Source organism: Umbelopsis ramanniana (assembly GCF_025399195.1).
Source record: "Umbelopsis ramanniana AG unplaced genomic scaffold K450scaffold_66, whole genome shotgun sequence".
Lineage (NCBI taxonomy): Eukaryota > Fungi > Mucoromycota > Umbelopsidomycetes > Umbelopsidales > Umbelopsidaceae > Umbelopsis > Umbelopsis ramanniana.
In genome coordinates, this window is record NW_026252152.1 from 1 (window position 1) to 122,741 (window position 122,741).

The 122,741-nt window shown below is 43.1% G+C and overlaps 53 protein-coding genes across 53 annotated transcripts; 30 read left to right on the plus strand and 23 right to left on the minus strand.

The window, feature by feature from the left end:
- On the plus strand, positions 1-1,141 carry K450DRAFT_302781 (uncharacterized protein; the record flags this gene model as incomplete). Its single annotated transcript, XM_051593780.1, has 1 exon — positions 1-1,141. Exon 1 carries the CDS (start codon positions 134-136, stop codon positions 1,139-1,141), a length of 1,008 nt encoding a protein of 335 aa, XP_051441326.1. The 5' UTR covers positions 1-133.
- Positions 1,142-1,704: 563 nt separating this feature from the next.
- On the plus strand, positions 1,705-2,916 carry K450DRAFT_202076 (uncharacterized protein; the record flags this gene model as incomplete). The annotated part of the gene is made up of 1 exon (XM_051584682.1): positions 1,705-2,916. The coding sequence occupies one exon, from the start codon at positions 1,705-1,707 to the stop codon at positions 2,914-2,916; it is 1,212 nt and encodes a 403-aa protein (XP_051441327.1).
- A 211-nt stretch (positions 2,917-3,127) lies between these two features.
- On the plus strand, positions 3,128-3,740 carry K450DRAFT_283523 (uncharacterized protein; the record flags this gene model as incomplete). Its single annotated transcript, XM_051593481.1, has 2 exons — positions 3,128-3,387; positions 3,588-3,740. The coding sequence occupies 2 exons, from the start codon at positions 3,128-3,130 to the stop codon at positions 3,637-3,639; spliced, it is 312 nt and encodes a 103-aa protein (XP_051441328.1). The 3' UTR covers positions 3,640-3,740.
- Positions 3,741-5,930: 2,190 nt separating this feature from the next.
- K450DRAFT_257222 (uncharacterized protein) lies at positions 5,931-7,692 on the minus strand. Its single transcript, XM_051591629.1, has 5 exons — positions 7,145-7,692; positions 6,812-7,083; positions 6,421-6,745; positions 6,311-6,358; positions 5,931-6,241 (listed from the first exon to the last, which is right to left on the minus strand). Exons 1-5 carry the CDS (start codon positions 7,368-7,370, stop codon positions 6,183-6,185), a joined length of 930 nt encoding a protein of 309 aa, XP_051441329.1. The 5' UTR covers positions 7,371-7,692; the 3' UTR covers positions 5,931-6,182.
- Positions 7,693-7,754: 62 nt separating this feature from the next.
- On the plus strand, positions 7,755-9,458 carry K450DRAFT_257230 (uncharacterized protein). Its single transcript, XM_051591630.1, has 7 exons — positions 7,755-7,840; positions 7,899-7,959; positions 8,016-8,077; positions 8,136-8,400; positions 8,469-8,709; positions 8,802-9,311; positions 9,385-9,458. The coding sequence occupies exons 1-6, from the start codon at positions 7,797-7,799 to the stop codon at positions 9,083-9,085; spliced, it is 957 nt and encodes a 318-aa protein (XP_051441330.1). The 5' UTR covers positions 7,755-7,796; the 3' UTR covers positions 9,086-9,311; positions 9,385-9,458.
- Positions 9,385-11,351, minus strand: K450DRAFT_257236 (uncharacterized protein). The gene is made up of 8 exons (XM_051591631.1): positions 11,326-11,351; positions 11,103-11,120; positions 10,936-11,037; positions 10,724-10,864; positions 10,360-10,659; positions 10,049-10,282; positions 9,871-9,978; positions 9,385-9,807 (listed from the first exon to the last, which is right to left on the minus strand). The coding sequence occupies exons 2-8, from the start codon at positions 11,118-11,120 to the stop codon at positions 9,700-9,702; spliced, it is 1,011 nt and encodes a 336-aa protein (XP_051441331.1). The 5' UTR covers positions 11,326-11,351; the 3' UTR covers positions 9,385-9,699.
- Positions 11,352-11,763: 412 nt separating this feature from the next.
- K450DRAFT_291619 (uncharacterized protein) lies at positions 11,764-13,308 on the minus strand (the record flags this gene model as incomplete). Its single annotated transcript, XM_051593581.1, has 1 exon — positions 11,764-13,308. The coding sequence occupies one exon, from the start codon at positions 13,306-13,308 to the stop codon at positions 11,764-11,766; it is 1,545 nt and encodes a 514-aa protein (XP_051441332.1).
- A 1,926-nt stretch (positions 13,309-15,234) lies between these two features.
- Positions 15,235-17,168, plus strand: K450DRAFT_257239 (uncharacterized protein). The gene is made up of 11 exons (XM_051591632.1): positions 15,235-15,263; positions 15,322-15,385; positions 15,450-15,581; positions 15,644-15,665; positions 15,815-15,874; positions 15,934-16,071; positions 16,136-16,355; positions 16,441-16,537; positions 16,598-16,649; positions 16,708-16,806; positions 16,875-17,168. Exons 1-11 carry the CDS (start codon positions 15,249-15,251, stop codon positions 17,080-17,082), a joined length of 1,107 nt encoding a protein of 368 aa, XP_051441333.1. The 5' UTR covers positions 15,235-15,248; the 3' UTR covers positions 17,083-17,168.
- On the minus strand, positions 17,169-18,558 carry K450DRAFT_257244 (uncharacterized protein). The gene is made up of 6 exons (XM_051591633.1): positions 18,342-18,558; positions 18,156-18,281; positions 17,866-18,083; positions 17,675-17,799; positions 17,515-17,615; positions 17,169-17,443 (listed from the first exon to the last, which is right to left on the minus strand). The coding sequence occupies exons 1-6, from the start codon at positions 18,531-18,533 to the stop codon at positions 17,255-17,257; spliced, it is 951 nt and encodes a 316-aa protein (XP_051441334.1). The 5' UTR covers positions 18,534-18,558; the 3' UTR covers positions 17,169-17,254.
- Positions 18,559-19,863: 1,305 nt separating this feature from the next.
- K450DRAFT_257249 (uncharacterized protein) lies at positions 19,864-21,372 on the plus strand. The gene is made up of 8 exons (XM_051591634.1): positions 19,864-20,017; positions 20,107-20,165; positions 20,227-20,313; positions 20,403-20,475; positions 20,554-20,665; positions 20,730-20,814; positions 20,881-20,959; positions 21,029-21,372. Exons 1-8 carry the CDS (start codon positions 19,945-19,947, stop codon positions 21,082-21,084), a joined length of 624 nt encoding a protein of 207 aa, XP_051441335.1. The 5' UTR covers positions 19,864-19,944; the 3' UTR covers positions 21,085-21,372.
- On the plus strand, positions 20,886-21,372 carry K450DRAFT_257254 (uncharacterized protein). Its single transcript, XM_051591635.1, has 2 exons — positions 20,886-20,959; positions 21,029-21,372. The coding sequence occupies exon 2, from the start codon at positions 21,104-21,106 to the stop codon at positions 21,284-21,286; it is 183 nt and encodes a 60-aa protein (XP_051441336.1). The 5' UTR covers positions 20,886-20,959; positions 21,029-21,103; the 3' UTR covers positions 21,287-21,372.
- A 1-nt stretch (position 21,373) lies between these two features.
- Positions 21,374-23,325, plus strand: K450DRAFT_257259 (uncharacterized protein). The gene is made up of 8 exons (XM_051591636.1): positions 21,374-21,542; positions 21,607-21,682; positions 21,749-21,884; positions 21,944-22,053; positions 22,119-22,157; positions 22,229-22,326; positions 22,404-22,736; positions 22,804-23,325. The coding sequence occupies exons 1-8, from the start codon at positions 21,506-21,508 to the stop codon at positions 22,887-22,889; spliced, it is 915 nt and encodes a 304-aa protein (XP_051441337.1). The 5' UTR covers positions 21,374-21,505; the 3' UTR covers positions 22,890-23,325.
- Positions 23,326-23,740: 415 nt separating this feature from the next.
- On the plus strand, positions 23,741-25,497 carry K450DRAFT_257263 (uncharacterized protein). Its single transcript, XM_051591637.1, has 3 exons — positions 23,741-23,915; positions 23,994-24,739; positions 24,810-25,497. The coding sequence occupies exons 2-3, from the start codon at positions 24,053-24,055 to the stop codon at positions 25,461-25,463; spliced, it is 1,341 nt and encodes a 446-aa protein (XP_051441338.1). The 5' UTR covers positions 23,741-23,915; positions 23,994-24,052; the 3' UTR covers positions 25,464-25,497.
- On the minus strand, positions 25,498-27,326 carry K450DRAFT_257265 (uncharacterized protein). Its single transcript, XM_051591638.1, has 6 exons — positions 27,103-27,326; positions 26,944-27,040; positions 26,532-26,881; positions 26,331-26,465; positions 25,946-26,257; positions 25,498-25,861 (listed from the first exon to the last, which is right to left on the minus strand). The coding sequence occupies exons 1-6, from the start codon at positions 27,301-27,303 to the stop codon at positions 25,532-25,534; spliced, it is 1,425 nt and encodes a 474-aa protein (XP_051441339.1). The 5' UTR covers positions 27,304-27,326; the 3' UTR covers positions 25,498-25,531.
- Positions 27,327-27,329: 3 nt separating this feature from the next.
- On the minus strand, positions 27,330-29,973 carry K450DRAFT_257268 (uncharacterized protein). The gene is made up of 9 exons (XM_051591639.1): positions 29,878-29,973; positions 29,779-29,806; positions 29,638-29,701; positions 29,281-29,478; positions 29,039-29,185; positions 28,589-28,953; positions 28,037-28,517; positions 27,786-27,962; positions 27,330-27,701 (listed from the first exon to the last, which is right to left on the minus strand). The coding sequence occupies exons 1-9, from the start codon at positions 29,946-29,948 to the stop codon at positions 27,415-27,417; spliced, it is 1,818 nt and encodes a 605-aa protein (XP_051441340.1). The 5' UTR covers positions 29,949-29,973; the 3' UTR covers positions 27,330-27,414.
- A 127-nt stretch (positions 29,974-30,100) lies between these two features.
- K450DRAFT_257277 (uncharacterized protein) lies at positions 30,101-31,682 on the plus strand. The gene is made up of 4 exons (XM_051591640.1): positions 30,101-30,855; positions 30,969-31,161; positions 31,253-31,349; positions 31,426-31,682. Exons 1-4 carry the CDS (start codon positions 30,302-30,304, stop codon positions 31,602-31,604), a joined length of 1,023 nt encoding a protein of 340 aa, XP_051441341.1. The 5' UTR covers positions 30,101-30,301; the 3' UTR covers positions 31,605-31,682.
- K450DRAFT_257280 (uncharacterized protein) lies at positions 31,679-32,584 on the plus strand. Its single transcript, XM_051591641.1, has one exon. It carries the CDS (start codon positions 31,737-31,739, stop codon positions 32,478-32,480), a length of 744 nt encoding a protein of 247 aa, XP_051441342.1. The 5' UTR covers positions 31,679-31,736; the 3' UTR covers positions 32,481-32,584.
- On the plus strand, positions 32,325-32,851 carry K450DRAFT_257281 (uncharacterized protein). The gene has a single exon (XM_051591642.1). It carries the CDS (start codon positions 32,492-32,494, stop codon positions 32,768-32,770), a length of 279 nt encoding a protein of 92 aa, XP_051441343.1. The 5' UTR covers positions 32,325-32,491; the 3' UTR covers positions 32,771-32,851.
- Positions 32,852-32,908: 57 nt separating this feature from the next.
- On the minus strand, positions 32,909-34,989 carry K450DRAFT_257283 (uncharacterized protein). The gene is made up of 8 exons (XM_051591643.1): positions 34,827-34,989; positions 34,461-34,536; positions 34,321-34,391; positions 34,192-34,259; positions 34,042-34,115; positions 33,882-33,961; positions 33,601-33,810; positions 32,909-33,524 (listed from the first exon to the last, which is right to left on the minus strand). The coding sequence occupies exons 1-8, from the start codon at positions 34,908-34,910 to the stop codon at positions 33,237-33,239; spliced, it is 951 nt and encodes a 316-aa protein (XP_051441344.1). The 5' UTR covers positions 34,911-34,989; the 3' UTR covers positions 32,909-33,236.
- Positions 34,990-35,589: 600 nt separating this feature from the next.
- On the minus strand, positions 35,590-38,333 carry K450DRAFT_214348 (uncharacterized protein; the record flags this gene model as incomplete). Its single annotated transcript, XM_051584825.1, has 7 exons — positions 35,590-36,044; positions 36,113-36,513; positions 36,573-36,633; positions 36,703-37,104; positions 37,216-37,897; positions 37,987-38,111; positions 38,189-38,333. Coding segments are annotated over 7 exons (2,092 nt in total), but the record flags the coding sequence as incomplete, so codon positions are not given.
- A 239-nt stretch (positions 38,334-38,572) lies between these two features.
- K450DRAFT_257288 (uncharacterized protein) lies at positions 38,573-40,214 on the minus strand. The gene is made up of 4 exons (XM_051591644.1): positions 39,910-40,214; positions 39,673-39,817; positions 39,470-39,603; positions 38,573-39,393 (listed from the first exon to the last, which is right to left on the minus strand). Exons 1-4 carry the CDS (start codon positions 40,165-40,167, stop codon positions 38,809-38,811), a joined length of 1,122 nt encoding a protein of 373 aa, XP_051441346.1. The 5' UTR covers positions 40,168-40,214; the 3' UTR covers positions 38,573-38,808.
- Positions 40,215-41,349: 1,135 nt separating this feature from the next.
- K450DRAFT_274802 (uncharacterized protein) lies at positions 41,350-44,958 on the plus strand (the record flags this gene model as incomplete). The annotated part of the gene is made up of 10 exons (XM_051593142.1): positions 41,350-41,462; positions 41,526-41,638; positions 41,714-41,767; positions 41,834-42,062; positions 42,139-42,403; positions 42,485-42,670; positions 42,736-44,216; positions 44,292-44,419; positions 44,484-44,641; positions 44,722-44,958. 10 exons carry the CDS (start codon positions 41,350-41,352, stop codon positions 44,956-44,958), a joined length of 2,964 nt encoding a protein of 987 aa, XP_051441347.1.
- A 95-nt stretch (positions 44,959-45,053) lies between these two features.
- Positions 45,054-48,257, plus strand: K450DRAFT_257307 (uncharacterized protein). Its single transcript, XM_051591645.1, has 10 exons — positions 45,054-45,322; positions 45,546-45,710; positions 45,789-45,872; positions 46,019-46,348; positions 46,436-46,519; positions 46,577-47,006; positions 47,075-47,138; positions 47,215-47,668; positions 47,743-48,003; positions 48,086-48,257. The coding sequence occupies exons 1-10, from the start codon at positions 45,203-45,205 to the stop codon at positions 48,149-48,151; spliced, it is 2,058 nt and encodes a 685-aa protein (XP_051441348.1). The 5' UTR covers positions 45,054-45,202; the 3' UTR covers positions 48,152-48,257.
- Positions 48,252-49,588, minus strand: K450DRAFT_257318 (uncharacterized protein). The gene is made up of 4 exons (XM_051591646.1): positions 49,447-49,588; positions 49,265-49,376; positions 48,671-49,179; positions 48,252-48,596 (listed from the first exon to the last, which is right to left on the minus strand). Exons 1-4 carry the CDS (start codon positions 49,555-49,557, stop codon positions 48,387-48,389), a joined length of 942 nt encoding a protein of 313 aa, XP_051441349.1. The 5' UTR covers positions 49,558-49,588; the 3' UTR covers positions 48,252-48,386.
- Positions 49,589-50,807: 1,219 nt separating this feature from the next.
- K450DRAFT_257326 (uncharacterized protein) lies at positions 50,808-54,111 on the plus strand. Its single transcript, XM_051591647.1, has 15 exons — positions 50,808-51,085; positions 51,161-51,279; positions 51,338-51,499; positions 51,578-51,641; positions 51,709-51,788; positions 51,848-51,917; positions 51,983-52,131; positions 52,192-52,332; positions 52,398-52,521; positions 52,587-52,763; positions 52,830-52,947; positions 53,005-53,058; positions 53,163-53,323; positions 53,631-53,654; positions 53,733-54,111. Exons 1-15 carry the CDS (start codon positions 50,872-50,874, stop codon positions 53,750-53,752), a joined length of 1,677 nt encoding a protein of 558 aa, XP_051441350.1. The 5' UTR covers positions 50,808-50,871; the 3' UTR covers positions 53,753-54,111.
- A 283-nt stretch (positions 54,112-54,394) lies between these two features.
- Positions 54,395-57,360, plus strand: K450DRAFT_257334 (uncharacterized protein). Its single transcript, XM_051591648.1, has 7 exons — positions 54,395-54,503; positions 54,575-54,724; positions 54,805-55,176; positions 55,238-55,609; positions 56,104-56,472; positions 56,537-56,920; positions 56,989-57,360. Exons 1-7 carry the CDS (start codon positions 54,401-54,403, stop codon positions 57,219-57,221), a joined length of 1,983 nt encoding a protein of 660 aa, XP_051441351.1. The 5' UTR covers positions 54,395-54,400; the 3' UTR covers positions 57,222-57,360.
- A 495-nt stretch (positions 57,361-57,855) lies between these two features.
- On the minus strand, positions 57,856-59,163 carry K450DRAFT_257339 (uncharacterized protein). Its single transcript, XM_051591649.1, has one exon. It carries the CDS (start codon positions 58,731-58,733, stop codon positions 57,888-57,890), a length of 846 nt encoding a protein of 281 aa, XP_051441352.1. The 5' UTR covers positions 58,734-59,163; the 3' UTR covers positions 57,856-57,887.
- Positions 59,164-59,631: 468 nt separating this feature from the next.
- Positions 59,632-62,020, plus strand: K450DRAFT_257341 (uncharacterized protein). Its single transcript, XM_051591650.1, has 2 exons — positions 59,632-61,885; positions 61,964-62,020. The coding sequence occupies exons 1-2, from the start codon at positions 59,824-59,826 to the stop codon at positions 61,966-61,968; spliced, it is 2,067 nt and encodes a 688-aa protein (XP_051441353.1). The 5' UTR covers positions 59,632-59,823; the 3' UTR covers positions 61,969-62,020.
- A 450-nt stretch (positions 62,021-62,470) lies between these two features.
- Positions 62,471-64,293, plus strand: K450DRAFT_295585 (uncharacterized protein; the record flags this gene model as incomplete). The annotated part of the gene is made up of 4 exons (XM_051593616.1): positions 62,471-62,495; positions 62,691-62,804; positions 62,851-64,047; positions 64,155-64,293. The coding sequence occupies 4 exons, from the start codon at positions 62,471-62,473 to the stop codon at positions 64,196-64,198; spliced, it is 1,380 nt and encodes a 459-aa protein (XP_051441354.1). The 3' UTR covers positions 64,199-64,293.
- A 460-nt stretch (positions 64,294-64,753) lies between these two features.
- K450DRAFT_302804 (uncharacterized protein) lies at positions 64,754-67,896 on the plus strand. Its single transcript, XM_051593781.1, has 2 exons — positions 64,754-64,992; positions 65,059-67,896. Exons 1-2 carry the CDS (start codon positions 64,764-64,766, stop codon positions 67,419-67,421), a joined length of 2,592 nt encoding a protein of 863 aa, XP_051441355.1. The 5' UTR covers positions 64,754-64,763; the 3' UTR covers positions 67,422-67,896.
- Positions 67,524-69,940, minus strand: K450DRAFT_257347 (uncharacterized protein). The gene is made up of 4 exons (XM_051591651.1): positions 69,711-69,940; positions 68,332-69,628; positions 68,143-68,261; positions 67,524-68,072 (listed from the first exon to the last, which is right to left on the minus strand). The coding sequence occupies exons 1-4, from the start codon at positions 69,922-69,924 to the stop codon at positions 67,627-67,629; spliced, it is 2,076 nt and encodes a 691-aa protein (XP_051441356.1). The 5' UTR covers positions 69,925-69,940; the 3' UTR covers positions 67,524-67,626.
- A 622-nt stretch (positions 69,941-70,562) lies between these two features.
- On the minus strand, positions 70,563-72,253 carry K450DRAFT_257360 (uncharacterized protein). The gene is made up of 7 exons (XM_051591652.1): positions 71,993-72,253; positions 71,742-71,892; positions 71,613-71,651; positions 71,274-71,492; positions 71,166-71,202; positions 70,963-71,087; positions 70,563-70,889 (listed from the first exon to the last, which is right to left on the minus strand). The coding sequence occupies exons 1-7, from the start codon at positions 72,094-72,096 to the stop codon at positions 70,638-70,640; spliced, it is 927 nt and encodes a 308-aa protein (XP_051441357.1). The 5' UTR covers positions 72,097-72,253; the 3' UTR covers positions 70,563-70,637.
- A 516-nt stretch (positions 72,254-72,769) lies between these two features.
- Positions 72,770-74,899, plus strand: K450DRAFT_257368 (uncharacterized protein). Its single transcript, XM_051591653.1, has 4 exons — positions 72,770-73,185; positions 73,251-73,347; positions 73,407-73,514; positions 73,576-74,899. The coding sequence occupies exons 1-4, from the start codon at positions 73,097-73,099 to the stop codon at positions 74,410-74,412; spliced, it is 1,131 nt and encodes a 376-aa protein (XP_051441358.1). The 5' UTR covers positions 72,770-73,096; the 3' UTR covers positions 74,413-74,899.
- A 2,060-nt stretch (positions 74,900-76,959) lies between these two features.
- K450DRAFT_257376 (uncharacterized protein) lies at positions 76,960-77,994 on the plus strand. The gene is made up of 5 exons (XM_051591654.1): positions 76,960-77,021; positions 77,203-77,246; positions 77,317-77,418; positions 77,485-77,777; positions 77,839-77,994. Exons 1-4 carry the CDS (start codon positions 76,986-76,988, stop codon positions 77,579-77,581), a joined length of 279 nt encoding a protein of 92 aa, XP_051441359.1. The 5' UTR covers positions 76,960-76,985; the 3' UTR covers positions 77,582-77,777; positions 77,839-77,994.
- An 88-nt stretch (positions 77,995-78,082) lies between these two features.
- Positions 78,083-80,885, minus strand: K450DRAFT_257383 (uncharacterized protein). The gene is made up of 11 exons (XM_051591655.1): positions 80,853-80,885; positions 80,643-80,799; positions 80,303-80,582; positions 80,149-80,235; positions 79,888-80,081; positions 79,730-79,818; positions 79,501-79,659; positions 79,170-79,427; positions 78,702-79,093; positions 78,502-78,625; positions 78,083-78,430 (listed from the first exon to the last, which is right to left on the minus strand). The coding sequence occupies exons 2-11, from the start codon at positions 80,707-80,709 to the stop codon at positions 78,263-78,265; spliced, it is 1,818 nt and encodes a 605-aa protein (XP_051441360.1). The 5' UTR covers positions 80,710-80,799; positions 80,853-80,885; the 3' UTR covers positions 78,083-78,262.
- On the plus strand, positions 80,872-84,649 carry K450DRAFT_257387 (uncharacterized protein). Its single transcript, XM_051591656.1, has 11 exons — positions 80,872-81,139; positions 81,237-81,537; positions 81,635-81,702; positions 81,879-82,306; positions 82,373-82,457; positions 82,526-82,714; positions 82,777-82,902; positions 82,972-83,679; positions 83,754-83,884; positions 83,967-84,376; positions 84,447-84,649. Exons 1-11 carry the CDS (start codon positions 80,894-80,896, stop codon positions 84,503-84,505), a joined length of 2,751 nt encoding a protein of 916 aa, XP_051441361.1. The 5' UTR covers positions 80,872-80,893; the 3' UTR covers positions 84,506-84,649.
- Positions 84,650-84,654: 5 nt separating this feature from the next.
- On the plus strand, positions 84,655-85,768 carry K450DRAFT_257396 (uncharacterized protein). Its single transcript, XM_051591657.1, has 5 exons — positions 84,655-84,822; positions 84,889-84,966; positions 85,025-85,328; positions 85,392-85,631; positions 85,748-85,768. Exons 1-4 carry the CDS (start codon positions 84,720-84,722, stop codon positions 85,603-85,605), a joined length of 699 nt encoding a protein of 232 aa, XP_051441362.1. The 5' UTR covers positions 84,655-84,719; the 3' UTR covers positions 85,606-85,631; positions 85,748-85,768.
- K450DRAFT_257403 (uncharacterized protein) lies at positions 85,758-87,785 on the minus strand (the record flags this gene model as incomplete). The annotated part of the gene is made up of 4 exons (XM_051591658.1): positions 85,758-85,917; positions 86,095-86,931; positions 87,002-87,589; positions 87,671-87,785. 4 exons carry the CDS (start codon positions 87,780-87,782, stop codon positions 85,907-85,909), a joined length of 1,548 nt encoding a protein of 515 aa, XP_051441363.1. The 3' UTR covers positions 85,758-85,906.
- Positions 87,786-88,137: 352 nt separating this feature from the next.
- Positions 88,138-88,883, plus strand: K450DRAFT_257405 (uncharacterized protein). Its single transcript, XM_051591659.1, has one exon. The coding sequence runs from the start codon at positions 88,568-88,570 to the stop codon at positions 88,760-88,762; it is 195 nt and encodes a 64-aa protein (XP_051441364.1). The 5' UTR covers positions 88,138-88,567; the 3' UTR covers positions 88,763-88,883.
- Positions 88,884-89,035: 152 nt separating this feature from the next.
- Positions 89,036-90,532, plus strand: K450DRAFT_257407 (uncharacterized protein). The gene is made up of 5 exons (XM_051591660.1): positions 89,036-89,377; positions 89,451-89,572; positions 89,639-89,936; positions 89,997-90,150; positions 90,216-90,532. Exons 1-5 carry the CDS (start codon positions 89,109-89,111, stop codon positions 90,390-90,392), a joined length of 1,020 nt encoding a protein of 339 aa, XP_051441365.1. The 5' UTR covers positions 89,036-89,108; the 3' UTR covers positions 90,393-90,532.
- A 30-nt stretch (positions 90,533-90,562) lies between these two features.
- Positions 90,563-91,564, minus strand: K450DRAFT_257411 (uncharacterized protein). The gene is made up of 3 exons (XM_051591661.1): positions 91,187-91,564; positions 90,902-91,114; positions 90,563-90,829 (listed from the first exon to the last, which is right to left on the minus strand). The coding sequence occupies exons 1-3, from the start codon at positions 91,544-91,546 to the stop codon at positions 90,734-90,736; spliced, it is 669 nt and encodes a 222-aa protein (XP_051441366.1). The 5' UTR covers positions 91,547-91,564; the 3' UTR covers positions 90,563-90,733.
- Positions 91,565-91,700: 136 nt separating this feature from the next.
- K450DRAFT_179391 (uncharacterized protein) lies at positions 91,701-92,114 on the plus strand (the record flags this gene model as incomplete). Its single annotated transcript, XM_051584312.1, has 1 exon — positions 91,701-92,114. The coding sequence occupies one exon, from the start codon at positions 91,701-91,703 to the stop codon at positions 92,112-92,114; it is 414 nt and encodes a 137-aa protein (XP_051441367.1).
- A 124-nt stretch (positions 92,115-92,238) lies between these two features.
- On the minus strand, positions 92,239-95,209 carry K450DRAFT_257414 (uncharacterized protein). The gene is made up of 9 exons (XM_051591662.1): positions 94,623-95,209; positions 94,550-94,559; positions 94,399-94,468; positions 93,975-94,317; positions 93,782-93,907; positions 93,627-93,718; positions 93,290-93,557; positions 92,640-93,192; positions 92,239-92,574 (listed from the first exon to the last, which is right to left on the minus strand). Exons 1-9 carry the CDS (start codon positions 95,043-95,045, stop codon positions 92,321-92,323), a joined length of 2,139 nt encoding a protein of 712 aa, XP_051441368.1. The 5' UTR covers positions 95,046-95,209; the 3' UTR covers positions 92,239-92,320.
- K450DRAFT_257418 (uncharacterized protein) lies at positions 95,199-96,579 on the minus strand. Its single transcript, XM_051591663.1, has 4 exons — positions 96,530-96,579; positions 96,350-96,460; positions 96,180-96,275; positions 95,199-96,106 (listed from the first exon to the last, which is right to left on the minus strand). Exons 1-4 carry the CDS (start codon positions 96,546-96,548, stop codon positions 95,358-95,360), a joined length of 975 nt encoding a protein of 324 aa, XP_051441369.1. The 5' UTR covers positions 96,549-96,579; the 3' UTR covers positions 95,199-95,357.
- Positions 96,580-96,715: 136 nt separating this feature from the next.
- Positions 96,716-98,646, minus strand: K450DRAFT_257422 (uncharacterized protein). Its single transcript, XM_051591664.1, has 9 exons — positions 98,547-98,646; positions 98,449-98,484; positions 98,306-98,371; positions 97,973-98,245; positions 97,795-97,913; positions 97,477-97,715; positions 97,215-97,410; positions 97,001-97,150; positions 96,716-96,924 (listed from the first exon to the last, which is right to left on the minus strand). Exons 3-9 carry the CDS (start codon positions 98,346-98,348, stop codon positions 96,730-96,732), a joined length of 1,215 nt encoding a protein of 404 aa, XP_051441370.1. The 5' UTR covers positions 98,349-98,371; positions 98,449-98,484; positions 98,547-98,646; the 3' UTR covers positions 96,716-96,729.
- Positions 98,647-99,628: 982 nt separating this feature from the next.
- K450DRAFT_257427 (uncharacterized protein) lies at positions 99,629-101,545 on the plus strand. Its single transcript, XM_051591665.1, has 3 exons — positions 99,629-100,248; positions 100,331-100,403; positions 100,479-101,545. Exons 1-3 carry the CDS (start codon positions 99,657-99,659, stop codon positions 101,431-101,433), a joined length of 1,620 nt encoding a protein of 539 aa, XP_051441371.1. The 5' UTR covers positions 99,629-99,656; the 3' UTR covers positions 101,434-101,545.
- On the minus strand, positions 101,546-102,529 carry K450DRAFT_257431 (uncharacterized protein). Its single transcript, XM_051591666.1, has 3 exons — positions 102,400-102,529; positions 102,243-102,331; positions 101,546-102,172 (listed from the first exon to the last, which is right to left on the minus strand). Exons 1-3 carry the CDS (start codon positions 102,465-102,467, stop codon positions 101,658-101,660), a joined length of 672 nt encoding a protein of 223 aa, XP_051441372.1. The 5' UTR covers positions 102,468-102,529; the 3' UTR covers positions 101,546-101,657.
- Positions 102,530-103,026: 497 nt separating this feature from the next.
- Positions 103,027-106,064, plus strand: K450DRAFT_257441 (uncharacterized protein). The gene is made up of 6 exons (XM_051591667.1): positions 103,027-103,116; positions 103,202-103,302; positions 103,374-103,602; positions 103,691-104,980; positions 105,063-105,155; positions 105,220-106,064. The coding sequence occupies exons 1-6, from the start codon at positions 103,080-103,082 to the stop codon at positions 105,705-105,707; spliced, it is 2,238 nt and encodes a 745-aa protein (XP_051441373.1). The 5' UTR covers positions 103,027-103,079; the 3' UTR covers positions 105,708-106,064.
- Positions 106,064-108,323, minus strand: K450DRAFT_257445 (uncharacterized protein). The gene is made up of 3 exons (XM_051591668.1): positions 108,024-108,323; positions 107,461-107,910; positions 106,064-107,391 (listed from the first exon to the last, which is right to left on the minus strand). The coding sequence occupies exons 1-3, from the start codon at positions 108,196-108,198 to the stop codon at positions 106,421-106,423; spliced, it is 1,596 nt and encodes a 531-aa protein (XP_051441374.1). The 5' UTR covers positions 108,199-108,323; the 3' UTR covers positions 106,064-106,420.
- A 4,028-nt stretch (positions 108,324-112,351) lies between these two features.
- On the plus strand, positions 112,352-115,334 carry K450DRAFT_192816 (uncharacterized protein; the record flags this gene model as incomplete). The annotated part of the gene is made up of 6 exons (XM_051584470.1): positions 112,352-112,799; positions 113,000-113,164; positions 113,279-113,577; positions 113,649-113,994; positions 114,057-114,830; positions 114,911-115,334. 6 exons carry the CDS (start codon positions 112,355-112,357, stop codon positions 115,039-115,041), a joined length of 2,160 nt encoding a protein of 719 aa, XP_051441375.1. The 3' UTR covers positions 115,042-115,334.
- Positions 115,335-115,490: 156 nt separating this feature from the next.
- On the minus strand, positions 115,491-117,781 carry K450DRAFT_257458 (uncharacterized protein). The gene is made up of 2 exons (XM_051591669.1): positions 117,225-117,781; positions 115,491-117,084 (listed from the first exon to the last, which is right to left on the minus strand). Exons 1-2 carry the CDS (start codon positions 117,411-117,413, stop codon positions 115,756-115,758), a joined length of 1,518 nt encoding a protein of 505 aa, XP_051441376.1. The 5' UTR covers positions 117,414-117,781; the 3' UTR covers positions 115,491-115,755.
- Positions 117,534-119,449, minus strand: K450DRAFT_257463 (uncharacterized protein). Its single transcript, XM_051591670.1, has 8 exons — positions 119,137-119,449; positions 118,934-119,053; positions 118,684-118,808; positions 118,548-118,594; positions 118,253-118,478; positions 117,998-118,178; positions 117,741-117,908; positions 117,534-117,646 (listed from the first exon to the last, which is right to left on the minus strand). Exons 1-7 carry the CDS (start codon positions 119,238-119,240, stop codon positions 117,749-117,751), a joined length of 963 nt encoding a protein of 320 aa, XP_051441377.1. The 5' UTR covers positions 119,241-119,449; the 3' UTR covers positions 117,534-117,646; positions 117,741-117,748.
- Positions 119,450-121,589: 2,140 nt separating this feature from the next.
- Positions 121,590-122,249, plus strand: K450DRAFT_274833 (uncharacterized protein; the record flags this gene model as incomplete). Its single annotated transcript, XM_051593143.1, has 1 exon — positions 121,590-122,249. One exon carries the CDS (start codon positions 121,590-121,592, stop codon positions 122,247-122,249), a length of 660 nt encoding a protein of 219 aa, XP_051441378.1.
- Positions 122,250-122,741: the final 492 nt, after the last annotated feature.

Below are 122,741 nucleotides of genomic sequence, written 5' to 3' on the forward strand. Positions count from 1 at the left end.
ATGGACATTTTGTCTAGTACCTTTTAATTAATGTTAACCCAAAACAAGTGTCACGAAATTGTTACAATAAAACCGCATACAAAAAAAAAAAAAAATCAACAACATCAACATCCGTGCAACCGAGGCCCAGAGCATGAAAACGAGACTGACATTTGTCAAACTCCGCAACATGCCTCTATACCCCAGCGAAGAAGCACTCGTCAGAGTGCTTAACCAAAGTATGGCTGCTTTTGGAAAGGTCAAGAACGTTTCCATCTACAAAAATGTGGTAGGCAATGGAAAATTCCAATGCTATGGTGGAGAAGGATTTATCCTTCTCGATACCACCAATGCCAACGAAACAACCTACCAAGAACTTAAGCCATTCATCTACATACCTGAATGGCAAACAACCATCCAAGCCAGGTGGGACAATGCCCCTCCGGCTTGTAACTACTGCAAACAAAGCGGTCACCTCATTAAGGACTGCAATGTGAAGCTTAACTCAGCAATGGGTTTGCGCACATGTTATCGCTGCAAACAAGCTGGCCACGATAGCAAAGATTGCGCTAATATAAACACACATTCAAACCAACCTTCATCCCAATCAATGACGACTCAAGAGACGGTGCCCACTCCGGAGTTTGAAAGCCAGCTCTTCAATACGGAATCGGAAACTCCATCCGATCTCCTCATCAGAGACGACGGGCCATTGCTGACACAAAGCCAGCCCACTGCCTCCGAAAAGAACGTCCCTAAAAAAAATCAAAAAAACAAATCTTACAACAAACCCAACGGAACGATCGCTGACTACGCTGAGGCAAAAACAGATGATGAAGACGGGGACTATGAGCCCACGGACGAGGACATGAATACCGATTCGGATGAGGCCTCCTCAGAAGTAGACAAAGCTGATAATCATATATCAGACTCCGAAGCGGATGACATCGAGTTGATTAAGATAATGAATTATCCCAAATCAACCTCATCACTCGACTCGATCCACGCTCAAGCGCAGAGATCGTTTAGATACCAAACAAGCTCGCGTAGTACAACATCTACACAAAGTACTAACCCATCCACAGAAACAACAATGTCAACTCAACATATGATACCCGAATCAGTCACAGACTCGGAGGACACAACCATGGATATTTTATGAAATCACTACTAAATATATCTACCCTCAATGTGAGAGGCTTACTAAACGCCAAAAAAAGATCAAACATATTCAGATATTTAAGAAACCACAAATCAGACATTTACTGTCTTCAAGAGACACACACAGAAACTAAACATCACGAAATCTTTCACCAACAAAGCCTATGTCAACAATCCTTCTGGACATCACATGTGGCAGTACTATCATTCTCAAACGAAATCACACTTTCTAATTTTCAACAAATCAATGACCGAAGTATCTCGATAGACATAACTCCTAATCAACAAGACTTATGGAATATCAGCAAAATTACATTAATAGCCATATATGCCCCTGCAGCAAGGCAGGAAAGACCACTCTTCTTCAACGCACTTGAGAATCACCTGTCAACCATAGAACCCCCCGAATCACTCATTATCACGGGAGACTTTAACTTTGATTTCAATAAGAAAGAAGGAAGATCTCATTATGCAAGACAACTGCTGACTTATGCTACCCCAATCCATAACAACACCCCCACCTTTCACAGAGGTGACCAACACACCAAAATAGATCACATCCTGATGGATCACGACTCTCATCACCTCCTCAACCATCTCAAAGTCACTCCTTCTCCGCCGTCACTAACTGACCACAGTATACTGACCATTTCTCTTGAAACAGGAGCACCAGACCATGGACCAGGATGGTGGAAATTAAATACGAATATTCTAGCAAGCCCAACATTTCAAAGGAACATTCGTGACTTCCTCGAATTCTGCTTCAACCCAGAAGGTCCATTCGGACACACCACCCCAAAACTCCTAGATCATGATGAGTACGACTCACTCAAATATATGCTTCGAAAACTATGCATGGATTACAGCGCGAAACAGCAGCGCAAGAAGAAAAAACACCTACTGTACATTAACTCCGAGATAAATCGTATCTCTGAAATTATCCCTACAGCGAGAACCTCGCCACAACAACAACTCTTGCAATCACTCCTGACCGAACTAGATAAAATAGAACTGGAAAGACTTGAAGGCCAAGCCATTCGAAGCCGTATCCTATGGAGGGAGCAAGGAGAGAAGTCGACGGCATACTTCTTTCGAACACTAAAAAGTAGGCAGGCTAAAGCCCAAATGACATCTATTGACCATCCACACACAGGTGTATCCTGCGACACTACGACAGAAATTTTGGAGGCTACCACAACATTCTACAAAGACCTCTTCACACCATCAGACATACCAATCACTGAAACACGCTCTTTTCTCCAACATACACCGGCCAATGTGTTCTCGGAAGAGGAAAAACAAGAATGCATACGACCTATCCTTCGCGACGAGATACTAGATGTCGTAAACAGCTCCCCGAATCAGAAAGCCCCGGGTAACGACGGAATCCCCTTCGAATTTTACAAAACCTTTCAAAACTCCATTCTTATAGATATCCTTACCAGCCAATGCAATCAAACATTGAAGAAAGCGCATATACCAGAAAGCTGGAACTCGACAAATACAGTTCTGATCCACAAAAAAAACTGTCGCAGGGACCTCCGCAACTGGCGCCCGATCGCGCTAGTTAACGCCGACAGCAAAATCTTCTCAAAAGTGCTTAGCAACCGAATACAACAAACGATATCACTGTGCATAGATCAATACCAAACAGGCTTCGTGAGAGGACGATATATTGCCGACAACGCCGCTGCTGCGCTGTTGCTCATGGAACATGCGGAAAGAACACAAAAAAAAAAAAAAAAACGAACTCCCACCCTGCATGCTTCTTCTTGATCAAGAAAAAGCCTATGACAGGGTACACCCTCTATATTTTAAAACCACAATGGAACACTTCGGATACCCCCAAAGTTTAATCCAGTGCATTTCAACCCTGTTCTTCCAAACTAAAACAAGAGTAGCAGTCAATGGCTATTTGACGAGACCAATCACACAAAGGAGAGGGCTGCGGCAAGGAGATAGTCTTTCACCTATAATTTACAACTTAATGCTGGAACCTTTGCTTCGCAGCTTCAAAGCCAAACTGCCAGGATATTGCATGAGCCAACACCTGTCTCTGAAATACCTAGCGTATGCTGATGACACCCTCATCTTTTTGAACACACCTGCAGACCTAGAGCAAAGCAAGGATCTGTACCACAGATACTCCATCGTCTCCAATGCCAAACTCAATGACCACAAGACGCAAGGTGTTATGCTGGCAGGCAAGTGTGACCCCTGGAAACTCAAATACCCAGAGTACCAATGGTATGACAGCTATAGCTCAGACTGTCCTATTTATCTTGGATACCCAATTTCACTCCAACAAAGCCACCACAAAATGCATTATGATCAGATTTTGCGACGCATACAAAAAAGTGTGGATTTTCTCAAACTACGCTCAATCTCACTGGCCGGGAAAGCCTTGATCATCAATTCAATTCTTACATCCAAATTATGGCACCTAGCCAGACTCTTCCCGCCCACCCATCACCTAAAACCACTAAACCAAATTCTTAGAAAATTCCTCTGGAACGAAAGACACCCAAGCATATCTTGGAAGATCCTTTGTGAGCCAAAACAAAGAGGAGGCCTCGGAATTATACCGATTGATTATCAAGCTCAAGCTCTTACCATGCGTCACATCGTGCCGCTGTTTGTTGTTTCCCATCCTTTCCGCTCCTTTTTTCATGATATACTAGAAGAAACCCTGCGCCAACTGGCTAATTCAGAAGACCACAGGCCTTTCTTCTTAGCGGCAACCAAATTTCCGCAACTCTTACAACATACCAAATTTCTCCAAAAAAGCATCATGCGACTGACGCCAAAAATTCACCTCACATATAACAATTATAATCTCCACTCATTCGACTTTTTGGCACTACCTCTTGCCACAGCCATTTGTCCCACCAAGGATCTCGATAGTTCATGCCTATTAACACCTCTGAATCATTTTATAAAAGGCTGGCCCCCATATCGACACAATATGATTCCAACAACCGACGATCATATCCCCCAACGAAAACGAAAAAAAACTATTCACTTCTCTCCGTCGACAAAAAACTAAGTGGGTAACAGACCTACCTTTCTCAGTCGATTGGTTATCGTCTGCGCTAGAGGAAATTCAGCCACCTACCACAAATAGTTCAAATATACAAAACCTAATGAACGAAGCTTCACTAGGAGATATGCCAGTATCATCTCTCACAACCAGCGTTGTAAGGACTAGGATACAAAATGACAAATATGACATAGCAACACGAATACATATTTCTTGTAAACAAGATTTTTATACTAATCTATGGAAACTGCAAATACCCCAAGCAGATAAGGTGATCTGGTGGAAGCTGTCCCTCAACAGATGGCCAAGCCGGTCACGCATGCATAAAATATATCCCAATAACTGTCTCTCACCCGCTTGCGAGGTTTGCTCAAACACAACCGAAGACATCGACCATATGCTTTTTGAATGCCCACCAAAACTTCGATTCTGGAAATACACCCTCACTCTCTTTAACATATGGCTTGTCAAAGATCTCCCAGTGCCAAGGAGATGTTTGACACCACAAAACATAGTAGAAGGCTTCCAATACCTTTGGAGCAAATTTAGCCTAAATCGCAACCCTTCCAGCATCATTATACTAAGCATGGCCATAGCGACCATCTGGCGCTGCCACTGGAAATTCGTCTTCCGCGATGAAGAACAAGACAGACTGACTTATGAACAATTGGTGGAGTCATTGTGGCACACCCTGTCGACAAGAATACAAGACGACGCAAAAAGAAAAAAAGAAAAAAAGAAAAAAACAATTGGTTGAGAAAAGGAGTGGTGGAGTGGTCCAATGGCTCTGTCCATATCATCCGCCCTCGCATTTTCATACCCCTATAAGCAGTACATTATATCTCACAATTTTGCGACTTCTATTTTGCATTGAAATAAACATTGACTCTTGTATAAAAAAAAAAAAAATATAAGTACATGAGCTTTTCTGAAGGCAATAAATGGAGCGGTCAGCAATTGCTGGTGAAAGCATCTACTATGGAGCTGAGGAAACATTGGTCTTCCATAGATAATTAAAGCCGTATTTGGCATGTCCACCACTGATCGGACTCGGACAGCATTTTGAGAAGTAGACAAACGACTGCGAGCGAGAAACGCATGGTGGCGTCTGTATAGCATCGGTATAGATAACAATCAGTATTCTAGTCAATAAAAACTAAGAAATAAAGCAATTCTCTGAATACACAAAAAAAAAAAGGCTCGCCGACAAAGCCTAGTCAACCACTGCTGTTGTCCGACTCTAAGAGCGTTGCACGGTCATACTGGTGGTAATATAGCAGTTCCACCCGAAATACTGCATAGAGTAGAGATATGTACCCCCGGTGTATGCCTTCGGGCCATACCGGCGCAACAGATAGTGCAGGTCCATGCTGCTACACACTGAAGCGGAGGCTAATGACAGCTCTGAATACCAAAAAAAAAGTAGTAACAGCTCAGCACCAAATTGTGACATAACCAACCATGGCAAGCAGCATCTACGGACGACAGCGTAAAAACTTGTTGAGATTCTGAGCAAGGTCTCCCGAGAATCCTAATAAACACTGAGATCTATACCAATACACACCAAAAAGAAAAACATCAACGCCTACTAGTTTCCAGCTTCGAGTAACAGCATACATCGTAGAGATGACATAGACGTCTTTGCGGGATATGACACAATCCTACTGATGCAATATATCTGAGCACCTGAATGCCTTTTTCCAGACAGGCTATAGTTTCTCTCTAAAAATCGACCTAAAGCCCTCCTTACCTTAATTTTTTGCTTTGCTTTTTTCTCACATTTGTACTCATTTACGAAAATACCAGTCACTGCTACGGAAGGTCTATTACAGTATGCTTCAACCAAAAACAGCTTGGAGTCGAGATAAACTATCATGGCGATCATTGGCATTTTATTCTATCTAGTTTAGATTTAGTTTAGCTTGATAAAGTCACCAGCAATACCAAAAGATCTAAAATGCGCACAATTGACAGTACGTAAATTCATAATACTCTTTCACTCTTAGTCATTTACGTTTAGGATCCATTCTGAAACCTTTTTGGCCATACTTTTAGCATGATCTTGTTCTAGAAATTTGTGTTAGAAAGTTCAGAGAAGATGGACAATACTTAAAAGATACTATATCATACCGAGAACGAACGCGTGTGGCAAGTTTTCTTCGCAAAGTGTGATGTTGGCTGCGAAATAATTATCAGTTATTAGGTATATTGCTCAATTCCAATTGCGATTTGTTAACTACCATTTGGAAATCTACTCTTCATATCGTCGTAATGGTCCTGAGGTGCCCAGCTATCTTTTGGTGAGAAATATATAATGAACTTTTTAACGTGAGCGTGGTAAAAGTCGTAATCAAGCTCCTTTATGGACGCCATTTCTTGTCCGGCCATAAACAACGCATTGTTCACGACATTTCTCTGTAATAGTTGATCCGAGGTCACAGAGAGTGAAGGATCGGGCTGTTTGGTAATGTACGATACAATAGTCTTACGAACTGTTGGGTGTATCCAGGACAACAAAGATGCTGACCATGATACTATTGTACGTGGAATTACTGGGAATATAGGCTATCCAGAAGGAATTCAGTTATGAAAGAGTTTGAGTAAGTCTTCGCTAAAGGTGATTTTGCTTACGGAGAGTGCCACACCATTTGGTGTCTTCGCGATATGTTGCAGAGTTGGAAATAGTGCGATAAGTCGTACTATATTATGGTTCGGTCGTGCTTTCAGGACTTCCGTGCAAATGAAGCTTCCCACAGAATGGCCGATCAAAACAATTTTTGTTTCTGGTCCATACTGTTTGCGTATTATATCAAAGCACTCTATTTTGTGCTGAATTTGTTCTTGAAGTGTGAAAAGTTGCTTGGTTGTATTAAGGGGTTTGCTAGAATGGCCAAGGTGGGACACTATTTCGGAGGGACAGAATGAACAATGCAATCAAGATAATGTTCAAAGAAAGTGGTTTACCTGCGATAATATCCAAAGATAAACTAGAGTGTGAGAGAGCATCGTGAATTTCCTCACAGAATGTAGTGTAGTAATCAACCAGTCCTGGATTCCCTGGAACCAATAAAACCACTACCTTCTTTCCATCATGAAAAGCCGGCCAGTAAGAGGTATCTGTAAGCTTTCCCGCAACATTCCATGTTGCTTTCAAAGGTGTTTGTAGCAATGGCAGTATCCGTGTAGCCATTGTAGAGGTGTTAAGTTCCTTTTTCGAGATTCTCTGTGTTGCTGCTGATATTTCCAAAGTCCGACTGAAAAGCAGCCCGGTACGCTTTTCAGTTGTCCAAGATCAAATAATGATTACAATTTGATAGTAAGGAATAAAGTCAAGTCATTCGTGTTATTCACTAATTGGTGATGCAAATTGGTTCTTTCATTGGATAATGTCGATTCGCAAAAGGATGCATACTCGTTCAGCTGTCAATGTTACAGCCATCAGGTTTCGTTACCTTCTGCTCCATGCTTGTACATTCAGAAGACAGTCGGGCTATACAGTTTTGATTGGACGAACTTTCATTGTCCGACAATAAATCTTGACGCTTACTTGGAGTGTCGCAACTGAGTTGTCAGAGCTGACTGCAAGAGTTGGATCTCGGATTGACGCTTGTTTAACATGCCCCAACTACGACGAAATAAGCAGGAGGAAAAGGACTATCAGTAAGTTTGTCAATAAATGAATTTTTTTTAAAGCGTTGCTGATTTATGCCTTGCGCAGGATCATACAAGCGTTGCTCAAAGAACCTGCGAACAAGAAGTGCTTCGATTGCCCCAACAAGGTTAATATTATTCGCTGTTTCTTTTCTTCCACTCATGAAGCTGACATAGTATTCAGATACCATCATACGTTAATTTAAGCATTCAAACGTTCATTTGTTCAAGATGCTCCGGTTTGATGTAAGTGGCTGTGCCAGGACCTCCATTCCAAACTCAATTTACTCACGCAGATCCATAGTCGAGAAGTTGGCCACCGCGTCAAATCTCTGACTGCAAGTAATTTCTCCGGGCCGGAAACTGTCGCCCTCCAGAATGGTGGCAATGCTGTGGCACAAAGAATTTGGCTAAGTCACTACAAAGGCACTGCACCGGAACCAGAAACCGATTCCGATGTTCGCTGGTTCATGCGACAAAAGTACTACGACTCCAAGTGGTGTAACCAGGAGCTATTGAAATCACACATGGAAAAGGTGCAGAGTGAGATAAAGGAGCTTTTCAATGCAGTAAGTCAAAAATGAACAACTTGTATCCCAAAGATCACCAGACGCAGCATACTAATTTGATTGTGCAGGATGGTCAACGTCGGCCTATAGCAAAGCTAGCAACACGGCGTCAGTCGGAAGCGATCGAGCCTCCTCCTCCTACACCTAAGAACAACATACCTAAACCGCACATAAATACGAACGTCGCGGACGAGAATATAAAGTCATGGATTGATGACAATATACCATTAGGTCTATCTCAGACAACACTGCGTCAGAGTAGCGTGAACTCGCCTATAGATTTAATTGAAACATCCGCTTCTACTCCGCGTAAGTCTCTTCATCTCTCTTCTCCGAATTGATGGTCTGTGCGCAAGCAGCTTATACAGCCTTAACCTTAGCCCACTCACCTATCGGTCCAGTTTACTCTCAAACATTTGCGTCAATGCCGTTGTCAGCAAGGGCCATACCAGTAGCTTCAGTACCACCATCTCCTTCAACGAAAAGCTCGGAAAGTAGCCTGTTTGATGATCTTGCATCGTTGCAAATTGGAACTCAACCCAAACTTCCAGCGTATGAAGGTGGTATGTTGAGCCCTAGGCAAATAGGACAAGCTACAACATCTCATCTCCCAAATGTTACATCAAAACTATCATCCAACACAGCATCATCGACATCAATAAGGTCAAGTAACGGTTGTAAGTAAATTTTATACGTCAACGCATGAAATATATCTAGCATTGATCAAAGCTTGCTTTCAGCATCAAGTACTATAAATGCAAGTTGGAATCATAGCGATCCATATGCAGAACTGCGTAACTTCTCTGAACTAGATCAAAGGCCCACCACAAATAGTGACGCTAACTCGCGGCCTTACATGAGTATATCGAACGCGGGAAAACAAACTTCAGCATCATTCATGATGCCAGCAGGTATGTTTAATGTCCAATATGCCATGATCTTATAATTTCATATGAATGACGTGGATATACTTTTTGTCGCTAGGACAATCCCGCACATCGAAACCACCAGCTGCTCGTGGAGATAATTTTTTTGACAGCCTAGATCCTTTCAATATGAAGATTTGAAAAAATGATAGTCTGCCGTCTCAAATCTTTCATGCTTAATGTAATTTATTTAGCCAAGCATACCTGCTCAATGTTTCTTATTTATTCAAATAATGTGGATTTCTTTCTTTCTTTGAAGGATTGCAATGATGTAGAGATATTGAATAGATCGAATTGAAGTGTATTATACAATTTTAGGGCTATGACAGGAAAGAAGCTAATATGCATGTAGTGCTAGTAGACATTTATGGAATCACCATTCAAAATCGCCATTTGCTCGATGAAATAAGTAGTCCCTGCCATTGACTAGCATTATTCCATCTTTAAGAACACACTTCCATTTGTTCTTGGTACGTGTGACCTAATCATATTGGTTAATCTTCGCCTTCGCTTTTTCAGCATGAGGTAGCAAAACAGCACAAACCTTGTCGTACAGACATAATATAATATGTTCCAAATCTTCCGCACCTTCAGCTTCATCATCATCCTCGTCGCTATCATCTAAGTCCGAGTTGATTTCGTCTTCGTCAGGCTGATACATGGGTTACATCAATATCAAGGCATATTTATGATTAGAGAGGTTATAAGTTTTAACGCTTTACCTCATCATCATCTCCATCCAATTGTGGAATCAGGTAAGATGGGTCCAATGCGCCAGCTGCAACAGCGCGCTTCTTTGCTTCGTATATTAATTGCTGATACTCCTCCGGCAGTGTGTCAACTGGAATTAATGTACCGCCTCGGTTGAAGGCTGTCACATCGATGGGTGAGGTAGAATTGTCAATCTCTTCTGCGTGCTTGTCTAGTATGGATTTTTCCAAACGAGCGTCAATTTCCTATATGTGATAGAGGAGCTGTTAGGAGATCCATGGCCGCAGATACGCAATCAATCATCATATGACATATGTGATACCTGAGTAAAAAGCTCATCATTTGCACCATCATGTTGAGGGATGTTGTTGGATCTGCCATTGTTATTTGTTAATTGCTGGTTTTGATTCACTGAATGTGGTGGCGTTGACATATTTATATTTGGAACTGCAAATTCTCCATTGGACATGTTGTGCGGATGCATAAGACCACCTAAAGGATTAGAGTTCACAAATCCTGAATTTCTGTTTTGCACATCATTGTCAATCATATCTCGTCTTGCGGTTGCACTGCCGGATGCCATTGTGGCGAGGCTCGCAGCAGCTGCGGAAGTAGAAAGTGACTTGCAGGTGTTAAGCGTTAGCATGGCAACGTAGTTTGAAAATAGAGAGCTATAAAACCCTTACTTCGTGTATAGTGACAGGAGGATATTGTAAACCAGTGTCTGAGATGAGTCCAGCATGCTGTGATGCCTCAGTGTCATAGTACCCTTCCTCACCAACAATAAAGTTTGCGACGCGTGAGCGCGCAACTTTTGTTTCCCATGACTGTGGTCAAGAATGATGCGTTTAATGTTTCTAATTTATATAGGATGAATAGATAATCAGTTAACACATACCCTTTGAAGGTCATTCAAAATGTTATCGTCAATGCCCATTTCATCAAAATCACCGCGCACTTGGTTTATAACGTCGTCGATGACTTGGCGATATACCGTTGACTATTATAAAGACATATTAGAGAGTGTCAAACAGGCAGATTCCACAAACAGAGACATCATCCTACCACAATGGTGTTCGACATCTGCAGCAAAATCACACAATACAATTAGAATATAGACACAGTAGTGAAGAAAGCATTAGTCATTGAACGAAATAATGAAAGTTTATTCCAGTTAGCTGCAGCAACGTTGTAAGCTTGAGATGTCATTTGCAGGAAACAACTCAACAACAATCGATCACGGCACTGGGAATGTTAATGAACAGAAATAACTAGGTAGGCAATTTACCTTTTCAAGTGATGGATAGCGGAAAGAAAGGCGACTTTTATACTTCGTCATGTAGACATTCGCTGTATTTATAAGCTTTCAAAATTGGCGTCATATGTTTCATAAAATTGAATTGAGTACAGTAATTTGCTCTCTGTAACCTCGGGTTATTCGTGCCCGAAAAAGAATTAAAATCAACACAATATAAATGTGTTGTATACGAGGTGTCATAAAAGAGCCCTTGTTTCGGTGTATTTTACGCAAAAATACAAAATGGCCGGTGCGATATGTCGATATCTGAAGGACCTCGCGAAATACAGTATTTGAGAGATAATTGAGAGGAGACAGAGAGAGAGAGAGGAAGAATATACATAAGTATGGATGCAACATTTGACGATCCACGAGCCGCATAGGCTACAACTTCTTCGTTGACTGCAAAAACGGCATGGGCGACCATATCTACTCCTTTATTGAGTGTTTCTTCCTCTTCCACTCGACTGTTCGACCCGACAGAAGATTTGATTCTTCATCAGGCATATAATCGGTAAACGAAGCGGAGCTAGCTTCTGGTGGGTATATTTTGCTCAGTAGCAAGCTATCTTCTGGTGGGCTTCCATAGATGATTTCAAATCTACCCTTGCGAACAACTATTGGCTTTTCCTTCTTAGTCTTGCTGATGGGTTCAATAGGTTTGCGCGATTTTTCATCTTTCATTCTCTCTGAAGCTGCTCGCTCGTCGATTGTCATCGATTTTTCATATATCGATGGAGTTGATGGCATGGGCGAACTATCTATTCGTCGATGATTGTTGCGTAGACCATGATGGTAAGGTTCCAACTGAGCTGATTTGGATTTAGGGAGCTGTAGCATACCGTTTTCAATCTGATAACCTTCTTGTTGTTGTAATGAACTGAAACATAATGGCATTGCTTGCAAATCTTCTGAATTTTTCCAAAATTCTTGCTCCCATATTTGCGGCTTTTTCAACGTGGATGAAGTCCTACTATGACCTCCAAATGAATTCGCAGTGATATGATTAGAATAAATGGTTGTATGAGGTGTCGAAAATAAACTACTTTGTGAGATAAGTTCTTCATCTGATTGGCATGTTTTTTGTGGGGTTGAAGCACGTTCAACTACCAATTCATCATCCAAATCTTCATCATCGCTGCAAATGCGTATGCCCGTCATATCTGCAAATTCTCGTGCCGTCAAATTCTCTGAATTTACGGTGAAGTTAGAGGTTGATATACAAGATGAATTACGCTGATGATCCATACAGGTGGTAGCAGAGCTTTGACATCGCCTTCTCTCTCGTTGTTCTACTTTTGCTGGGGTTGGTACTGCAAAGTGCTTCCGCTCCAAAGGTGATATTGGTGATTTGATTGACTGGCCGACTACTAATATTCCCGAACGATTGTTTCCAAAAGGTACCGTTACGTCGGCAATTGCGGCATGATTAATTATAGAAACCGGTGTGGTTGTTGGTACCGATTTGCTTTTTTTGTGCAGCTTCTCTCGTCGATGACTGTCACGTCTTCGAAGACTCAAGTATGACCTTATTCCAGAAATCCATTTTGTTTTTTCTCCGTATACACTACAAGCAAGTAAGGGCTCGTTGTTTTCGTCCGCATAGTCAGAATTTTCCGAATCCTTCCGCCGTTTGCTTCTAGCATCAGCCATCATGTTAGATGACTGTGTATGTTCACGGCGCCTATGGTACCTTAAAAATTCATGTCTGGTGTCAGATTCCATTATCTGCTCAGTTTGTGCCTTCAACTCGGTATTGTATCTTATTTCACCAAAGCTAGTGGCTGAAAAAGTTAACGATCCACACTGAGATTTTGATCGACGCAATGGACCAGACAAGCGAGCGATTAAGTTATGGCCATCCGATTTGAGTCTGGATAACGTTCGGGAGCGAGCACACGAGCTCTCAGATTTGGATGGTGATAACACGAGTGGATTGCGAAAGTTTAGCGATTTTGATGTTGGACGTTTCATGATGACTGTCAGTAACAGTATAGTAAATGTCCACTTGATTGAACGATGTGTAAATAACAAGGTAGACTCCTTTTACTTCATATACTTTAACAAAACTTCATTTAAAAAGGCATCCTCCGAATAAAGAAATTACGTTTGGAGTGAAGAAAGAGTGAAAGAAAAGACTATTGCGAAGAACACAAAAAAAAGCTCAAGGTCATCATTTTTAAATTTGACCAAGTTGCAAGAGTTTGAGACGGTTCTATGTCACATTACGTCCCTGTCCTTGAACCGAAGATGATGACTGTGCATCATAATGCATGTGTACCTTATGACACAGAAGGCAAAGTCAGCCGTTGTGGTCTGTGTTAAATTACATATAGGAGTGATGTTTATAGTTAGTGGATTAGAGAAATCTGCTAAATTACAGCATAATCCATGAAATCTAACGGAGTCACCTAAGGCTGCACAATCCTGAATTTCTAATAGTGGCGACAAAAATATTTTATTTTAGCAAAAGCAAAGCCGTTTCTTTGAGAAAGTAATGGCACAGTCGCCGCACAATGTAATAATAAATATCTTGAAACTGCCCCGCAATTGGTGTAATCAGGACAAACAATTCATCATTTGATAGTGTCGTCGACTGCGGTAAGTGAGAGTAGGGTTATCGACATTGATAACCCGCTCGGATGGCCTCAATCTCATTAGTGGAGTGGGATTTTTATGATTGAGTACACCAGCATGGTGTATGCGTAAAGAGGAAAAAAGGAAATGTAACATCTTAGCAGAAAGCAATGTTAGTAAATACACATAAGCGTAACTTCCACGTCCGTTCCTTATCGAAATAGATCTTTCTCTGCAGCTTTTGGAAATAATTTAGAAGGTTCGTCAACATCCAAGCAGTGCTTCGGCGAGCGTAATTAGACGTATATTTCTGTTACCGGATTGGACCGCTCACAAAGTGGAAGGCTTCAAATCAGTTGGCGGCGATCACATTTGTTGAAATGTAAACTGCACTGCCGAAATTATTATTTTCCCTTGTGTTTTGAGTTTAAGCTCATTTATCTCAAAGTCTTGGAATTGATAATTGTTCTCAATGAATACGTTTGTCGATAGATTCACGGATCGCTCGCTTAGCCGTCCAAAATTGTAGTATGCTGTTGGAAAGATGAACCAAATAAAGCAGTAGGCGTATTGTACCATGCAGCAGTACTAATACACCACGATAATACAGCTACTACGAGCAGCAGCTTCATCACGGTATTTTTTTGTCCCTCAGTTAGCTATGCCTATTATGAAATGCTGTTAAGATTCAATGTAGCTGAACTGCTAGAACTAACGTTTACTACTTTTCAAAGTCGACTTGTCTCACATGTTTCTACAATGTTAAGAGAAACTATTGGATATGCCATATGAATAATTTAGACAAAGACGTTTGGTGTCGACTAAAATACTATTGTAAGTTTGTCGTATACAATAGCTGATCCCCTATGCACACAGACCTGATCTTAAATTGATTATAGCCACTGCTAACGGCATGATCTGGGGAGCGGAATTCCCGCCATTTTGAGAAAAGGTCGTCTACTAATTTCAGCAACCTCTGGTGAACAGCACGATAACTACGTATCATTATATGGAGCTGAAGGTAATATTGGCTCACCAAAAGTTATCATAATGAGAGTAATACCAAGATGTTGCATAAAGTAATACTAATGATTAAAATTCATGATAAGCGACATCGATTTCGCTTTACAGATAATGTCCTGTGGTTGCTGATAAAATCAGAAGCAGGAGTCTCCACAGCATCACTTAGGTATTGCAATTCAGTTCTGCAGGAACGGTAGTCTGATGATGGAGACTCCTGGGAGTCCCTTGAAAGGACAAAAAGGAGAGGCATGATATTACAAAATGCAAGCTATCGCAATAGTGTTTTCCAGTCTCTTTCATTTCCAATATCTATCATGTCTCACATTCGCGTATGTAAAGTGACTATTTATTTATCTTGCTTATTCAATTATGCTTACCTATGTTTAGAGATTGGGTGGTGGTCGCCGAAAGAATGTCAAGAAGGGATTTCAATTCACCTTGATGGTTGTTGGTATGTTTATCAAATTTGGCATTTCTTTTATGAACGTGAAAATTAAACTTAAGTGTATCATTAGGTGCCTCTGGAACTGGTCGAACAACATTCGTTAACACCCTCTGCGGTTCAAAAGTACTGAGCAGCAAAACATGCGACAATCCGGAAGAGGCTCATATTGAGGATGGTATCAAAATCCGACCTATTTCAGTGGGTATGTATAGTCTACTTCGTGGCCTGCAGTTATGCAGCTCTAACCAATTTTCTGTAATTCAGAACTTGACGAGGACGGTGTCAGGTAAGGGAACGTTTCATATATGCGACAAAAATAAGTGTACTAGTTGTGTTAGGGAGAAAGGTCGCGAAAAAATAGGGACTGTTAGGGAGTGATTTTTAACTCCTTCCTTTCATGGGCTTACCAATTGGACTCCATATCTGGTAACTTAGAATTTCACTCACCATTGTTGATACTCCTGGCTTTGGCGACAACATCGATAATGAAAAGTGGTGAGTACCAAGCTATCATCAAATTCTTCTTGAAATAATAGTAAGCTTATTCTATACAGTTTCCAAGAAATTGTTGGGTACCTCGAGACTCAGTACGACGATATTTTGGCTGAAGAATCGCGCATCAAGCGTAACCCTAGATTCCGTGATAATCGTGTTCATGCTTTATTATACTTTATTCAGCCAACAGGGCATGCGTGAGTAAATTAGGTATTCATCGAGCGTAATAGGATATACCGTTTTAACAACTTATTTCCATAGTTTGAGAGAGATCGACATTGAGTTGATGCGCCGCCTGAGTCCACGCGTCAATGTCATTCCTGTCATCGGGAGAGCTGATTCTCTCACTCCACAAGAGCTAACAGACTTCAAGAAGAGGATCATGGAGGATATTGAGCACTACAACATCCCAATTTATAATTTTCCTTTTGATATCGAAGAAGACGATGAAGATACCGTTGAAGAGAATAGCGAACTAAGGGTAAGTTTCGCATTAGAGGGGGATCCAACGTAACGCCAATTCTTATGAAAGTAACTCATTACTCTTTATATCACAAAATACACAGGATTCATTGCCTTTCGCCATTATAGGCAGTGACGACTTCATTACAATGAACGGTGCTCGGACCAAAGGACGTCAATATCCATGGGGTGCTGTTGAAGGTATGCTTACTTTATTGCATTGTTGAATGAAGTGATCTTCTAGTATTGATTATATAAAAGTTGATAATCCTGAGCACTCGGATTTCGCCAAGCTTCGATCTGCTTTGTTAAGGTAGGTACGATTCACAGAAGCAACTAACGTATTTACTTGTCTAACACAAAAACTTTAGTTCTCATTTGCAAGATTTGAAGGAGATTACTCACGATTTCTTGTACGAAAACTATCGAACCGAAAAACTGAGCAAGAGTGACGACCAGATCGATCAACCGTATGTATTAATGGTATGCTGTTATCACTGGTGGTTATGACAAATTTTTTAATTTTTCTTTTCTACAGAGATACGTCTTTCAAAGTAGATGAAATTGCGAATCAAAATGTACGTCTGAAGGAAGAACAGCTCAAGAAAGAAGAGGAGAAGCTGCGTGATATCGAGTTCAAGGTGCAAAGAGAAATTCAAGAGAAGAGGCAAGAGCTACTGGCAAAAGAAGAAGCTCTTCGTTCTCTTGAAGCTCGTTTAGCATCTACTCAAGTTGCTGATGCTTAGAGAAATGAGAAAATTGATTGTGTAGTGCAATTTGTGAGTCATGAACCCAATTTCGAGTACAGTTTGCTTTATGCTATAACATTTTTACATAATTTTTGTGATCATTGCCTAAACAATAAAGGCAATATTCATCTATGGGTATTTTAGACGTTTTTGAAAAGTGTGCACGATCCTATTTCTCTTCTTGCACGGGATCGAATGGAAATAATGCTCCAAAGTAAAAGTGTTGTACTACAGGTGCTTTGCGCAGTACCTCTGCTATGAACATCTTAATCATTCCAGAGTTCACCTTCGCCCAGCCAGGTACTGCCGAAATATCATAAAGCATCGGCGAATGTTCATGGAAAGGGCCACGCTTTACCTTTGGAATGCCAAGTAAGAAAGAGAGCTAGAGTAAGAATACAGAACATGCAGGGTTTGTACTTCAATTACCTCGTTAATGGATTGAATGCATCGAAAATAGAGATAATCCTTAGCAACGCTATTGACAATATCCTCGCTTAGGATAGACTTTGGCCGTAGATTGGGGTCATCTATTTGGAACTCATAAGTTTATGGCTATGGTCGTATTTAGCAGATTACAGTTGCTTACTGATTAGTTGAGCACTTCCCCATAAATATGGAAGAAATTGGTAATCGTCTAATCCCCAAACGCCATGGCTACCCGCTGGCTCCAATGTATATGTTCGTTGTAGCTTCCGAACAACCTCCAAATAACTTTTGATATGTCGAATGAGTTGGATAATCATGACTGTCTTTTCTTGATGTTCGATGAGAACCTACCTTGTGAATACTCGAAGTACGAGTGCTTGAAAGTCTTCTTTTTCAAACACCTTTAACATCGCAAGCCCACATAGCCAAGCACAGAAGCTCAGTTCATGGCCAGAACCATAGTCGATACGGGTGCCATTTCCGAAAGCGTTTTTAAAATACGCTTTTAATTCCGGGAGAGCAATATGAACTTCTCGAGGTAAAGCGTCTTCCATCAAGGCCTCTGCATTCTATACAAACAATTATTCAAAAACTGAATCGTTACCAGATGCAGCATCGGTATTGCCTTGCATCTTACGCACCTCTTCGACCTTGGCCAACCAGATACGAAAAGCTTTGTTGCCAAACCGTTGGGCATTTGAGGCAGGCGGTATATCGTCTATCCAACTGGAAAGGGTATCAAGCAGCTTTAAAACTTTCTTTATATTCTAGAAACAATCGCGTCAGACAGGAATGATCGTGTTTTGCGTTAAGGAAAGAATTCTCACTTCTGATTCATGGCATGGATCTGTTATTTTTTTGTTTGAAACGCTGGTGTTGAGTAGCTTTACAAAGTCGACGATACGAGCAAAAGCTTCACTTTCCGTGAAAGGAGCTATATCTTTATCACTGAATATTCGTTTGACTGGCTCTATTGGTGTGTAATCTTTTAGTAACGATTCATGAGTATGTGTCGCCATCGGCAAGAAAGATTGTTGGGTTGAGATCAAAGTTCAAAGTGAGCTTGCAAATTCGTGGAATAGGATTTACCAATTTTGGAAACCTTGATTGCTGGCTATCTTCATGGCGGCCACAAAATCGTTGCCTTTACAGCAAGTATCTTCCACAAAATATGTAGATGTCTAGCTGGAATACTGTTACGACTTGTTGACGACCCCATCATACTTCATGTTTCAACATAAAATACCAATACCCAAAAAAAGTATGAAAAGACATCTGAGAAGACGGAAAATGTGATTCAGGAGCTGGCGTTTGACACTTCTAATTGAGATTCTTTTCACAATCATTCTGTCGGTAGTCGATGGCGATAAGGATAGGAGTGTAGATATTAGATCTTTATTCTTCGTTTGCAGCAGTGGAAATGGCTTCCCTTCCTTTCCTTATTCTGGAAGCACTTTTAATATTGCCTACTTCCACAACCACGTACAGTTTTGAGCAGTAGAAATACGGTATAGGGATTTTGGTTCAGGTTTTGAACATGTTTATCTGTGATAGCTGTTTGTAAATGCTTTAGATACTATTTTCTACCATTTAGTACCGATCTGCACTTGGTATTAACTTCTCAAGTTTTGGTTGACCAAATCCGTTACTGATTTTTGTCACTGTCAACTCACAAATCTTTTTTGCAACTGCGAGTATGTTCTTTAACGAATGACAGCGAATTTAATGCTCCACACATCAAATATTTTCAAATTTGATGTTGTAGCTGCCTCAAAATTTTATTTTTCGAAGCTTGCATTCTTAAAAGCAAACCTATAGTCTATAATTAGTGCGTTTGATTCAAAGAGATTAAGTTTCGCTCCAGACTGCTCTATTGCTCATGCTTGATTTTATATCACAAATCTGCTACGAAACTGTCTTCTTCGTTGCAAATTACTTGTTAAGAAAGATGACTGAATATCATTCTTGTTACCATGATTTACTTTCCACGGCTGATACGGCTGCTTTGAATGCAGCCAGAATTCATGCTTGAAATGTTCCATTTGCAATTTCGATGTCCCTTCTACTTTCTGCTGAGGTTATTGAAAAGTCTGTCGCTTTTATGGCACTTGTGCTTCATCGTTTGAAACGACTCAGTAGAGTGCTTGTCAATTATCCAAAAGTGATTAATCCTGTATATTTACTCTGAATAATTCTGAATAGCAGCTATGGGATAAAAATATTCAATAACAATCGCAATGTTAAACAATCCATTTCCAGTTTTGGCGGATGACAGGCAACAGTCAGCCACCCGTTGCAAATTTGACGAGTTGCGGAATCTGAATTTTGAGCGATGTGCTCCTCGCTGCGCTGGCTTTTTGGCAACCTTTGCCTTTCCAACCATTAAACTTTTTCATACCTACATTTCGCTCATTTAGCGCACTTCGCCGCATGATGACCGCTCAAGAAAGCTTCAATAACCCACTGAGAAAGTTCAAACTGGTCTTCTTAGGAGAACAGTCGGGTAAGACTAGGCATACTTCAATGTCACTTCCAGGAGATCATCTACACCAGATCACGTTCTAATCCTTTCTCGCTGATGCTTGCTTATAGTGGGCAAAACATCTCTAATTACTCGCTTTATGTATGATACTTTCGACAACACATATCAGGTACGGGTCCGGACATATGAAAGGCTATACTTACGACCGGCCACGATAACACATTCAATAGGCAACGATAGGAATCGATTTTCTCTCTAAAACTATGTATATGGAAGACAGAACTGTTCGCCTCCAATTGTGGGACACGGCAGGACAGGTAAGCTATCTCTTCCTTTCTCTTGATATAAACAAACAATCCTGTGTTGTGGACAATACCTTTGAGGGCTAAACAAACACACTCCTTAGGAGCGATTTCGCAGCTTGATTCCCAGTTATATTCGCGATTCCTCAGTAGCTGTTGTAGTTTACGATATCACAAGTAAGTTAGGCGAGCTTTCGTTTCCGATTTGGCAATGCCATATATATTGACACCATTACATTTCGTGCTGATTCATAGACCGAAATTCATTTTTGAATACCGCCAAATGGATTGACGATGTTCGCGTTGAACGTGGTAACGATGTAATTATAGTTCTCGTAGGAAACAAGACTGATTTAAATGAGAAACGGTAAGCGAACATAGGAAACAAAGGTCTTAACTTAACTGGTTGCTAATCAAATCGTGTGTAACAGGGAAGTCTCAGTCGATGATGGCGAAAAGAAAGCAAAGGAGTATGGAGTGATGTTCATTGAAACCAGCGCAAAGGCGGGCCATAATGTAAATATGGAATTGCTTTTTTTTTGAGTCTTCCGTGCATTGATACTGAACTTGGTAATATTGCAGGTGAAAACCTTGTTTAGAAAGATTGCTCAAGCACTACCCGGCATGGATAACACTGTTGGTGATGCTTCAAAAGACCAGAGTAAGTTTAATACGTTGAAAAAAGCGAGCTTTTTAATGTCTCTAATATTCTTTCCTTTTGTTTAAATAGTGCAAAAAGTTGATTTAAGTAGTACAACCACCGAAGCGAGCAATTGCTCGTGCTAAAACCTTTAGCTTTTCTTTTATGATATCAACAAATTTAACTATCATAGCCAATGAGATGAAAAAGTTTTCTTTTGATAGATACAGCTCTCATAAAGCAAGAATACCAGATATGACATTTAAGCGACAGAATACACTCTATGTTGTACTGACATTTTCATTGTCTGCTGTCGCGCCACTGGTGCAACTAATATACCATGCTTGAGAGGCAAAAGCAGGGCGATATCGGAACAAACGAAGCATAGACCTGTCCGAATAGCTTGGAAATGGTATTCAGTTCTAATGTGGCAATACAGATCTTTATTGCAACATTAATCATGTTCCTGTCCTTCTCAGCTTCGAAATAACAGTCCAATCATTTTTATGTCATTAAGTTGCGCGAAACTGTCTATTTAAACTTCACGTCCTTGCCGATTCAATCGAAATGCCCGGTTATAAAGTGTTAATCTCTAATGATGATGGTGAGTGGTTTTGTGAAGCAATGATTGTGAAACAAGACCGCGGACTAAATCAATATATCTACAGGGCCGCCTAGCGCAGACGAATCCCCTTTCATTCTGACTTTCATTGAGCAATTGGAAGCTCTTGGCTGGGAAGTCAGGTTGGTCTTAGAGTATTGTTTACGAAAGGCGCATGAAAGTGCTGTTTGATGTTGATGCACCCGAAGCGTATGTTTGCCAGATACTCAAAAATCGTGGATATCCAAATCTTTCATGATCAAAGACCACATTGGAGTTAAATATTACAACAGACAGACCAACCGAGTTCAAGCACATAAATCTGCACCGAATGATTTTGTGTTGGTAAGCAGAATCATGAGTGAAATCTATAGGGCTAACCCGCCACTCACACTTGCCAACAGCTAAGCGGTACGCCGGCTACCTGCGTAAATATTGGTCTTCATCACGTCTTCAAAGATACCGATTTTGACCTTGTCATAGCCGGTCCTAACTTTGGCCGTAATTCAGCAAGGTAAGTTGCATTCTGTGTGTGTGCTTCTATACTATATGTTTTAACCAGTATGTGCCATATAATAGCATCTATACGTTGGCATCTGGAACTATTGGTGCAGCTCTGTAAGTCGATATATTGCCTCTTGTCATGCAAATTGTACTCCCGCCATTGACTTGTAGTGTGTTTCTCTTAGAGAAGCGACTCTTTGTAATAAGAAAGCAATTGCTCTGTCATTTGCATTCTATGATCGCGATATCAAGCCTCCAAAAATCAAGAACGCCTGCAACATGGGTAACTTTCCTTCCTTTCCTATCATTGTGTTGATGGAATGTTACTCACATGTCGAATATCTAACAAATTAAATGAAGCTATCAAGGTTATCAGCAAATTGATGGAGATTAATGAATGGCAACCTGCTGGCCTCTACAATATCAATGTGCCACTTGTTGAAGAAGAATGCAGCGTCAAAGTCACGAACATTTACAAAACCAGTTACGGAAGTCTATTCAAACCTGTGACACTGGAGAGCACACCGCAAAATGCAACTAATGATGAGTCTGTGGAGCTGAGTCTAAGAGATGAAGCTGAAAGAGGAGAGCCATTGGAATATAGGTTCGCTCCAGATTTTAAGGTGCTTAGCGGTATTGCTGATGCTGAAGTTGGCACTGACACATGGGCTGTCCACAATAAGCATATCTCAGGTGAGTTGAAGTTGGAGGCGAGTATACATCATTGACGCGTTACTTACTGGTTTGGTGGACATGACAGTGACACCTTTGATTGCATCATACGCTTGCACACCACTGGATAAAGTCCCTAGATTAGAGGCACTTACAAATCTCAACAAACTCTAGATACAGTTTCGCATACATCTGGCGATGAAAGGAGTCTTTCTGACCCCTATATTGTTCATTTATCATAAGAAACAAACTACTCTAACATTATCAACGGCATGGTTTGCCTATGTGTTTTTATCAATGTACAAAGGGTGCATAGCGTCTAAAGGAGGTCGATGATAACTAGAAGAATCGCTTGGCATAGTCCAAAGCGAAGGGAACTGCAGAAGAAATTTAACAATTGCGTTAGCTTTCAAATTTCAAAACTTGTCGAGGAACTCGCGTTTGGCGAAATATTTACCAGCACGGATGGCAACAATGACGGAAACGAAGTTAGAAACATTGCTGATGGTGCGCATTCGGAGGAAAGCCTTCTCCTCAGGAGTGAGTTTTTGCTATATTGCAGTTACTGGTTAGTCAAACATGATGATTTGCGTGATAGATCTGATGGTAGCTGCCTTTACCTGTGGCATGAACATTTCGAGGTGTATGTGTGCAGGTGAAGATTTCGGGGTAAACAAAAAAAAGCGCTAATGTGTGTGTCATTGCATCGGTGGCAGTCACTGAGCACCAAAAAAATTGGCTCGAGGTATGGAGAAAAGATGGTAGACGTGCAAATCGAAAGGTACCACTAGACAGTAATTTTTGAAGAGAAGGACTCTTTCCTTACAGGTATAGCGGATAAAAGGTATACTTTAAGTAACGAGAACGGATTTACCAAGGCAAAATGCTTTTATTAATAGCGGTTTAATTTGGATCACGTTAATTGACGCATTGATTCAGCTATTGTTTGAGATGAAATTTTCTTTCAAAGCTGGCTGCTAACGCCAGTTTTTCCTCCTTCTCTTTATGTCTTACCATATACCTATTGAATTGCCGGGACTGACCTCCATAGTGTCTAATCCTGTGAATGTTTCGTTCGTTGGATTATCACTGGAGACTAGTGGGTTGAACTACTTCTTAGGAAATGTGTCCCACCCCAACGTATTTTTCAAAAACCTATTAATGCAATTGGGTCACACCAGCAATGTAAAATCGCAGAAAGTAATGATCCGAATACCGTGAAGATGTCTAACATAATTTTTTCGCATTAAATGTAGAAGCAACTAACGTTACGCATAGGTGGCGACACACAAGATTCAACCTGGTATGATGCACATCTCTCAACGGATATCATTGTGATGCGAAACTTAAGTGTCGTTCCGAACGAGTGGGTCACTGTTGGTCCTCTTGCATTTGATCAAATGAGCACCCTGTCGTCTACAATGCCTATCAATTGGATCATCGGATTGAACTTCAATGTGTCTTCTGTAGAAAACCCAGAGAATGCACTGGCAATGGCGACGGCCGCGGAAAGCTCGATTGGCGAAAATATTTATGCATTTGAAATTGGAAACGAACCAGATAATTTTGTAACTGTAAAACAACGACCACCAGGATGGAACATGGCTGACTACGTTGAAGAGTGGGCGCCATTCGCACTCAAACTACAACAAACTGTTCCAAGTACCAGGCATCAAGGCATAGAGGCTGCTGTTTTCGGAGGAGGTGGCTGGCGTATTACTGACCTTCTCAACTATGACATTAACGGCAGCACCTTTATAGACACTTTCCAGACTAGCATCAAAGGAGTATCGAAGCACCAATACCAAACAAGCAACTGCAATCTACTTAATCCTCCTGTCCTACAAGATTTGCTCAACCACTCGAGTATTGAAAGCAAAGTTAAGAATGCTGTGAGCGGGTTGAGTTCGGACGACCTAGCCACGTACGCTTTTCGCTTAGGAGAATTCAATAGCGTAAGCTGCGAGGGACGTAACGGTCTATCCAATAGTTTTGCAAGTGCTCTTTGGGCCATTGATTACATGGTAAGAAACAGCGAATTGATTGTAAGCTTTGTAGTCTATTGCGAAGTTCTAAGTCTAATTTGTTGTTCAGATGCTTTTGGCCTATAATAATGTAACCGCATGCAACATACATAACCGTTTTCCAAGCTATTACAATATTGCTGACAGGGTCGGTGGAGTATGGAAAGCACAGCCAGTCTGGTATTCACTGCTGTTCATCGCTCAAGCTTTTGGTGGCATTAAAGGAAACGGCGTCTCTATAACCAGCCTAGCAACAGAAGACCCCGATATGCCAGCATACGGTCTATACAAGCAAGCCATTTTAACGTCTATCATTGTCATTAATCTGAAACGGCCTTCGTCTGGATATCAAAATCAGACTATAACTTTAATAGTCGATACTAGCAAAAACCAATACTCTACCCAACCACTCTATTTATCATCTCTTGTTACGAAAGCTGCTGAATATCAATCCGGGATTCGTTGGGCAAATCAGACGATGGATGGATCGACTGATGGTAAAATCCAGGGAAAGCCATATGCAACTGTGCTGCAGCCTAATGTTTCTAGTTCGTCCATTACCTATTCGTTCGTTATACCAGCATTCTCAGCACATTTACTGGAGTATAGGAAATCTGTCGTCAAAGAAGGCTTTGCTTCTGGTTCTTCTGGGTCTTACGGAAACGTCAAGACTATAACTCGGAATATATTACTATTGATGCTTTTAATTTGTCATTTGAGATGAAACTGTATTATATTATTATATTTACAATGAGAAATGGTTGTTGCGTCTAGAGAACAATCAAAGTCTAATCAATCGTCTATTTCGACTATAGTGAAAGTCTCACTTGGTTGCTGTGTAGCGGTATCCGATCCCTTGCTTGATGTGCGATATATGGTGGAAGTTGGAAAGTCAGGATCATCAGGTGTAGAATCAACTATAAACTCATGGGTTATCTTATCCGTCGTTTGGGTATCTACACGAAACTCTATTTCTGATGCGCGGGTTGGTATGTTTCTAAAGATGCCTTGAAGATATAGATCATATACCAGTTTCTTAGGTGGAGTGTACAAATTGCAAAGCGGGCATTTCCAGTCTGCCATTCCTTTGTTGACCAAAAGATACGATTCCAGATCAAAACACTACATTATATACAGTAAAAGCGTTGAGATTCAGGGGTTCTCTCTCGACATAATCTAAGTTGCAGGCATATTTTTATAACTTACATCGAAATGCTTGCAATCAATCCCTCTTACTGGCGTTTGTATCGTTCTTAAAGTGATTGGACATTGCGAACTTATCCTTAAGGAATCTTGAGAGATAAATAGTAGGTCTGCTTGCTCTGGTACTTGACTAATAGGCGTTAAAGAGCCCGGCAATCCACTCGTTCGAGAAGGTGCGTCAATTGGTGATGTACTCGCTAGCATCTTTTTCAAGAGATTTCGCCAGACGTTTTCCGGAAGGCTGTTCTGCTTCACCAAATCAACAACAGATTCTTCAGTTTCAACCGAATATGTTTCAATTAATAGATTGATATCCTGTAATTGTCCATTGCGGTTAAACACCATAATCAGGGTGGAAGATGTTATTAATCTCTAATACAATACGTACCTCTGTCTCTTTGCTGTCTCTTTGCACCAAAAGTATGTTTTTCCCTTTTACTATCAATGGGGTGATATCCATACAACCATCTTTGCTAATGGTGAAGTTTACTGTCGATTGCTTTGATTTCGTCAAGTGACGCCTCTGCAATGATGATAAAATGTCTGAGTAGGAGCGAAGGTGGTTATCTCATTATGCCTTTCTCCTTACCATTCCTATACTCAGAGTAACGCCGTTCAACATGATGGATAAGTTTTGGGGCCAGTATGTACGCGAAGAATGCGAGTTGGCCTTCCAAATTTTGAGAACAAGCAGCAATGCAGATGGTCGAAGGTCTCCATTTTCCACTTTTAAATTGGTATGTAATCGGCTAAATGCATTGGCGCCGATAAAAAACGGGTAGCTTGTCTTCATCTTTCTCGCAATCAGTTTGACTGGTCCTAGTGTATGCTCAGCATGCAGCATATAATCCCACTTGTTTGTCAGCACGGGGGCTACCTCTAACAATGGATTCTGAAACTTCGATTGTCGCACTTCTTCAGACCAATTGGCTATGAGTACTGTAAAATCTATCAGACATCAAGAATATACCGTCATTAATTTCTTGGAGGCGTTTACTTACATTGATGCTCGGGTGCCAGCTTGTTGCTATCATGAACTTGATCGAACACCTTGAGGGCAAGATCAATATGAGCAGGTCCTGAGTTTTCCTTTACGAGCTGACATATTCTGAATGATTAAAAATATACAACGGGGAGGAAACTGAATTGTATCATCATACCTTCAAACAAAGGAGCATACTCTCCTCATAGCCTGGCTGATAGTAAGGGTGTTCCTTGACAAGGTCTAAAAGATTGCCGCATGCATCTTCAAAAGAATTTATTTCTTGAAGGTTCAGCGATATTCGAGCAAATGCACATATCTGCTCAATAGCTCGAAGAGAATGATTCAATTGATTCACGTCCCGTACTCCTGGTTGCATTGCATGTTTAAATTGAAAGGAAACGGTAATTTGTACAAAAAGTCGCTGACCGCCACTTGCCAGCAATTTTATTTCCCCAAATTTCATACGGTAAAAATTATTGACAAAGGATTAAATGGCAGCAGTCTCCTTTGCCAACCACTTGTAGCCAGGGCTATCCTTGGAAAGCAAAGCACCAACCTTCTCGAGGCACTCAACATGATACTCGTTGACCCATTGCTTTTCTTCAGGGGAGAGTAGGTTTTGGTCGATGAGCTTGTTACCAATGGGAACCAAAGTGACATGCTCAAAGCCTAAGTAGCCGCGGTTACCAAAGTTATGTGGCGTGTCCGCTTTACGGACAAGCAGGACGTTCTCAATACGAATTCCAAACTTTCCGTCTTCGTAATATCCAGGTTCTGCGAAGGTAAATGTGTTTAAGACAGCATTTAGTACGACGGTTGACTCTATTCCACTCCTTCGCATCATTAATTTCAGCTTACCGTTGGTGACCGTCATGCCTTCTGCAAAGGGGCTGTCATTATAGCTGGTACGAGTTCCAATACCGTGGGGACCTTCGTGCACATTCAAAAAGGCACCGACACCGTGGCCGGTTCCATGACGGAAGTCTAAACCATCTCTCCACAATGCGTGTCTGGCAAAAGGATCGAGGAGGTAGCCTGCGAATGACATATGTGAGTCAACCGACAACGTACATTTATGCTATGCTTACTCTCAATAATAAGTATATTACCTGTTGTGCCAAGTGGGAAGACACAACGGTCAATAGCAATATGACCTTGAAGGACTCTGGTGAAGCATCTCTTCTCATAATCGTTGGGTTGACCAAAGTGATAGGTTCTTGTAACATCTGTAGTACCGTCTCTGTATTGACCTCCAGAATCGCAAAGGTAAATGAGCTTAGGATCAATTATCTTGCACGATTCAGGCTCAGGCTTGTAGTGAATGATAGCGCCGTTTGGTCCAGTGGAGGAAATGGTATCAAAAGAAAGTCCAACAAAGTCCTTTTGTTGGCGGCGAAGATTCTCGAGGTAATCTGCAGCCTCGACTTCAGATAACTGCTTGCCTTGTCCAAGCTGATCCTCAAGCCATGCAAAATAGTGGCAGAGAGCAGCTGCATCACGAAGATGGCATTGTCGCATACCTTCCAATTCGGTGGAATTTTTGATAGCCTTAGCATCATTAACCAAAGATCTGTCCATCAAGGTATTTTGCTAGCAAGTATAAACAGCGTCAATATACGAGACTGCATTGACAGCATCCATGGATAGCCATTGAATCTTACCTTTTGGATAGCAACCTCTACAGCCAAACTTGTCTTTGAGTTGATGAGAAGCTTTTTGTTCTCGCTGTTCAATGTTGCAGCCATGTTCTTAAGATCAAGGAAGAAATCGTTATATGGCTTGATGGAGACCTGGTCACCCAAATGTTTTAAGACGTCATTGCCAAGCTTAGCATGATCGACGTACAGAGTAGTTTGATCAAGAGTGACAATAGCGTATGAGAAGAACACAGGATTGCATTCAACGTCGGAACCTCTAAGATTGAAAAGCCATGCAACTTCGTCCAAGGCTGAGATGACAGTACCATAAATCTTCTTCGCTTCGAGATCCTTGCGAAGTGATGCTAGCTTATCAGTATGGCTAACACCTACCAAAAAGAAAACAAGGACGCATCATTATTTGTAGGGTTCGACAAATTGATTGGAATTTACCCTGTCCTCCCAAATACATACCTGCATATTCAATAGGCTGAACAATGACGGGGTCCGTGGGGGGAGCAGGTCTCTCTGCACCCCAAGCAAGATCGACAATGTTCTTTTCAAGCGGAACAAGGACAGAGCCCACAGATTGCAGTTCATATTCCAAGGAAGAAGCGTCGCCTAGTAGGATGAATGCAGAGAAGGGTTGGGTTTGTTTAAGGAATTATTACTTGATTTGGACAAAGGCGGACATCATTTTGCAGTATTGAGCTTACTGGCGGTAATCAATGTGGGGTCGACTCCAATTCGTGATTTAGCCGGTAGATTTTTTACGAGATATTCTTGCCACGTAGGCACCTTAGGTAAACCTTGCTTCATAAGCGTCCAGTTTTCATCCAATTGTTGCGATGCTTGCAAGAAATAGCGACCATCGGTGAACAAAGCTGCCTCCTTTTCAGAAACTACAGCACAACCTATTTGAAGTGAATGGATTATAAGAAAAGACTCAATGCAAGCAAGTGGGTAACAAAAAGGTCAATGGAAGAGAAAAAAAGGGAAGAAGATTCTACTTCGCAGCGAGGGAGAATGCAGTAGGTTCACGCCCACTAGTGCTACTCTGAAATGCTCCGTACCTGCGGATCCAGTGAATCCAGAGATCCAGTGACGACGCTTGTCGCAATCTGCAATGTACTCGCTCTAATGTAGATAGGCGTTATGACACATTAGTCGATTCTGTTAGATTTGCAGGACGTGATCTCGATGGTGAGATTTACCTGATGAGCATCCTCAGAGGGGACGAAGCTGTTGCACGAGAAATAAGGTGAGTGGCAAAGAATGAAGGGTACATTCACGTTGGTAGAGGTACTACTTACAATGCTTGAACGTTATTGGCTTTAAGGAAGTGTCTTGCCTTCTGAAGACGATCGCTGGTGCGGACAACCATATTCAAGATTCGCACGGTCTGTGAAGGAGAACGCATAAGAAGGCTGCCAGGGCCACAAAAGTGTTATTTTGTAAAAGTAGCCAATCAGAGGACATGGCCATTGGTTTTTCAATGGCCGATCACACCTGGAGAACGTTTTTCTTTCCTTTCACCAACATTTGGCTCTATTATCAAAAAGAAGCCTGTCACTTTTTTTTGTGCTATTTGACTTTACCCGTGCTGACCTATCGCATTCTACGAGGCTCTGTCGACTTTGAAGACATCTATTTACTGGAGTACCACCGTGTCCACCAGTAGATTGAATATCCTCCTATTGTGTCCCTGCTATTCTATCCAACCCTTTCTTATATCCAATGCTTGCGAAATCGGAAGCCAAGCCCTCTTCACGCACTTCTTCTCGTGCACAAAAGCAACAAAACTCTCCTTCCAAGTCTTCGAAACGTCCAAGGATAGACGATAAGGCGACGGAAGCCAAGATTGCTAAACTTCGGGTAGCTCAGTCATCTGTAGCCGGATCTCAGAAAGACGACCCCGCATCACCAGACAATAACATCACGTCTTCATCCACATCATCCCCTGAGCCCAACACTCAACACACCACTCGCACGACTACGCGCTCCAATTCTTTAGACTCTAGTAACAACGATACTCCTTCACAAACGCAGGAGGACCTCCCTCCACCAAGACGTACCAGCGCCAGGCGAAGGGTCACCGTCCAACCTACTGCTACCAATACTACTCCGGCTACCAATGCTCGAGAGTCTGCTGACTCTGACAATGAATCCGAAAACCATGCTGGTTCAGACGAAGATGATGCGCATGAAGAAGAAGTGAATTCAGACAAGGAAACGAACAAAAAATCCAAATCTAACAAACGAACTTACACATCTGAAGCAATGAAACAAAGGCAAGTTTGATGCCTTTCCTTCACTTTGCCACTTTTTTTTTCATGTTTTCTTCTCATAATTATTTCGACCATCGCTTCACACACCTAACCTCCCCGTTCTCGCCCCTTTACAGGTTTGAAAATCTGGATCAACAACAAATCCAAATTCGCGAAGGTTCCCACCCACAGTATATACAATTGCTTGAAGATATAGAATCCAAACGGTCTGAAAAATATGGAAATGCTGAATTACGGCGAAAATTGGCTCAAGGCGCCATTACGGCTTGCTACGAAGCAGACAAGAAACAGGCAAACGATCAATACTATGCAAGTGGTTTTTTCTTATTGTTTGAGAAACCGAGTGTCGGTTCCTGATTGATAACGTTAAAAAAAATTAACCTTTTTTTTTTTTCAATAGTTCGGAAGAGTATCGATCCGCAGAGAGATGCTCGATCAAGTTCAACAAAAAATATCAGCACTGCATACAGAATACATCACACTCAAGTTTGGCCAAGGTAACAAACATTCTTTTATAAACTCGGTTAGCATTGACATCGGATTCTGACAAAATGCCCCATTGATGACGTTTAGAATACTCTCTGGCAAAGGCCAAGCTGATTGCGAACTGGGTACCACCGGAGCGACCAACTATGATTAATATCCTTTTTACTGCGGGTTTGCATTGCTTTGGGGGGGAAGAAATTTTTTTTTTCTCTGGCTTTTCCTCTGTTAACAAATTGAGAACGAGCCAGAATTTTTTTTTTGAATAAGGCGTATGTTTGAGCTTGTGTCTGTGACACAGTGGTACTGAAAAAAATGCGAATGTCCTTGACCCATTTCCTTTTTTGGCGTGTTTACGCTCTTTGACTCCAGGTTTACAAGATGATGAGATAGCCCAAGACATGCACTTCGCACGCAACATCATCGACTACGAGCAAGAAGAAGAGGACGACGACGAAGAAGAAGAATCTGAGATCGACCATGAATACGAAGATGAAGTCTTATTTCCAGATCCGAAGGAGAATGAAGTGTCGGAAAATGAACAACCATTGATAGAAAGCAACGATCAACATCATCATTATCGACCTTCGGCACTGTATGCGGTGGGAAGACCACCAGACTCTCGGTACGAACCGCAAATCCCTGACCATAAGAAACCAACCTTTCGTTATATTCCCCGACCACTTGCGCCTCTTCCTCCGCCCAGCATGGCACATCACGAGCACGATCCTGTTCCCGCGTCGAATGGTATGTCACCACCGCACCCTCATATGGCTGCTCCGCGGCCACCTCCAATACCGTCCTCCCCACCCGACAGAATGAATGGTAAAAGCATCGTTCAACGTAAACCTCCCGTCAATATTGCTCCAGCATGGGCTCGTCCGCCACCGCCTCCTCAGCCATCTGGTCGTATTGACTTTGACTTGTCGGGCCCAGATTCCCCTCCACTAGAGACCCTAGCTTCTCTTGCGGATGAACAATACCGACAATATTATTCCAAGCGTTCCTTCATAGTACAAGAAAGAATCAAAGATTACACTGGATCCAAGAAAAAGAAGAAGAAGAGCCATCGACATGGCAAGAAGGCCAAACGTGTGCACGCTGACGGCAAACCTTCATCCAGCAAGGATGTTCTAGTCAGCTAGATTGTTTCCATATGGTTTTTTCTTCTTCTTTTTGCTCTGACATGTTCCAGAGCCCCACCCTGTCTTTTATCCCACTCCATCCCAAGTTTTTCCTCTCTTTCACTCAAATCCCCAGTCCCTTTTGTTTTCTTTACACTTCTGCCCCTTTCTTTAAATATCACTCGTTGCTTCTCTCAAACCATTCCTTTCATGCAAAGTTCCCATCCCTTACCCAATTTTTCTTCTTCTTTTCCTACGCGTTCTTTTTCTTCCTCGAAGGATATTTTGTACTCTATACCCTGTCTCTCTAGAAGGAATAAAGCTTGAAATGACAGCTTGCAAAATATCATTGTACATGCGGCTGTTTTCGGTATTACTTTCGATGTTCAAGACCACATGACCCTCAAATTTTGGTTTTTTTAAGAAATGCTAAAATAATCACCCACCGCCACAACAGATGTGGTCCAGCCCAAATATCACGCAACAATAGGAAAAGAAGTACATAGAAAGAGTTTACATACATTAAGAGAAAACCGAATTTGTAGAAGTGCTGTAGTAGACAAATATGCACACCAATGGGCTATAATGCGCATAGCTGTGAATGTGGGGTGAGTGTGGGGAGGTGCTTCTTCCAGTCCGGTGGAAGATAAACAAGATACAGAGGGAGAACTACAAGGGTGAGAGTAGAAAAAAGGTAGGATAAGGAAGCACAAAATAAGAGAGAGAGAGAGAGACTAAAAAATTCTAGGCTATTGCCAATCGATGCCATGTCTATAACTACAAAAAATATTGACCGCCGGGTCCCACTCCGTTCACACCGAATTGCCTTTGGTTATTCGACAATCTTTCCTGATCAGCTACTGCATTGAAGATCTTGAAGCTTCTTTCTGATATTTCGTCACCATCTCGAATTTCCATGATAGAAGCAACGTTACCGCAACGATAGCAATAGTTAGGAGCTGACCACACCGTCACCAAATTTTCGTCCGGGAACATATACTTGTAGCCTTCTTGTACGAGCTGATGGGCACGGGCGATCAACGAGAGTCCATTGACATGATTAAACTACATAATGTGTTAGGAAAAACCCTGTACTGGCAATTGTTCACTCTCAGTGTAGGGCCATTCAAGGCTCACTTACTTCGCTTGTCACTTTGCCTCCGAATAGCCATCCAGCACCTCGAGGGCTGACAGCCCAGGTCTCAATTTCTTCAGGATCGGACCACATCAGATCACAAAAAGCTCCTTCATGAGGAATTTCTTGTAACCTGTGAATGGTTCGAATCTGATCCAGCGTTCGAACATCAGGAGACAACCCACCGTGTACGCAAAGGACAGTTCCATCAACAATCTAAGGAAAATGGAGAGTTCGCGGGTGAGTTGGGTCCATGAGGCTGATACAGTGCTCATGAATGTACTAACCGCTGCCAAGGTCAGGTAGTCAAAAACAGAACAACAATACTTCCACACATTGGCACTGCCGTATTTTGATTGACATTCATCTACCGGGGGTAAGTGAGTGTCAATAAAGAAAGTACGAGGTTAAACCTTTGAAGAAATACAGAAAGTAACCATGCCATACCATAGAAGCCATATACTTGAGTGATTTGTCTGCTTTCATGGTTACCTCTGAGAAGTGTGATTCGGTGAGGATATCTATTGAGGTTGGAAAGAGAAGACAAATGAATTATTAAGGAGGCTTGACGTGACCCGCAGTGTATGACAAACATACCGGGCTTTTAATGCCATGAGCAGTGTGAATGTTTCCAAACTGTGATGGCCACGGTCAACGAAATCTCCCTATATGAATGGGTAAGCACAGGCAGATGACGATGCCTACGAATTGGAAATACTTTCGTACCATGAATATGTAGTTCGTATCAGGAACATCACCGCCGACTCTGAACAATTCCAACAAATCATAAAATTGACCTGAACGGCAAAAACACATCAGATAACTCATACGTACAGTCGATACCACATTATCAATGCGAGCCTTACCATGTATATCTCCGCATACGGTCACAGGTGAGTGCACAGGCTGTATGTTGGATTCCTCCATGAGTAGTTCTTTAACCTAATCATAAGAGATGCGTGCATAGGTTAGAGAGAATGCTTTCGGTTACTGCATCGCTTCCACTTGAGATGCGCATAATCACAGAGTGCGAAGTCGAAAAAGCCGTCAGGCGAATATGCTTAATCTTGGGGGGCTTTTGGAATGTTGAAACCGGTCAGGATGAACCATCGTATCTAATCAGAAACTCGAGTCGGTTCGGTCTGTTGAGGTGAAAGTACAGGTCGAAGTTCGCTGTGATACTCAAGTGGCAAGCTAGAAAGGTTACAGTGAAACGTTGGAGTTATACTTACCATCTCACATAACTGTTTGATGTCCTGTTCTGCAAGATACTCGCCATTTCGGACAGTCTCAAGCCATTCTTCAGGATTTCCCATAACTATATATTAAAGTAAAGCGTTGGCCAAATGTAAATAGCCTTAGCAACTGGAAATCGTGATTAGATCTACAATCGCTATACGCAATCCGTTGACTCCCGCTCTACAAACGGAAATCCGCCGCTTATAGAGTCACGTGTAAATTCACACGTGACTGAAATGCCATATTTAATATTTTAAAGACCGATGAATGTTTTGCGTTACAATCCTGCAATCTCGATTTGCCTGCAAATGGTCGCATAGAGCTGGTATATCATCATCAATTACGACTACCGAAGTTATGTTTTTCATTATCATAAAATATATTGCATACGTATGACCTTTTTGATTGCGTAAGAGGTTCTTTCTTACTCAGATGAGCTCAGAAAATTGTTTGTTGACCTGAGAGCGTTGTTATACAATCGAGGTCCGATGCTGCTCGACTTCTGACTATCTGTGAGGCATATATGCTGTATTGTACTTCAAATGCCATTGCTCAATTGAAGCTAAATGAAGAAAACTACAGCAAATGATGGTTAACAGGTAGATGTTTCAATATGCACCAAAAAAAACAGCCAGGTTCACAAAGGGCTGCTCTAAGCCACAGTTTGCGAAACATTACGGTGTCGACACTCAAAGCCAACCCTCTATGCAAGTAGTTATCTTTTCATGTATAGCACACAGTCGCGACAATTCAGATAAATGATTTATGTACTTTCGGTCACCTTTTCATAATACAAACAAACATCTACATATGCAGATATTGGTACAGGGTAATATGTAAAGAAGCGTAATGAGTGCTATAAGATACTTGATTTTGGGTTTGTGAAGGAGAATACAGTGGGTAAATAGTGTAGATAGAATGGTGAAGAAACCTGATTATGCCGTAACATCATTAAGCATTAGACGTCGGCCAACTTTCCGGAAGTTGGCGGGAACTTCCTCAACTGGTTTCTGGTCATTCGCAAGTTCTATATCCCAGTATCCATAGCCATTAGTTAAATTAGCGGATTCTTGCATTGCCAGCAATCTCTGCTTCTGAGATGTACCAGTAGGGTATCTCTCATTCATGAGCATTTGCTTAATATCAAGCAAATACTGCTTAAGAGTAGCGAGGTATCTAGCCGTTTGTCTGTGCTTGGAGGACACACAAAGCTGCAAACAAAGGAGTTGATGAGCATACTTGTAAATGTAGATTCATTAAAAACGGATGTTTAACTTACCGCAATACCATCGTCCTTGATAATATAGCCTATTCCAAATCCATTACCAACAGTGGGCCCAAAGCCGAACAAACGAAGCGCAGGATTGCCACAGTTACTGGTACTGATAACGGTGTGATTCATAGTAGTCCAACCTGGATCGGTAAAGATCTTTGGAGTTTTCTCATCCTTGTGCAATCTATCCCACAGCGAGTTAAGTGCATAAAGATGACGATCGTGTCCTAAACCCTTTGAGCAATCTCGAGTGAGCTTTGAATGCTTGAGAATGGCTTTCCTTAAAGAATCCAGAACGCCACGGTTGTCACCATTGCGCTCAGAAAACTTTTTGACGAAGTCAGCAACTTCCGGTGTAACACTACGAATGGCCTCAGTACGTCCGTGTAAGAAAGTTTTGGTCATGGCTACGGCAACATTTTTAGTGACATGAAACCCCCATATGAAAGTTAGCGAATGAATTTACCTGGTTCATAGGTACATTCGATTTTGCCGTAAAGATCATAGTAAGCGGCTTGGAAAGCCATCTGTGGGTGAGAGCATGGATAAATATGATTGCGTTATTTGTACTAAACGCAAGGGGTCTTCAACATTACCTGAACGAAAGCATCTGGGCTGAGCTTCATATCGACGATGAAGCTCTTGCCATAATCGCCAAACTCCAGAACGTTGACTTCATTTTGCAGAATCAAATCGCTCAAACGAGTCTCAGCAAATCGAATACCCAGCTTAAGCTCCTCATTTAACTTCCACTCGATCTTACGAGGGTTAACATCTTGTATGTGATTGGTACCGTTGCTAGAGATGCTGCTTGATCTACGCTTATCACCATTCTGAGTCAAGGAATGGAAGATAGACTTTGTTTGGCTGTTGATTGTTTGGGCAAACCGCAGAATAGTATCTGTGTAGATATCAGATACAAATCGAAGGACAGTGTGACCATCAACACCAGTGTGTTCAAAGTTGATACCGGCACTACCATTCTTACAGACGATAATCTTTTTTGGCAAAAATAAATAAATACAAAAGGCAGTTAGAGGAAGGTATCACATGAGAAAATACCCCGGAGTGGCACAAAATTCAGGGTCCACTTTAGGCTGTGTACCTACCTGCAGCTTATCGTACCATCTATTGGTACATGTTCCAACCTGTACACCCTGATCAATCTCATAACTACCACAAAGCATGTTTGTGCTCAAGTCATCCGATGTCTGGGGGGAAACGTGGTCCAGGCATACAATGAAGAGAGCAGAGTCCACCACCTGGAGGGCTTCTCGATTTTCCTGTCCCTCATTGAGTCGGTCACGAAGTCTTGCCCATACAGGTCTGCTTTCAGTGGTAAGCACACCTACAGCATTCTTGGCAATGTCATGCACGGCGGTTTTAGTGGCATCGGAGCGAATGGCTTTGAGATTGGCCACAATTTCTTTTTCCGTCACAGCAATGTTACCGTCGTCATCAAATACTTCAAAGTGGTAGAATTGTGAATGGGCCAAAACAACAATATGTTTGGCTTGATCGTCCGATTGTATATAACATCCATTCTCCGTTGGCATACGGGCCGTACCAAACAAGCGACTAAATTGGGACATGCAAAGAGGAGTACCGCGAAAAACATCAGGTTCCAGAGACTTGTTGCGTAACGCATACACGAACTTCAGTGTGGAAGTAATGAGAGATGCGGCTCGTACAACTTGGTCACTTCGTTGAGGAGTTGGGTCATCTTCCAAAAGGAAGAATGGGTTCAAGTTCAAGACCACAGAGTCAGTATACTGTAGGTATGAGTCGTACCTATTAGATGAGAGTTTTGAAGAAAATCATCATTAGACCATTGACGAGGTCATGCAGTAGCAAACCTATGACCACAGCACAATGCTTACCAAAATTCTTCAATGTACGATTTCTTGTCAGTAGCATAGGACTTGAGTTTCTCTTGAAGATCCGGTCCTTCATGTTCCAAGAAATGCTGGACGGCCAATTTGGTTGCTTCATGTTGTTTAGGCGTCTTTTCATATAAAAAGCAAGCTTTAGTACCGACTTCCTTACGTTCCTATCCATCTCCAACAAAAAATTTCACGTTACCTGAAGGGCAGTCAAGGCAGCCAAATACTTGTCGGTGGTCTCCTTCAAGTCTGGAATGGGGAGCTTTGGAAGCTTATCCTGCGCCTGGAAAGTGATGCCACCGGTAGGATCGGGGGACAAATGAGGTGATGTGTTTGAAATCATTCGGTAACAAAAGTGAAGAGAAGACGATATCGTCACAGGCTCTATTTGAATGAATTGAGGCCACAGCACATGACAGCCGCTAGTTTCAATCTCAGGACTTTCCGAAACTGTGGAGACGTCTCTTACTGGATCACCCCGCCCGCCGGCTAAAATAATTCAAAGCGGGGCAGTTCCTTGGCTTCCATCAAACCGTCTTATTCCGAAATATTCACAGCCCCTCTGAACATTACATTACACTGCATCATGGAAAGGGTTTCATTCATTGGCAGCGGGCAATTCTGCCCATTTTCATTTTTTTTTTATACTTCCTGCATAGGAAGAAACAAAATGGTTGGTTTGATTAACAAAGATGAGAGTGATGGCGACAGAGTTAGAAAGAAAAGACAAAAGGATAAAGGACTGAATAGTGTGCGAATCTAATTACGTTACTATGTTTAAAAGAGATAAAGAAAAAATTATAAAGACATCTACTGAATTTACTCGGGCTTTCTGGCAACGAAGAAGAACATGGGAGTGAAAAGGTTGGCACGAGCACCTTCAACAAGGGCATCGGCAGCGGTCTCCAAGAACTTCTGGGTATCGTATGAGCCCTTGGGAGCAAGACCAACCTTCTCCAAGACGCGGACCATTTGAGTGGTGGTGAATCGGCCAACGGGGGTCATGGCAATAGTGGTGAGGTAGTCACGTGCAGACTGGCACTTCTTAAATTCACCTTCCAAAGGATAGTACCATTGGACGGAATCGCCAACGTTAGCCAAATCTTGGTGGATCTCAATCTCGAAACCGACGTTGCGAAGAGCTTGAAGACATTCGGCGATTCTACGCATCTTGGGGATACCGTTACCGATCTCAATACCGTGGGCAATACGGTGATGATCAGCGTTGGTCTCATCATAGTCATCAGTCATACACCATTCGTAGCAACCGAAGGCACCACCGGGCTTCAAAACGCGGAAAATTTCACCATAGACGCCTTCAAACTTGGGAGCGTGGACAGTAGCTTCGATAGCATAGACAGCATCATATTGAGCCTCTTCGAAGGGCATTTCCATGAAGTTACCCTAAAGTGGAGATCAAACACGTTAATTTTTTTTATCATAATTCACTCTGATCTCCCCATGCAAATATACCACATACCTTGATGAAGTTGGTCTGGTGTTCAAGACCTTCCTTTTTGGCGTAGTGGAAAGCTCTGGCGATCTGGTAATCGTTGTTGTTAAGACCGGTGATGTGAGCACCAGTGAAGTGAGCAATCTCACGAGCGGGACCACCTATTCACAAATCAGTTAGTAAAGCTAGAATAGTACGTGATATCAATTTTTGACCAGATCAACGCGTACCAACACCACAACCAACGTCAAGAACGCGGTAGTTAGACTTGATGTTCATCTTGAAGGCAAGATAATGCTCATGACGAGCGATAGCCTTGTTGAATTCCTCACCGGGATAAAAGCGGGAGAAATGGAAAGAAGTACCCCAACCATACTATATAAGTGAGCAGATGATGAGTATAATGTCCAACCCCTGAATGTCAGTTCCGCAAAATGACAGGTACAGAACAAGATGCTAATAATTACCTCATAGAAATCAGTGGCCAAGTTGTAGTAAGTGTTGGTCAACTGAGTGTATGAGTCGAGACGCTTCTTTTCGTCCTCTTCAGTTTCGTTCTCTGGCTTCTTCCACAAGCTAAGGTAATCACCAGTAGCAGCGTTGTGGACATTCTTGTTCTTGGAAGCCATCTTGGACAAAAAGCCGGTCTTAAGCTCATCACCGTGGAGGGCGCGAGAGAAAGCCAAATCCTCAGAGTGAGAGGTAGAGACAACACCGTTAGACATGTTTGTAGAAGAGATGAAGGAACGAGATGGATGATGATGAAATACTATTATTCTGTATTAAAAATAATTTTTTTTGCCTGGGCGTGAAACAAAGTCCGCTATAGCCAAGGAGTGTCGCACAGTGAGTCCGTAATTCAATTTTGCTGCTCTTCAGTCCGAACAACGTTCAATTTGGATAGACATCTGAGGTGGAATTCACAAACGCTTATACGGCGAACCTGAATACGCCTAAACTACATGCTGTATTATAAGACTCCCTTTAGATGGCAAGTACTTTGTTTGTGCGTTATCCTTGTTCAAAACACGTGAAAGGCTTTCCCAAAGCGTGCACCTACTTTGTTGGTTGTTGGTTGGCTAGGAGGTTCGGACACAATCTTTTTTTGAGGCGAACGTTCCATGGGTTCCTGCATCGACTTCTTATACATATGATGTTCATTTATTTTAAATCGAATGGAGACTGGTCTTGTACTTTACATTCGTTTCATCCTACTTACTTCTCAATTCGGACTTCGCTTGTACGACAATAGGTAGATCCTTTATCTACAGGCATAGGCCATGTAGCTTGAGCTGCATCACACTCCACTGACAGGCGCTATTTGCCTCCGAAAATCACAGTGTAGTGCAACGGCTGCCTTTCAACTTGTCACATTGACAGCTACCAATAATTTGACATACCTCAACTTAATATACAGACGGTTTGAGTTAAGGTTATTTGACTCCTGAAGGTGGTATCATTAACCTGTCGTCTTCTGATGTAGGCGAGTTTCGGATATCGAAACTTGCAGGTCAGCATAATTGACAAAACGTTATCTCTAACGGTAGATTGATCAAGCTCCTAAACTACTATCCATATTGGAAGCAAACTACCTTACTTCATTTACTGGGATTTTATATGTTCACAAAAGTATTTCATAGTTACAGGAAAGTAGGGCCTGCAAAGTAACATAGCGCATGTAATGCATACAGTATAAAGCAAATTTCAAAATTTCTCGAGAAAACTATTATTTTGTAGCCAAAAGCTTCAAACCAACGAGTTTCTTCTATTTTGCACTTACCGTGACTCTGCAAATGAAAAAGTGAAGGACGGTAGTGTCTGAGCCAATCGAACCATTCATACTCCGCCAACAGTGCTGGCTCAAAAGCTCATTGCCAAAGTGCGTAAGCCAGTCTCAGCGGATCATCATGTACAGACAATCTAATCGGATATCGATCTGGTTGCTGATTGGCACTCTGCTTGCAAGCTGTATTCAGATTGCACATGCAGTTTTTGAGGATCAAGCAGGTGTACTTGACTGGTAAGTGGCAACGTCCAGGCAAAGTAGTGTCGAAGCACGACGTGTTAAAATATATCGATGCAGGCATCATGCGTGGATTGGAACTCCAGAAATTGCGACCGAAAGAAACGGCCTGATATATACTGTGACTTCTCGCAATGTGATAGCAGCACTTAACGCTTCGACTGGTGAAATAGGTATGCCGATAAAGTTTGCAAAACAAAGCATTCCGCCTCGGGGCCATTGGGTTAACACCGATTGATTCCGCATAGAATGGAGACAGCTATTGGAGAGACCAGTTGCTAGTTTCAAGATGAACGATGACGGTAATTGTTTGTCTTTTGCTCCATTATGCCGCATATGATATCGTCTAATGACACCAAACATACCAGCTCTCTTCACCATTACCGACGAGAAACTTCCACTTTTGCAAGTTTGGGACTCACCTTCTGGAAAACTTTTGTGGCAGGATAGGAAGGTAGACGACCTATCCAAGGATGCTGCAATTTTGGATGCTGTGTTTTTGTCGACTGGCGATGTGGCTATTTTGACCTCTTCCGGATCCGTTGTCATTCGTACAAAGGATGGTGGCCAGCATTGGCGTTGGGTTCCTGAGCTTAGGTGAGTTGGGCGGGCGGGGAAATACTATGGGCGTTGTGCATTGGTCTAATGAGGTTTGTGTAATGTCTCTTTCAAGCTCTTCAACGACACCTGTATCTCTGGCTGAAGTAGATGGCCATGTGTATGTGATTAACGAACACAAAGGCGTTTTGTCAAACTCCCTGCAAGTGCACAAACTAGATACGCAGCATGGAATTGTTCAAGATGAATACAAACTATCTGCTTCCCCGAAAGATCTGGACCTGGTCAAGGTGATTAATGGCCACGTTGTATGGATCGAGAAAAATCATATCAAAACGAACGCATTGGGATCTTCTGATATTTCGACAGTATCAATCGATGTAAGTTTCATCTGCTTTAACCAAGTTTGCATTCTTATGCCTTTTCTCAATGGTTAACTTGAATACGTCGCTGCCTGTTAGTCTTTTGAAGCCTTCCATTCAAAGGCGATCATCTCCGACACCTACGCCATCACCATTTTAGATCAAGGTTCTAATGAATTCCTTTTGACTGGTCAATTTATCAGTGACGAACAACCCTATCATGTCGCAGCTGTGTTGAAGGTCGATGGAAATGCTGTGAAACTCACTTTGAATTTAGGAACTAGCGTAAGCACTTGGGGTTATTCTACATACACGTTGCTTCATCTTGCTCATAAACTTTATCACTTTAGTTCTACTCACATACTGTCTCTGCTCACGGAAATACTGTAGCAGCTTTGCAACGTCAATCAAAGAATACTCTGACATTGCTTTTGAAGCATACAAAGAGCGATGCTGAAACTGCCAAATCTATTATCGAGCATTCATCTGATCATACTGGCGAAGTACGCTACTTTTCCTTGCTATCAACCGTCCCTTTGCATACCCTCGTTGTTTATGACGACGGATCAATGAGATTATATCATGGATCTGACCTTGCTTGGTCAAGAGAAGAGTCCCTTGCTTATATCGCTGACTCCGAGTTTGTTGATTTACCAGAAGAAAAGCTGTGGTCCCAAATGGCTGATGAAACGTCTGAAGTTCCTGAACAACACAGTCCTATCCAGCGATACATTCATCGATTGCAATCTGATATTGCAAAGCTTCCCGAATTGCCTCAGTGGTTCCTAACTCGTTTCAGCGGTGTCATGGAAGCCTTGCAAAAGAAGCGTGAGCTCACGCCTGTGTATCTTTCCCAACAATCTTTGAATGACTCAGAGACACCTTCCATGATCTACAGAGATAACTTTGGTTTGCGTAAGCTTATCATCAGCGTCACATCAACAGGAAAGGTAGTTGCTCAAGACACGCAGAACCAGGGTAAATTGATTTGGGCCAAGTACTATCCAAATGTCCAATTTGAACAAGTCATTTCCGTTCGTGCTGCCACTGTCAAGATGCCACCGCTTATTGTCGCCATTGGTCGGAATGTTGAAGAGGGTACTATGGTGCTCTACAGATTGAACGCATTGGATGGTGATGAATACTATACTGAGGATGCTTCCATTGCTGAATCTTTTGACCCCATTCTGGAAACCCCTACGATTGCAACCAAAGTCTTCACGTTGCCGGTACAAGAGCCCGATGAACGTACTCAGATTCTTGCTTTGTATGATGCAGGCACCACTCGTGTTTACATCTATCCCGATACTGAAGGTGCCAGATCAGCTTTCAGTGAATTTTTGCCATCCTTTTATTTCTCCCTGGTGAACAAGGACTCAACCGCTATTAAAGGTTACCAAGTTGTCGAAGGTTATCGCGGCAGTTTGACCGCATCAGCCGTCTGGAACTTTGATGTTCCAAAGGGATCCACTTTGGTTGCTCTCGGAAGCCGCTCACCCCACGAGAAAGTTGCTTCTCTTGGACGTGTTTTGGGCAACCGCAATGTCTTGTACAAGTACCTCAATCCAAATCTGTTTGCTGTAGCCATTGCCGATCCCCAGGCTCAAACCATGACCCTTACCTTACTTGATGGTGTAAAGGGTTCTGTATTATATCAGGTCACTCATGAGGATGTCGATACCATACATCACGACGTCCACATCGGAACAAGCGAAAACTGGATTGTCTACCATTACTGGAGCAATGGTGCCATCAGAGGTTCTGCTAAGGCGTATCAAGTTTCTGTGTTGGAATTGTATGAAGGCAGCGGTGAAAATGAGCGTATTGACAGGTAACTCACATATATTATGTACCAGTAAAATTGATCGTATCAATCCACTCAACTTCATGTTCACTCCTTCCATAGCAAATCGCTCTCGGGGTACGATAATCAACGGCCTCATATCCGAGCTGACACTTTTGTGTTCCCTTACGGGGTTCGTACTCTAGGTATCACTGATACAAGAAATGGCGTTTCAACTCGGGAAGTTCTATGTATGGATTTCTAAGATATGTTTGATTTTGCACGAGTACAATTACTAATGTGGGTCGAACAAAGTTGGTTTGAACAATAATCAGATATTAGGAGTCAGCAGACGCATGTTGGATTCTAGAAGACCCAGAGAAAAGCCAAACAAGGAACACCAAGAAGAGGGACTTATTCCGTACGGACCTATTCCAGACGAGCGCAAGATGTTCTTGTCCTATTCCCTTGAGGTAAGGCTAACACTCCAAATAGCATACGACTTTTCGTATACAACTAACAAAAAATCCCCGAACTTTATTTAATATAATAGGTACTTGGTATGGAATCGATCATCACTGCACCGGCATTACTAGAATCGACATCGCTTGTTTTCGCTTACGGACTTGATACTTTCTTCACATACCGTGCACCAAGTCGACAATTCGACGTGTTAAGCGAAGAGTTCAACAAAAGCCAACTTTTATTGACCATTGTTGCTCTTGTTGTCGCTATTTTCGTGACAGGGCCAATGGTTCGTCGCAAGAGAGTCAACACCTTATGGAAATAAGCTTTTGATCCCAGTATGACACTCATTAAAAAACGTAGAGAAATGTTCTGTCACAATTTTTTAAAAATTCCATCGTCCCGTAAAGTTACAGACAGACAGGGGTTATGGTGAAGACACGGGGTGTTGCCAGGAAAAAGGCAGCGCTAAGCTTCGAACTTGAGAACCCCTCTTTTCTTTTTCACTTTTTGTTTTATTTTAAATCTCATCCATCTCATCCATCTCTTACTTCGGTACGTCACGGTACATGGCAGAGATAAAAAAGGATGGCTATGTGTCTGTCAAAGAAGACGGTATTCGATCTTGGATATGGTCCAAGCGTTATGTCATCTTGAGAGATCAGACATTGACTTTTCATCGAAATGAGGTAAATCCTTTCGTTACTTTATGACTGGGGCAGAAGGCAAAGAGGATGCATACAGGGTGCTAAAATAATTAAAAAGAAAAAAATGGGGGAAAACGAGAGGTGTAATGTCCAGCGTCATGAATATAATGATCGGCAGATCGCCATGCCAAACCTGTACATGGAATGTAGCCTTCGGTTATCTTATTAATATTTGTTTGCTTTCTTCTACTTGGTCCGATTATAGCAAATTGGTCAATGTCTGGCATTGATCTTTTTGAAGGAGATAGTCAACGTCCACCGAAACGATCTAAAGCCATACTGTTTCGAGATAGCCACGGCCGACAAAGCATTCAACATCGCATGTAAGAATGATGAAGAGCTATATTCTTGGATGGATGAGATTTATAGCGTACGTCTGTTCTACCAATTTAAAACGAGGAACGTGCCTGTACTGACATTCAAAAACCTCATTCTTGAATTTCTAAAGAACTCGCCATTAGGGACATCCTGTCCCACTAACTTTGTTCATCGTATTCATGTTGGCTTTGATCCTGATACGGGAACATTTACGGTAAGTTGTGTAGTTATTCGGGTATAAGAAGGAAAGGATAAACATTGCCATGCCTCTGTCGGCATGCTCGCTGCATACAAGTACGCCCTCATGCGAGCATAAATAAGCGGATAAATGCTCACTTACTCTCTGTCCGCATTCTTTAGGGCCTGCCAGATCAATGGAACACTTTATTGAAGCACAGTAAAATTACTGAGGAAGATGCAGCAAAAAATCCACAAGCTGTGCTAGATGTCCTTCAGTTTTTCACTGAGCAGGCTAAAGATGACAGTGGTCATTTTGAAGTAGGAGATGTCGGGGAGCAACAGAAGGATTGGGCAGGCCCCTTGCAGCAGCCAAAGCCAAAACCCAAGCCAAGTCAATCATCTCCTACACCCAGACGAGTGAAAACACCACCAATTGAGGCACAACCCGACAAAAAAAAGGTAGTTCCTGCAAATGAACAACCACCCATCCCCGACGAAAACACTCAGCCTGTAAGGTTTCATGCTAATTTATGGCAACGTGACAAATGAATTATGTGGTACCGTATTTACAATACCATGACCCTTTCTCTCTAACAGCGAATAAAGGTGTCTCTATCAACTGCTCCTATACCACCCCTCCCGCCTAGTCCTAGATTACCACAAACACCATACCTCAATGCGGTAGGTTGATCAGAAGCAATAATATCACCTGGCTTGCCCACACTCACACTACCACAGCCTACTTCAGCACCAAAACGTGCACCTGAAGTAGCAGATAATCTTCTTTCGCCAGACAGGGGATCACCAGCAAGATATCGGAAAAATAGTTCAGCCAGGTCACCACCAACACCACAGCCGTCTCTATCTCTTGGACTGCCACAGCGCGTACGACCAACACCATCCAAGTCTGCGGTAACGACTGGGCTACCTTCAGCAAGGTATCGTGATCGGGATCGAAAGCGAGAGAGGGAGCGTGAGATTGAAAAACGAGTAGACAAGATTCAGCCAGCCTATGAGCGTGAGATCAAACTTGCAACCAAGTTCGCTGACACGCCGAGCGCATACGCTCCATTGTCAGAAAACACCGCAGTAGTTCCGTCAACCATCTTTAGGCGACATGAGAAGCGAATAAGTAAGATGTCGGAATCCGAGATCATGGAAAAATTAAGTAATAGCCCATTTCGTTTCCATTCCAGATTGCTTCATGTCTTTCTTTATGTTAACTTTGATTGACAGGATCCATAGTTTCAAAGGAAGATCCAATTACGTTGTACAAACGAAGCAAACGTGTGGGACAAGGGTAAGATAATGGGGCCATGTTCAATATAGACTGGCCATTGCCAGCCATAATGACCATTCATATCTTTGTTAAACAGGGCTTCAGGGTCAGTTTATCTTGCAACCCATTTGGGAAGTAACAAGCGAGTAGCCATCAAACAAATGGAGATAGGCTCGCAAGCACGAAAAGATCTGATTGTGAACGAAATCATCATTATGAGAGAGTCACGTCATCCCAACATCGTGAACTATCTTGACTCATTCTTAGTCAAAGGAGATCTATGGGTTGTCATGGAATATATGGAGGGTGGGCCACTGACGGATGTGATTGCTAAGCACAAGATGGACGAGACCCAAATTGCAACGGTATGCTTGGAAACGGCGAAAGGTCTACAGCATCTGCATAGTCGACGCATTATACATCGTGATATCAAGAGCGACAACGTACTGCTCAATGCATATGGACAGATCAAAATCAGCGATTTCGGGTATTGTGCAAGATTGACAGCTCAGAAAAGTAAACGGGTGACAATGGTCGGCACACCTTATTGGGTTAGTATGAGCTTTTTGTTGCATGCATGATCGGCTCAAATGAAATGTTACTAAATCAATGCAATAACGTGAAGATGGCGCCGGAAGTTGTGAAGGCAAGAGAGTACGGAACGAAAGTCGACATATGGTCACTCGGCATTATGGCCATCGAAATGATCGAAGGCGACCCTCCGTACATGGAAGAGGAACAACTAAAAGCACTCTATTTGATCCGAACCAATGGCACGCCACAACTCAAGAATCCAGAACTACTCTCCAGAGACCTTAAAACATTTCTGGCTATCTGCCTTTGTGTGGATGTCAGAAGTCGTGCTTCGGCCGACGAACTATTACAGGTAAGGATTCCAGTGGCTTGGGGGTTGGCAACTCCGTTACAAATTTCAACTCATTCCCTGTGTCATCTCCGCGCACCTATAGCATTCATTCATGCAGCGGGCGGGAACCATTGAGACTTTAGCTTCGTTACTAAGGACAAGAATCTAAAAGTCGATGTCCAGCATTCATCAGCGACAGAACAATAGAGATCGATTTTGCAGTGCAACAAGTGAGCAACATTTAAAAGTGTTGGCTCACAATTATTTTTAATAGAAAAAAAAAATGTATACGAATGGATGGTTTTTTGGTCTAGTCTCTGAATGATACAAAAAAAGTTGAATACAAGAGCATTCCTTGATGGGAGGGTGGATTTAAATATATGGAGAATGCATCCACAGCTAGTTTACCAACCACGCTTGGCCATCTTTTGGTCTTCAGTAAGCTCATCAAGGTTGATACCAACCATAGCCTCACCCAAATCCTCAGAGACCTCAGCGAGGACCTTGGCGTCATTGAAGTGAGTGACGGCTTGGACGATAGCCTTTGCGCGCTTGGCGGGATCGCCAGACTTGAAGATACCAGAACCAACGAAGACACCATCACAGCCCAATTGCTAAAGGAGAAACATACAATTAGTCACTGACAACACTTTGGAAAGGTATATGCAAACTTTCATGCCAAACTTACCATCATGAGAGCAGCATCGGCGGGGGTGGCAACACCACCAGCAGCGAAGTTAACAACGGGAAGACGGCCCAACTTGGCGGTTTCCTTGAGGAGGTTGTAAGGAGCCTGGAGATCCTTAGCATAAGCATAAAGTTCCTCATCAGACATGCTGGCAGCACGACGGATCTCGGCGTTGACGGTACGGATGTGACGGACAGCCTCAACAACGTTACCAGTACCAGCCTCACCCTTGGTACGGATGAAAGCAGCACCTTCGCTGATACGGCGGAGAGCCTCACCGAGGTTCTTGGCACCGCAAACGTAAGGGACCTTGAAGTTGTGCTTGTTGATGTGGTTGGCTTCATCAGCGGGGGTAAGAACCTCAGACTCGTCAATGTAATCAACGCCAATGGATTCGATGATCTGGGCCTCGACAAAGTGACCAATGCGGACCTTGGCCATGACGGGGATAGTGACAGCTTCAATGATTTCCTTGATCATCTTAGGGTCAGACATACGGGCAACGCCACCTGTAAATGACGAAGAAAGGAAAAAAAAATTATTAGAAACCATCGGTTTCGGATCGACAATTGCTCCTTCGCCAGTCCAACTTACCGTTCTTGCGGATATCAGCGGGGACACGCTCAAGAGCCATGACGGCGCAAGCACCGGCTTCCTCAGCAATGATAGCTTGTTCAGCGTTGATAACGTCCATGATAACACCGCCCTATTATCGAATGCAATCTCGATCAGCCGTCAAGTAAAAAGGCAAATGCCCGGGGTAACGTGTAACTTACCTTCAACATTTGAGCAAGGCCAGCCTTGACACTGTATGAGGCTTGTTTGGAGTCGTTTTGAGAGCCGGCATTACCGTGCAAATTGACAGGAGTAGAGAATTCAGCAGACATTTTCTGATGTGTGAGAGGTAAGAAGACAATCGTGGAGGAGGAAATTTTTTGAGTTTTTATTTATTGCTGAGTGACTCACAAAAGCGTGAGAAGACAAATCGGCCATTGGTTGGGCAGTTTGCTTCCCAGCTTGGCTTCAATTGACTTGCAGTGAAATTTCCCAAAGTTTCGCTCATTACTCTAGCGAGCATTAAGAGCTCGTTAAGAGAAACGCAGATAGCATGTGTTTGTGATATGATCTATGAAGGGAGGGTTGGAATCCGGACCTTGGGGTACCCTGACTGTTTTTTCTTATTTGCACTTGACATGAGATGTACGGATTCGGCTGCTATTTTTTCCGGTCAAAAATACCGTGTATATTTCAAAGTAGCTTTTTCATATTCTGGTCTTTGTAACCACCTCTGTTGCCGTTGACGCTGGTGCCATATAGATTGCTCAGCATGGATCGCTCTCACGATCCAGGTGGTGGAGATGTGCGCCTTTTGAAAAGAGACTCTCACCGATGACTAATGCCTGCTTTTAGCAACGTTTGTTTGTGTTCAGTGACCATGATATAAAACCAATTGAGATCCTGCCTCGAAAATGCGCTCTTTCAATGGTGCAACTTGCTTCACTGTATCCTTATCAGCTGAAAACCGATTGATCGCGGAGAATGATTTTGTTCAGTGACCAAGGATGAGCAGCAGTAGATACACAGAGACTGCGGTACTAACTGCTATTCACCGATCTGCGAGTGGGCCGACTAAAAGGTGGGTATGCGTAGATACTAAACAATTCATGTTCTAAATATCGTATATGGACCATCCAAATTGGAAGCCACTTTATATCATCTCTCAGCGCACAACTGTAGCGAAACTGTTATACTTACGTCAACACTACACATAAATCGTGCACGATGATGAATCGTCAACTTGTGAACGTCTATGAGGGAGATCTAGAGGTGCCAAAAGTCGAACTTGCTTTTATATAACTTTCAATGGCTGAGGAGTTTTATTTCTACAGGGTTCGGAGACCCTTCGGACTGGTTGCACTGAAATGAATCTCTGACGAGTTTTAACTTATACATGCGCTACATTAAGGATCCCCCATTCAATATATGATTTTCGCAGGCCAAAATATCTTATATTATTAGTAACCTATTTCGGATGGATTTGATTTATATAATGATGCATTTGAAGCAAGTGGAGAGGTTTTGAGCACGCTACTGATTATTTGGCGGCAAATGCCATTACAGCGTTGAAAATTTTATGTTCCGACGTAGCCTGTGGACGTGCATTTGCTCACTTTACCACACATTCTAAACAGCTTTGGTACATGACTGAACAAGGACCTCGTAGATCCTTGGACCAGAACAAGGATGCTCAGATTGCAGCCGTTTTGGTAGTAGGATTTCACCATGCTTATGGCCCTATCTTGGAGTTTTGCTATCCGCCACTTCCCCAGCGTCAGGGTCAGGATCCCCAAACCACACTAGAGAAGATAGAGCTGCCTGAGGAATGGAGTTTTCTTCCATTCTTGGCCCTTCCAGGTAAGGAATGGGACACGATAGGAATATAAGGTACCGTATTGTCTTACTGAGCGCTGGTATCTTACATCATTATAGACGGCGCACACCAAAAGGACGAAGACTTTTCTTATTTTCATCTGCCACCCGTCGCTGGTTGGGAGGTTGCTGAGACAACTTTGTTTGGAATATCGTGTAATCGACAGATAGCATCTAATGTATGTCGCTATTTATTTGTTTGTATCAAAGCTATCTATACTCATCATGGTTCTACAGGATTTACTGGTGAAATCGTCTGATGTCACTCGCTCCATCGTTCAGAAGGCGGTTGTGGTTTTGGCGCGACAACCCATTTTTGGTCCTATTAGGCAGAAACTCGCCGTCATTACCGCTGCCTGGTTCAATGAGAAGGACTTTACCAAGCTTGATATACTATATGTACGTACACTCCTTCAACTAATTGCTTTTCGTTGATCCCCGCTGTTAGAGTTATACTCAACGTTTATTACTTGTCAGAACTTTTATGACAACCTTAATTTAACACATATTGGACCTATTGACGACCCTACCTTGTATATGGGTAAGAACAATCTCGGAATTATTGTTGTGGTGGGTTTCACCTTTATATTGATCCTTTTGTCGTCCAGGAACATCGCTTCGAGAGCTATGCCAAAAATTTCGATCCAAGACTTTGACTTTGATAAAATTGCTTCTACTTGAGAAACGGGTACGTTCATTCAGAGAGAATTCATCGTATAAGTGCAAACTGCTGACTCGTTTTATCAGATATTATTCTATGGATACCCTGTCGAGCAGCTGTGCACATTCCAATATTCTCTCATTTCGTTAATACCAGGTATATGCCATGTTCTTATGACAGGCTTACGTTTTTGCTGGTATTGAGTAACCCTCCTTCCATAGGACTTTTGAGGACTCTTCAAGACTCAGGTGACCCATCATTAGACACCTCAACGGAGAACTTGGAAGTGACGGAAGCCAAGATCCTCTCAAACGGAAATAAAGCAAGTCTTTTGAAATACATGGGGCTTCCACTGCATTTATTTGGAAAGGTATGCGATATTTCGTGCTCAAGACTGGACTTGCATTTTGATATTGACAGGCTTTACCAGGGCTCATTCTTTCAACCGTACCTACCTCTACAACAAATTGATATGCTCTCTGACAAAGATACTCATTCGTATCTAGTTGGCACTACCAATCAACTCTTTTTTCATCAAAAGACAGAGATCAATTTTGATGTGCTCGTCCATGTAAGTTACGTTGCATATATCTAAAAGCAGATTGGCAACAACTCAATCATATGTTGTATATGTAGGTGGAAAATGGAACACTTGAGTTTTTTGACCCACAATTAGCGTCCCTTGTAAGCCATACAACGGCTGATCGACGGTGGATGGATAAACTCACTAAAGTCATTAATGCCACTTGGGATCCAGCAGGTAACTGACATTGCAATGGCTAATTCCCGTCGTAGCACATGATTGAACCTTGGTTTCACCTACAGACCCCACTAGACCTATACAAAATACGTACCTGGGATCGGATGATTATTTAAGAGCACGCTTTGAAGAGTATATTATGTCACTTCTATCCAGCGTCAAGTATGCACAGGCATTTGATCCTAAGAACGCCTTCAAAAGCGAAAGTACTATGGATGAGATCATGAGAGATGAAGAAAAAGGTAGGTTTTCATGATGCACAGGCGCCGCCCGAGGATCAAAGTCTTATGTTTATTTCCATACGATAGAAAAGAATTACTTGCTTGACTATGGAATGAATTGGGTCAATGCGTGGAGAAAGACAAACAATTACCAACTCTGGGATGAGTTCACGGATCACGAGATATACGAAATAGTGGAGCCAGGGTATGTATCTATAACAAATGATGTGAGTAAACTGTTTTGTAACGTTATTCCCATAAGGCACCCCGGACAAGGCAACATGTCACTAGGTGATTTACAGAATTCATTGTCAAAGTAAGTGATTTTTTCTAATCCATCGTTCAATCGAACATGGAAAAGGTAGCTGGTTCCAAACTGGCGCAAGTGGCTATGGAGCATTAATTTTACAACTTGCATAGTCGCATAAGAGACATGAGAATTCGACAAAATCTATCACCGCTGCGGCAGTCGCTGACAAAGGCTGTGTCGACCGGAGGATCGAATATATCGCGGGCTGTATCTAGTGGCGGAATCCGTTTAATGCGAGGGGTGGATGCATTGTGGACCGAGTTTGAAAAAGGTATGCAGGAAGACCCTGAGCACATTCCATCAGACTCGGCGTCAGGACGGAGTGCTTCATCGACGTCGTCTATCCCAGGTATTGCCGCTTGAAAAAAAGTTATGAATGTTTGGATTTGAATCAGAGTGCTTACAATACAATAATAGACGACCAAAAAAAAGGGAGGCAGGGGTACCCACCTGCAGCCCAGCCCAGAAAGTCTCCAGCCTCTGAAAGCTCGTCAGATATGAGCCCTTTTCTCGAGTCGACATCACAGCAAGCCGGCCGCTTATTCACTAACGTGTCTTCTTTCTTATCCCGCAAACAGAAGGAAATTTCAAAAGCGATGGAGGTAATTTTTTTGCAGCACCTAGAACATAGAATAAGGCGAACTGTCTATGGGCTATAAAACTAATACTTTACGTCCAAGGAATCCATGGCTCAAGCTGAAAAACGTAGAGAGGCAAGATCGGAGGTAACAAATGCTCAGCCCCATAAAAATGCTATTGTTGGCAATGAGCCTGCCGTACCAGCGACCTATCCACCGCCACAAACGAATGCGCATAAGCCTTCTATCAAAACAAATCGATCTGGACAACAAGGAATAAGCAGTAGCCTTAGTTCATCTGTAGACAGTCTCGGCAAGAAGAGTGAAGCAAACAATGTTCAAAATAATAGCCTTCGATATGACTAGACAATCATGTATGTTTCAGTACCAAGCACACCACCAAAGTAATATATTTGTCCATTTCTTTTTAAAAATATCAACATTGTCTTAGCCCATGCCAAAATGGGATTGTATACACAAACTATCAAAAGTGCGTTGTCATGACAGCTTCATCCGATGCGACGGATGGAATGACATAAGGTTCTGTGATACTGTTTTCTGTATTCATTTCTATCAGGCTGGTAGAGCAATAAGCCAAGGGCTTTAGTTTAAAAGGGTTTGTTCTCGGAAATCCCGGTATAGCTTTGGGGGGCTTGGAGCTCAGAGGTGTAAATATGGAAACCGCATTTGTGGCGGAACCAGTGTGTTCGACTAGTATATGAGTGCCGTTCTTCCAGCAACTCCCAGAAAATCATTGCGCTCTACTTGATATGAATCGACTATCGAGTTTTCTCGTTTTACTGCTCGCCCTGGCCACGTTATGTGCAGGATTACCACTTGCAAAACGGGATCTCGACTGTAGCAACTCAAACGGTATAAAGAATTTTTCAAAAAGTGACACAGTGGTTTTTGATCAGTCATTAACGTGTTAACCGAGAAATTAGAGTGTATCGATTACGATAACTTATATCATGGAGATTCGTATGCCACAGAATATAGCCACGAAAAGTATCTTCGTATCATCACACCAAATTCGGGAACTGTGTGGCAAGCTGACAGCTATCAATCCGTGACCTGGGCTTTCGATGGCAGCGGTATGAGCATGTCTTATTATAATAATAATATGATAAGAATGGAATGACTAATGCCTAGCCTTCTTCCAAAAAATCTTCAGCTCATCTAGGATATGGTGAAACTGTCAATGTCATTTTGCTCGCCGTTGATAACAATGGACACTGGAAGAAGGTTGATACTCTACAGCCAGGCACCACTGGTAGTGGAATTTCCAACTATCATGTCCGAAAAGACCTTGGCAAGGCTCATGCTTACAAGGTTGTTTTGGAAATCGAAAAAGTACATTTCTCCATCGAAAGCGAGCCATTCAGAATCAAGAGTATCTCTGGACATTCTAACGAAGGCAATTCTTATGATGAAGACTCTTACAGCCATAACGACAAAAGCTATCTTCGTCCCATCACTCCAAACTCCCAAACTGTTTGGGATGCCGACAGTTATCAATCTGCCACATGGTCTTATGATGGAAGCTGTAAGTAAACTACTATAGCATTGCAATATTACTGTAAGTTTAACCATAGAACTTTCTACAGCCAACCTTGGTTATGGAGAAACTGTCGAAGTATTCCTTTTCGCCCGCCAGTCAGATGGATCATGGAAGAAGGTCGATGAGCTTCCATCTGCCACAACTGGAAGCGGGATCTCAAACTACCATGTTCGAAAGGATCTTGGAAAAGCTTCAGCATACATTGTTGTACTCGTGATTGACAAAGTCCACTACCAAGTTGCCACTGAACCATTCAAGATCAAACAAATCTCTGGACATTCTAATGAAGGCGACTCTTATGATGAAGACTCTTACAGCCACGAAGACAAAACCTATCTTCGTCCCATTACTCCAAACTCACAAACTGTTTGGGATGCCGACAGCTATCAATCTGCCACATGGTCCTATGACGGAAGCTGTAAGTAAACTACTATATCATTGCAATATTACTGTAAGTTTAACCATAGAACTTTCTACAGCCAACCTTGGTTATGGAGAAACTGTCGAAGTATTCCTTTTCGCCCGCCAGTCAGATGGATCATGGAAGAAGGTCGATGAGCTTCCATCTGCCACAACTGGAAGCGGAATCTCAAACTACCGTGTTCGAAAGGATCTTGGTAAAGCTTCAGCATACATTGTTGTACTCGTGATTGACAAAGTCCACTACCAAGTTGCCACTGAACCATTCAAGATCAAAAAAATCTCTGGACATTCTAACGAAGGCGATTCTTATGATGAAGACTCTTACAGCCACGAAGACAAAACCTATCTTCGTCCCATTACTCCAAACTCACAAACTGTTTGGGATGCAGACAGCTATCAATCTGCCACTTGGTCTTATGATGGAAGCTGTAAGTAAATTATTAATTCATTGAGTTGTACTGACTTATCTAATCTTCAAATTTCATACAGCTAATCTTGGCTACGGAGAAACTGTCGAAGTATTCCTTTTCGCCCGCCAGTCAGATGGATCATGGAAGAAGGTTGACGAACTTCCATCTGCCACAACTGGAAGCAGAATCTCAAACTACCATGTTCGAAAGGATCTTGGAAAAGCTTCGGCATACATTGTTGTACTCGTGATTGACAAAGTTCACTATCAAGTTGCTACTGAACCATTCAAGATCAAGAGCATATCTAGTCACAGCAATGCAGATGGATCAGACCCAAATTCCTACTCACCCGACGAAAAGCAGTACCTTACATCCATCACACCTAACTACTACACGGTATGGGACGCTGATACCGATCAGTCTGTAACCTGGAAGTATGATGGAAGCAGTAAGTGTTACAACGGCCTGATAAAGTCTACTTCCATGCCTTAACTCACATCATCACATCATAGGCAACCTTGGATATAGTGAACCAGTTTCACTCAGCCTATATGCTCGTAAAGCACCCGGAGATTGGGTGTTCGTGGAAAATCTTCCTTCAGGCACCACAGGCGGAGGAATTTCTAACTACCATGTGCGAAAAGATCTCGGAGAAGCAGACTATTATTTGGTAGTGCTTCAGATTGATAGTATTCATTATACTGTTTCAAGCGGACCGTTTGTTATCAAGAAAATCTCGGATCACCAGAATGGTGAAGACAATGATACCAATGGTAGCGATAACCAAAATAACGGAGATGACTCTTCAAAATATGTCGCCATCACAAGTCCCGATACCCAATCCGTTTGGAAAACTGGATCAGATGTGACCATAAATTGGTCTTATGAAGAGTCTGGTAAGTCCATATCGTTCGTATTTTTCTTAAAATTGCCTTACTCACCTGAGTTTTTCAATCGTATATAGCAATCGTGAAGAGTGACGACAAAGTAAGATTGACTCTTTTCTCCTACGACACCAAGTCAAAATCCGTTAAGGAGGTTGGAGACATTGGTGAATGGGATGTTTCAACTGGATCTGCATCCTATCACGTACCAGATGATGTGGAAATCGCTGACTACTTCGTCATCGTGTTTACGTTCGAGCGTATCCAACACCGTATACACACCGAACCCTTCAAGATTGAACACGCAGAGTAGTTTGAATTTGATTCTAGTAGATCAATGTAATTTTGTTTTTTTTTGCAGTGTAACACATTGTTCTGATGTATCCCGAGTATGAAACATCATCTCGACCGTTGTAGCATATATTTCATTTATAAACATTTTTGCTCGCAGAAGTCAGTTAAGTGTGTGCTTTAATCTAAGTGTTGAGCTATGTCTTAGTATACAGCCAACTTTCTGATGATATCATTGTTGGCCAATTGTTCTGGCCATGTGCAGTAAAAGAAGAACGCTATGTTCATAGATAAGAAAAAGCAAGTGAGTGTTTTGATCCTACCATGCACACTGCGCGTGCCTCGCCGCCAAATTCTACACGAAGCGGGCTCATTTCATGGCCGATCAGCATGCTGTATAGCAAAACCAACTGGTAATCACATGCTTATGTACATCCCTCTGCATGATTCTAACGACTTCTGTGCTTAAGAAAATCTGGTCCGGTGCCGCCGCCATCAAGTGAATAATGTACTCCTATTGTTATTATGGTTGGATTTTCAAATCATATTCATGTTTTGATTGTTTAGAAAGTTGTTTTCTTTTCCTCATAAATACATGCTACATGTACAATATGAGTCGGTAAATTACATCAATGGCATTCTAGGGTATAAGTGCTATTATTACAAACAAAAAGTGGTCGTCTAAAAACTATTCAAAAACACTAAACATGTCTTCGGAGTTGTCATTCACATTGTTTGGCCTTCCAGCAGCTTCCAAGACGTGGACATCACTGACAAAAGGAGGTAACCGACGAAGTCCACAGTTTGTACATTTATCAATGCATTGATAACAGTATTCCTCTGGTTCGCCACAAGCCCAACATTTTGCGCCTTTCCTGATGATACGACGACACTCCACAGGTGACTTCACCTGCCTATTGTTCTCTTCTGCAGTGGCGTCCAAGTCATCGTCTATTATAGGCACAGGTTCTGCGGTATGAGAGCATTGTCGAATGTCCAGCTCAACTGATCCGTTGAGAGCTAATGCATTCAAGGTGGATTGAAATCTTCGCAAAGTGCGTTCTTCAATCATGTATGGGTGATAGAGTTGATATGTCTCCAATTTGAGGGAATGTTGGGATATTTTTCCACTATTGAGGAATTCATGTAACACTTTCGTATCCGTTTCGATGGAGGTAGTGTAGCGTCGATTTCTAGCTGCAATATGGCGAAGGTTGGGGAATTTGACTATCATGACAATGGGTGATATCATTGGGTCATCAAATCCATCCATTGTGACACTTTCTACCAAGGGTCGAAGATGATTGAGGTTGCTATCATCTCTAAATCGTCGCAGGGTGGCGTATATAGTATGTAGGTTCCTTCGATTTGGATCGAATGTGACCTTTTGCCAGATGCTACGAATGCTGAGTAATCTTCGTCGAGCAATGCGCCCTGAGTCAGCAAGAGCAAAAATGGTGAGAATGTCGAGGTCAGAGCATATCTGTATTAGAAGCTCGTCCGGGAGGTATATCAATGGCGATGACTGTGACATGATATTATTAATATTGAATTGGTTGAAGACGTTGGTAATAAGAAAAGATAATGTACAAACTCTATCGAAAAAATCAAAGAATATAATTTTTTCCTTCTTTCTTTTTTGGGAGACAGCGAGTGGATATCTTTTGTGGGAGTTAAGGTTGCCTCAACATGAGAAACGTTCACCGCCGAATCCTGACATTGAGCATTACCGAAATGTCTATTATGACCTTTGACAGCGAGCGGTCAGTATGACTATACAACAATGACATATGAGTATTTTAGTTTTTTGTCCCTGGGTGGCAAGACTATTTCAGTATGAGCTAAAGCCATAACAATGACCATGACCTGCAACATGGTGGATTCCTTGTGGACATACATATTAGCCAGTATAGGCGTCTTGCATAGTTTTGCCAAACGAACGATTTCTCTAGAACCGTCGGCCAATCCATTCAAATATGGATAGGTGTGTGGACCACCACACCTGTCACGCGTCCCTCGTACATGAGTTCTAACTCTCCTCTCAATGTGTATGTATATATTTTTATCATCTTTGCCAAGATTACTGCTTCACCAAAGTTATCATGAAGCCGAGTCCTATACAATCGGGGGCTTGCTGAGCTGGTCGTTTTTGAAACTAGCTTTGCCTCTTTGTTTGCCGAAAGACGGTTTGCTCATCGAAAAGTTCAAGAGACCACGGTTTGTGCCTTTTTGTTTATGACCCTATTGCAGTTGACCTTTGCTTTCCCATCTTCTCGTTAGCCGCACTGTGGCCTCAACTACCCCTAATACTAGAAACCACTACCCCCCCTTTTCGCTTCACCTGGATTTTTTTTCTTCTTACTTTGCAAAACCAATATTATTTTTCAACACGTTTTTATTGTGTGTTGGTCCCGCTATAATCGTCGTTAATTGAATCGCCACATCCTCTTCTATCCCACCTGCTTCCTTGCACATAAGACCTTTCCCTTTTTTGAACTCTCTCTCTCTTTCTCTTTCTTTCTATTTTTCGTGATCGCAGGTGTCCACTTCCATCACATCCTTTCTGTCCAACTGCATTGCAATCTCACTTGGCAGACTATATCGTTTCATCCAGAGGAATTGTGATGGAGCAAAATAATGCTCACCAAACGGATACGTCGAACACACCAATCTACAAAATGCCTACTCCGACCGAAGAGGATATGCAAATGCGGCTGGTCATGATAGACGACTTGAAGCTCTTCCTTGCTACCGCTCCAACAAACTGGAACCAAGATAGTCCCATCAAACAGTTCCCCTTACCAACAGGGGAACATTTGTCTTGCATTCTTTGGGGAAAACTTTTCCATATAACAGGAACGGACATCGTCCGCAGCCTTATGTTTCGCTTCCATGCGTTTGGTCGCCCAGTCAGTAACCTCAAGAAGTTTGAAGAAGGCATATTCAGTGATCTTAGGAACCTTAAGCCGGGCACTGATGCCTGTTTGGAAGAACCAAAGTCTGAATTCTTAGATCTTTTGTATAAGAATCGATGCATACGAACGCAGAAGAAGCAAAAAGTGTTTTACTGGTACTCTGTACCGCACGATAGGCTCTTCCTGGATGCTTTAGAGCGTGACTTGAAGCGAGAAAAAATGGGAATCGAGCCAACCAGTATTGCCGTTGCTCAGCCGGCAAAATCGATTTCTCTCGATACCACTCAAGAACTTTTTGATGATTTGAGAAAGTCACTCTGCCTATCATCTTCAGATGTTTACAATGATACCTTTTATCCTGGTGGTATGTGCGCAGATCCTTCTATGGTTCAGAACAGCCATCCATCTGGTCAACAGGCTGGTACTACCATTCAGACTTGGCCAACGCCTGTCATGCTTGATATGGAAACCAACACAACAGCTCAAGCCAACGACCCCCACCAAGATTCAATTGCTTGGATGGCGGTCTCCCATTCCGAAGATATCAATTCTAATGAGGCATCCCGAAAGGCAGGTATGATAACCTCGTCGGCAATTATTTCGGGTTCGGCTTCTTCGCTGGGTGGAGAAAACCAACAATTCTCGCCACCACAGCCGCCTTTGGTCTTGCCACACTCTTCCAAAACACTCCATAGGGCTACTCAATCCGTCACTTCCGTCCTTTCTGCAGATGAATCAATGGATAGCTTTGACGATGAGGGAAGTACTGGCTCAAGAAATACCATGTCACCACGTACTGACGTACAGCCAGTGATGTTGTCTGTTGCAAGCCAAAATTCCATGATGTTCGATCGATCTTCTGCCATAGATCCTATCGCCAGTGATTTTAACCGGCTTCAATTGGCGAGCAATTCCAGTTTGGACGCTTCTTCCATATTACCGTCAAGGTCTGTGGATACCAACTCTTTACGAAAATCAGCCACTCTTTTTGGCATGTTCTCTTTATTTGAGGGTTCGCCAAGTTATAAACAGCGGCGTAGAAGATCTACATCTATTTCCGTACCCTGCCAACAAAATCGGCCACTGACAGCCAATGATACCCTCTTTACTCGAGCCTACTCGAGACCTGCATATACCCATAATCGTTCTTGTTCACAGCCAAATTTTGGAATGGTATATAACCACCAGCAAGACCAAGGACTTTCCGGCCAGCCAATGTCTTTATATGGCCATCCTGGCACCAACGCTGATATGCTTCAGTCCGGCAATGGGGATGATGCTGGCTCCAACCCGTTAACACGCTCGTATATTTGCCCTATGCCTACTTGTGCGAGACTTTTCAAGAGACTGGAACATCTGAAAAGACATCTAAGAACCCATACCATGGAGCGTCCTTATGTGTGCTCCATATGTGGCAAACGATTTTCTAGATCGGATAATTTGGCTCAACACAAGAAGACACATGAGAGGCGTCGTGAGAGAGGGCTGAATACGGCGGGGACAGTGGATAGCAAAAGTGGTGGCGAAGACGAAGTTAGCGGTCATAACAGGCCTGCAAGCTATAGTGATACCTCTTGTTCAGAAGTCAACGCTGCATCTCCAGAACGGAGCCATTCTGGTAAAAGACGTCGTGGTATATTAGCTCATGACGGACAAACTGGCTGTACATTGGATGCAAAGGCAGAGCAAATAACAGGAATGGATACAGATGATTACCAAACACTTCGATCAGCCAATTATCCTCTCTATCATGGCAAGCAATTCAAAGCAGGTGAGGCATATTTCCTGTATTTGAGGGTGTGGGTTGGCTTTATGAAATAATGACTAAATTCCTATACTTTTAGAAAAGTCTAACGACGGTGGATCCTCCAGCTCTGATACTTCACCCCCGCTCTCTCAAATAAACTTACGCTCACCAAAACACAAGCGATGTTCATCAAGTGGACAGTACATGACACTATTTTCGGCATACAAACCGGAATTTGGGTTTTTGCCGAACAACTCTACACTTATGACCAACATCCCATATGCTTTCCCTACGGCCCATTATAGGTCGAAATCTATGGCTTCGTATCCCGTATACGATCAATACAATATGAATAATCATGTCAGCCAAACCAACACCTGTGACATGGACGGAACGCCTATGGTACTGATATGAACGGATAGCGACAATACCAACTCCGTGCCTCTCCTGCATTTTTTCCCCCACACTTTACGTGTGTTAGTTGTTTCTTCATTTACTACATAATTCATTCCATCGTTTTTGATTCATTAAAGATAATCCCACCCATTGCATGTTTCTGTTGCATTCGAGAACGCCCTGGTCTGCTTAACTATTTGCTTTTGTTTCATGATGTCAACCATATTAATTTTTGAGGGTAGATGTGATCCCTTCTTTGGACATGTGAGTTCCCAAAAAAAAATAAAGAACAAAAAAAATTCGGTGTGACCTGAATTTTTGATTAGCTTTTGCTTGATGATATATTGTTTGATAGCAGCCATTCTAATCTTTCTGTCACCAACAGAAGTCCATTCTGCAGTTAGATATAGCAAAGTCATCATCCTTGGAGCAGGTGCTTCTGGTATAGCCGCAGCAAGGCAATTACAGTCCAACAATATCAATGACTTTGTGATAATCGACGCTTTACCTTTTGTAGGAGGTAGACTTTTAAAAAGTGTTGTCAAAAGTATCGGCTGGTGCAGTGCATCTAACCAAGCTTTAAACCATTGCAGGCAGAGTCCAAAATGCGACGTTTGGCGGTGCTCAAGTTGAATTAGGCGCAAACTGGATATATGGCCACGGCGATAACCCTATTCATAGGTTAGCGGTCAAGCATGGGCTGCAGACTGTGCCATCTGACAAGAGTAACGTGACATACTTCGATCATACTGGCCAGTGTATGGCGGAGAAAGAAGAGAAAGAATTCAACAAGGCACTCAAAGATATCGGCAACCTAGCTAAACTACGCATGCAACGAGGGCTTGTGGACCTTAGTGCAAGGACTGCTCTACAATTAGAGGGCTGGCACGCCAACAGCTCAATACGAGCTGCGATTGAATATTTTGGTTTTGATTGGGAACTGGCTGAACCTCCCGAAGTGACATCTTTGGACTATGCAGCTGCTGCTAATGGTGGTTCCGTGATCAAAGACCAGCCTGACGTAACTCCTGGAGACGACTTTGTTATTGACGAACGTGGGTTTCAGTACATATTGCGCGCAGAATGCGATGCCTTATTAGGCCAAGACACTTCACGCTTGGTCTTATCAACAAAGATAACGGATGTTCATTACGGACAGGATAATGTAACGGTATTTGCCAGTAACGGAGACATCTTTGTAGCTGACGTGGCAATTTGTACCTTTCCCCTGGCCGTTTTACAATCTGGCCATGTCAAATTTCACCCAGGTTTCCCTTCTTGGAAACGTGAGGCACTATTCAATTTTCATGCTACAACCTACACAAAAATCTGGATGCGATTCTCAAAGCGGTTTTGGCCATTGGATACACAATTCTTTGTATATGCAGATGATGTCAGCCGCGGACACTATCCAGTTTGGCAGACCATGCCGCACTTAGATGAGCCAGTATTAATGGCGACCGTTGTATACCATGAAAGTCAACGTGTGGAGCAGATGAGCACCAAGTCATTACAAAAGGAAGTCACTCAAGTATTGAAGAGAATGTTTGGACCAAAAGCGACCGCTCCAGTGGAAATATTAGTTCCTGTGTGGAAAAACAACCCGCTATTCGGAAGCTCCTATTCGAACTGGGGCTTGGGAATGAGTGAAGCGCACCACCGAAACCTTCGTAGACGATTAGGTCGATTATGGTTCGCAGGCGAAGCAATGTCTCGCCAGTACTTTGGATTTCTACACGGCGCATGGATGGATGGTTTGGAAGTCGCTTCAGCAGTAGAGAAATGCCTTCGTACGTCTTGTGAGAAGCAGCCAGATAACGACACCGGCGAGGAAGTGAGCGGATGTGAAGCAGATATGACCTCTCGATTTGTATACCAAGGTCTACATCTTTAATAGCGGATGATCCGAATGATGGTTACAACATCTTCTGTTTGATCTAAAATACGTACCACATGGCCAACTTCGTGAAAAAAAAAGTCCATCTGAGAAGAACACTTTTCCGCATTGGCGAAGATATGGTTTGTATACTGTACTGCATCTACACAAATAAACATATCCGAATTGTAATTTAAAATGAGTACTGTGGCTACCAATAATGACCATGTAGGCGGCTGATTGTCATCCTCACCAACAACTGGGAAATGTGCAGCAGCGTCATATTGCATACTGCAATTTATCGTCATTTATATCGAGCTTGTATTGCTATGTTATTGCAGGTGGGTGTTGCATAACTTTATTTTACCACATCGACTACGAATTTGATGATGGCTATGTTACTAGCGGAGGCATTGGATGTGTGTGAAGTTCAATAGCCCTTGAACGGCTTGTTCTGTAGTGTCAGAGCTGGTTCTGCTTGGAAGGCGTTGCAGACTTCCTGCGCATTCCCAATTCGTTTTGGTGACACTTCACAGCCTCACCGTGTCCACTGCGCCACGCCTGGTTTAGAGTTCTCTACCAAGCAACAGCAAGCACTTTTCTTCTTTACCGAGTAAACTACAGAGCTCTATGTTGCCACCGTGCTTGGGTTACGATAGCAGCAATAATGTGTATCGATTCAACGTTGCTGTCAACGGGACAACGGCGGATATTGAAAAATTGACAGCTTCTTCGAATATCGAATGGCAGAAAGTCTTACCCGCTGTCAACGTGCCTGTTTCAGGGCAATGCTATTTCGATGCGCATTCATACACCTTCGGCATTGTAGCGGAATTGACACCTTCTAGTGATGGAGCTGGTTAGTATATTCAAGTTATGCAATGCATGTGCGAATGACTCTTCTCATGTTGGGCACCTCTTGCAGCCTCGGCCCTGAACGGAGTGTTTTACCGACCTACACAAAATCCTGCAAACGTCTCCGAAGTCGTTTATCTTCCAGCTAGTAATCCCGCTACGCTATCTTATCAAAATAACACCAATTACTTCACCTCAGTGGATGCTGGTTCAAACACACAATGTGTATTTTCATTTGAACCTTTGAAGAGTACAATGGCTTACACTTGTTTCAACCAAACCGAAGATGTAGCCTCCACCACGAGCACCCACAAATGGTTGACATTTACGCTGCCGACAAGTACCAGCTCGTCAGGATTGCGCAACGCTGCCAAACGGCAAGCTGTTCCCGTTGCTGCTGCTGCCTCCACCACCACCATTAATGGTGCAGCTAATGGTGGTGCAGCTGTAGCAAGTACCGAGACACCCAGTCCTACAACATTGGCGGCTTCGAGTTCGACTTCACAAATGTCTCAGGAACAACCCACAAGTAATCCTTTAGCAGCCGCCAACTGCGGATCACAATGCCAGCTAAACGGGGTGCTAGTGGCGACAAATTCACATGTACTCTTGATTGGATGGCCTAATTCTCAAACGGTTTACTACGGAAATGTGGACGATGCGGTATCAGACGCTACGAATACGGCTGGAGGTTTAAAATTTAATCTATCGCCAAGTAACATTTCCTCACCTTTCAGTCCAGGAACAGCTACCGCCATTTCGGATGATACTTTTGCATATCTGTCTTATGGCAGTAATCCAAAGCTATCATTTTATAGTACATCCAAAGAAGGATCGATCAGCACAGCGTCTTCTTCATTCAATCTAACGTCAAGTGGTTCGAATGTGAGCAGCGCAAATATGCTTCTAATTAAACGGTCTACCTCAAACTCGAGCTCTGTCTTTAAGCGCGATGAGCCTTCCTCTTCCTGGCTACTGGCATCCACAATGGGTGCATCTGGTAGCTTGTCTGTAGTAGCAACTAACCCACAGAGCCCATCTACTGTATCTACTTTGAACAGTGGTGATCCTATACCTGCATGGGTTGGCTCTCCAGTAAATTCACCTCCAGTAGCATCATCAACAGGTTCATCAACGAACATTGGCGCCGTAGTCGGAGGTGTCATTGGTGGTGTTGCCTTTGTCGTGATATGCATCGCATTGTTGATCTTCTACCGCCGCCGGGCCCGTCATGAAAAGTTCAGTAAAGGGTCTTCGAAGTCCAGAGGCATTCAAAATGAACAATACAGTGACTATATCGACGAGCGTCCCGGTGTTCATAATAATTCCCCTATTAGCATGATGAAAATTACTCCACCTAGGCTTACGAATGGCAGGTACCGGCAAGATACTTTGGAATCCATCATGTCTCCCGTACAAAATACCTTCTCCCCTGTTGTATCGCAGTCTCACTCCAATACAATTTTGCCAGACGTTACCCAAAACTACTTACAAAACTCGAACATCAATATACATGAATATACCGGCGCTGACAAAAATGACCTACAAATAGATCTGAAAGGTGGTACTCATGTGCTAGGTGACAAGTATGCTTTGACAAGCGAGCCAGCAACGAAGATTACAACATACTACACGATACGAACAGCCAACAAGTTACCTGACAAGATGGATCAAGTGTCTCTTCATTTCTTCAAGGAACCAGCCCTCGGTCTTCAGGTGGCTCAAATCGGGTTTGCTACTGAGCTCGCTGGAAGCACGATCATCAACCATAGCGAATCATACAAATTAACTGGAGGAAATGGCTATGCAGCGTTATCGGTTACGGATGCTTGTTCACCAACCAAGTCACTTTATCGTCTCATACACCCTGCGGCTGGCGATTTGACTCTCGCCGACACCACTGATCAATATTTCCAATTCCTAACCATCAAGTCATTGCTGCAGGCATTGGAAGTGCTGCAAAGACACAAGTTAGCTCATACTAGCCTGTCAACGAATGCGTTTTTCCATATCGGTGGTTGCGTGACGGAATGGAAGCTCGGAAAGCTGGAAGAGTGTAGAGTCTTCGGTGACTATGTTGGCGATTGCGATGTTTCGGAAACCACTCCACCAGAGATATTGAACGGCATTGTGTCTCATATTTCCGCAGAAAGCAACCTCTGGTCTCTTGGTGTTGTCATTTATGAAATCATCACAGGAAAACCGTTGTTCAAATCTGTCAATGATGCCACACAGTTTGCGAAAGCAGGCGCACCAGTCCATCTGCATGCAATCACCAACAGCAAATCTCAAATGCTACTGTCTTGCATGCTTCAAACACAACCAACCCAGCGAAGTAAGGTCGAGGATCTCCTCTTCATTTGGGATGAAGATGGTGCTGGTCGGGTGGATTATGCTGATGATGATGACCTTGATAGCATAGAGGGATACTAGCTTTGCATATATTATACATTTCCTCCATACTAAAACTGTGAAGGCAGCTTTTCCAACTGTAAAAAGTCCACGTATGCAAAAAATGCGGCAGTTTATGGTATAATTGTTGTGCATGCTACATTAAGGTGGAAATATAAAATGATGGATGCTGAGAGAGTTCAAAAATGAAAATACTATACAGTGTTCGATGATCATAATGTACACATTATTTGTCTATGTTGGGGGTTTCCATGGAGGTTTCGTCGCGAGGCATGACAATACCCATACGGTTCATGATATTTCCAATGGGTCCGGGCAGACCTTCCTGGCTCTTGAAACTTTCCAGCATATTTTTCACGAGATTGAGTTCAATATCAACGGGTGCATCTTCATCTTCTTCCATTTCATCCTCAGAAGCTGCTTCATCTCCTTCGCCAGTGGAAGGCTGGAATCTGACTGATTTGTGGAAGGACGCATTGATCTTCTTATGACCCCGCAGTTCCTCATCCATATCATTGTAAAATGATTCCATGGTTGGCTCTTCGTTGGTTTGAAGATTTTTGATGCGTTCCGCTTCTTCATCCGAAATCTCTTGTAAGGACGCTGACTGTGGTTCCGCAATGGAAACTGGCGTCTTGGTAGCTTGCGTAGTAGTCTCCTCGGATGGAATGCCTGAAGATCGAAAAAAAAAGGGTTGGTGGCTCTGTTCTCAAACTGTCCAACACTTTCAACTGAAAATTACCTAGTGTGCTTTTGAGTATGCTCATGAATTGATTTGGATCAAACGATATTTCATCGTTTTCTGATTCGTAGTCTGATCCATCGTCTTCGTCCTCATCACTGAATTCACCCAAGGATTCCCTAAAAGATGGATGATAAAAAAGTGAATATGCTGCATTGTTGTCGCAACCCCCTAAAGCTCAGTACTAACATTGGAAACTCTGCTCCTTCCGCACCACTCTGTTCAAAGTTTACAAAGCTCTCAAATTTCTTCATCATAGCTTCTAAATCCAAATCGCCACCGCTCCCGGGGTTAGAGTCTCCAAAGTCGGCCTCGTCCATGCCAAGACCACCATACTGCTTGAGTAATTCTTCCAGTTGCTGGGGATCGACGTTCATCCATGAATCATCATCTTCAGGCTGAGATTTAGCTGTTTGTAATAGACGTTCCAAATCTGTCTCTGTAAACTTCTTCAGTACTTGTTCCATCTGCTGTCGAGGCGTCCCACTCAAACTACTATTGGCATTTTTTCCGTCCATGCTATTGGATTCTATATCATCGTCAATCTGACCGGTTCCTTGCTGTCGGTTCATGAGGTGCTGTTGTTTAGCAACCGTCTCAAGCTCCCGATATCGAACCGAGCCTTGTAATTCCCCTTTGAAGTACCCGCGGCGCTCCAATCGTTTCTTATATTCGCTCCAAGTGAGGTCATTTTCGAAGTCATACGTATCAGTCGTGGTTTCCTTTGTTGGTGCTTCAACGTTGATTCGTTTGTCAGTGTAAAGCATCTCAAAGGCACAGGCAATCTTCATGCCCAGCTCTGCGGCATTGTACTTTCGAGGATTGGATCGTGACGGCATTCTGAATGCTTTTGGTGCGAAGAACTGTTGTGACGTAAGTTTGGCATAACAGGTTTTGGTCATATCCACCACGGTCGTAACCATCTCGTTAGGAGGAAAGGTTGCCATTCGTGACGCCGCCTTCATACTGCTAGGATCTCGGGTATAGAACGCTTCTACTGCATGTGGTACCAGCTGAGGCTGTTTCAAGAGAACATATGCTAAAGGCGCTGGGACCGTACAGCGCGCTCTATGTCTTTCGTTTAAAGCCTTGGTCGGGAAGTCTTTGATTCGGTGAAACGCTGCATCCTCAATTGCAGCTGATACTTGAGTAGGAACGACATGAGATCGAACAATTTCAATAGCACGAGATCGCATAAGCGTTCCACTAGGTATGTGAATAATTTCAGCAGGTGATTTGGGCAACGGTATGATATGCATGTGTCCTTGATGAATGTAGACTCGGTTCTCACTGTTTGACGGATCTAACCACGGTGGCAATTCCATGGCAGCTTCAATGAGAAGAAACTCCCCGTCATTGTCAAATACGTCAATAACAACATCTTGGTACCGTTTTGATATTTCCTTCAGAATGTAGACTACCAGCCACTCGTCAGTCACACAGTCGCCATACCGGGTTATGCCGTGTAAAAAAGGGTACGAAGGGTCTGTCATGAATTGGATAATGAGAGTTCAGAACAGCTAAACCAGTTCAATTCCTTCATCTACCATGACATATCCATACTTTACCTCGAAGTGAACTTGTTGTTATTGACAATCCAAAGTGATCTTTTTGCCAAATGTAGTTGCCGGTTATTTGCTCTGCTAAAGCACGAATCTCGGCACTAATCTGTTGGAGATCTTCGATTGAGCTTGTCTCCTTGGGAAAGTATATGGAATACCGTACATAGTACTCGAAGTCGACCGCCGATCGGTCAAAAATGCTTTGTATATTGTCTTCCATAAGTGTTTGGACGGAGGTTGACCGCTGCTTCACTCGAAATTATGGTGCACAATAAATGGCAGTCACTTTCGATGTGCTTCATTCAATTTTATGCTGCACCTGAGCGGACGATATGAAAAAGCACTGGCCATATACCAGTTTCATCTATTTGTGGGATACCGTCGCTGGTAATATTACAGGTAGGGAAGGTCGGGAATGACCGCGATAGAGCATGGCTGAGATATTAAAACAATCGACCATGTTTGCCTTTGTGAACAAGGTGATGCATGCTGAGCATCCATCCTTCACAAGATAACAATTATGGCCAATTTTTTTTATAACAAAGATATGTGGGAATACTTTAATTTAGCAACCCATCGTACGCTTTCGCTCAGATTTCAGCAACCAGTGGCCTCAACAATCAATAGATTCAGAAAAGAAGTGCCCTTGTCAAGCAAGAGTACAATACAAAGAAAAAGAGCACATGTTTTAACGGATTATTTAAGAAAGAAAAAAAAAGGTAAAGAGGAACAAGAGATTCGACAATTTTTTTTTTTACTTGACCGATATCAACTTAATGAGTAGCTTTTAACAAATTTGCTGCAACAGCCCATGCAGCCATATCCACGTCTACATTTTCATACTTTTTGATGAATGGGTGCTGCAGTAGCTGGGAATAGGTAGGACGTTGGGTAGAATCTTTCCGAAGACTAGAGGTAGAAGTGATGTTTAGCTTACAAATCCATAGGAAGATATGCATAGATAAGATTGAATGGCACGTACCAATCGGATATAAAGGAATGTGCTTCCTCAGAAAAGTGAGTAGGTAGTTTAGGTGGTTCTTCATCAATGATTGCCTTCAGCTGAGCGAACATATTATCGTTTTCATAGGGATATTTTCCTCCAGCAACCTCAACAAGAGACAGGCCGAGCGACCAAACGTCCGAGGAGACACTATAGGTATTGACAGCTTGAATACGTTCAGGCTGAAGGGGGGCAGGGTTAATGACATAATAGAGGATAGCTTTTAAAAGCAGCAAGCATTATGATGTAACTTACAGCCATATAGCTTTGGCAACCAATGTTTGTTTTTGCTAATGATTTGTCTAGTTGTCCAGATACACCAAAGTCACACAATTTGACTTGACCAGCCTTGTTAACAAGTACATTTGTAGGTTTGACATCTAGAAAAGCATCCGATGTGAGTGATCAGGTTATCGTCTATCGGTTGTGTGTGATGTCTTTACCTCTATGTATAATACTTAGTTCATCCTTGAGAAACTTTAATCCGTGAAGCATCTGCGGTGATGCAAAAAGTGTCAATGAGAATCGAGACTAACCTAAAATAATATTCAATGAACAAAACTTACGCTATTTGCAATCTTGGACAGAACTTCCTCAGGAACACCATCTCCATACAACTTATCAAGGGAACCAGCATCCATGTACTCCATGCAATAATATACACATGATTCGATAAAGAAGGCGCCATAGAATTCCACGATAAATGGACTTGTACTCTTGTGGAGAATATCAAGTTCCATCAAAATTTGATTGAGTTTAGCTTCATCGAGTTCCAATCTAATTTCCTGTTAAAAGGTCAAACGATCGAGTAAGTAAACAGACGCCACTGAGTGTAAGTCAAGGGTTGCAAAACGAAACAAAAAGGATTGAAGGGGAAGCCGAAGTAAAATATTTGCATATCTTACCTTCATTGCCATCACAACATTGGTAGCTTTGTGAAACACCTGTAAAAAAGAAAAGCATGGTTGGATTCTCTTTCGAATAATAACAAAACATTCCACACGTGATGAACCTCTTCACGGCAATACACGTACCTTCTGTACCGTTCCATATTGACCTTTTCCAAGTTCTTCCTTCAGTTCGAGTTCATCCATTTTAATTTTGAAACTACTGCCGTTGCTAAAATCCACACCATCGGCGTGAATGATGGCTTTACCAGCAAAGTTCAATTTTCCAGATGGGTCGCTGCAAAGTAGAGTCTTGGTTAGAGGAAGGTTGGTCTACGTGTCGTATGCACCATGATTTGTCATGGTGACAACAAGAAAAAAAAGGCTATGAAATTTACACATATCGAGAGAAGTTGGCGAAAGGCGTATCAGTAGGCTTTGATTCTAATCCCAGTTGGGCCAGATTGAGTGCGGGTCTCATGCCTCCCCTACCTTCTCGCATAGGTGATGCGTCTTCAAGATTTGGAGTCAATCGTGGTGCATTAGGGCGTGATATGCGAGGCAGAGGGGAACGAGGTTGTCCAGGGCGGGTGATAGGAGGAAGAACAGACCGGTTAATGGGCGAACCTCGAGGTCGCACTGGAGCCTGCGCAGAAGGTAGTCGATCGGAAGCTGATGACACAGTCTTAGGCTGGGAAGCACCCTTCTCCTTTTCGTCCAGTGACAATGTTTCTATTGACTTGTTGAGATCCACTGTGAAAGATTAAAGAACAGAAAGAGTCTGGTAAAACTATTCCAATTTGCCAAATGCAGAAAAATGTTGCAACGCAGCACGTCACTATCCAAATTTGTTCCAACTTCTTCCAATCGAGACGACGTGCTTCTTTACCTTAAAATAACCACCGTGTCTTTCTATATTGAACAATCGATCTCGTACATTGACCTTGAGATATTTTTGAATGCCAAAATTGAAAAAGTGTCGTCGACATCGCCGGATTGTATAGTCTCCCCACATACGGTTCCAAAATATTGGCGTTAGACATCGGTCGACTTTTACTTTAGCGCAGAAATGTAAAGAACGAGCTTCATACTCCGTTCATTGGCACCCCGCCTTGTCTTTGGAAAAGCCTAGAGCTCATTGTAAGGCACGTCCAGAAGTTTCTTAATAGAAACTCTAATCTGAAATACGAGAGTGTAACTCTGCAGCAGGTTTTTAATTATCGTACGATTCTAACCGCTGGTTATGCAGACGAACCAATGTTCATGATGTAATAGGATGGGCAATAGCCAAGAAATTGTACACCAATGTAACCTACATTAGGGTAAGTAGTTATGAACATACTCTGCCTTGCCTGGAAGAAATGCCAGCATGTGCCTGGGCCCTTTTTTTCTTTTCAGCAGAGAGCTGCAGAGAAATCTCCCCACCCCCGAAAAAAAACCCCAGCTCGAATGTAAAAATTTGCAGGCTTGACAGGTCACGATACCGCTAGGGCCACGCTCACATGCAGAGCGTACACCATGGTCATTATGTCAAATCCCTATACAGACGCTTGCTATCCGAGGCAGGATTGTTCTTTGATAGCAGAGCTAGGTATGTGCTTCCGTTCCTGAACTGCAAATCATAAAACCATCCAGAAGCAGCTAAAGCCCGATTAGAACATTCATGGTCAATCGTATAAAACATCGGTTTCGAGAATGTCAACGTCTGAATGACCTGGATAGAATAAAAACTAAAATAATAGAAGGACGAAAGGTAGGGAAAGGTTGTATATGGATAGACTACTTTTCTTGCTGTTCTTAGCCTTTGTCCAGTATTTACATAGTATTGAACGCGCCAACATCAATGATCAAAAATGTGTCATGCGTATCTTGAGAGCAGCATACGGTCGAACCGGGAAAGTGAGACACTATATATTGATGGTTAGTGACTTTGTGTGTGTAGCGTCGCTCAATGCATTGCAGTACTTACCTCTCCGAATAGCCATACATAGAACCCAATCCAGCATCCAGTTTCCGGAACCCCGAACCCTTCTACCCACATATCCCACACACAGCCCCGCCTGCACCTTTGTGCCCGCCACTACAAATATTGATTACCCAGTTACAAAACAAGAAGCTAGAGCCCGAATTACCAGAGCCAAGGTATAAGCCTTTGCATTTGGGCAGAAAGGCGAACTTACTGTGGGCCTGGCGATCCAAGCTATTGTCCAAAGCGCAAGTTCCCCTTCCACTGGAAATTTTGAATGAGTTGGAATCAAACGCCACACTGCCTAACCTCGGGGTAAACCTCACAGTCGACGGAGGTCCGCGCTGGGAAATGATGTATGGACCAAGGCAACGGAAATACCAACGAGAACGTAATGAGCAGTTCATATTCTTGGCCCATTTGGATCCACATGCCCCACTAGTTCCAAGAAACAAGCTCCAACGACGACTTCCCCTACCTATGTCACCTTACTCTAACCCTTTTTCCACCGTGTCGCCGTTTTCAACTGCTTACATGCTTGGCTTGATAGAGGAAAATAACAATGATGAAATAGAGACCAAGCATCTAACTGAGTTGAAGCCACGTCAAATACGTCGATATTACCAACGGCTGCTGTCAGAAATACCCTGTATGACTGGTCTATCATCAAGAGAAATGCTTTGGGACTCCAATCAGAAATATACCCTATTTACGTCATTGGCTTCTGTCAGTTCTCCCCGACGTACACTTTCAGGCGACGAATTACCATGTGAAGACGTGATGGAACAATCGATTGCATCTTCTGGAAATAAGAGGAAACAGTCAAAACATAAAAAGAAGCAGGCACCATGATATAGAAGATGACGATGCGGTGTATTGTGGTGTCTAACGAGCCTCGATACGCTCGGATGTAGAAAAATGAATTATGTTTAACAAAAAAAAACCAATGTGTGTATAAAAGAGCTGACATTATTGCAAATTTAAAAATTTGGATATACAAAAGAACCCGGTAGTTTGATGGCCATTTAGTCAGAGTCATCAAATACAATCTTTTTGTTTCCTAGACCACCTGCACCACTGAGGGCCTTGGCCATAAGATCTTGCTGTTGCTTCTTGGCTTCCCACGATGGATGAAGTTGCTCAGTGCTGGCTTTCGCCTTGGCTGGTTGAGAAGGATTAGATGCATTGGATCTTCTCTTTCCAAGGGAGATATTGTTGCCTCCTGAAGCACTCTTCTTCATTTGTCGTGCTAACTTTCTTTCCTCCTTAGCTTTTTCAGCCTCCAACTGCGCCTTGACGTGATTGGCTTCTTCGCCATACAACTTTTCATACATCCTTCAAAACCGATAAGAATTAGTGGTCCATTTGGTTATCGGATCCAGGCTGTCCCATACTTACTCTCGTCTACGTCTTTGACTTGGTCTATTCTTCTTTTCTTTTCCGTAATACTTGTCAAAGTTTTCATCCACCCAATTATCATCACTAGATTTTTTCTTTTTCTTTGGTTTTTCCTTTTCTCCTTCCTCTTCGCTGTCGCTATAAAGTGTGCTGACAAAAGTTGATGAAGCGTCGGTCTCCTGTTTGCTGACTTTTGGCTTTTTGGCAGTGGAAGTTGCCTTGTCTGAGGAATCTGATTTGGTTTTTCGCTTTGATGGTAAAGTGTCATTTTCCACCTTTTGTTCTTCTTCCTCTTCCTCTTCGACCTCCATCTCATTGTCCTCTGCGTCATTTGTCTTATTTGGAACAGCTTCAGGGACCTGAGATCCAGCTTCCATGACTTTTTCAATGTCCTCTAACAGTTTGCTGAATTCTTCTTTGATGGGCTTAAAGTTGAGCAATCTAGCTTCAATATTGTGCTGCAACTTTGCATCCTCTAGCGATATCTCATTTGTATTTTTAGCTGCCTCATCAGTTGAAAATTCGAGCATCGACAAGATGTTGCTGTGTTTTATGGATTTGTGCTTGCTGATCTTGTTTCTAGTTGCTGTGGTTGCGATGAGATCGAGATCCATTGACTGTGCGATGAAACAATGAGACATCAGATATTGAAAGCTTTTACAATGCTTCTTTAACTACTTTTGTGTATGACAGCTTTACCTTTAGCATAGCCAACTCTTCGTCAATTTTGCTTTCCGAATCCTTGGTATCTTCCTTTCCTTCAATCTTCTCGTTACTAATACGAAAAATGTCAGTCATTACAACGGTAATCGTTATGGTTGTCTTTACCCTAATGACATACCTCTCCTGCGCAGATTTAGCAGCCTTCGATTTTTTAACCAGTCGCTGTATTTCGCTATTCTTTGCTTTCTTCATCAACTTCTTGACTTCCTTAATTACATGGAACTAGTCAAGCGGTCCCAAGTTAATGTTATGATCCAGGAAGTTGGCAGTCTCAGTTACGACTTACGAGCTTCATGTTGATCTTTTGGGCTTTCAATTCCAGTAGCTGTTTCTTGATAGCCTCTTCATCGATGTTTGAGTTTTCTCCATCCTTTACAAGTGATTTGGCTGCAAGGTTTGCCCGAGATATGCGTGACTTTCCACCGAGCTGAAAGACGAGGTGGGTTAAACAACGCTACATTGAGGCACATTGGTTACGCATCTTACCTGAGCGGCCAATAAATTGATTTTCCAAGTAAGATTCTCCTTTTGTTTGATTTGGCTACCCATGGTGGCTTTTGCGACTGATTGTGTTGGCATGAATGGCGACGTACGGTACAGCAGTGAGCTCTTTTTTTTTTTTTTTGAACGCCTATAGCAAAATTCAGCCAGTCTTCAATCTGGCGCAAGTCACGTACACGTGATCGTTTAAGCATGTTAATTTTTTTTGGCAACATCGTAACGTCAAACCATGAAGCTCAACCAGAGTTATTTCGGTTAACATTTCAATTATTGATTAATAGATTTTTTTTTTCTTCAATTGAATTTAAATTGAAAGGTTATACGTTAATGAGTAGTGTTGCTATTTAGCGCGCCGTACACTTCGCGCTGATTTTCGATAGATTTACGCTTATATGTGAGCGTAGAGAGATTGCTTTACGACCTTTCGTTGTGTTCTTTCTTGCTTCAACAAGTGATTCAATGCAAATGCAATACGTTTGTACCTGGAACCTGCATTAACTGTTTTTATTTGTCTAAATTCATACAATATGTCTCGCCTTGATCTTCAATATCGTACAACCTCTTCTACTTAGGCACTTCGTTTAGTCGCAGTACTTTCAATAACAAAAAGTCATAGGCTGAACGTCTGTTTCCGTGGAAAAGTCTCAAGTGTACGCAAATTATGAAATGGGCACTTGCCAAAAAAAAAAATCCACGAAATGCAAATGGCAAGAAAACTCGTGACTTTGGAGGAGGATGCGAATGAAAGTCAGCGGAAGCTCGGGCGAAATGCTTTAACACCGTACTCGTCTCCTCTCCTTCATATGGGTAGCTGTTGTAGCAAGCAGAATCACGATGGTGTAAGTTGTGGCCTAGATCACTGGGTGCTTTTTATTATCCAAGACTGCCGTTGTGGAATCTTCGATCCCAGTAATCAGAGTACTACTCGTGCTGAGTGAATCCGTTCGCATGACCATTTATAACCGCAGCGATCACGCTCGACTTCCAACCATGTACTAATTCTTGCCAATTATGCCTTAGGAACATCCGCCGCTCCTTCACGATGGAGAAAACGGAAACTATGGGTAAGCGGTGTCAAGCCACCTGAGACACTTATGACCAACAGTTCTAACCAACAAACCCTCTTCACTTTAGCTCGACACAAACCCAACAACAGCTACTATATCCTCCTGCACCAGCGATAGATCATATCAAAGAACAGGAATTTTGGAATCACGTTGTAGAGAGGACTGAGCAGTGAGTTTTAAGTCATACTGTGCAAACTTTTGATCTACATTGACGAACACTAACGCTTGGCATCAGACAATTGATAGATATATCTAGCGCACAAACCGACTTACTACAAAACCAAGATGCACAAGAGAGATCAGAAAAATATCAGTCAGTATACATCTGTTGATTAACAGTAACTTGAGCACGGAACTCAAAGATTGATGTTATTTAGGGATATTTTGAATCAAATTCAATATGACATACTGTGGCCAAGTGCTACGAACTTAAAGCTTCCAAAAGGACAGCTAACAGCAGCAGCAGCCTGCGATCAATTGTGCTCAGCTGCACCTAATGGAGGTCTTGGAGAAGAAGATATGGAATGGGTAAGGCTTCGTATCTTATTTGTACAGATCAGACGCTATGGACTCATTTACCGTTCAATAGTTATATCAAACCATGGACGACATTCAAGACGCTGTCGGAAACATCAATGTTCGACCCGTAGGTGACATAGTTGTCAATCTAACCTTCTCGGAAAATTGAATTCAACTGTAGTTTGTCTGCTCGGACAGCCAAGCCCATTGCATCCATATTCTCAAACCCGCTCGTTCATTCATTCACTCTCACGCCTTGTACAGTATCAGCTTACTTTTACCTTTAAAAAAAAATGATCCTCTTTCCCCTTGTCATGCTCTATACCATGACACTAGTCATCTATGCTTTTAAGATTTTATCCCCGCCTCCATCCGTACGTTCAGTCCAACCCTTGTCATAAAAAATTTCAATTTCTCTTTTACTTTCATATTTTACATAAAATGCCTCGATACGGTCTAGATAGTCGTTATTGTTCCGATTAGAAGTGTAAGGGTTATATCTTGATCAAATCGACTCTTGCTCTTTCCCAGATTTTGCCTTCGACGCCAACACTGCCATCGCTGGTAAGTTGAAGGGGATGAATCGTCGCCCGAGCGAACGTGCCACCCGACTGCTTTTTGGACAGATACCCAGGGTTAATGCATACTACGCTGTCCACAATCTGTGCAAGCCGATTAGATGCGTAAGTACAAGCTCTCTTTCAATGAGACCACAGGTTATCCATCCACCTACCTTTGCAAATGATTTTAATCGAGACGGTAAAATGAGGATGTCAGGTGTGACATCCATCTGGATGTGAGGCATTTGAAGAAGATCAAGGTTGTCACCAAGTGCAGGAGGGAACATAGGATAAAAGCTGTAACAAAGGAAATTCTCATGTGTGAGAAGCCTGATATGCAAAATATGGTCTCGAACCTCATGCTTTCAATTACCTTCTTTGCTGCAGGATATGTCTGGTCAACCTGGCCAATCTATCGGACGCCTCTTTCGATCTTGAAATCTCCTCCAAGCCAAGGTTGAACAGAATATCAATGTTTCCTATGCCGACGACCATTTCATTGATGCGAATCATGGATGGATTGCTCAGCATCACTATTCCCTTTGGCAGACCCAGTTCTTTGGATGGCATGGCTGGTTGTGGGAACACGGCGTATTCGTGAATGAGATCGTCACAGTGGGGTACTAGTAAGATCCTCGTTGCCGGGCTTTGTTGAATGAATCGCTGCAACCGAGCTGATACCTGTGAGCGGAAAACATCTACCGGAGATGCATCAACTTCACCATTTTGTAATAATGGATGCGATCCAGGCACAAATGGACCTAGCTGCGAGCGTGGTAACAATTTCATCATCAGAATGAGCAATGTACAAATCGGTACGCAGCTTCATCAGAATACCCACCAACATCAATATGTCAGGCTGCTCTGAAGCCATTGTTTGCAGCAAATCTTCCAATGGAAGGTATGATAAATCGTCGTCTAGTGTATATGGGCCAGCAGCGATACACATGTCAATTGGTTTTCCTTGCATCTTTTCGCCATAATTGTATTCATACAACTCAGCAGCATCATGGACAGCAAGCGAGGGTAGTGGTATGGGCAAAACTTCGGATACTGTGAGCAGTTTGCCGGAATTGTTGACTCCATTCAATGTCACAATCTGATGGTGATAGTTTCCATGTTACCAAAGGTGTAAGTGCGCTATTCATATTTCTATATGAAATCGTGCTTACCTGACCAGGAAAGACAGAATACTCAGGTAGGTTGCCGAGCATGAGTTTGACACGTTTGCCCATACCCATAGATCTTGAAGTCTCCAATACGACAGATTGTTCATTAAGCTTACCAGCAGCATCTTCACAACAAATGCGCCCTACTGCCATGATATTGCTCTAGTGAAAATTAGTTACATCAGTTAGCTAAGAAGACAGATAACCATTCATAATTATCCTCGGTGCCTACTTGATTTGCCCGTGTTGGATTTGCAAATTCTTGGATATTATGATGCTCCATGACGACCTCCGCGAAATATTCGATTCGATCATCAATGACTGGTAAAGCAGCGTTAGTTTGCGCTTACATATGGCGAGGTCCAAGGACGTTAAATACTCTCTACATACTTTCTGCTCTCTCTGAGATTTTTTCAAACATGTATCTGTATCGGTCGGTTTGCTCCTGAGCTAAGCTGATCTCGCATCGTGACTGGTCTCTAAATTCCTCACCCATGGCTGTTTTCCTGCTGAGATGGCCATTGAGGCTTTCCTCCACCTTGTTCCTGACTGATCTCTCAGAAAATCTTTGTGTTGTTTTAGACCTAAATTCAAACGTAACGTTACCATCTGATCAAGCTTCTTTTTCAAATATCAGGTTCTTCATCTTACGTAACGGTGGTCCCTAATTCTGACACTACTATAGGGATACGCTCGATGGGAGTGTTGAGAGACTGTACTCCAGAAAGTTCGCTCATACTATAAAGAGGAGTTTGTCAGGATCTAATCGATATCTTCAATGATGAAAGTCAAAACTCCAACTTACAGATCTTGTATAGGATCTTTGGTAAAATTGTTGTTGGAACGAAGTAGGCCGCTGGAGTCACCTGCACGAGTTTGAAGGCGAGACTTATTTACGCTTGGCTTCGTTTTGTTCTGGACTGCGTTCTCGAAATCCCTTTGGATTTCACCATTCAACTGTCGAAGTAAATCAGAAGTGGGAACCGATACATTGCGCTCCATGTTGACAGGTCGTAACGCAAATGCTTCCCACTTTAGCACCAAGTCGCGTGCCTTGAGATTGTACTGTCTGCAAATAGCGACGGCTGGGCAAGAGTGAGTCCAGGTTCCTCATGGTGGGTATGGTCAAAGTAATGCTTACTCACCATCATTTATCACTTGTGGATCCTGTAAATGGAGACCCTGAGCGAGCTCTTCACGTAATGCGGACATGGCGAGTAACCAAAAAAAATCGAACAAATACAACGCGACCCGAAAAAAAGGTCGCGACGTGCAGTGACTTCTCAAGTGTTCCACGTGACCCTATGTTTTTGGGTTGAGATTCAATGTTGATAAAAGAGAGATAACCAAATTACCTTCGCATAAACCCTTCCTTCTTCTCTATTTCCAATACTTCATGTCTGGGCTATCACATTTGCTTTTGACAACTGCCGATAGAAAGCTTTATGAAAGTACCATCGAGTTCTATAAAGCTCTTGGCTTCGAGCCTCTCACTCACAGTGATAGTCAAATTTATTTGAAGTTGACTGCAAAGGCCCCCGCCCAAGATCTTACTATCAAAGTCAAGTTGGTAGGCGATCGGGCTGTCGATACACTAGAGAAGAATACAGCAACCATTGTGATTGCGTCTGATAACCTCGAGGTCAGCAGCGGATTTACATGATCAGTATGATGTCAGGAGACCTTTAGACTAACTTGCCTCAATGCCCGCACCGTATCGCCTAATGTTATAATCACAGACCGTTGCATCCATTATCCAAGGCAGACATATGGATTTCAAGAAGGAGAAGGAGTCTTATGGAGGATTTGTGATTAAGACCAAGGATCCTTTGGGCAATGCCCTAGAGTTTACAGACGAAGATTTTCGCGTCAAGATCACCCCGGACCCCAATTTGCCCATCGATGCATCCAACAAGCGTAAGATTGCTGTTTTGACGTCAGGTGGAGATTCAGCTGGTATGAATGCTGCTGTAAGAGCAGTTGTACGCGCTGGTATTGCACGTGGCTGCGACGTATTTGCTGTTTACGAAGGTTACCAAGGTATGAGAGAAAAAAAATGGCTTCTATGCGTGAGCTGGCTGGAAATTTTTGCCCGCCGTCACACAGAGATTGATCTCCCTCTCAAAATGAATAATAGGTCTTGTTGATGGAGGTAATCTGATTAAGAAGATGTCTTGGAACGATGTTCGTGGGTTCCTTGAAGTGGTATGTATTGTTTTGAAATTGGAAATTGATCCGCGGAAGCCATCCATTTCGTTTTGGGGGGAGTGTGATTTTGGGATAGATGTTATCAAAAAATTTGGGCACGCACCGGGAAATTCTGGGGCGGGTCGGGAATCCGATTCATGCTAGCGTACTGACATAATTTTTCTATGTAACAGGGCGGCACATCAATCGGAACAGCAAGATGTATGCCTTTTAAGCAAAGACCTGGTCGTCTCCAAGCAGCTGAGCACTTGGTCTCCCGCGGTATTGATTCTATCGTGGTGTGTGGTGGTGACGGCTCCTTGACTGGCGCTGATGTGTTCAGATCTGAGTGGCCTGGATTGCTAGATGAACTGTTGGCAAACAAGCGTATCACTGAAGAGCAACATAAGAGTCATCGCTATCTGACAATTGTTGGTCTTGTCGGCTCTATTGATAACGACATGTCCAGCACTGACATCACGATCGGTGCCTATACCAGTTTGGCTCGTATTTGCGAAAGCGTAGACTCCATCGCCAGTACTGCCATCAGTCACTCTCGCGCTTTCGTCGTCGAGGTCATGGGAAGACATTGTGGTTGGCTCGCCTTGATGGCTGCTATCAGGTAATAAGATTGAAAAAGTGACTTGTTTCAAGATGACATACAATATCTAACAGTTCATTTTTTCAGCACCGGTGCCGATTTTGTCTTCTTGCCTGAGAAGCCTCCGTCCGATGATGACTGGCAAACTGCCATGTGCGACCGATTGACCAGAGTATTTATCAGAAATGTTGACTTTACCATCATAACGTTTATGCTTACACATGTTTGCTTCGTCATTAGAGAAGAGCTCTTGGAAAGCGTAACACACTGGTTATCGTCGCAGAAGGTGCATTGGATAAGAACCTAAACCCCATTAAGCCTGAGCAGATCAAGGATATTTTGTCCGATAGAATGGGACTTGATACCCGTGTCACTACCCTTGGACACGTTCAAAGAGGTGGATCCCCTGTTGCATATGATAGATATTTGGTAAGTAGCAGGAGTCAATGTTTTTATATGGGCTAAAGCGTTATCTTACTGTTTCATATCAGGCCACTGTACAAGGTGTGGAAGCTGTTGAGGCTGTTTTGCGTGCCACTCCCGAGACTCCTTCTCCCATGATTGGCATGTCGCAAAACAAGGTTACTTGGAGACCATTGATGAAGGCAGTTGAACTGGTGAGTGACGAGCCTGTGGCAGTCAATTTGCCGCGAGTGTAAGCTGACTTGCATGAACTATTTACTTAGACGCACGCAGTCGCAACTGCTATTGGCAATAAGGATTTTGAGAAAGCCACCGAGCTGCGAGACTCTGAATTCAAGCTCGATTATGAGGCCTACAAAGCGACCACTGTGGTTGATGACCCTAGAATGAAGGTCGAAGCTCACCAAAAGCTCCGTGTAGGTATCATCCATGTCGGTGCTCCCGCCGGTGGAATGAATGCTGCAACCAGAACTGCTGTTTTGTACTGTTTAAACCGTGGTCATACCCCCGTCGGTATTTTCAATGGTTTCCCTGGTCTGTTCCAAGGAGCTGTTCAAGAGCTCGACTGGCTTACTGTTGATCAATGGTCGTCTCGTGGAGGTTCTGAGCTTGGTACTAACCGTAGCCAACCTGATGCTGATTTCGGCATGACCGCACACAGCTTGCAAAAACATAAGATTGATGCTTTGCTTATGGTGGGAGGTTTCGAGGCATTCACTGCTCTTATGCAATTGGATAACAACAGAGACAAATACCCCATGTTCCGAATTCCCATGGTGCATCTTCCCGCTACTATTTCCAACAACGTTCCAGGAACCGATTTCTCCTTGGGAAGTGACACTGGTCTTAATGCCATTGTTAACGCATGTGACGCCTTGGTGCAGAGCGCCAGTGCCTCAAGAAGACGTGTATTTGTTGTCGAAGTACAGGGTGGCCGTACTGGTTACTTGGCTGTCATGGCTGGTCTTGCCGTAAGTGGTTGTCTGGGAGACTTTTGAGATGTATCTCAGGTACTAATTTTTCCATCATTGATATGTCGATGTAGACCGGTGCCACCACTGTGTATATCCCTGAGGAAGGTATCACCCTCGATAGATTGCAGCGTGATGTCAAGGATCTTGTCCGACTTTACAGAGAGGATGACCCCAACCACAGTGAAGGACGAATCATCTTGAGGTATGTCCCATCCCATTTCTGATCTTTTTTTATTGTTGTTTTTATGATTGAACCACACTAACCCACAAATCCTTTCGCATAGAAACGAGAAAGTGTCCAAGACTTATAGCACAGATGTCATTTCAGAGATCATCAAAACCGAGGGCAACGAATTGTTTGACTCTCGTACTGCTGTCCTTGGCCACACTCAGCAAGGTGGTACTCCATCCCCTATGGATCGTATCCGTGCTAGTCGTCTTGCCGTCAAATGTATTCAATTTATTGAACAACAAGCATTCCCTGCGCTGGATGCAGCACATGCTAAAGGCGCTTCTCGTCCTGTCGATATCATCAACACTCCTGAATCTGCCTGTGTAATTGGCATTGTTGGTACCGATGTTTTGTTCAGCCCTGTCAAATCATTACTGGGCGAAACTGATATGAAGGAACGTAAGAGCAGCAAAGCATGGTGGATGCCCATGACCGGGTTGATTCATCTTCTATCTATTCAAGGTAATTATGATCGTATGTTTGCCGGAACGAACAGATTGCACCATGATAATAACACATGAATGATTGGTAGATTCGAAAGAAAGAGCCTCTATGGTCTTGGACAACCTTGAGCGTGAGGTAGACCTTTAGACGAAACATTATAGAACATTGATTTTTACATAAATTGGACACATTATATTTATCCACTACCTAATGAAAGAGGGTTAAGCGAAGTTAGTGGGACGCATGAGGTAGCTGATGTGGTAATAATGGCAGTCTGAAATTGAATGAAAAAACGACGAGACGTTTGACTGAGCTACCACTGCTATCTTTATCTGTTCGTACCAGGTCATATCTGCCTCGAATGTGGTATGCAAAGATCTACGATCCCATAAAGGTGGGATCTATAGATGGCACGGACACGGAACCGCACGATGCTGCAGTGGTGCGAGCATTGAATGCAGAATGTAGGTATCGCCATGCTGCCATTGCTGGCTTTACTTGTGCATAATGCTCACTTCCTTTCATAACAGATAAGCCACCGAGAATCAAGGAGACAGACCCGTTGAAGACACTGTTCGTTGGAAGACTTGATCCAGACACAACTGAAGGTAGTGCTTCATATCACTGTAGAAAATGTCGATCATTTCCGACTAACGCACTTTTCAGATACGCTTAAGCGTGTGTTTGGCGAATATGGAGCATTACAGTGCGTTCGACTCATGTGTAATTTTGTCACTGGAGTGTCAAATGGGTACGCCTTTGTGACATATGAACGATCAGCGGCTGCGGAAGATGCATATCGACGAGCCAACGGCATGTATGTGGATGGTCGGCGAATCCTTGTTGATTATGAGCGTAGCCGCGTTATGAAGGGCTGGGTCCCTCGTCGACTTGGCGGTGGATTTTCAGGGAAAAAGGAGAGTGGACAGCTACGATTTGGTGCGCGAGACCGAGCGTTCCGCGACCCGATGTAAGTGTTTACAGAGAAAAGAGTATCGTATCAAGTAAGTTCTAACTCTGTGGAAATGCGCAGAAATCACGCCCGGCGTGAGCAGCAATCAGTTGAGATACCTCCTGAACAGCGCCGTGATGATAACTGGAGATATGACATGCTCCCTCGCTCGCATAGGCCGAGAGAGCACAGTCCACACCACCATAGACGAGAAAGAGATTCATACAAGAGAGTGAGATCACGATCGCGAGATCGACACCGTTCTCCAAGCCCGTATCATAAGCGAAGACGCTGAACATTCATTCGAAACACCAAATACTAGTAAATAATCTTTTTCTATTATTACAAAAGGCGGAAAATCGAAACTATTTTGAAACACAATGTGGAAGACGGTATATACTGACGCGGAAAAGACTGGCTTTTTTCTCCATAATTAGTCGTCCATTGCCAGTCGTTCTTCTCGCGTAAGACGTCTAGCACTACGAATCCATCGTCGTCGACGAGTCAAATCTCGCTTGCTGCCATCGCCACCATCCTTCTTCTTAAAAAGTGGTTCCCATTCTGAATTGCTATATACCCAACCCCCTTCATCTGGATCAACATGCATCTATGATAGAGATAGAAAGTCAGAACCTCGCCCAATAAACCTATAGATTGCTCATACAACGCTGTAATGGATACTTACTTCTAAAGTGTGACAATGCGATGGCAAATTGTCATGAAAGCGTTTTGTCAATAAGTGATTGTTCAGTTTGATGATCAAACAATTGATAGCTTAGCTTACCAACTCCAAGAAAATTTTGCTTCCATGGTCCTGTCCTATCAAGCGTCCAATCACTATCCTCCCATTTGTATCCAGCAGGCGGCTTGTATTCATACTTGGTAGGTAAAGGTATAGTGCCGGAGATATCCGACCAAGGGCCACGTTCCATTCGAAGCATTTGAGGAGTGAAACCACTACCGGGCCACCAGCGCTGATTCTCATAAAGCGAGGCTTCCTTGAACTCTCCTTGCTCCGCTGCAGTTTCCTCCAAGCTACGGTACCATACACCCAATGTCTTGACAAATTGCTCTGAATGACGAGCTAGATCTGGCCCAATATCACGCAAGACCAATTGCACGAACTTGGTATTGTAGAAGAACACCGATAGTCCGCCAAACATGAAAACGAGTCTCCACGGGATGACCCATATGCCAACTGCAAGTGCAAACATGGAGATCAAAATGGCTTGTAACAGGTACATGGTCTCGGTCTCGGAAGACCAATCAAAGTGACTGGCATTGCCCATGACCAAGTCATATCCATCGCTGAATTCACCCATCATGTTCTGAAGGTTTTTCAAGTTGCTTAGATATTCTGGAGAAGCATCATCTGAAGCGAATAAAACAGATGACAATCCAAATCCGCTCAAAGTTCGTTTGCTTGACGGTCGCTGCTGAATGGGTGAAGCTTGAGCGCTGTTTGTAGCAGAGGACTTGACATTCATTTTTTCGTCTGATTCGGGCTCGTCGGTGAGTGGTTCACCACTATCATACTTTCCGTATTTTATATAGAATTTCGCAATTATCAAACGTAAGAGCAGTAACTGAGGTCCGAAGACGACGAGCACAGGATAAAAGCCTGATGAAGATAGGTTGAATTTCAGCTGGACGATTGGGGGAAAAAACAATAGACCCATTTCATTACTTACAAATTACACACCAAACGACCATTGCCAGCAACGTGTCAGCAGTATTCTCCCAGCTTATGAGGCGAATGATAGCATCTCGAAACGCAAAGATGGCTCCGCATTTAGATGCGAACCGGGTAAAATTTCGCGTAGTCGTCTGCGCATTTAGAGGTGGCTGGGACTTCAGATACAACATGGCAGGTGCGTATATGTCCTCTGAGCTTGCATTGACGGCGCTTGACATGATAACATCTTTGAGGTGGTGAGTAAAGTCGGGTGATGGCTCAGGGGTACTTGAAGCGGCGGGTGATTTATTTACTTCATCTTTATGCGAATCATGTAAAGAGGAGTCGGAATCGAAACCTGATTGCGAAGAAACCGATCTAACGGACGCGTTAGATTTGTGCTTGCTTATCTTCCCCCGTTGCTGGTCAGCGTTTTGTATCTGGCGAAGCGAGTTGGCAGCTGGTGAGTCGGTCATAGTCGGACTCTTGGGAGCCTTGGGCGTCGGTGAATCCCCACCGTTGGGTCGTGAAGGTGGATTTGCTTTGACGGATTGGCAGCTGGGAGCGGAAGCAGCGCATTTATTATGGCAAACGTAATGACATTCTGAAATTGGGGTTTTGGTTATGACTAGTTAGTAGACGATTGGTGTAAACCAGTTTTTGGTGACTTGAAAGGTACGCATACCTGAGCATTCAAGACCCTGCTTTGCCAGACCCCATAATAGCTTTGAGCAGTTATCGCAATAGGTTAAATTCGCAAAGGTATTCTCCTCAAAGTGGTGATTGGAGGAAGACATTGCATGGGATAAAGGAGCCACGTGAAGATTCTGCCGTTTTTGAGGAATCGTGACAAACTGGCTCGTCCCAAATGCGGAAGGTGATTCAATTTGGTTGAGCTAACACTTTGGAAATGAGTCCACCGCTATAAACCTTGCAACAAAGTAATCAGAGAATGTAGAATTTATTTGTATGGAGCTTCAGTAAACATTCTATGGCTGTAGAGTCATAGTCCATAAGAATATAGCCGTTTATCATTTCAGTTCAGACACTTCTCGCGTAACAGCAGTCATGGTGGTCGGAGATTCAATGGAAAAAACGTATATAAATCTCTAAAATTTTTCCAACATGAAATCTTTACGTCTCACAAACGATAAAAGATCCGTGAATTATGTCCTTTGGTTCTTCATCAGAATGGGCATCCAGACAATGGATCAAGACAAAGTCACTATAAAACCGTCGCCTGAAGTATTCGTACAATGAAATGGTGATGACCAAACGTGACTACAGTCTCTGAACAAACCCAACTCTTTTATTACAAAAATTGAATATAAACAAAATAGAGCATCGATAGCTAGTATCCAATAGAGAATGTCGAGCTGACTGCTCTCATAAACGATCTCGCTTGCAAATCAATGATCGCATGAATGTTGGTTTGGTTACTGTGATTGTGATAGATTGACAACTAGATCTTGGCTGAAGTGTGTATCACTTGCAAGGAAGCCTGCAAGATTCTCGGTGGTGAAGGCTCGCAGCTGAATGTAAAAGTTTACGCTACAGGCTACCACCACTTGCTACGTACTAGATGGCTCAACTATTTTGTTTTCTTTTTCATGTTTTTTCATTCTCGTTAACACTGCCGCTATTTGGGTTACTGAGGCTCGACAAGCCACAAGTCGAATCTACGGCACAGTATCTAAGTTTGCCATATGCGGATGATATGAGAGAGTTTGCGAAACAATATGCCTTACTACAGTTGTTTGCGTGCGATTGCTGCTAGAGCCACCTCACTGAAAGTAGTATATCTATGGCCATGAGTGAGACATTTCTGATATAGACGCCGTATATTTACAGTTATACAAATCGAAAAAGGGTAGTTACGGAGTATGCAGACGATCAGCTTGACAAGTACAAGAATTCATCATGTTCTATTGATGTTCTGTATGATACTTGTACAGTGAAGGTAGTCAGGCAACACCTTAGTGAACCGAAGTCATTCAGTAATTTTTTCTTCAGCCACCTGCAAGTCACCCTCGCAAATGAGCCATTTGCCCAAATTCTAAAACTCAGTTTCTGTTCGACTTCAATAAGTCCCCTAGTTGCCTACCTCGACGCGTTTGTGATTCATGAGTGCCCCAGCCGAATCAACTTCTCCAGAGAAGCAAGAATCTGGTGTCGCTAATCCCTATCTGAAATACCAAGGTGACTCGAATGCAGCGGACTCAGCGCCTCGGCACCAGCGGATACAACTTTCTAGCGATCGTAGTAAAGAGCCACAATCTGTCTTGGGCAAGCGACCTAGTACGGCGGCCGGCTCAGCTTCTCAGTCGTCAAAACACCAACAACGCGAAAAATTCCATCCAAACGTATACGGAAACTACAAGGCTTACTACAGGTAATTAGGACTGCTATTGCGAACACGCACATACATTCAAAGCTGACAATACCTGGCTTAATATGAATATCAGTTCCCGTCGGGATAAAGGCCAGAAGGATGACCCACGGATGAACGTGTTGGATTCATCCCTTATCACTGACAAAACAGTACTCGACATTGGATGTAACTCTGGCAATTTAACCATCGTATTAGGTAAATCAATGTTGCTAGAAGAATAACACAGCGAATCCTCCCCGTGACTGACCTGTGTCTTCGCAGCAATGAAGTATAAACCTGCTCATGTCGTTGGAATAGACATAGATCCCAATTTGATTCATTCGGCAAGAACACATCTGAAATTGGCTTACTCGTTGCGTAACCCGGACAGTGACGAAGTCGACCTCGACATCGGCTTCAAATATCACTATTTCCCTCATTCAATGTCCACCATGTTTGGCTTCCTGCCCACACTTCCCGCTAGAAGCTCTCCTAAAGGATTTCCATACAATGTTGAATTTAAAGCGGATGACTGGTTGAAGACACCGACTGAAAAGGAGACATACGACACTATCCTTGCGTAAGCAGTTGATATTTGACTACAGTTGTTCAAAAAAACCATGCTAATTCAAAATTATAGCTTAAGCATTACAAAATGGATACATCTACACAACGGTGACGAAGGAATGAAGGAATTCTTTCACAAAGCTTATCAATCACTCAAACCTGGAGGCATCTTTGTAGTGGAACCACAGGCATACGAATCTTACGCCAGACGACGTCGGGATTCTGAGGTTTGTGCATTATCTTTGACTGCATCACTTCTTTATCATCGACTTAATTTTTAACCTTTTCATAGCATATCAAAGCCATGTATGACAGCATCAAATTTCTACCTGATCAATTCAAAGATTTCTTGCTCAATGATGTCCACTTCGCAAGTTATGAGATCGCTGGCGATTCAGAAAATGAACAAAACGGTATGGCTTGGTTTCTGTTACTTTTTTGGTTGAATGCGTATTCTAATTGCAGTTGAATCATTACCATTTTGTAGGTTATGACCGGGCAATATATCTGTTCAAAAAATGATGATAGAGATACAGTAATTGGATATGCGTGTAGCTCACGCTTTCATTCATGCTGTCATTAGAGATTGTAACAACCTACAACCACTATTCTATTGCGATACGCTACTCAACAGAAGAATAACGTGAAGAAGTTAGTCAGTACACGCCACTGTGTCCACTTGTTTACATTCTCATAACGTTCTATACCAATTGTAAATACATGATTTAATTAAAGGAGATGTGTGTCGATTAGTGATTAGCATGGAATATTAGTGTAGTGTGTAGGCACGATTGAATCGTAACGTGTATTCTATTTGTCTTTGATTGGACGCTCCCATCGGACTCGATAGCGTGATGTAGCTTTATAAATACTGACGCAACTGTCATAAATGAGAAGAGCAGGAACCTAGTGATCGGAGACTTTGATGAGTATCAAATGCATGAAAAAAATATATAAACCACGTTGGATAACACCTACTATTATCCAAGGGCTATTAAATCCAACAAAATACACCCAAAAGTAAATAGGATTAGGGTCACAGCTGCTGAACCCTTTGAATGAGTCCAAGATGTAGTACAATGAACAGGAAAAGATGTGGAAAACAGAGATGATCAGTTGGTAGAGATGTCGAGAAGGCGAGTTTCTGTACAGAGCAATCATAGCCAGAACGCATAATGGTCCAATGATGGTCTAATGCAATGAAGTTGAATAATAAGATTTGGGGACAAGGTTTCGTCGGGTTGCTCGCTCGCTCTAGCTTACCACTGTCATGATTTCCAAGGTCAACACCAGTGGGTCAGAGACCATGTATCGCGAGTCCGAGTGGGCATATTCTCGCCACAATTCCGCTAAAAAGTCTTTCCTAGAAGCCACCGTCTTGCTAAAACACACCCAGTACACTTCGAAAAAGCAGTGTGTAAGGGCACATATACTGAACCAGCAGAAAATAAGACGATCTTTCCCTGGCTTCATATGCACTGCAGTGCCTGAGATTATATACATTGTGGTTAACCATGTCACGACAGTGGCTATAACCCAAGCCAGTAGCACCATGGTCGGTAGTGAATTTGGCACATAGTTGTCAATTTGTAAATCCGGGGGATAATAAGGATGGGGCAGCATGCTGGCACAAGGACGGACTGACAGGCAAGGCATTTAACAAAAGCAGTGAAATGAAACTCAAAAATTCCACGTTAGTGACTGCGGACCAAAAGTATAGAGTTTCTTCTTCACGCTTTCTATTACCTTCTCTTTCCTCTTCCCTTTGCACTACAAAATGTCCCAAAATACCATCAATTTGATCCTTCTCAAGGATGAATTCACCTTGTATCAGTTCCCTAAGAGCACCAAAGTACCAGCCTCTGTACTGGAACAAGATTGGTTCACCGTCTCAAAGACCACCGATGAATTGTCCATCATTCTCCCTTCACAAGTACCTCTTGAAGGCGCTACAAAGAAAGATGATCAGTGGAGATGCTTCAAGGTTGATGCGCAAATGGAATTCGAACTTGTCGGCATTTTGGTCCGCATCGTCACTCCTCTCAAAGACAACAAAATCTCCGTTTTCGCCGTTAGCACTTATGACACTGACTATGTTCTTGTCAAGAGCGACCACGTCGAAAAGGCATTCAAAATTCTCGGCGAGGAACCCAACATGGCTGTTCGCCAGGGTGAATCGGTTCTCCAGTAAGTGTCTCCCTCTCATAAATGGAGCACAATCAAATCGCTTTCGCTGCTGGTACGGCGTTAATTGGTATCATAGAAACAGCTAGGGTAGCTTCCATTATCATAGAACCATGTACACCATCCATTAAAAATATCTATGTTTGCATTTCTTTTCTTTATATGGTATTCAGTCTACTTTTTGTTAAAATGGAGGTCGACGGTTACATTGTTTTACATAGCATCATTGATTATAGTGAACGCTTTTTTGTACAAATCTAACATAGCGTTGCACTTGTCACGTTCTTGGGCAAGGTTTTCATCTTCGTGTAAAAGTTCTCCAAACAGATCTTCCTTGTACAATGCAGCGACCAGTCGGTTTTGCACAGATTCACGTGAGTTATTGACAAGTAGATGCATGATTGCTTTGGGAACAAGATCGTGAATGGTTTGGCGAGTAATTTCAAAATACGATGTAATCAAAGAACCTAATGAAATAGAAGATTTAGCACTCTTGACTGGGATAAGTGTCCGCAGAGAAAAAAAGACTCACGAATCAATCGAACTTCAAGCTCGTCCCTGTCCAGACTTTGAGACGGTGGTTGTTGTTGATCTTTGATGGATAGTTTCTCGCCTAGCTGTCTCTCCATCTCGGCTTCCACAACCTTACTAATGGAAGGTGGAGAAACAGATACAGAGTTATGTGGGCCATCCATGGCTCCAAGAGCTGGGCGGTCGTTCTTATTGGCACCGCCAAAGAAGTAATTCAAGAAAGAATCGTTCTTGGGAGATCCACCAAGAGCACTAGTTTGATGTTGCTGCTGCTGTGGCATTTGAATTGCGTCGACATGTTCGACGCGTCCGTTCATCTGAGCTACTTTGGCAGCTCTCTTTCGTTCCAGTGCCCTATGCTTCTTGGTTTGACTTTCCAATTGTGCCATGGCTCCTGCAGCCCCAAGGAAATCCGCATGGTTGGTATTGATGTAAGCTCTCTCAATGGCGATCAAGCTTTCCACATAAGATGACGTTGGTCCAAGTCGCTCCTGAAGAAGATCCGAGACCACCTCAACGAGGCGAGCATAGAGTCGAGGAAACCGTTGAATTTCCTGGTTGGATTGGAATTGGAAAAAAATAAAGAGTTGAGATGAGTAAAGTTCATACCTGACATATTCAACAGTACTAAAACACAAATATGAGTCTTACCTTACTGCCACAGTTATGGCATATTCGCATCAGTTCCTCATAAACCAGCTCAACACATCTGAGACTAGGCGTTTCTAACAATGAGATTTGAGGCTTGACGAGCAGATCAAATGCAATTTCAGGAACAAACAAGGATGGTCTAGGACCAGTGGAATTGCGAATGGCGGTTCGTATGTCGTGGTCTGACAAATTAGCACACGGAGCGATGGACTCTAGAGCTTGGCCAAACACGTTATTGAAAATAAAATAGATTCGAGCACCACCACACCTAATGGATGAATCAATGTTTAGAACCAGTTGCAGTGGTTGTGAAAGCCTTTGTAGACGCATCACTTACAGCTCCTTAGTGGAAATATCCGACAGGGTACCATCAATGGAAGCAACAAAGTCATTGGCAAACTTGGTCAGCAGTTGTAAAATCAACGAACCCTATTCTCAAAGCAAAAGTAAGCGGCTGATCACTACCACGACTATTGACCACTGATCCCTTACCCTATGCATCTTGCCCGTCAATCCCATATCACCATACTGAGCCAACTCGTGCTGTGTTTGCCCAATCATACTGCTAAGTTTCGATCGAATATCAGGGAGTTTTTCGCGGATATGGTTCATTAATATCTGAAAAGGTACAAGAACATTAGATATGCTGCCTTGCACCTGACTTCAACTATTCTTTTTTTCTTACGGTGTTCAATTGCTTAGAAAGATACGCAGTACCGCATCTATGAGCTATTGATCGGTAGGATGGGTGGTTGAGGAAGAAATCCCTCTCGGACTGGATAGCATCCGTCATAGGCTTGTTGGTTAGGATATCCTGCTGACTACGGTTAACCAAACCAATAAAACCAAGTTTCAACGGATACGCTCTTCCAGTCAAAGTATCCAGAGCGTTTGTTCCAGCGTCCATCAAATCCAACTTGGTCAATACGCCAATGGTTCGCTTTCCTTCCGGATCGACTTGACGGGCCAACTTCAGACTGTCGGAGTTCACCAAGTCTGCATTAGCAGGAGTAACAGCCAGGATGATACTGTTATGATTTGTTTGTGTGGTCAGATTTTTACGTTGACCTTGCCAAAAAAAAAAAAACTGACATGGCAAGATGGTTTACCTGTTGGGTTTAGATATGTAATCGACAATCAAATTTCTAGTCTGCTTCTCTATGTCAGTGGGTTGGTCACCTAGTCATAACGGAAAAAAGAGGCACACATGGTTAGACATGATGAAACCGACCACTGGTCAGAAAAGGTGGATCCAGTTACCTATTGGGATCTGTAACCAAATGGTAAGTCATCTCTTTTTCTTAATTAGGAGACATATGATCTGGTGTATTACCTTTGTTAATCCAGGCAAATCAACCATAGTCAGATTGAGAACCTTGGGAGAATATATCTTGAGATGGATAGGTTGACGAGAGATACCCTTGTTCGTACCAGCAATACGAGCTGTATCATCCTCAATCTCTTTCCGAACTTCAGAAAAGTCGTAAAACTTCTTGTTAGGAATGTGCAGAAACTCTGCATATTCCTGAACTTCAGGGCCGTTCAAGGTAACTAACTGCAACACAAGAGGTCTTCGGGTGACAACACCACTTCCTCTTGGCAAGAAATCGCGCTGCACAATGTTTTCAATTACAGACGATTTGCCAGATGATTGAGAGCCGACGGATATGATTTGCGGCAAGTCTAGGCTGTCGTTCCCGCCAATGGTGGAAAACACATCTTGGACCTTGTTAATGAGTTCTATGACGTTCTCCATTGCAGTACTATTCAAGTTGTCGAAAGCTGCGGAAAAGGTCAAAGGAAAAGAGCGAGGTTTTATGAAAATGGAGGGAGGGGAGAAGGCAGCGATCGGGAACGCAGCTCTGACTTTTGACTCAAAGTCACAACAGCTAGCAAATCAGTCAGCCGCCACCTTGTCCGCACCCACACAGTCCAGCCATGCCTACCAGTGATTAAAATGTACAAGATCTTTATTCTAAATTTATGCTACTTTCAAGCGATTGGTATTGTTTTCGGCACATCTGATTCGAAGGATTAGAAGAAAAAAATAATCGATTAGTATGATCTATCATCCCCCCCCCCCTGTCCCAATAGCCTGTGCCTTGCTCACCTGAAACCACCTGACGTGTTCGTCCTCCTTTACTCGGGTTTCCACAATGGTGATCAAAGAGAGTGCGGACGCAACAAAAGAAGCTATATAATCCTTGAGATTGGCGTCTTCTTCATAGAACGATGACGCAACGATGTCAATTTGATCGCTGACAGTAGACCCAGCACGGGACAAATCGTCCAGCCAAATGTTGGTTTCAGCGTCATTGGATGCTGTAGCAATAAATCGCAATTGTACTTTCTTCAAGACCATGCTCGTCATTTTGATCATATTGAACGTCTTCTTGCATGCTTCCAATTGCTCCGGTGTCATTTTAGTACCATTTTCCATGATATCTCCCCATCCATCGTCTTCTTCCTCTTCTTCATTATCATCTGCATTTTGCTCGGCAATAAAATCTTGTAGTTCTTCTTGTGCATCAGCAACCATTTCGGAGACGCCTTTCCATTGCTTCTCCACAGCCTCACGGTTGTTGCTAGCAACTTGGGATTCGAATGATTTGCAAACATCCCAGACCGATCCAGTAGTCTTCAATATTTGATCAATCTTGCTGGCATCTTCGGCTTCGGCTAAACTTTTACATAAACTGATGGAGGCTGTGAATGCTGAACGAGCAAGTTTCTGAATGTGCTCCAAGTAGGTCCTTCCAGATGTGGGTGGAATGGTGTCGACAAATCCGCTGATCCGCTTGACGGTTTCTTGCATACCTTTGATGGATAATCCGATGAATACTCTATAAAACTTTTTCCTTCTCGGTCTTAATTTTATGAGATTCATTACCTTTCACCATCGGCTTCATATCGCTCGTCTTGCAAGGAGGCTTGCAGGCCAATGTCAATTTCGTGGCATCGGATGAAAGGATTTTACCTAGTCCAGCTAATAGAATGTTTAGTATTAGTATTCTCGACGATTCAATCAATCCTTGGAGTATATAGTATTGCCAGCCATACCCATGATGGCCTTGAACTTGATAGAGTCAAAGTTTGGGTCCCATACTGCTTTGTCTACGGCAAGTTGTTGCACAGCATTCTGGAGGTCGTTTTCCAAAAGCTTGAGCGTCTCTGGAGGATCGCAATTGTTTGAATCAATTTGGCAAGACTATGGTGATGCAGCTTGTAAATCGACATTACCTTGACCTTCTTTGTCCATTGAATGTTTAGGCCCAGTGAATCAATCAAGCTTGCAATCTCAACTTTTTTTTTTTTTTGGGCCGAAAAAGTTGTTGATAATTTTGGCAGTCCGAACCCCTTCAGTGGCAGCTCTCACTCACTTCGTTATACTCGATCAAAACTATTTATTTAGTGAGGCACTCCATAAATCCTCCCATTCTTCATCCTTCCAGTTTATTCTGTAGCTCGTTCCATATTTCATACATATTCTTTTCAGACTGTGCTTGTATCTGGGTAAAATTACGATGTAAAATAAGAGCATACGATTCTTGATCCTGAAGATACCGAATTTCTTCTTTGATAGATTTCGCTATATATTGTCGACGCTTCTTCTCTTTGACAATAGCCTCGTTGTCCTTGAAAATTCAATAACGTTAGTAGGCAGCCTTACTTTTCTATGTTTTCCGAAGCGCAATCGAACGCAATTCTCACCTGACGAAGTAGAACATCCAGCTTTTGCACTTCGTTTTCCATACCAGGTATACCTCTGTTTTGGTTTGCCTTTATCCTATTGTTGTTGACTCGCTTCTCCAATACCTCCAATATATTACCCCAGTAGCGATTCTTCCTGTTACAAAGGTCCTGGCGAATGGCCGACTGTTAGATTATGCTGGTGCCACCTGCAAATATGGACAGTGAGGTTTACCTTAAATGACAAACATAAGTCTCTCTGCCGTTTCAGTTGTTCCAATGTGGTAGAATATATGACGTCTGACGAATTCTGTAGCTGTACTCGTGCCTTTTGAAGGTGTTTGGCTACCAATTCCGAATCAAGACGCACTTGTCGACATCGACGCTGACAAGCCTCTGAATAGCAAAAGTTCTCAAGCTCACTCAGTGAGCTACGCAATGATTCAAAGTCAGTATGCAATACTGGCTAAAAGGTTCATTTTTTCATGTTACTGAACCTTAAACAAGTTCCATAACGCATGTAATCCTTTGCTTGGTTCGACTGTCTCTTGGCCATGCGCTCCATGGCAATACACATTTCGGTATAGGTCTTGACGGCCACTTCATTTCTTTGAGTAGCCTTCTCAAATCGTTCCTCCCAGTCCTGTGTTGCGTTGGCGGATTCCTCTCCAATTTGAAGACGGAAAAATTCGTCCTCTAGCGATGGAGCATTTTGCTTTTTCCAAGCCCCCAGTTCCTGTATCAACATGCAAGTAGGTTGGAGTAAGTACACAGTGTTGGTACCTCAATAGAACAATGATTTTCTTTCATATTACCGATGGCTCCGTGAAAAAGACATGCACAATTTCGTCGTTCCTCAGAATGGGATGTCGTAGTAGAGCGTTTAAGAAGCGGGAAAGCGCTTTTCTTCTCTTTTCCAAAAATGCGTCGGTTCCTGGTAAAATGATTAGGACATGCAATTCAATATACTCTACTGATTTTTCGTTTACTTACTTCCTCCAAGATTTTTCGGTGGCAAATTTGGAATCATGCGGCTTGGATACCGTCTTATTATTGTTTCGACTAACCACGAAAAGTCGTTGTATCTCCTCAGTACTCTAGACTTGATGTCATTGTTTTGTACGATATATTTGACATGCTTGAATATATATCCCTCTTTTTCCGGCGCAATTTGGACCGTCACTGTATCAGGCTTATCGATATTGACGAAGGTCTCAAAGGATTCATTTGAACCCGTTGATGGTTGCGTGTTGGTATTGTGCTGGTCTAAAAAACCATGCAAGGTGAGTGCCTTCTCCATCACCAGACATTCTCATCATCACTTACTTTGTATGACGCCGTCCTCCTCCTCACTGTCTTCCTGATTCATATCAAGTCGAGGTACTGGAGGATCTATATGCGAGATGAGACAAGGATGATGAGCTACAAGTCATATCTCAACCCCTTTTTCCAAACTACAAAGCACATACCAAACCTGCAGGCGTTTATATTGATAATCGTTATATCTGTTCAAACAAGCTTTAGCATTCCCCTCTTTTCTTCTTTCAGTTCCTACCAACATGTATACCTTCATTCCTTTGAGCAAGAGCCACGCATACAAGGAATCCGTAGAACTCGCGTTCCGAGAGTAGTTGGGCTTTGCCAATCAGGTTTAGAATCTAAATCGGAGGTTAAATCTTTGGGTCCGTGCGCTGGTGGTATGACTTCATCCGCATAGCTCAATACCTGTTGTCCTTGCGTGTTCGATATTCCAGAAGCAAAAATGACCTTATGCAGCGAGCTCATATCAACAGCATTGCCATTGTATAAATTTTTGTACAGTCGCTGATAGAAGGGAGGGATAGTGACAAGATCTGGATGAGAGTGAGCGATTGGCTCCGAAACGAATGCATATTATGATTAATGGTTTGCCTTAAGTAAAGCTGCAACTTACCAAATGCTACATCCGACACCTCAGCCTCTTTCTTTCCGTTATATGGGTCACTTAGAGTAGACGGTTGGGACGTGGTCGCTTTATCAGTGCTGGGGAAATCTCCCCAGGGATCCTCGTCCTCGTCGAATTGTGTGGTATAAACCGATGTTGCGACGGATCGAGATGACGGCGGGCGTATGAAGGACGAGCTCGAGCTAGCTAGGCTAGGAGTTGAGTTCATGCGATTGTCTTCGTGCAGCATTCGGTCTGCGACAGAAAAGAGTAATGGCGAAACCCTCCGGGGCCCTGCAAGCTCGGATGAAGCTGCTTGACAGCAGTCACAGACTCTCCCAAACCCACCCATTTTGGTACCATAACGATGTTATTGTGGGACAAGCTCGGGATGCTGTGGAATACCTCCAGCATGTCGTATTTGCAGAAATGACATAGAATCATCATCAAATGGTGCGCTAACTAACATGCCAAGTACCCATTCGCAAGGGCATTGGAGATAGAATCCATGGGGTTGAAGAAAAAAAAGACTATATATTGATGCCAATTGCAATCAATAGGATGCATGTAATTGGTATTGGATGAAAGCATTGATTGTAAAGCTCTTATGTTTGACGTTCTCGCCATGTCATAATGAACCATGCATTGCCTGCCAAACAAATGTGTGTGGCGGTGTGACTGCTAAAGGACAATAACAGAATTTGCCGCATTGAGGTTTTTGACATATTCAACTCTCCAACAAAATCATTTCAAATGGACCCCATAGAAAATCAACATACTCAAGCTCAAGTTGTAAAGAAGAACAAGAAGAAGAAGAAGCCAACTGCTAGCGGTGAAATTTCTCAACAATGTCGTGACCTTTTGTCGGCATTCCCAGTGGAGCTCCAAAATACTCGCGCAAAAGGTCGTCATGCTGTTGCCAGCGAATCTCTTGAACCGGGCACCACAGTGTGCAGAGAACAGGCTACCTCCTACATTGTTCGATCTCCCTACCTTGATAAGCAATGTCACGTCTGTCTGAACAGCTTGGACCATGGTGACATTTCCCACTCATTCACGTGCGATGCCTGCAATCGAGTTTATTATTGTAGCGAGGAATGCAGAGACCATGACAGGGCCATGCACGATAGTATGTGCAGTATTATTAACCGCCTTGATGGTATTGCATCTGAATGTAGTGTAGATGTGGATCTGCTTAGACTCATGTTGGGTCTTCTGGCTCGTCATGCTCAGGATCCTCAGGATGGACAGACTAGTACACCCACTCCATTTGAATATGTTCTTAAGTTGGTTCACAATCGTGAAAAAATCAGTTCTGATTTTATTCAAGTTATAACCCAGGCTTGTGAGTATACCATTCATTTAAGCCTAGTTGCATTTTTCGAATTGGGTACTTACTTTGGGTAAAATTCTTTCTTTCTTCACAGCTACCATGCTAAATGATATAGTGCCGGAAAACATGAAAATGGACGTCAAAGAATTAGTACTGTTAGCTTGTCGGTAGGTACACTTTGGTTAGATATGTTCTTCTATTTAGGCGTTACAAGAATCTCCTTTGATCTCATCTTCGCAAAGCATCAATTCCAACGCTCATGGATTAGGTGATGTGCAATCCCGTAACACGGACAGTGCACTTGGTCTCTTTCCCCTTGGCGCCATGTTCTTCAACCATTCATGTGAGCCAAATTGTAATTTTGTTGGCCTTCGCGATGGCAAGCTGGAGTTTCGTACATTGAAGAAAGTCGTAAAGGGCGATGAACTTTGCGTATCGTACATTGATTTATTTGCACCAAGAAACGAGAGACGCGGCAACTTGTTATATACCAAACAATTTTGGTGCAAATGTCGAAGGTGTTCCACCCCTATGGAAAAAAGCGTTGACCGGTTCCTCAATGGTGTCATGTGTCGCCAATGCCACAAAGATGTGTATGTGATCCCTCCTGCTCAGATTGATGGTAAAACTAGCGCCAAGGACGATGAAAGTGTGGCAACTTATTCGTGCGCACAATGTCACCATGCCGCCCCCCACAGCATGGTAGCTGGTACTATCGAGCGTGCTGATCATCAATACAATCAAGCCATTGGCATGATTAGACAACGCAAGTACGGACGAGCCAAGGATATTTTTAACACTCTCATTAAAGCACAAGACAACACCAAAACCGGCAATTTCACTCTACATAACTTCAATGCCATTCTCATGAACTCTTGTGTCCCTCTCATGAACTGCTACACGTTTGAAGATAACCACATGGCCGCTATCCATGTGAACCGCCAAATCATATCCAAACTTCGAGACTCCGGAGCCGTGCCTGAGAACTCCCCGGAAATAGGTGATTTCTTGATGAATCTGGGTGAGCTTTGTCTGAATGTTGCCAAGGAAAGTCATGGTAAAGCCTTGGTAGAGGAACGCTGGAAGCAAGAGGCAGAAACAGCGTTGAAGGAGTGTGTCAAGCTGCGCGAAATTGCATTCGGTCCTTCACATGGTAAAACCATCGCCGCACAAGAACTTTTACAGTCTTGCACATAACGTTAGTTAGTGAACTTTATGATGGTTACTTTTTCTTTTTTTATCTTTATAATGAATGTCTATGTGTATTTTTTTATTTTGAAAACTGTTTCGGCGTAGAGGACAATTTTTGGTAGTTAAATGGTAAAAGGTAACTGGGCGGGGGGAAAAAACAAAACGATGAAAAAGGAGTAAATTACATTGGGTTGACTGCAACCCACAGTGCTTTTTTGTTTAAAAGGTGTCTAAGCTTCAGTCTTGGTTTCATCCTTGGCTTCTGCCTCAATGTCCTTCAAAAGCTGGGCAGCAATTTCCTTGACCTGGGTCTCCTTGTCCTCACCATTAGACACAGGTGCGGATCTTTGCAACTTCTTTGCCTTCTCAACCATGGTCTTTCCAACGCCAACATTTTCAAATTCCCAGGTGGTGGCTCGCATACCGATTCCAGCGGGTGCGTTCATCTTGAGATAATGTAACCACCGCTGCACGACTTCAGGGTTTGTATCCTTAATCTGAAGCAATCGCTTGTGTGTCTTTCGCTCGAAATTCTCCTGTGACTTCTTGTGAACGAAGGGTGATTTGATCACAGTCCAGCGGCTGGTCTGAGTAGGAAGGTAAACAGGGCCAGAACATGGCATTTTCAAAGCAAAAGCAGCACGACGAGCAAAATCAACGTAGAAGTCGAGATGTTGTGGAAGATAACCACGGAAGTGCAAGTTGCAGACCGGGATTCCGTGGGTGGGTTGAACTCTCTCTGGAACTGTGAGTAGGTATGCGTTAGGAGAACGAGAAGGGGATAATAAGGCAGAGAATGTCAACGGCGAATGTACCTTGGAAAACATCGTCAAATCCTTCTGCGGGCTCGTGAACGGCAGGGAGGTCGATTTTGCTTTTTATTTCTGCGCTTCCACTACGTGTGCTGGATCTGTCAACCATAAATTAGTCTTCAACAGGCTACTTATGAGCCAAAACAAAAGCTTTGCTTACACAAATGTTCGAGTCAACGAGACCTTGGCGATGCTAGAAAAGCCAGCTAGTGATTTCGTTATCTTCATAGTTGGGTAAGTTATAAGACTTTAAAAAGGGGAGCAGCGACAGTTCAGACATTCACCTTTAGCATGCCGAAAAAAGTTGATTCAAAAAAAGTATGTATTTGTTTTCAAAGTTGTTAAGAGCTGTCATTGAAAACTTCAGGAAAAGTCACGTGCCACAATATCTTTGCAGATTAATGTCTCGAATCCATAAAAAAAGAAAGAGGTGAATAATGAGGAGGGTAAAATAAAAGGTTTAACGTAAGCTTTCATAATACATCTAAAGTACAAGGTCCTGGAGGCTATGAACAGTTTTCAAAGATGCTTTCATTTAGTCCAGTTTGACCTTTACAATCCTGCTGCTTTTACTAAATTGCTCAACTGAAGACAATCTGCCTGCCTACATTCATCCAAGTAATATCTGATTATCCATATTATTTTCATAAAGGCTTCATCACGGCATATTTACTCTACCAATAAAACACTTTTGCTGCAGTCGGTAAAAGGCATCATTTATGCCTGGGACTGCGAATCGAATAAAGTGAAATTTCCCCATTTTTCGAAAAATGAGTTACACCCTATTATCTTGCCTGAACATTCGTCTCGACGACCCTAGATCATCAAGCTAAGCTGCAAATGCCATCCTCACCTTCTCGTAATGCTTCGATAGAAGGTAGGACTGTCTTCGACTATTGAGCTGTATGGCTTTGACTTGAACTTCCTGTACTAAGTCATGCCAACACAATTCACCGGCACAGATACTACGAGAGCTGAAGACCAGGAGCCAATGATTTTAGGAGCTTCCCGTTCAGACGGTTACAGTCTCTTGGGAGGACCTAGTGATGAGTCGCACTTTACGGTATGTAGCTGGCAACCTAAGTCGTCTTATCCAACGTCGCACTTTGCTGACAAATGTAATGGTGTCATAAGATAAGAGCTGTATTATGTGGTCTTCTCATTGGTACGGTGATGTGCTTCTCCAACATGTACTTTGGATTGCAAACTGGATGGATTTCAATGATGTCGCTCCAATCATCCTTGTTGGGCTATGCCATGTTCAAACCTTTCAAAGGCAAACTTCGCCGAGCATTCGGACCTATTGAAAACGTCGTACTTCAAACTACGGCGGTGGCCACTGCGACTATGCCATTGGCTGCAGGTACGGTAATCCTTCATTTTAGTGTTTGAGATGGAAGCTATCTCATCACGTTCGTAATTGGTATCTCTCTTTCACTCACTCAATGCAGGATTTGTGGGCATTATTCCGGCTTTGCAATCGATGACCGAAGAGGACCATCCTGGCGGTGGACTTCAATTTAGCTCATTGCAGCTTATTGTATGGTCACTTGGCGTTGCGTTCTTCGGCGTATTTTTTGCTATTCCTCTGCGAACACAGACTATCATTCGTGAAAAGCTCCGATTTCCATCGGGAACAGCTACGGCTCAAATGATTAGCATTTTGCATCAACGACAAGATCCAACCGAACGCAAGGTTCAGTTGCGTTTAGTGAACGGAAACCAATTGAGACATCGAACCAGCCCACACCAGGAAGACCGACCCCTCCTGTCTGATCCTGCCGTCAACCGCTCTTACTCTCCACCAGCTGCATCGGTATCTCCTCCCGTGGATATGAGCGACGAAACAGAAGAGGAATTCGAGGCGAAATGGGCACTAAAATGGCGTGCTCTTTTGGCGTCTTTTTCCATTTCATCCGCATACACGGTTACCACGTATTTCTTCCCCATTGCCTACGCTTTACCCATTTTCAACTGGTTGTCCTTCGGCCTGATCGATTTCAAAGCTTGGGACTGGTATTTCACGCCTAGCTTGAGCTATGTTGGACAAGGTATCATCATGGGTCTGCCAACGACCCTTAGCATGCTGCTTGGATGTGTTGTCGGTTGGGGTATTTTGTCTCCCATAGCGCATTTCGCCGGATGGGCTCCTGGACCTGTTGATGACTGGAAGGATGGAAGTAAAGGCTGGATCCTATGGATATCGCTTGGTGTCATGATTGCCGAAAGTTTTGTCTCGCTGACGGTCGTGTTTATTCGGTCGACCGTCAAGAGCTTCCGCGACGCGAAACCTTCCAAGCAACAACATGTGCAGATCGCCACAGGTAGCGAGGCCGAAACTGCCGAGGCTGACATTGTATATGAACTCGATGAGAGCGCTGGATTACGCGACAACGAAGAAGAGGAGGAAGAAGATGCATCGCCGGACCAGTTGGTCAGTCCAATCGTTACGGTTATTGGCCTGATACTTTCCACTCTCCTCTGCCTTGTAGGCGTCGCTTATGTTTTCGGTACTGACCTATTACCTCTGCATATGACGTTCATTGCGGTTGTTTTGGCTATGATCCTCAGTGTACTTGGCGTCAGAGCGCTGGGAGAGACAGATTTGAACCCCGTCAGTGGATTAGGCAAGATCTCTCAAGTTTGTTTCGCTGCCATGATGCCGGGCGGAATTGTCGCCAATTTGGTAGCTGGTGGGATTGCTGAGGCTGGAGCACAACAAGCGGGCGATCTTATGCAAGGTAAGAAAAACAAGCAAATGATCCCGGGCTGACCGATCGAATTAGCACGCATTGACTCACTAAACCGACTTTGCATGCTCAGACCTGAAGACTGGTCATCTTTTACGCGCATCACCGAAAGCCCAATTTTATGGCCAAATGATTGGCTCCTTTTTCAGCGTATTTGTTTCGACTGGTACGTGTTTTGTACCCTACCACTGCAAGCTATTTTCCCTTTACTGACCCAGGTTCTGTTATAGCGGCTTATAAATTATATACCTCTATCTATGAAGTGCCGGGAAAAGAGTTCCCTGCCCCAACCGCTGCTGTATGGTTGGACATGTCGCGACTTGTGAATGGAAGACCCCTACCTCCTCATGTCCTGGAATTCGTACTAGCATTCTCCTGCCTTTTTGGCATTCTGGTGCTGATTAAGGAAACAACTCACTACAAGTGGCGCAAGTATATTCCCCAAGGCATTGCATTCGCTATCGGTATCTACAATCCTCCCAACTTCACACTAGCTAGAGTCATTGGAGGCTGGGCAGGATACGCGTGGGATCGGTACTGCGATGGCCCGGCCACTCCTAATGACAACAACAAAGGAGGACTGGTTGGTCTGTGCAGGCGATACCGAGAAGCTGGAAAAGTCTTGATCATTGTCATTGCCAGTGGATTTGTTCTCGGTGAAGGGACCTTTGCACTTTTCAACTTATGCTTGCGAGCACTTGGCGTACCTCATTTCTAAAATAAATGGGATGGGATTGTATAATAAAAAAGCATGTTGGACCCCATTTTTCGAAGGACCATAGTAAAAATCACGCCATTCGGCATGGTGGTGGGTACCTCGCCCGCTGCTTTATCCAGTTATGGAGATGTTTTCCCCTGATTGATCAAAGAGTTACTATAAATTCAGGGGGGCCAGCCACTTATCTCGCACTTCCAAAACCATCGTGTTTGCAGGCAAGCATGCAACAAGACGATCCCGGTCGTGAATTTGGCACCACTTTGTGCGTTGCACCAAAATGGATAGATGAATAAGGCATTCTTTGGGTTGAGAGTCTCCTCAATTTTTTTTTTTAAAACGTCGCTGTGATTATTTTGTTTTTTCTGTTATTTTTTTGGTGTGGATAACGGTAGGGGGTTTTGGATTAGATATTATACAAGAAACGAGATGGCCACGGTCGGAAACCACACGTGGCGCCATCTGTGATCGAAGTAAACGGAAAGGAAAAGAAGGAAGTACATGAGTGCTGTTGCGTGCGTTCACCCCATTTAAAGAAATATTGAGAAGGGGACGAACCAAATCAAATCAAATCAAATCAAAGGCTGGCCGACAAGAAAAACAAAATAAAATGGAGAGAGAGAAAAAACGATTGATACTTTTTGGTGTAGGAAGGATATCCTCCTTCAGTGCCATGTACAAATTTTTGTAAGCAAGTCTTTTCGAACGGGGTTGTCTCATTTGTAGGTGTCCCATGGATTGAACGAAACTTCCGGCACATGGAAATTAGACCCCATTGGTACATTATTAAATTGATCATGACCGTGGCCCCTAGGATCTGGAGTCGAAGGTTGATATGGAGCACTTGGCATTCGCATGCTGTTATGTTCTAGAAGTCCGTGGTGCATCGTGCTTCCACCACCTCCTCTATACGCTTCATCGAATTGGGCTAATGGAGGGATATCCGTTGATTCAGACGTACCAGGTTCATGTATCTGTTCATTGCCCCCACCACCTGAGTAGGTATTCATCATGGATGTTTGCTGCATGATGGGAGGGAGATGGGTGTTTGAGTAAGGCGCTCCCATGTTGACTTCGTTATGTCTGGGGTCACTATGGTGCCGATGATGATTTTGAAAGTTGGTTCTTGGAGTATGAGATGGGAAGGAAAAAGACGTTTCGTAAGGCCCTGCCGTGGTAGGGAGACGTGGGTCTGCTCGATAGCTATTCCAATTCATTGAGCCGTAGGATGCATCATTGGCTGGCGTGCTAGGATTCGGCGGCGGAGGCATACCTTGACCCTCCAATCCTCTACCCGAATACTGACCACCATGATGTGCCGACATGGTGGTGTAAGCATGACGGTTGGGGTGAGCTCCCATCGACATGGAATCCGGTGTCGTTGTGGGGCCTCTATTCTGATACATCAAAGCTGGATCTGAAGATTTACGCATCCGATAGTCTGATGATGGAGACGGAATTGGCGTATTTGGCATGGACACAGGGGGGTAATTCACAGGTGCAGCATGGTTATCGAGATAGGGATGTTGTGGTGAGAATCTAGGAGCATTGTAACCTAATGGCGATTGTTGAGGTTGCCGCATATACGGTTGTAAGTAATTATGTGTGTCTATAGTTGATGATTCGGTGGACATAACATCACTCGAAGTGGAAGCTTGGCTTTCTCTTCTATGAGCATCATAGTAAACTTTGCATACATAGGGGGTAATGTGAGACATCGTTCTGTTATCATGCTTCATTACGTCGTTAGACTCACCTGTGGACAGCGTGGGAGAGGTTGAGGTCCGATCAGTTATAACTCCACTCGTTTCTACATGTAACGGAATGCGAAAGTTTTGTCGCTGTAAAAACTCTGGTGATACTTCTAAGTTGGCGAGCATGGGAATGGATCTAGGCGAATGTAATCTTCCAGATGCCACGTCTTCTTTGTTGTAGTAACTGATCATATGTTGTGTACTCCCATTGACGACAATGCTCATGGTCTTTTTGATCAATCCGTTCCTTTTAAATTTATATGAATTGGTGAGAGAACCAACCAGTGCGCGTTCCTTCAATCGTTCGGCTGTACTGGTGGGCGCGCTTGGGTCGACGGATTGTTGGCGTTTGTCAACGATAGGGCTGCGCTTATCAATTTCTCGGTACACTAAGAAATTTCCTAGTATTCTAGATGGACTCCATAAGAGACCGTCTGTCCAGCGTTTAATTCCTTTCAATGCAAGGAGGTAAGTTAAAAAAAATTGAAACGAGAGAAATCACAGAAGAGGGGTGAGAATCCATTTGCCCAAATAAAAAAAAATAATAACAAGCAAACCAGCTTACCAGATTCTCTCTCGTCGAAAATGAAAACAGTGCCGGATACGACTAAATCTTTCCGCTCTCTATCCTGTAAGCGTCTGGTGACTTTGGGCAAGAGACCTTGCCGACAGGCTTCAAACAGCAACAGAGTATCCATTGTGGTTTCAACGAATCCATGGAAGGTAGGGTCCAACGACATTGAGGTGGTATGGATGCGTTTAGGGAGACCGAGTTTAAAGGGAGGGGTAGATAGAGATTAAAAATATACGTTTAGGTGGGGAGAAGCAAACGGTGGGTATTCAAGCAGAGACGGAAGTAAAGCGGGTGAACCAAAGAGGGAAATTATCTTGCGCTTGATCGGACAACTCCTTTTACACCAATTTTCTTGCTTTCTTTATGATAAAACGGTAATGGGTGCACGCGTAGGGTCCATATAATTGAACAGAAAGTTATATAGGACGAAGGGTACAGAATGCGAACAAATAAAAACTAGTGTGGCGTCGCGGTAGTGGGGGGGCAGATATGGCTTCCGGAGTGGTGTTTATGTACGATGCGTTACCGATGGAAGGGCGTGGAGAAAGTTGGTACGTAACGTCGTTGACGTGAAAATAAAGAGAAAAGAGAAGAGAGAAAAGAAAACCGAAGGTGAGCACACAAGCAGAAGAAAGAAAAAAGGAAATGGTGAATTGAGAATCTGCGTATGTCGTTCTTTATTTCGGATTTGCTTTTGAGTCTTTCTTGGGGGAAGAATAAGGTGTGTGACTCTCATCAAAATGATTGACGAACAGTTCCTTTTCTTTCTCCTAACCCATCACACCTTCATCACCAAAGTCCCATTTTTCACTGTATCTCTCGTTTCTACCGTTTTGTTTTATCATGTCCAAGGTAACGGTTGTCTTTTCTCTTGGGATTTCTCAACATCGTCGCACACTCGGCTTCACTTTTTACCTTAAAAATTGGTAGTCACTTTTTATGGCTCAGTAGATGGTCTCCCATAGACCTCCAGCCATTATGGCCCAATGCCTGACTATAGTCGGAAATCACACGAGACGGAGGGTAAATAAGTTATATGCAATCTAGATGGACTCAGTTAGTCATGCTGATTTTTTTAACCAACCCAGGATTTGAAGCCCCTTCGAGATGGCGTGTGCGGTTCCCACATCAGCTTGACGGATAGCATCTCAGTTTAAAATAGAAAGGTGTTTATAGAAGCAGCTCGGACTAATAAATTTCCGTGCTGTTAAGTTCGTGGGAGGCCGTTCAAAAGGGACAATGGCACAGAAAGAAACGGCGATCATGATAAAGAATAATTCGGTTTGAAACAAGGTATAAAACAAAAAGGAAATTGGCGCGAACACCCTTCGTCTTGACGGTACATGCGTAAAAAGAAGCTCATTGTGCTGGCTTCATAACCTCTTTGGGATTTCAGGGTCTTTTTTGGCCATTTCCATACTCGGCCACGCCCGAAGGCCAATGCGGAACTCCGTCTTTTCATTCCAGCCTCCATGGAAAGAGAAGTAACAGGCTGGGAAAAGGCATAGTCATAGACATGGCAAGCAAAGTAAAGATGTTAGGACGGGTGTTATGACATGAAGTGCGCCCGTTCGGCACCTCACCCCCCATCCGCGGTTGGATTATACAACCTAGCTGGGATTTAATCCGGCGGTATTTTTACACTATTCAGCAAGGGGAGGTGTAGTAGGTAGTGGAAGGAACGTGGGTGGATTACAAGCTGAACATGCTACTAAACCACCTCATGTCTCCGTTTCAAATAACTTCAAACTCATCCATCCCCCTCATTCTCATCATCTTCTTTTCAACTTATCTAGGCAATAACAACGCGCTCGCCAGTACAAAAGGCCAAGAGAAAAGCGAACGCCGGTTGGGTCCCCTCCTCCTCGTTACGCGTTACACCAATACAAAATATCGGTCGGTTGCATGACACACACCGAGCGCCAGAAGGTTCGGATATCCGCGTACAGAGACTCGGTGGCTTAGTTGCTCTCCTTTTCTCTTAGAAAGAAGGCCACTTGCTATGGAAGGGACCATGGCTTTATTAACAACATGATCGAGCTGCAGTGCTGTCAGCCATCTATGCAAGCAGCGGTCCGTGCGCATTCGGAACAAGGTATCACCCATGAGGCGCAAATAATAAAGCAACAACGCCAGACTTCCTCCAAAGTGTTCTTTATGCCCCCCAAGGTTAGTCAGAACGGTAAAAATAGCAACTCCGGTCAAACAATGCGTTCGCCCCCCGCCTACCCTCGTGCCGCCTCTTCCACAACCACGCGCTGGCTTCACAAATGGAGATGCAAAAAATCAATGTCACAACGACGCATTTGTGTTATGTTATGTTACTTTGTCTATGGTATGGTACAAGGTGTGTGGCATATTGAAAAAATACCATGATTAAACTAAGTTGCCTTTTTGTTGTGGTTGACATACCCTATTCCAACGCAAGCCATCAAGATAGTTTGGGACGATGCTTCTGGCTTGATTTTGAAAGATACGCCAAAGCATTGCTTCAGGTCTCTCAAGAATTGTACACTGTGGGATGAAGGAGTTTTAATACTTAGTGTGTATGGGGCAGGCAGATCTCCCCAAACGTTCTACTTACGTGAACGCAGTCATCTTGCCGATCCTTATCTTGCCCACATCTTCTGGCGCGAGAACCATGAGAAGCAAATTCAACCATTGACTAGGACTATCAACACATCCGCCTTTACGAATTTCGTTCAACAGCATTTTGGACGCGATCAAACCAACATCTTCTGGAGTCTGACCTTTTTCAGCGGCCTTTTCCGCCGAAATAAGCACATCAGAAGTTGACTCAGCGACCAAGGATAATGCGAAGCCAGGTGATCTATGTAAACCGAGGGGTTAAAAACAACTCATGATAGCAGCCTATGGCGTACTAATACTTACTTTCCACTTTCTGCTCCTTTATAAACATCAGTATAGATGTAGACGTCGGGAATATATCGATTCAATACCGATCTGGCTGATTCCACGATACGATTAGCTGTTTGTGGTGAAACGCGTGTACAGTACGCAATGCCTCGAATGCGCTTGATTCTGCCTTCATCTGTGAATTGGACCGGCTTCAACTGACGAACATTGGGGCAACTAAATATCACTTCTCCGCCACCCAATGGGGGTGCTCCTCTCTTTGTGATCTGTTGAAAAAGGCAATACAAAAAAAAACAATATGTACTTAGAGGTTATACGGTATAAAGTTGTTATGGCTGGCAAATTTATCCTTTTTTACCTTCAATTCCAAATTCTCGGAAATACCAAACCGTTTTAGTTGTGGTAATATGACAGTACGAATGGTATCGACCTGAAGCGAGAGAAGGAATCATATTGGAAATGAGAATGCATACAACGAGAAAAGTGTTGCCTCGAAGATATAGGAAACTCCACTTACCGACAAATCAACGTTGTCAGTAGTAATGCCTTGAAGGACGAGAACGGTCGGTGTCTTCGAGAATGGAGTCAATGCAACAAGTGGCTCCAGAAAATACCCGATACTACGAGCTGTGCCACAGTCATGCTCAATACGACCTCCAATAATGATACCAGGCTTGTATACCACCGAAGTACCTACGATCCGAACAAGAATCCGTCAGCCCAATGTTACATACCGGACTGCTGATAGGCAGTCAAAACATAATTCGAAAAACCGTTCCATACCAGTATAACTAATCTCGACAGTTGAACCGTTTGTCAACTTTTCAAGCAATCGCAGAAAGCTTGCTTCGTAATCTATATTGAGTTGGATGCATTGAGTCAATAAAGTGATCAGCGAGTCATTTCGAGGGACGTTGCTAGTTGAATCCCGTACCTCGTAGACCAGGATTTTCGTCGTTGGAGCGAATTTTATCTATCCGAATGATTCTTCCGCTAAGTGCTGATAGAATCAAGCGTTGCCGGAAATACTGATGGCCTTCAAACTTTATGATCCTGCTCATGCTGTATAGTTGTGATAGTATATGGGTTGGCCCAAAGAAAAAAAAAAAAGAATCCTTCATGGCAGCAAGCAGTCACACTTGAAATTTTTGAATTTCCGACTCCTGATTCTTGGCTCCAAACTCTGTATCAGCTTTGACAGACTGAGCTCTCATCTAATGTTTAAATCTCGTTGCTATTAAGCTAGAAGGTGATGAATTTTTCAATGCATTATACGCATTCTCCTTGAAAGCTCTCTCCCTCAATTGTACTCTTTACCGGATTTTTTCCCAATCATACTTCCTCATATAGGGTCACGAGACCAGTCACGTTGACCCCACCTCAGAATATAGCCTGGCAGTCGCTATTTTCCCGTCCACAACTGAACTCTTCTTTTTTCGAACACCATGTCTTCTTCATTCTTGTCATTGCAGCCAAGTGCGCTTGGAACAACAGCGCCGGAGAACAACCTTCAAAACACGGCAGCGTATTCTTCGGCGTTTCCTCCTCTGCACTCCATTCCGCTCGCCGTCACACCGTCCAATAAGCATAAACCCTGGCAGTCATTTTATCCGCCAAAGCCATCGCTGTTGCCACCAAAGTACCCACTTTACCTCAAAAATACCAATTATGCCAAGCTCGCAGATGAACAGTATCATCAGCAGTGTAGAATCAAAAAGGCGACCAAACCAATGGGCACCATATCGTCTCTGTTTCACAAGTCCGAACCAGCCGTACAATATGATGCTGCTCTTGAACAACTGGATCTAAGGCTCCCATGCTTTTGGAACCCTAACGACAAGAGTTCTCTGTTGGATATTTCTTCTGACGGGGTCGACGCTAGTTATTGTGGTATGCCCATCTGAATTTTTTGTATATTTGTGCCATGCCCCCCATTTTGTTTTTTTCCCCACACACTACGTGCAACCGACAAAAAAAGGAAATTCGCCCATCCCATCTATTTACTTTAGCCGCAAGCCTGGCTCAGAAGATAACCTTAATGTCAATCAACGTGAGGATATCAATTCTAACACATCTTCCTTTGGTTTCAGGTTCTGGAAGAAACGATCATGACGCTGCTGCTGTACGCTCAACATTTACAGCTAAACCTCAGTGTGGCATCTTCTATTTCGAAATTGAGATTGTGTCCAAAGGCCGTGATGGTTATATCAGTATTGGCTTTTGTGATGCAGACGCATCCATGGACAAACTTCCAGGTAAACATATCAAATTGTTTGACAGGAACATCCGAAGGCGTTCTTCGATGTGAAAAAAAATTTCCGTACTTAATTGACTAAATGTTGCTCATCACCTGGTTTTATCTTATTTAGGTTGGGAAGTTAGCAGCTACGGTTTACATGCCAATGATGGAAACTGCTACAATGGAGTACCTAAAGGAAAATCCTATGGCCCTACATTTTCCACTGGCGATGTCGTTGGTTGTGGCATCAACTTTAGCAGCAAGAACGCCTTTTTCACCAAAAATGGCGTGTACATGGGCACTGCCTTTAGCAATGTCAACCCTGCCGTCCCTCTTTACCCTTGCGTTGGTCTTCGTACGCCAGGAGAGCATATTAGGGCCAACTTTGGCTTCAAGACTTTTCAATTTGACATTGTTCAATACATGAATGTAAGTATGGACGTATCCTCTCCGGTATGTGCATCATTTTTTCTAAAACCTTTTTTTTTCGAAATTATTAGGAGGAAAAATGCCAGCTACATTCAACCATTTCTCAAATGCAGATATCCCCTTCACCCCCTACACAACATACATCGCCTGCTGTGAAAGCCGCATGGATGAAACAGGTTGGTCGATCACCTGAACCTGTCACCCCTCCAAAAACATCCCAACAAGTCGCCGCCAGCTCAGAGATTATAGATCAGCTAGTCTACTCTTTCCTTCTTCATCACGGATACAGCCGCACGGCTGAAGTGCTTCTCAAGAACGTGAAGGACACCAAAGATGCTGATCTGGTATCTGAAGAATCTATAGAGGATAGCAATGACCAAATATTTGATAGCAAGTCTGACCTAGTCCATAGACAAGGTAAAGCGTCACTCGACTCATCCATATGGTTGTATGACCTTGTTAACCCTTGTTTCTTTCAGATATTCGCACTGCCATTATCGCTGGCGATATAGATTGCGCAATTAAATTAACTCAAGCTCATTTCCCTCAAGTATTAGTTCATGACGAACTTATGCTTTTTCGACTTCAGAAACGCAAATTCATAGAAATGCTTCGTCTTGCCAATGAAAGTTGCAATCATTCGTTTTGCGACGCTGCGTTCAACTACGGATTCCAACCTCTTACTACCACCGCTGAAGAGATAGATTCTACCCATCCCCATGACCTTAGTACCGAAAAGTCATCGCCGACTGTTTTTGGCACACCTCGTAAAATGTCGGTGCCGGCGGCACCTATTAGTACTGCTCCGGCATCCGATATCCCTCAACCTACTCGTCGCGTCAGCTACGCTTCCATCACCGCTACACCGTCTTCCGCCTCGCCTCCTCATGGCAGCTATTTTGGCGGACGCAGTCTCGATGAAAGCTTAGATGAGCCTATTAGCCCTACCAGCACCTTTTCGCATACCAGAAGAAGAAGACGTAGCAGCAGCCATATTTCTTTCACCAGTCTTAGCTCATTTGAAGAAGACGATGATGACATCAAGTCGGATATGCGAGAAGCCATTCGCTTCGGTCATCTACTTCAAGAACAATATGGTAGAGATCAGCGAACCATGGTCAAATCAGGCATGGCAGACATTCACTCTTTGATCAATGAAGTCGAAACCTACCACAGTCTATGCGTTGCCGTCAAGGCTCTCGACATCGCTGGTCGAGACACTTTAGCGAGTGAACTCAACACCGCTATATTAGGTATGGGGCGGCGTTGATTTGTTTGTTAACACGATCGATATGATAAGATTATTAACGTACGGACCATTTTGTATTGCCAGTGTCACAACGAAAGCCTGCCGCGCCACCGTTAGAGCTGGTGTATCGCCAATCTGTAGCCACCATCAAAGAACTCGTTCGCAATGGACATGGTCAAGCTGCCCTTGTGTCCGTCGACGACAGCCTTCCGTAACCTACCTACTTATACCTTGTAATATACTAACGTAATTCATCGCAAAAAAAAAAACACCCACTCCGTAAACCCCCCCCCTTTTCCAGAAAAATCATCCTTTTTTCAGCATACGTAGCAGGTCAACCATCTTGACCTCACCGTTCTACATCATTTGTGTAAAAACATTCAAAAAATCCTACTCACACCAAAAAAAATCAAAAAGACCAAATGGTTCAACGTCAGACGTAGACCGGAAAATCGAAAAATCCTCTTTAAAAAAAAAAAGTAATAAATCACTTCACTTCCTTTCTTGCATTTCGTGGCCAGCCAAAGTAACATAGAGATCGGGACAGCTCAGGAGAGTTTGAGTGAGGTAGAGCAAATTCGGGCAGGGTGAGAATGAATGACACTGGGAGAAATTGGCACGATCAATCAATTACATTTCGTGACCAGTTCAAGCAACATGAAGATTGGATGAAGTAGAGAGATGGATTGAGATAAATTTATTTTTCAAGGCATGAATAAACAATTCCGACGTTAAGAGCGGTTTTATCGGTTAGGTATAATGCAACGACGAATGAGAAAGATTTGTACATTTATGGGGCGGGGGACATTCAAGTTTACACAAGGAAGAGTAGAAAATATAAGCAAAGTAAGAAAAAATGAGAGAGTATATGCTAGAGACATGTGTGAACAGAAATTTTTTTTTTTTTTCATCCACGTAATTTCTTTTGTCTAAACGTTGTTCAATGCGCCAGGATTGTGACGGGGTTGAAGCTCGCCAGACATATGAGGTGATGAAACTTGTTCAACATGATGCACACGCTCATTTCCATGTTCGTCGACATTAATAACGGAAGCAAACTTAGCAGAACCAACGGTACTGTCAGCGCCTTGGATAGCTTCACCGTTAGGGCGAATTTGCTGATGAATTTCTTCAACAAGTTTGGGTTCGTGGGTTTCAGGATCGATGCGGATAACCTTTTCAACATGGTAATAAGCCATTTCACCGATTTCGCCATGATCCAGTCCCTGAAGTTCAACATCGGGGTGGACACGGAGAGAAAGACCAGGGATGCGGTCCATGATAATCAGGATGATAAAGGTGACACCGAATGACCAAGCGGCTCCTGCGCATGCATCGGCGAGTTGATAGGCAAGTTGAATCCAATTGTGATTGATCCAACCTCCAGCAATGGTAGATCCGTCGAGTGCAGCAATGTATTGCTCAGCAAAGAGACCAGTCATGAGGTTACCGACAATACCACCAATACCGTGGACAGCAAAGACGTCAAGAGCATCATCAAAGTTCATTCGATGCTTGAGCTTAACGGCAAGGTTACAGGCAATAGCGCCGACGAAGCCAATGGCAACAGAAGCAGCAGGCCCTACATAGCCAGATGCAGGTGTAATAGCGACAAGACCGGATACAGCACCGGAACAAAAACCTAGGGCGGAGAACTTGCGTTCGTAACGGTAGTCCAGTAACATCCAAGTGATGGCAGCGGTGGAAGCAGCCAAGTTGGTAACAACACAAGCCATGGCAGCACGCATACTACCAGCCAAAGCTGAACCTCCATTGAAGCCAAACCAGCCGAACCAAAGCAAAGCGGTACCCAGAACAACGTTGCTCATGTTATGAGGCTTGAATTCTTCCTTTCCATGGCCTTGGCGTTTGCCCAAGATAACACAGTAAGCCAAACTGGCGAATCCAGAAGAAATGTGGACAGGCGTACCACCAGCGAAATCGAGACCACCCATTTGGAAGGACCAACCAGCTGGATTCCATGTCCAGCAGGCAATGGGGTCGTATACAATGGTAGACCAGATGAAAATGAAGATGATCATAGGAAGGATGCGAGCTCGTTCAGCAGCTGAACCAATGGCTAAGGCAGGCGTGATAGCTGCGAACATGCATTGAAAGATGCAGAACACAAGGTCGGGAATATTGGGAGTAGCGATGGAAGGACCGCCAAGGACTCCTCGAAGGAAGGCATTGTCCAAATTGCCAATGAAGCGGTTCGCCCCTCGGCTGAAAGTGAGTGAATAACCCCATAGCCACCACTGCAAGGGGAATAATAAAAAGAAAGAAAGGGTCAATAAAATGGCTCAAAATGTATATAAAAAAAATTCATCCCTCTCACCAAGAGAGTCTGCCCTAACTAATTCTAATCTATTTGGCACCTCCCAAAAATCTTTCTTACCTGAAAAGAAACTACGGCAATAGAGATGACGCTGACCATGATCAACGACAATGCGTTTTTGCTTCTAGCCATGCCAGAGTAGAAGTATCCCAACCCTGGGATCATCAACCACACAAGAGCTGTGGACATCAGCGTCCAAGCAATGTCTCCGGATTTGTACGTTGGGTCTGAAGGAGCAGTATCGGACATTTTTTTAAAATATGATTGTGTTCTTCAGAAAACTGATTTGAGTTTGGTATAGAAAAAAAATAGGGCGTGCGAAGGAAGAGGGGGAAGAGAAGAGAGAGGAAGTAAGTGAGAATGTCTAGGATATTTTGTTCATGGTATTTATATTATTTTACGGCAAAAGCATCCAGCATTACGTTGGATTGCCTATCAATTTTTTCATTTGGTTGGTGTGGGTGGGTTTTGGCACCGTCGGACTTGAAAGTCAACGCTGATAAGGATGAGAGATGCATTGGAGGTAGGCGCAAAACGATAGGCAAATTGCTAATTTAGGCTTCTCCGCTAACTTACCATGACAATCAATAGATCTCCCATAAACTGATGCGATGGTCTTTACTTGCGCCAACCAGATAATGACGTGCTGAAGGTAAAGCGCAAAATGCCACAGAGTACACGCTTTCGCGATGATAAGTTAGAACGGCCAAAGGCTTGAGCGTTTTAGCGGAAAAGATTCGAATTCTGTGAGACCAAAAGCAATCCGAGGAAAAAAACGCAAGATTATTATTATCTCCAGTATACGTACGGTCATGCCCTACGGTCATTCTCACCTGCTGTCCCACCCTGCGGTTGCGATAATCTTTGCATCGCTTCGAATGCATATTTGCTCCAAGCCTCGTTTGGACTGATTAGTGATGGGATGGTCGGTTGGGTCGTCTAGCTTAGAACGAACGATCAGACCATCACTACAGCCGCTGAACACTAAATCGGAGAGAACACTAGCCGATAGAACTATTCAATGGAAAACTAAGATTCCGCTACTAGAAAAGCTCTTAACATGTATCAAATCGTTTATATCAACTTGCCTGGAGCGGTGTGTGCTTGTGTTGCCCAGATAGTGTCAGTCTTATCTCCCGAGATAATCCGCAACACTAATCGTCCACTTTCATACCCCGCCAATAAATGCACGTGAGTCCCTCGCTCGAACATGGAAAGACACATTGCAGTGTCCCGACTATCAGCAGTGACGATTTCCTCTTGCCCGATATCCGCCACTTGTCTCCACTGTGAAAATAGATCGTATATATCAATCTATTTAACCAACCCATTTTTAGCTATGCATTCCCTTGTTGAATCGTCATTACCTCTGTTAACACTTACCAAGCCAGGATCCATGTGGGATGGAACCGCTATCAAGGTGTGATCATCTAGGAGACAAGAAGGTTTCAGCTTAATTGTCCGCTTCGAACTGAGTGGTATTGGTCCTGCTTTATTGGTAACGCGCTAGGTTACGTACCATGGCTGCACAGGGCAACTTTACAAAAGGTCACGGAATTGTAAAGTAAGGTTGAGTGAGGCGTAGGGCTAGAACTCGTCAAGGTTTCCAATTTCCATGTGTGGATACGGTTATCTCTTCCTTGGCTGAAATGCAAGCCGTTATCAACCAAGCAAAAAAAAAAAAAATACACCACCAGGTGGGCCCACATCGCTCTGGCTGGTTGATGGAGGTCAATTTGTATTATTTCGCTTGAAAATTTTGACCTTACCTTACTAGCGTGGTTGCGTCGATGGCTTGAATAGATAGTACACTCTCTGTATGAGCACGCCATTGCTGCTTCGGCCTGCGAGTTTCAACGTCCCATAGAATCATGTTGCCCTCTAGATCACTAGATCGCGTCTAAGTCAGCTATGTGAAACCCGGAATGTGGTGTGGCCGAGGCATGTGTATGACTGGGAAATTGCGACCTACCCGGAACAAAAATACTTGTCACCGTCGAGCCAGCATAGCGTGTTGACTTGGCTATTATGCCCTCGAAAGATATAGATTGGAGCAGGCACTTCGCATTGAGACATGCTAGGTGAGCGGGTCAATTACTTGACGGGTGAGGACAGGCTTCAGCAAGAACGCTGCAGCGGAGCTGGTAATTCACGTGAGAGCTTAACGAGCTCCATGCCGAAACTCATATGAAAGAAAATAAGGGTGTATGAGAGGTAGAATGTGAATAAAAAAAGTATGAAGCAAAAAGCTAGAAACACAAAAAAAAAGTGGGGTGCCTTGATCGGGAAGACAGTTATTGTTGTTCAATGAATTGTAGTGTAGCTTTTTAGGTTGCATGTAGAATTTTTTTTCCTTATGCTAGACTTACATCATTTCTGGCACTTTTTAGCTTTCTAAATGTGAGGATATGGACAGCAGTATCCAACTAACAGCCTATTTACTTTTTTTTTGTTCGATCTCAAGAGTGTGCGTATATTAGTGTGACTCCACTGCCAGAAAGACCTCTAGTCAAATATAATAAAATCTCCGCATGTACGCATCCCCCATTGCCATGGAGCTTGGGAGACTTAATAAACCCAAACTTTGATGAAAAGTGGACGAAGAAGACTTGTATTTGCAGACCTGGGTGCGAAAGCGACCTAAAGTAGAAAAAAGTTTGGGGAAGCTTTACTCCTGCTAGTCAAAACTTAAATACATACTGTAATCCTCACAACTGCATCCACAGTAAGTGTGTAATTACATCCAAAATAAGGTTGAACTTCCTTTGTAACGTTGATTACAGTTGAATCACCTTTTCGATTGCTAAATTTGCATTGCAACTAACTTGTAGTCGCGCACTCTAAGGGTCCTTTGACTCTCTCTGTTACAAATGTAAATATTTTGGGATCAGTTCATGAAACATGGCACATATTTGGTCGTACTTGTAGTTCTTTGTACACTGATCACTTCTTTGGTGATGATGTCTTGATAAGCGAAGCAAAAAATACGAACCTGGAGCCCCATTTTTTTTTGGGGTAGGACAAGAACCTTCGGCGCAGAGAAGGACTACTGTCATTTGTTTTCTTTTTGTAGTTTCGCGCTTGCAGGCGTTGCCCATACACAGATAGTTGACGATATTTGGAAATGGGCTTTTCTGAAGACCATTCATTCCAACATGGAGAACAGTTCCTTCTTTTTTATATAATTTATTTTACACAAACTGTAGACACATCATCTGAAGGTTCAGTCAGAAAAATGATCAGTGAAATGCATCCGCCCAAGCTATTGTTTCAGTCTGATTTGCAGGTTATGTAGAGGATTTTTTTAATACCAGTGGCAAAATGCTGAAGCGCTTGACTCTCTTTCATTACATTTTTCATGTGTCCCAAGTTGTGAGTAGGTCTTAAGAAAAGTGGCGCACCCTTCATCCGAAAGGCTACGGAGCCACCAAAAAATCGTATCCAGTGCCAAGCCAAGTCATCACCAACATCTTGGATAACTCATTGGAACTAAGGTTGATTATCCAGACCTGCTGTGTGAGATTACATATATTGCTATTGACTAGCATTCACTCGGTATTGGCCCCCATCTCCGGTTTTCTTGCCTATTCTATACGGTCTACCCCTTTGATACAAATGTCTATTGTTTATCTGTTTGAGAGGACAACCACCACGGATTTTCCTTTCCTTTGTTTGTTACGCGAAACAAATCAAAGTTTGGGGGAGATGTGTACAGTCCTGGGTGAGCAGGAGTCTCTTTTAATAGCGGAAGGAGAAAAAATTCTACCTATCGTACTGTTATGGTCTTGTAGGCAAACTTCACGGATTATGGTAAAGAGATAAAGCACATCACTCATTAATAGCGTTAGTCGCATTGAGCTTTTGAAGTAATTTGCACTAATTTCTTCTCTTTCAGCGAACTTCGTAAAGAAGAAACCATGTTCACGTTTTGAAGGAAATTGTCTGAGCACCTCAGTCTTGGTAAACAAAGGCAAAAGTTCGTGATGAACAGAAAATAGCGGTGCCACTTTTGAGAGGTAGTGCCGCGAGGTAAATTTTTTTTTTTTTTGAGAGAATAACTCTAAGCTGAAAATGGAAATGGAAATGGGGATGCGTGGCTGATCCGTACCTTTTGGAGAGACGACTTAGTTACGCATTTCCAGTTATTCCCCAGTTATTCCACTCTGCGCACCCTGCGACATGCAACACTGTCGGACCTTGAAAAGGTATATAATGAAACATTTCCTCAAGCCCATCGTTCTCTTCATCCTTTTCACTCTCAGTTGTCAGGGGGCATAGCAGTAAAGAAGGAATATTGCTTACTCTCCATCTTGGAATTGCACTTGAGATCTGTAAGTAGCCTTTGCCTGCCCTATGACATACTAGCTTTCCAAATTAAAATGGCTGACATGTTGCAGTTCACTTCAGTTCAACTATCTAAACAACATGGACCATGAATTAGGAGAGTTAGCTCAATTAGCCATTATGGCTCTCGATAGAGTCCCTAAAGCCGTGCACGCTCTTAAGCGATACTGTCAAGCTACAACGTGGACTGACTGGCCAGACCATATCCGAGCGAATTCTCGCGACTGGATGAAAGACATCCTAGCTAGGGTCTTCGAAACAAGTACTGGGGGCGTTGTGCCTGTAGATCTGTTCATAATCGATCATCGACATTGGGGGCGAAAACATGGTTGCGCATTGGCTTTGAGCGCTCATGCCGGAAACAGCACTAAGCAGTACCTGAATTGCGTGATTGTATTATTGGCCGCTCTTCGTGAGACAGATCGACAAGAATATTTGGCTATCGTTCGAGATCATCTCAAACGAGGGGATGCTCATGTCGAACGTCACTTTTCGGACAAGCCTCCAGCTAAAAGGGACCAGGCTCATCGAGAGTATATAGCTTGGCGTGATGCTCTTTGTGACGGGGTTCTACGTGCTTCTGGTCTATTACACTTGGGCAGCCATGGTCGTGCTGTACCGACCAAGGATGTGAAACGGTGTCTTAAAGGACTTTTGTGTGGCACGAGTGTTGAAACCAAGGATACCCTCTTGCTCATTAAAAAGTTTAAACTTGAGCCAATGCTCAAGTGTGGCTACTAATCCAACTGAACTTCTTTGCTGATGCTAGAGGAGGCGAGCCTCAATCGACTTATTGTGGGTTTCTTTCATTTCGTCAGTTTCTTTTTCTTTCTCTGGAAACTCCTTAATTTGCGTTTCTCGGGGACGAACACTCCAATTTTTTTATGCTGTCTAGCTATCAGTATATGGCCCTTTCTCATTTTCCTTTTCTTGCTGTGATCCATTCATCATCCGTTATTTCATTTGTAGTCCATTCCCATCCCCTTTCTCTAATAAAATGCATGCGCTCATCCGTAATTTTATTTGTAGTTCCCTTCCATTCCCATTTTCTTGCTGTAATCTATTCACTACCCATAATTTTATATTAGCCCCTCCCGTTCCTTTTCTTTTACTTTTCAATATAAATTAAAAAAATTATTTTGCGTCAATGCCATGTGTATGCGTCATTTGACATTCCAAATTAGGACAGCATTACCAGAATAGTCAGCCTGAAATTATTATCGCAATCATCAA

Coding starts and splice junctions, on each gene's coding strand:
- K450DRAFT_257254 (XM_051591635.1), top strand. CDS start 21,104: ATGATATCAACAAATTTAACTATCATAGCCAATGAGATGAAAAAGTTT.
- K450DRAFT_257326 (XM_051591647.1), top strand. CDS start 50,872: ATGACTGAACAAGGACCTCGTAGATCCTTGGACCAGAACAAGGATGCT. Junction 51,789..51,847: donor TGCTTCTACTTGAGAAACGG/GTACGTTCATTC, acceptor TCGTTTTATCAG/ATATTATTCTATGGATACCC. Junction 52,764..52,829: donor CATGAGAGATGAAGAAAAAG/GTAGGTTTTCAT, acceptor TCCATACGATAG/AAAAGAATTACTTGCTTGAC.
- K450DRAFT_257283 (XM_051591643.1), bottom strand. CDS start 34,910: ATGGGAAATCCTGAAGAATGGCTTGAGACTGTCCGAAATGGCGAGTAT. Junction 34,392..34,460: donor CGTATGCGGAGATATACATG/GTAAGGCTCGCA, acceptor TTTGCCGTTCAG/GTCAATTTTATGATTTGTTG. Junction 34,260..34,320: donor ATACGAACTACATATTCATG/GTACGAAAGTAT, acceptor CCATTCATATAG/GGAGATTTCGTTGACCGTGG.
- K450DRAFT_257318 (XM_051591646.1), bottom strand. CDS start 49,557: ATGTCTGCTGAATTCTCTACTCCTGTCAATTTGCACGGTAATGCCGGC. Junction 49,377..49,446: donor GCCTTGCTCAAATGTTGAAG/GTAAGTTACACG, acceptor ATTCGATAATAG/GGCGGTGTTATCATGGACGT. Junction 49,180..49,264: donor CGCTGATATCCGCAAGAACG/GTAAGTTGGACT, acceptor CGTCATTTACAG/GTGGCGTTGCCCGTATGTCT.
- K450DRAFT_257376 (XM_051591654.1), top strand. CDS start 76,986: ATGGGTAGCTGTTGTAGCAAGCAGAATCACGATGGT. Junction 77,022..77,202: donor GCAAGCAGAATCACGATGGT/GTAAGTTGTGGC, acceptor ATTATGCCTTAG/GAACATCCGCCGCTCCTTCA. Junction 77,247..77,316: donor GGAGAAAACGGAAACTATGG/GTAAGCGGTGTC, acceptor TCTTCACTTTAG/CTCGACACAAACCCAACAAC.
- K450DRAFT_257405 (XM_051591659.1), top strand. CDS start 88,568: ATGGCTCAACTATTTTGTTTTCTTTTTCATGTTTTTTCATTCTCGTTA.
- K450DRAFT_257307 (XM_051591645.1), top strand. CDS start 45,203: ATGGCAGAGATAAAAAAGGATGGCTATGTGTCTGTCAAAGAAGACGGT. Junction 46,520..46,576: donor AAACACCATACCTCAATGCG/GTAGGTTGATCA, acceptor ACACTACCACAG/CCTACTTCAGCACCAAAACG. Junction 48,004..48,085: donor CGGCCGACGAACTATTACAG/GTAAGGATTCCA, acceptor GCGCACCTATAG/CATTCATTCATGCAGCGGGC.
- K450DRAFT_257431 (XM_051591666.1), bottom strand. CDS start 102,467: ATGAAGATAACGAAATCACTAGCTGGCTTTTCTAGCATCGCCAAGGTC. Junction 102,332..102,399: donor TCGTTGACTCGAACATTTGT/GTAAGCAAAGCT, acceptor TGACAGATCCAG/CACACGTAGTGGAAGCGCAG. Junction 102,173..102,242: donor ATTTGACGATGTTTTCCAAG/GTACATTCGCCG, acceptor ACCTACTCACAG/TTCCAGAGAGAGTTCAACCC.
- K450DRAFT_257268 (XM_051591639.1), bottom strand. CDS start 29,948: ATGGTTGTCCGCACCAGCGATCGTCTTCAGAAGGCAAGACACTTCCTT. Junction 29,807..29,877: donor GCCAATAACGTTCAAGCATT/GTAAGTAGTACC, acceptor CTCGTGCAACAG/CTTCGTCCCCTCTGAGGATG. Junction 29,479..29,637: donor TGGATTCACTGGATCCGCAG/GTACGGAGCATT, acceptor CACTTCAAATAG/GTTGTGCTGTAGTTTCTGAA.
- K450DRAFT_257368 (XM_051591653.1), top strand. CDS start 73,097: ATGCAGAGCGTACACCATGGTCATTATGTCAAATCCCTATACAGACGC. Junction 73,186..73,250: donor TTCTTTGATAGCAGAGCTAG/GTATGTGCTTCC, acceptor AAGCCCGATTAG/AACATTCATGGTCAATCGTA. Junction 73,515..73,575: donor TGAGACACTATATATTGATG/GTTAGTGACTTT, acceptor CTCTCCGAATAG/CCATACATAGAACCCAATCC.
- K450DRAFT_257441 (XM_051591667.1), top strand. CDS start 103,080: ATGCCATCCTCACCTTCTCGTAATGCTTCGATAGAAG. Junction 103,117..103,201: donor TCGTAATGCTTCGATAGAAG/GTAGGACTGTCT, acceptor TCACCGGCACAG/ATACTACGAGAGCTGAAGAC. Junction 103,303..103,373: donor GTGATGAGTCGCACTTTACG/GTATGTAGCTGG, acceptor TGGTGTCATAAG/ATAAGAGCTGTATTATGTGG.
- K450DRAFT_257222 (XM_051591629.1), bottom strand. CDS start 7,370: ATGGCTACACGGATACTGCCATTGCTACAAACACCTTTGAAAGCAACA. Junction 7,084..7,144: donor ATCTTTGGATATTATCGCAG/GTAAACCACTTT, acceptor CCTCCGAAATAG/TGTCCCACCTTGGCCATTCT. Junction 6,746..6,811: donor CAAATGGTGTGGCACTCTCC/GTAAGCAAAATC, acceptor CCTTCTGGATAG/CCTATATTCCCAGTAATTCC.
- K450DRAFT_257265 (XM_051591638.1), bottom strand. CDS start 27,303: ATGCAACCAGGAGTACGGGACGTGAATCAATTGAATCATTCTCTTCGA. Junction 26,466..26,531: donor TTACTCTGAGTATAGGAATG/GTAAGGAGAAAG, acceptor TCATCATTGCAG/AGGCGTCACTTGACGAAATC. Junction 26,258..26,330: donor GAGACAGCAAAGAGACAGAG/GTACGTATTGTA, acceptor GGACAATTACAG/GATATCAATCTATTAATTGA.
- K450DRAFT_257244 (XM_051591633.1), bottom strand. CDS start 18,533: ATGGCGACACATACTCATGAATCGTTACTAAAAGATTACACACCAATA. Junction 18,084..18,155: donor GGTTGGCCAAGGTCGAAGAG/GTGCGTAAGATG, acceptor TTGTTTGTATAG/AATGCAGAGGCCTTGATGGA. Junction 17,616..17,674: donor GGGAAGTGCTCAACTAATCA/GTAAGCAACTGT, acceptor AGTTCCAAATAG/ATGACCCCAATCTACGGCCA.
- K450DRAFT_257396 (XM_051591657.1), top strand. CDS start 84,720: ATGTGGTATGCAAAGATCTACGATCCCATAAAGGTGGGATCTATAGAT. Junction 84,823..84,888: donor GCGAGCATTGAATGCAGAAT/GTAGGTATCGCC, acceptor CTTTCATAACAG/ATAAGCCACCGAGAATCAAG. Junction 85,329..85,391: donor CGAGCGTTCCGCGACCCGAT/GTAAGTGTTTAC, acceptor GGAAATGCGCAG/AAATCACGCCCGGCGTGAGC.
- K450DRAFT_257458 (XM_051591669.1), bottom strand. CDS start 117,413: ATGTCCGATACTGCTCCTTCAGACCCAACGTACAAATCCGGAGACATT. Junction 117,085..117,224: donor TTGCCGTAGTTTCTTTTCAG/GTAAGAAAGATT, acceptor TTCCCCTTGCAG/TGGTGGCTATGGGGTTATTC.
- K450DRAFT_257339 (XM_051591649.1), bottom strand. CDS start 58,733: ATGTCACAGTCATCGCCATTGATATACCTCCCGGACGAGCTTCTAATA.
- K450DRAFT_257387 (XM_051591656.1), top strand. CDS start 80,894: ATGTCTGGGCTATCACATTTGCTTTTGACAACTGCCGATAGAAAGCTT. Junction 81,140..81,236: donor TTGCGTCTGATAACCTCGAG/GTCAGCAGCGGA, acceptor TTATAATCACAG/ACCGTTGCATCCATTATCCA. Junction 83,885..83,966: donor GAAGGACGAATCATCTTGAG/GTATGTCCCATC, acceptor CCTTTCGCATAG/AAACGAGAAAGTGTCCAAGA.
- K450DRAFT_257277 (XM_051591640.1), top strand. CDS start 30,302: ATGCTTGCGAAATCGGAAGCCAAGCCCTCTTCACGCACTTCTTCTCGT. Junction 30,856..30,968: donor TCTGAAGCAATGAAACAAAG/GCAAGTTTGATG, acceptor GCCCCTTTACAG/GTTTGAAAATCTGGATCAAC. Junction 31,162..31,252: donor AGGCAAACGATCAATACTAT/GCAAGTGGTTTT, acceptor TTTTTTCAATAG/TTCGGAAGAGTATCGATCCG.
- K450DRAFT_257347 (XM_051591651.1), bottom strand. CDS start 69,924: ATGGAAGACAATATACAAAGCATTTTTGACCGATCGGCGGTCGACTTC. Junction 68,262..68,331: donor GAAGGAGCAGAGTTTCCAAT/GTTAGTACTGAG, acceptor TCCATCTTTTAG/GGAATCCTTGGGTGAATTCA. Junction 68,073..68,142: donor CATACTCAAAAGCACACTAG/GTAATTTTCAGT, acceptor TTCGATCTTCAG/GCATTCCATCCGAGGAGACT.
- K450DRAFT_257383 (XM_051591655.1), bottom strand. CDS start 80,709: ATGTCCGCATTACGTGAAGAGCTCGCTCAGGGTCTCCATTTACAGGAT. Junction 79,819..79,887: donor AATCTCAGAGAGAGCAGAAA/GTATGTAGAGAG, acceptor CTGCTTTACCAG/TCATTGATGATCGAATCGAA. Junction 79,428..79,500: donor ATTCTGTCTTTCCTGGTCAG/GTAAGCACGATT, acceptor TATCACCATCAG/ATTGTGACATTGAATGGAGT.
- K450DRAFT_257418 (XM_051591663.1), bottom strand. Junction 96,276..96,349: donor CAAGTTCAAGGCCATCATGG/GTATGGCTGGCA, acceptor ACATTCTATTAG/CTGGACTAGGTAAAATCCTT. Junction 96,107..96,179: donor TATGAAGCCGATGGTGAAAG/GTAATGAATCTC, acceptor TATCCATCAAAG/GTATGCAAGAAACCGTCAAG.
- K450DRAFT_257427 (XM_051591665.1), top strand. CDS start 99,657: ATGGACCCCATAGAAAATCAACATACTCAAGCTCAAGTTGTAAAGAAG. Junction 100,249..100,330: donor TCAAGTTATAACCCAGGCTT/GTGAGTATACCA, acceptor CTTTCTTCACAG/CTACCATGCTAAATGATATA. Junction 100,404..100,478: donor TTAGTACTGTTAGCTTGTCG/GTAGGTACACTT, acceptor ATCTTCGCAAAG/CATCAATTCCAACGCTCATG.
- K450DRAFT_257334 (XM_051591648.1), top strand. CDS start 54,401: ATGAATCGACTATCGAGTTTTCTCGTTTTACTGCTCGCCCTGGCCACG. Junction 56,473..56,536: donor CTGGAAGTATGATGGAAGCA/GTAAGTGTTACA, acceptor ATCACATCATAG/GCAACCTTGGATATAGTGAA. Junction 56,921..56,988: donor TTGGTCTTATGAAGAGTCTG/GTAAGTCCATAT, acceptor AATCGTATATAG/CAATCGTGAAGAGTGACGAC.
- K450DRAFT_257445 (XM_051591668.1), bottom strand. CDS start 108,198: ATGTCGTTGGACCCTACCTTCCATGGATTCGTTGAAACCACAATGGAT. Junction 107,911..108,023: donor TTTCGACGAGAGAGAATCTG/GTAAGCTGGTTT, acceptor TTGCATTGAAAG/GAATTAAACGCTGGACAGAC. Junction 107,392..107,460: donor CTCTCCCACGCTGTCCACAG/GTGAGTCTAACG, acceptor ATGTATGCAAAG/TTTACTATGATGCTCATAGA.
- K450DRAFT_257249 (XM_051591634.1), top strand. CDS start 19,945: ATGATGACCGCTCAAGAAAGCTTCAATAACCCACTGAGAAAGTTCAAA. Junction 20,018..20,106: donor CTTCTTAGGAGAACAGTCGG/GTAAGACTAGGC, acceptor GCTTGCTTATAG/TGGGCAAAACATCTCTAATT. Junction 20,166..20,226: donor CTTTCGACAACACATATCAG/GTACGGGTCCGG, acceptor CACATTCAATAG/GCAACGATAGGAATCGATTT.
- K450DRAFT_257230 (XM_051591630.1), top strand. CDS start 7,797: ATGCCCCAACTACGACGAAATAAGCAGGAGGAAAAGGACTATCA. Junction 7,841..7,898: donor CAGGAGGAAAAGGACTATCA/GTAAGTTTGTCA, acceptor TGCCTTGCGCAG/GATCATACAAGCGTTGCTCA. Junction 7,960..8,015: donor GCTTCGATTGCCCCAACAAG/GTTAATATTATT, acceptor CATAGTATTCAG/ATACCATCATACGTTAATTT.
- K450DRAFT_257281 (XM_051591642.1), top strand. CDS start 32,492: ATGGTTTTTTCTTCTTCTTTTTGCTCTGACATGTTCCAGAGCCCCACC.
- K450DRAFT_257463 (XM_051591670.1), bottom strand. CDS start 119,240: ATGTCTCAATGCGAAGTGCCTGCTCCAATCTATATCTTTCGAGGGCAT. Junction 118,595..118,683: donor AGTTGCCCTGTGCAGCCATG/GTACGTAACCTA, acceptor CTTGTCTCCTAG/ATGATCACACCTTGATAGCG. Junction 117,909..117,997: donor ACCGCAGGGTGGGACAGCAG/GTGAGAATGACC, acceptor TTGGTCTCACAG/AATTCGAATCTTTTCCGCTA.
- K450DRAFT_257236 (XM_051591631.1), bottom strand. Junction 10,283..10,359: donor ATGATGAGCTTTTTACTCAG/GTATCACATATG, acceptor TATCACATATAG/GAAATTGACGCTCGTTTGGA. Junction 9,808..9,870: donor TATTATGTCTGTACGACAAG/GTTTGTGCTGTT, acceptor CAATATGATTAG/GTCACACGTACCAAGAACAA.
- K450DRAFT_257407 (XM_051591660.1), top strand. CDS start 89,109: ATGAGTGCCCCAGCCGAATCAACTTCTCCAGAGAAGCAAGAATCTGGT. Junction 89,937..89,996: donor ACATACGACACTATCCTTGC/GTAAGCAGTTGA, acceptor TCAAAATTATAG/CTTAAGCATTACAAAATGGA. Junction 90,151..90,215: donor GACGACGTCGGGATTCTGAG/GTTTGTGCATTA, acceptor ACCTTTTCATAG/CATATCAAAGCCATGTATGA.
- K450DRAFT_257414 (XM_051591662.1), bottom strand. CDS start 95,045: ATGGAGAACGTCATAGAACTCATTAACAAGGTCCAAGATGTGTTTTCC. Junction 94,318..94,398: donor TACATATCTAAACCCAACAG/GTAAACCATCTT, acceptor AAATCATAACAG/TATCATCCTGGCTGTTACTC. Junction 93,908..93,974: donor TTTCTAAGCAATTGAACACC/GTAAGAAAAAAA, acceptor GTACCTTTTCAG/ATATTAATGAACCATATCCG.
- K450DRAFT_257280 (XM_051591641.1), top strand. CDS start 31,737: ATGCACTTCGCACGCAACATCATCGACTACGAGCAAGAAGAAGAGGAC.
- K450DRAFT_257360 (XM_051591652.1), bottom strand. CDS start 72,096: ATGCGAGAAGGTAGGGGAGGCATGAGACCCGCACTCAATCTGGCCCAA. Junction 71,893..71,992: donor GCCAACTTCTCTCGATATGT/GTAAATTTCATA, acceptor TCTACTTTGCAG/CGACCCATCTGGAAAATTGA. Junction 71,652..71,741: donor AATATGGAACGGTACAGAAG/GTACGTGTATTG, acceptor TCTTTTTTACAG/GTGTTTCACAAAGCTACCAA.
- K450DRAFT_257263 (XM_051591637.1), top strand. CDS start 24,053: ATGCGAAACTTAAGTGTCGTTCCGAACGAGTGGGTCACTGTTGGTCCT. Junction 24,740..24,809: donor TTTGGGCCATTGATTACATG/GTAAGAAACAGC, acceptor TTTGTTGTTCAG/ATGCTTTTGGCCTATAATAA.
- K450DRAFT_257239 (XM_051591632.1), top strand. Junction 15,875..15,933: donor AACATCGATAATGAAAAGTG/GTGAGTACCAAG, acceptor TATTCTATACAG/TTTCCAAGAAATTGTTGGGT. Junction 16,807..16,874: donor GACGACCAGATCGATCAACC/GTATGTATTAAT, acceptor TCTTTTCTACAG/AGATACGTCTTTCAAAGTAG.
- K450DRAFT_257259 (XM_051591636.1), top strand. CDS start 21,506: ATGCCCGGTTATAAAGTGTTAATCTCTAATGATGATG. Junction 22,158..22,228: donor GGAACTATTGGTGCAGCTCT/GTAAGTCGATAT, acceptor TGTTTCTCTTAG/AGAAGCGACTCTTTGTAATA. Junction 22,327..22,403: donor CAAGAACGCCTGCAACATGG/GTAACTTTCCTT, acceptor AATTAAATGAAG/CTATCAAGGTTATCAGCAAA.
- K450DRAFT_257288 (XM_051591644.1), bottom strand. CDS start 40,167: ATGTCTAACGGTGTTGTCTCTACCTCTCACTCTGAGGATTTGGCTTTC. Junction 39,818..39,909: donor TGGCCACTGATTTCTATGAG/GTAATTATTAGC, acceptor TCACTTATATAG/TATGGTTGGGGTACTTCTTT. Junction 39,604..39,672: donor TGACGTTGGTTGTGGTGTTG/GTACGCGTTGAT, acceptor ATTTGTGAATAG/GTGGTCCCGCTCGTGAGATT.
- K450DRAFT_257341 (XM_051591650.1), top strand. CDS start 59,824: ATGGAGCAAAATAATGCTCACCAAACGGATACGTCGAACACACCAATC.
- K450DRAFT_302804 (XM_051593781.1), top strand. CDS start 64,764: ATGTTGCCACCGTGCTTGGGTTACGATAGCAGCAATAATGTGTATCGA. Junction 64,993..65,058: donor ACCTTCTAGTGATGGAGCTG/GTTAGTATATTC, acceptor CACCTCTTGCAG/CCTCGGCCCTGAACGGAGTG.
- K450DRAFT_257422 (XM_051591664.1), bottom strand. CDS start 98,348: ATGAATCAGGAAGACAGTGAGGAGGAGGACGGCGTCATACAAA. Junction 97,716..97,794: donor TCTTTTTCACGGAGCCATCG/GTAATATGAAAG, acceptor ATGTTGATACAG/GAACTGGGGGCTTGGAAAAA. Junction 97,411..97,476: donor CGTTATGGAACTTGTTTAAG/GTTCAGTAACAT, acceptor ATCATTGCGTAG/CTCACTGAGTGAGCTTGAGA.
- K450DRAFT_257411 (XM_051591661.1), bottom strand. CDS start 91,546: ATGCTGCCCCATCCTTATTATCCCCCGGATTTACAAATTGACAACTAT. Junction 91,115..91,186: donor CCTTGGAAATCATGACAGTG/GTAAGCTAGAGC, acceptor TCATTGCATTAG/ACCATCATTGGACCATTATG. Junction 90,830..90,901: donor TTAATAGCCCTTGGATAATA/GTAGGTGTTATC, acceptor TCCGATCACTAG/GTTCCTGCTCTTCTCATTTA.